The sequence below is a fragment of the Mustela erminea genome, chromosome 4 (assembly GCF_009829155.1).
Source record: "Mustela erminea isolate mMusErm1 chromosome 4, mMusErm1.Pri, whole genome shotgun sequence".
NCBI classification, from domain to species: domain Eukaryota; kingdom Metazoa; phylum Chordata; class Mammalia; order Carnivora; family Mustelidae; genus Mustela; species Mustela erminea.
The window spans coordinates 89790002-89933507 of record NC_045617.1 but is presented as its reverse complement, the minus strand read 5'-3'; the positions used below and the strand labels follow the sequence as shown (position 1 = coordinate 89933507).

The following is a 143506-nucleotide window of genomic DNA, read 5'->3' as shown; positions in this document are numbered from 1 at the left end:
CCATCACTCAACCTCAGGAAAATGCAAATCAAAAGTATAATGAGATATTAGCACATACTGTCAGAATGCCTCCCATCAACAGCACAAGGAACAAGAGGTGCTGGAAGGATGTGGAAAAACAGGAACTCTTGTGCACTATTGGTGGCAAAGCAACCTGCTGCAGCCACTCTGGAGAACAGTATGGAGGGTCCTCAAGATGTTACAAATAGAGCTACCCTAGGATCTGGCAACCACACTATTGGGTATTTACCCAAAGCATATGGAAATAATAACTCAAAAGGATACATAACCCTTATGTTTCTTGCAGCATTATTTACAAGATCACAATATGGAAACAACTCAAGTGTCCATTGATAAAGTGCTAAATGAGCTGAGAGATGTGTACACACAAACACATGCACACAAACATACACACACTGTGGAATATTACTCGGCCATAAAAAGAGTGAAATCTTGCCATTTGCAGTCACATGGATGGATCTAGAGAGGATTATCCTAAGTGAAATCAGACAGTCAGAGAAAGACAACACCATATAATGTCATTCTTACGTAGGATTGAAGAAACAAATACACACACACACACACACACACATATATATGAGAAAAAAGAGACAAACCAAAATACAGATTCTTAACAATAGAGAACAAATTGATGGTTACCAAAGAGGAGGTGGATGGAGGGATGAGTGAAATAGATGAAGGGGACTAAGAGTACACTTTCCTTGGTGAGCAGTGAGTGATATATAGAATTACTGACTCATGCTACTGTACTCCTGAAACTAATATAACACTGAATGCTGACTCAAATGGAATAAAAATAAACAATGAAAAAAGACTTCTTTTCAGTAACCTATTTGAAAAAACTTTAGTACACAATGTTCACATGCCCTTCTTGGGAATATTTCCTCAATAATATTTATTCACGGGGCACCTGGGTGGCTCAGTGGGTTAAAGCCTCTGCCTTCAGCTCAGGTCATGATCCCAGGGTCCTGGGATCGAGCCCCACATTCGGCTTTCTGCTCAGCAGGGAGCCTGCTTCCCTTCCTCTCTCTCTGCCCGCCTCTCTGCCTAATTGTGATCTCTGTCTGTCAAATATAAAATAATAATAATAATAATAATAATAATATTTATTCACTCTATGCCTGGAATTCAAATTTCACTGAATTCTTATATTTTACCTGTTAATCCTAGACCACAGGAGCCATGGTCCCTTTTCATCCAGGATCAGCACCTATGCATTCAAGAGAGTATAGGTAGAGGGCACCTGGGTGGCTCAGTTGGTTGAACGACTGCCTTTGGCTCAGGTCATGATCCTGGCGTCCTGGGATCAAGTCCTGCATTGGGCTCCCTGCTCAGTAGGAAGTCTACTTCTCCCTCTGACCCTCCCCCTTCTCATGTTCGCTCTCTCTCTCATTCTCTTTTTCACTCAAATAAATTTTAAAAAATCTTTTTAAAAAAGTGTATAAGTAGAGGCAGATGTCACATCATAATCCAGAAAGCTATTATTGGTTCTGTTTTAGTATGGGATGGTCACAGAGTGTGGGACAGGTTTCAGAGCTGGTTTGTTCTCTATCCTAGATCACTAATTCAGTGGTCATGACTTGGATTTATTTAGCTACTAGATTTCCTGTGGACAAGCTTGCTTCCAAGCATATCAATGGAAGACACAAAGGTGGGTGGGCTCGGGGAAGGACAGGAAGAGGGTCAAGTACAGACATGGGTACAATCCTTCCCCTGACCCAGGAACTACCATGGATGCGGGTATGGGAGAAGCAACAGGAAACCACCAAGCTCGCCAGCTGAATGCAGGAGGCACAGGTCAAGGGATCTCATGATGTGGTGCATAGAGGCTGCTCTGAGCTACCACTGGGAGGAAGAGGGGGGAAGGAATGAAAAAGAGAAACTGCTGTACCTGGTCCATGCCAGCTCCCCACTACTCCTGGCACACATCAGTCTACACAGCTGATAGTCTGAGCTTAGGATGGGCTGGCTTGGGTCCCCCAACACTCAGTGGGACAGCTGACTGTAGGGCTCAGGGACATGTTGAGGGAGGTGGCAGGGAAGGCCACCCCTCTGAGCCCTGCAGGACTGTTGAAACCCCACTGAGAGTTTCAAAAGACATGCCATGGATGAACTAAGGCATGGAGAAATAGAAAATAGTATTGGTTTTCAAGATCAGAGCTGTCAGCTCAGGAAGTGGGGACCACTTCCCTGAGGAGGACTGAGAGGAGGGCAGGGCAGGCTGAAAAGGAAGACATGGCTCTCCTGATTGGGGACTTGCAGCCTTTTTCCAGGGCAGGGCATCATCGTCACCTCTCAGGGGATTGATGGAAGTGTTCCATCAGGGGACTGACAGAGCTGCCTCTTGAGAAGGCTACCCTGCCATTGGATTGCACAAGGCAAAGGATGAGGGCCAGATGGAGGGAGGGCAGTACCCCAGGGGTCCATGGGGCAAGAGCAGAGGCTCATGACCATGAAGATGATGAAAAGTAGGAGGCAGTAGCATGGGAGGCCCTGGTATGAAAGTGCCACAGGCACATTGCCCACAGCTACAGTGACTGAGCACCTTCTATGCCAGGCATGCTTCACTTCAGTGGGCTCTGGTTTAGTGCTGACCACAACCCTAGGAAGTATACACCACCACAGCCTTCCTTTCCCCATGCTGCTGCTAGGAATCAGTCACCAGACCCCGATCAGTTTTCATGGTAACAGAGCACTGGCTCCCAACACACTGCCCCTCTGGTGTGACCCTCGTGCCTGGCCAGAGACTGCTGTCTACCTGTCTCCACACAATTCAACAGACAGGAGGGTGTCCCTGAATTCCACAGGTTCTGATGAGACTACCCCACCCACCACCAACAACCAGTGGGTCACTTGGGACCTCAGTGACTGTCATGAAACTTACTATGCCCCATTTCTGTCACTTCCTACAGAGAGTTGGGTTCTGATCCCCCAATTTAACATACATCCTGGTTGCTGGCTTGGGGCCATGCCCTGACCCCACATGGCACTTTTCTGTTAGAGAAGGCCACCCTACACCTCCTGCAAAATGTTTCTAAGGAAGTACAAGTCCATCAGGGTTACAGTGTAAACAGTGGTACACAGCTGACATGGTAGTAATCAGTAATCTAACAAGGGTTGACCACCTTCCCCCACCCCCGCCAGTCTCACAAAAACTTTCTCTATCCCCATGGAAGCCATGATCTGCCCTCAGAAAATACCCCAGGAGACTAACCTTTAATCTGAATGCTCCCTTTATGCTCCAGTTCAAATCTTGTCCAACCACACAATAATATGAATGCAGAAATCAGTTACAACAAGAAGAAAATGGGACAGTCAAATATACGTGGAAATTTAACAACATGCTAGTAAACAACCAACGGTCAAAGAAGAAATCAAAAGAAAATGTTAAAGTACCTTGAGACGAATGAAAAAGAAAACCTATGCAAAGTTATGGGATGCAGCAAAAATAGCTCTAAGGGGGAAGTTCACAGAAATTCAGGTCCTCAGTCCACCTGAAAGCTCTCCAATAACCAACCTAATATTACATGGGAAAGAAGTGGGGGAAACAACAACAACAAGCAAATTCCCAAATCAGTAGACATAAGGAAATAACAAAATGGAATGTGGAAATAAATACAATGGAGACTAAAAAGACAAAAGATCAATGAAAATACAAGCTGCCTTTTTTGGAAAGATAAACAAAACTGACAAACTTTTAGCTAGACTCACCAAGAAAGAGAGAGGGCTAAATACAATCAGAAGAGAAAGATAATTGATTCCTGTCTTACATAAATATCCTGGAGTAGAACACAGACAACAACCTCTTTGACCTTGGGCACTGCAACTTCTTGCAAGACATGTCTCTAAAGGCCAGGGAAACAAAAGCAAAAATGAACTATCAGGACTCCATCAAGATAAAAAGCTTCTGTACAACAAAGGAAACTATTAACAAAACTAAAAGGCAAGCATGAGAGGAGGGCACGTTAGACTTCTACCCCTTTTCACTTGATGGAACACTCACGTAACACTTATATTTTACAATCTGTATATGACCATACTTTCTATCATTAGGGTGATAGAGCTAAAACATCAGGAAACCAAGAGACAAAAAGAACTGAATTTAGCTGAAATATAACATTTTTATTTTGATAAAAAATGGAAACTATTGAGGGAATCAAGATGGTGGAGCAGTAACAGACTGAGATGACATCAGGTCGTAGGAGTTCAGTTAGATAGTTATCAAACCATTTCAAACACCTACAAACCCAACAGAAGATTGAAAAGAAGAGCAGCAATTCTAGAAACAGAAAATCAACCACTTTCTGAAAGGTAGGACATGTGGAGAAGTGAATCTGAAGCAGTGGGAAGATAGACCACGGTGGGGAGGGGCTGGCTCCCAGCAAGCAGTAGAGCAATGGAGCACAAAATCTGAACTTTTAAAAGTCTGCTCCACTGAGAGACATCACTCCTGAGGCTAAGCAGGAGTGGAGCCCTCATGGGGACAGTGTGGTCTCAGGTCCCGCAAGGTCACAGAGGGATTGGGGGTGTCTGAGTGTAGCAGAGCTCACAGGTATCAGAGCAGGGAAGCTGGCTACAGAGGCGGAGCTGCGGAGTGAGCTCTCAGCTCAGGGTTACCTTAAGCTGTGATCCGTGGCACAATCAGACCACTGCTCTTTGAGCAGGGACCCCACAAGTGGTAGATCTGGGGAGAATCACCTTCCTTCTCTGGAGGCAAGAATCTACTGTGTTTGGAGACTCCAAATGGGGCCATGTGCCAGAGACAGAAACACTTGGTCACAGGCCAGGTGAGCTTGCAGTGCAGCTGGAGACCAGGGAGACAGAAGTGATTGACCCCTTTTTTCTGAGGGCACACTGAGAAGTGGAGTCCCAAGCTCTCAGCTCCTCCAGCTGGAGATGGGAAGGCCGCCATTTTCATTTCTGTCCTCCAGAACTCTACAGAAAGCATTCAGGGAACAAAAGCTCCAGAGAGCAAAGCTGAGCAGATTTCTTAGCCTGGCCTCTGGCAAGGACAGTGCAATTCCACCTTGGGCAAAGACATTTGAGAATCACAACAGGCCCCTCCTCCAGAAGATCAGCAAGAACATCCAGCCAAGACCAAGCTCACTGATCAAGAACAGTGGAGGAGGCTCCTGGGTGGCTCAGTGGTTTGTGGCCTCCACCTTCAGCTCGGGTCATGGTCTTGGAGTCCTGGGATTGAGCCCCGCATTGGGCTATCTGCTCGGCAGGAGACCTGCTTCCCCCCCACCCCGCCTGCTTTTCTGCCTACTTGTTAGCTGTCAAGCGAATAAATAAAAATCCTAAAACAAACAAACAAACAAAACAAAACAACAACAACAACAAAAAAAAACCAACAGTGGAATTCCAAAGGAGGGGAAAGCAAAGTATGGAATTCATGGCTTTCTCCCCAAGATTTTTTAATCTTGCAAAGTTAATTAATTTTTTTAATTTATTTTTTTCTTATTCTAATTTTTTAATCTTTTCTTTCCTCTTTTAATGTTTTTTAACTAGTTTATCTAACAATACCTTTCTTTTAAAAAATCTTTTTAAACCTTCATTGTTATAGTCATATTTTATCCTTCATTGTATCTAACATTAGTTTTTGTATACATATAGGGTTTCTTCTCTTAAAAAATTTTGTATACATATAGGGCTTCTTCTCTTAAAAAAAAAAAAAAAAAAGATTTCTTCTCCAGGCAGAGCAAATTCTCTCCACTTTCTTTTTCTTTCTTTTCCCAACCAACTTATCTTATCAATTCCTTTTTTATAATTTTCTAAAAATTTTCATTTTACAATCTATTCCATCCCTTCATCATGTTTACCGTTATTTTTTTTGTGTGTATATATATACATATATATATATGTATATATATATATATGTTTTTCTTTCTTTAAAATTTTGGGAGGTAGTTTCTTCTGAGACCAAAATACACCCAAAATCAAGTGGGTGGCTCTGTTCTATTCACCCGTCTAATATATATATATTTTTAAAAATTTTTTAAAAAATTTCTTTTAAACTTCTTTTTACCCCTTTTCTTCTCCCCTTAATTTGGGGTCTCTTCTGATTTGCTTAGTGTACATTTTTCTGGGGTCTTTGCCACCCTTTTAGTATTTTATTCTCTCGTTCGTATATTCTTATCTGGATAAAATGTCAAGGCAGAAAAACTCACCACAAAAAAAAAAAAAAAAAAAAAGAACAAGAGGCAGTACTGAAGGCTAGAGACCTAATCAATACAGACTTTGGTAATGTGTCAGATCTAGAGTTCAGAATGATGATTCTCAAGGTGCTAGCTGGGCTTGAAAAAGGCATGGAAGATATTAGAGAAACCTGTCTGGAGAAATAAAAGCACTTTCTGGAGAAATAAAAGAACTAAAATCTAATCAAGGTGAAATTTTAAAAAACTATTAATGAGGTGCAATAAAAAATGGAGGCTCTTACTATTAGGATAAATGAGGCAGGAAAGAGAATTAGTGATATAGAAGACCAAATGATGGAGAATAAAGAAACTGGGCAAAAGAGAGACAAATAACTACTGGACCATGAGGGGAGAATTCGAGAGATGAGGGATACCATAAGATGAAACAATATTAGAATAATTGGTATTCCAGAAGAAGAAGAAAGAGAGAGGGGGGCAGAAGGTATATTGGAGAGAATTATTGTAGAGGATTTCCCTAATATGGCAAAGGGAACAAGCATCAAAATCCAGGAGGCACAGAGAACTTCCCTCAAAATCAATAAGAATAGGTCCACACCCCATCATCTAATAGCAAAATTTACAAGTCTTAGTGACAAGGAGAAAATCCTGAAAGCAGTGCAGGACAAGAAGTCTGTAACATACAATGGTAAAAATATTAGATTGGCAGCAGACTTATCCACAGAGACTTGGCAGGCCAGAGAGAACTGGCATGATATATTCAGAGCACTAAAAAAGAAAAATATACAGCCAAGAATACTATATCCAGCTATGCTATCATTGAAAATAGAAGGAGAGATAAAAAGTTTCCAAGACAAACAAAAACTAAAAGAATTTGTAAACACCAAACCAGCCCTACAGGAAATATTGAAAGGGGTCCTCTATGCAAAGAGAGAGTCTAAAAGTTGTAGACCAGAAAGGAACAGAGACAATATACAGTGACATTCACCTTACAGGCAATACAATGGCACTAAATTCATATCTCTCAATAGTTACCCTGAAAGTAAATGAGCTAAATGTCCCAATCAAAAGACAGAGGGTATCAGAATGAATAAAAACCCATAATCCATCAACATACTGTCTACAAGAAACTCATTTTAGACCCAAAGACACCTCCAGATTTAAAGTGAGGGGGTGGAAAACAATTTACCATGCTAATGGACATCATAAAAAGCTGGGGGTAACAATCCTTATATCAGATCAATTAGATTTTAAGCCAAAGACTATAATAAGAGATGAGGAAGGACACTATATCATACTCAAAGGGTCTGTCCAACAAGAAAATTTAAGAATTTTAAGTATCTATGCCCCTAACATGGGAGCAGCCAACTATATATACCAATTAATAACAAAATCAAAGAAACACATCTACAATAATAAAATAATAGTAGAGGACTTTAACACCCCCCGCACTGAAATGGACAGTGTCGGAGGCAGGCCCCTGGCCAGGGCAGCCTCCGCCATTAAAAGATGGCGCCTGGCTAGTTGCCAGGTTAGGATTGCCTCGTGAGACTAAGCAGAACGCCCAAAGAGGAAGTAAACAGCATTGGTTGCTAGCGAAGTTGTTCATTTAGGTGCACAGCCTGATTCGCTCCCTGCTGTACCCTGCTCACTGATTGGTCATGTAAGCGTATATAAGTGTGTAGACTTGCGGAAATAAAGAGAGAGGAGAGAGAGAAGATGCATCCAAACCAGGGTTCTTGTCGTCCTTGCGGGGCGAGGGCGATAGACAGATCATCCAAGCAAAAGATCAACAAAGACATAAAGGCCTTAAATGACACACTGGACCAGATGGAACCACAGGTATATTCAGAACATTCCATCCCAAAGCAACAGAATACATATTCTTCTCTTGTGCACATGGAACATTCTCCAGAATAGATCACATCCTGGGTCACAAATCAGGTCTCAACCGGTACCAAAAGATTGGGATCATTCCCTGCATATATTCAGACCACAATGCTCTGAAGCTAGAACTCAATCACAAGAGAAAATTTGGAAAGAACCCAGATACATGGAGGTTAAAGAGCATCCTACTAAAGAATGAATGGGTCAACCAGGAAATTAAAGAAGAATTGAAAAAATTCATGGAAACAAAGGATAATGAAAACACAACTGTTCAAAATCTGTGGGACACAGCAAAGGCAGTCCTGAGAGGGAAATATATAGCAAAACAAGAAAAGTGGGGCTCCTGGGTGGCTCAGTGGGTTAAAGCAGAGGCTTTAACCCATGACCTGGGATCAGGTCATGATCCCAGGGTCCTGGAATCGAGTCCTACATTGGGCTCTCTGCTCAGCAGGGAGCCTGCTTCTCCATCTCTCTCTGCCTGCCTCTGCCTACTTGTGATCTGTCTGTCAAATAAATAAAATCTTAAAAAAAAAAGAAAGAAAGAAACAAGAAAGGTCTCAAATATACAACCTAACCCTACATCTAAAGGAGCTGGAGAAAGAGCAGCATAAAAAGCCTAAACCCAGAAGTAGAAGAGAAATAATAATGATTAGAGCAGAAATCAATGAAGTAGAAACCAAAAGAATAATAGAACAGATCAACAAAACTAGGAGCTGGTTCTTTGAAAGAATTAATAAGATAGATACACCCTGGGCCAGACTTCTCCAAAAGAAAAGAGAAAGGACCCAAATCAATAAAATCATGAATCAGGAAGGAGGCATCACACCAAAACATAGGATGGCCACTCTATGTCAACAAATCAGGCAGTCTCAAAGAAATGGATGCATTCCCAGAAGCATAGAAATAACGCAAACTGAACTGGAAAGAAAAGGAAACCTGAAGAGACCCATATTCAGCAAGGAAATTAAAGAAGTCTTCAAAAATTCCCAGGAAACAGGAGCCCAGCACAAGATGGCTTCCAAGGGGAATTCCACCAAACATTTAAAGATTTAATACCTCTTCTTCTGAAACGATCCCAAAACATAGAACTGTAAGGAAAACTTCCAAACCCTTTTGATGAGGCCAGCATTACCTTGACCCCAAAACCAGACAAAGACTCCACCCAAAAGGAGAATTACACACCATTATCCCTGATGAATATGGATGCAACTATTATCATCAACATACTAGCCAATAGGATCCAACAGTACATTAAAAGGATGATTTACCATGACCAAATCGAATTTATTCCTGGGCTGCAAGTGTGGTTCAACAACCACAAATCAATCAATGGAATCCACTACCTTAATAGAAGAAATAACAAGAACCATAGGATCTTCTCAATAGATGCAGAAAAAGCATTTGACAAATTAAAATATCCTTTCTTGATCAAAACTCTTGACCGTGGAGAGATAGAAGGTGCCTACCTCCACATCATAAAGTCCATCTATGGGAAACCCCCAGCAAATATTATTCCTAATGGGAAAAAACTGAGAGCTTTTTCCTTCAGGTCAGGAACACGACAGGGATGTCCATTCTCCTCACACTTGTTCAACATAGTACTAGAATTCCTAGTTTTGGCAATCAGACAACAAAAAGAACTAAAAGGCGTCTGAACCAACAAAGAAGAAGTCAAACTCTCATTCTTTGCAGACAATAGGATACTTTCTGTGGAAATCCCAAAAGACTCCACCCCAAAATTGCTAGAACCCATCCAGGAATTCCGTAAAGTGGCAGGATATAAAAATCAATGCACAGAAATTGCTTGCATTTGTCTACAGCAACAATGTGACAGGAGAAAGAGAAATTAAGGACTATGTCCCATGTATAATTGCACCCCAAACCATAAGGTACTTAGGAACCCATTTAACCAAAGAGGCAAAGGATCTCAACTCAGAAAACCATACAATAGTCAAGAAAGAAATGGAAGAAGGCACAAAGAAATGAAAAAATGCTCCAATGTCACAGATTGGAAGAAGAAGTATTGCAAAAATATCTATGCTACCTAAAACAATCCACAGATTCAATGCAAACCCTATCAAAATACCATCCACATTTTTCACAGAACTGGAATAAATTATCTCCAAATTTTTATGGAAGCAAAGAAGGCCTCAAATAGCCACAGGGATGTTGAAGAAGAAAACCAAACCCAATTGTAGACTTCAAGCTCTATTACAAAGTTGTAACCATTAAGACAGTATAGTACTGGCACAAAAACATGTCCATAAATCACTGGGACAATATAGAGAACCCAGAAATGAACCCTCAACTCTAGGGCCAACTAATCTTCCTCAAAGCAGGAAAGACTATCCAATGGAAAAAAGAAGGTGTCTTCAATAAATAGTGCTGGAAACACAGGATAGCCACATGCAGAAGGATGAAACTGGACCATTTTCTTATCTCTCTCTCTCTCTCTCTCTCACACACACACACACACACAGACTCCAAATGATGAAAGACCTCGAGGTGAGACAGGAATTCATTCACATCCTTGAGGAGAACAGAGGCAGCAACCTCTCTGACCTCAGCCACAGCAATTTCTTGTTAGACACATCTCTGAAGGCAAGGGAAACAAAAGCAAAAATGAGTTGTTGTAACGTCATCAAGATAGAAAGCTTTTGCACAGCAAAGGAAACAGCAACAAAATCAAAAGACAATAAATAGAATGAGAGAAGATATTTTCAAATGACATATCATATAAAGGGCTAATATACAAATCTAGAAAGAACTTACCAAACTCAGCACCCACACAACAAATAATCCAATCAAGAAATAGGCCAAAGACTGGGACAGACATTTCTCCAAAGAAGACATCCAAATGGCCAACAGATACATAAAAAAGTGCTCAACATCCCTTGACATGAGGGAAATACAAATCAAAACTATAATGAGATACCACTTTACACCAGTCAGAATGGCTAAAATGAACAAGTAAGGAAATGACAGCTGTTGGCAAGGATGTGGAGAAAGGGGAACACTTTCATACGTTGGTGGGAATGCAAGCTGGTAAAGCCACCCTGGAAAACAGTGTGATGGTTCCTCAAGAAGTTGAAAATAGAGCTACCCTACAACCCTGCAAATGCACTACTGGGTATTTACCCCAAAGATACAGATATAGTGATCTGAAGGGGCACCGGCACTTCAATGTCTATAGCAGCAATGCCCACGATAGCCAAAGTATGCAAAGAACCCAGACATCCACCGACAGATGAGTGGATCTATATGGATACATGTACCACTGAATATTATGCGGCCATCAAAAAATGAAACCTTGCCATTTGCAATAACATGGATGGAACTAGTGGGTATTATGCTAAGCAAAGTAAGTCCATCAGAGAAGGACAATTGTCATATGATCTCCCTGATATGTGGAATTTAAGAAACAAGACAGAGGATCATAGGGGAAGAGAGGAAAAAGGGAAGCAAGATGAAACCAGAGAGGGAGTCAAAGACACAATCTCAGGAAACAAACTGAGGGTTTCTGAAGGGGACAGAGGTGGGGGAATGGGGTGGCTGGGTGATGAGCATGGGGGGGCGTATGTGCTGTGGTGAGCACTGTGTGTTATGTAAAATGGAAGGATCACAAACCTGTACCTTGAAACAGATAACATATTGTACGATCGTAATACAAAAGAAGTGAAAGAAAACATTTAGAATACAAATGTAAACTAAGTAAAAGTAAGTAAATAAATAATCTCACTGATAGAAACAAAGAAAGAAAGAAAGACACAGAGAAAGAAAGGAAGGAAGGAAGGAAGCAAGCAAGCAAGCAAAAGTGACTAAGCGACCTAGAGTCACCACACTCCAATTTCAAGCTCGATTACAAAGCTGTTATCATCAAAGCAGTATGGTACTGGCATAAAAACAGACACACAGATCAATGGAACACAATAGAAAGCTTAGAAACTGATAATCACAGCACTTTTGGCAAAATTTATTCATTAGTATATTAATGGTATTAGTAATATAATTAGTAAATAAGGAGTATGTTAAAGGTATATTTAAACTAAGCTCTAATAAAATTATTAACTCTAAATGGGAATTAATATTTATGTCCTGTTCCAACTGTTGCTTCCAATAAATGCATTTCTTTAAACATGTGCTTTCAGATAAATATATATTATAAAATAAGGATGATTTAGAATCCACAGTTTTAAGAGAAATAAAACTCACTTTAATAAACCTACCATGGAAAAGGAAATATAGATATACATCATCACAACTGAGAGCATTACAAAAGAAGACAAACACACAATCTGGTGTCTGATGGAAGAATAGAATACTACTTCAGTAGTTCTGCCCAAATGTTCAACCTGCTGAAAGCTACAGATTCAGCTACTTGTTTACAAAAACACAGATGGCAGAGAAAAGTCCTACCAAAGTGTATGAAGACATCATCAATGAAGTCCACACTGCATATATTCCAACATGAAAAATATTTTCCCAACAAACTGTAAGACCAACAGACGCAAGGAAAGAAAGGAAGGAAGGAGGGAGGGAAGGAGGAAGGAAGGAACCTCAGAAGCTAACCCACACGTGTATGATCTTAACTTATGACACAGCAGAAAATATACAATGGAGAAAGGGCTGTCTCTTCAGTGAATGGTACTGGGAAAACTGGACACTAAATGTAGAACGATGTGACTGGATCGCTTTCTTACACCACACATGCAAATCATGAATGGATGAATGACTTGAACATAAGAACTGAATCCATAAACCTCCAACAAGAAAACACAGACCGTAAGTTTCTTGATACTGGTTTTGGGGAAGAGACTTTTACATCAGACACCAAAAGCAAAAATAAACACGTGAAAGGACATCAAACTGAAATTTCTGCATGACAAAAGAAACCATCAAACCCTTAAAGGCAACTTCCCCAATGAGAAAAAATATCTGCACATCGTATGTGTGAGAAGAGGCTCATATCCAAAATACACAAAACAGTCCTTCAAATCCACAAAAAAAAAACTGAATTAAAACTGGGGAGAAGATGTGAATAGATACTTTCCAAAGATGGCATCCAGGTGGCCCACACGCACAGAAAAAGTTGCACAACATCGCTAATTGTCATCAGGGAAACAGAAGTCAAAACCGCAATCAGCTATCACCTCACAACTGCTGGAACAAAAATCGTCCCAGAGACAGACACCAGGTGTGGTCAAGGGTGTGTGGACAAGGGGACCCTGTGCATTGTTGGTGAGAATGGAAACTGGTGCAGCCACTGTGACACACGTTATGGAGGTTCTGGGAAAAATGAATACAACACATGACCTGGTAATTGCTCTACTGAGTATTTCTTTGGTGAACACAATAACACTCCCACCAAAAGAGAGATGCCCTCCCGTGTTCATGGTGGCATTATTCACAATAACCAGACATGGAAACATCGATGTTGGGAGCATCATGCTATGTCACTCAGACACAGAAAAACAAACACCAGAGGCTCTCATGGACATTTCACATGGGGGAAAAAAAAAAAAAGATACTGAACGCATAGATAATGAGAACAGATTGGTTATTGCCAGATTCAGGGAAGGGGGAGACGGGTGAAGGTGGTCAAAGGTGCCATCTTTGAGTGATAAAATCCGCAGGTCATGGAATGTTCTGTGCAGCATGGAGATGAAAGCTAGCCCTGCAGGATGGGGTACAGGGTCCCCCACTATCTGAAAGTACAATGTTCCTAGAAAACCTTTCTCAGCAGAAATGGTGTAAATAGAAAAAGGAGTGAACATTCATTTCAACAGAAAAATTAGTGAACCTGTTCAGACACCAAAGTTCCCTCTATTTGGCTCTTCTTAGGCCTCAGGACACAACATCCTCACAGATGCCCAAAATAAATGGAAATAAAGCACAGCAGATGCTCACAGACATGATTCAAAGTGCTGGTGGCTGGACACAGAGAGCAGTGCCCAGGAAGGAGCTGTTTGGGGTGCACGCCACCCCTGTAGTGACTCCCCACAAAATAGATGCTGAACGCGATCCCACTTTTTTATTTTTTTCATAGGAGGGAAATCCTCCTCAGGTTTCTTCTAGCTACTGGAGCTGGGTAATAACATAGATCTTTCCAAAACGCCAAGTGTCTTACCATGAACTTGGAGAAAAGTGAGGGAAACTGGTACTTGAAAGTTGCCAAGGGGGTAGATGTTCTCCCAGACACAAACATCAGCAGATCCACTGTGAAAGGCACCTTCCTCAGCAGGCAGAACACGGACTACCTCCCACCCCTAGAAACCTCCTCCTTCACCTTGCTTAGGACAACCAACAAGAGCTTGGAGTTAGCTCAATTCCTTTCTCACACTCCCAATATCAAACTCATCAGCAAATCCTGCGAGCTCCATCTTCGATAGGTACCCTGAATAGCACTAAACCCTCCTTCCAAGGCTGCCTGTCTGGTACACACTAGAGCCCATCTCTTGCCTGAGGTCCTGGAAAAGCTTCATCATTGACCTACCTCCCTTGCCCATCCTCAACACTGTGTCATCTGTTCTTAACACTATAGCCAGGATGGCCCAGTGAAACAGGGTCCCAAGGGGTCATGGCCCTGTAATGGTTTTCTGTCACCATACTGTCACCTCCCTGAGGTCATGCCCTAAGCTGTCTCCTGTGGTCGGGCCTTCTTGTTGCTCCTGGACAAAGCTGGTATGCTCATGCCTGGTATGCTCCTGCCCCAGGGCCTTTACATATGCTTTCCCTTCTATTTAGAAGGCTCTTGATACAGTATCACTCACCTTCTTTCAAACTTGACTCAAGCATCACCTTCCTAGTGAAGACCCACCTGGCCCCTATGTGAATAGCAATCACCGCCACCACCTCCCCCTCAGCACCCCAGCACTGTCTCCTGCTTTCTATTGCCAGAGCAGTTATCACAGTTACCAGGTCATCTCAGCAAGGGAGAAATGGAGGTCTTCTCAGATGGTTTCACCACTGACTCCCTGTAATTTCCTAGTCAAGAGCCCTAAGGGAAAGGGTGACCAGAGCTTTTGCACAGCCAGGATGCCCGGGACAGTGGGTCCCCCTAAGGCACCCTAAAGACCATCAGGAAAATGAGCCATAAGAGGAATCCACTTGCACATGAAACCTGAAACCAGACACCTTGCTCAATTTCAGGTGAGCACGCACACGTCCTCCCCTTGCCTGATGTGCTCACCTGAGAAAGCTGAGCACAGAAGCATCCCAGGGTCCATATCTCCCTCTGGCCAAGGTCCTTGTCCTGGGAAGTAGACATCTCTCATCCCTGCACCAGCCACGTGTGATTGACACCCAGCATCCTCCTGTGCCGGAGCAGAATGGTGCACCTGTCCCTCTTTCCTGGGACGTCATCACAAACCAGGCTTTGCTGCACAGTTTCCAGGAAGGAACCTGCAGCAGCAGCAGCAGGCCACCCAGGCTTGCTCTCAGTCTCACACATCAGCCCCCATGTGGAACTAGAGCTTCAAGGAGACTGGTGTGCTGTGTGGCTTTGGAACCTCATGGCAGAAGTTGAGATTTCAGTTCCAAGTGATAACCAGACTCTTACACACAGCACAGGAAAGTGGAGGGTTTCTCAAGGGTGTGGCTCTGGAAGAAGTGCTTCTCTTGGCTGAATTCACAGACACCAGGCAGAGGACACCTGCAGTGCCTCGTCCAAGGAAGCAAGGGGCACACTGGGCAAGAATCCATAATGCTGCCTGCAGCTGTTTTCCACCAAGCCCCCTGCTGAGACAAGGGCTGGAGAACCCAACAGGAAGCAAGTTTCCTATCACATCTGTAGCAGGAGGGCTGGCTGGGGAGCAGAGCCCTGACCCTGGAGCAAGCTGGCCTGTGCATCAAGAGCGAAGGCCACCACCATGGCCTCACAGTCTCCCAGCTCTCTGATCTGACTGCCCTGCCAGGCTCACATCTGCTGACGGTGAGTCCTAAGACCCAGAGACTGCTTTCTTCCCCAGCTCAATGCTGCTCACAGAGAAGCCAACTCCAGTCTCAGAAACATGTTCATCATTAGCTCAGAAATTCCCTGGGTTTGTCTACACTGGCCCACTCAGGTGTCCCTTCCAGATTATTCCTCCAGTGCCCTAGGGTTTCAAGCCACCTTCAAGCTGCCCTTCAAAAATCAGGAATGGGTCTTATTAGGCAGACCATCTGAGTGACTCTGTGTGCGGGAAACTCAGACCACATCCTCCCTGAACACCAACGCTTCCAAGTCCAAACTTCAAACCCTCACTCACTGGGCACGGAGCACCACGACAGCACGAACACTGCTCCTTCAAATCTCTTGTCTCCCATTCCTTCAAATCAGACACCAAACTCCAGTCACCACTCTATTTTCCCTTCAGAGAAGTAAGGAAAAGGATAGAATAAAACACTGCATGGGCAGAGCACACTTCTATCCAAATAGAATTCCGTGCTCCTTCTCATACGGGCAGCCCAACATCACCCATACTGAGAGGCACCACAAGTTCCGTCCTCATGTATATACTGCACCTGGTGTTTTTCCTTTTGTTATTCAAATCTCAAAGTCAATGTCTAGATTGCTTTCTTAAAAGAACAAGAACAATAATGACATGGTCACGTAAAGGTCTGGGTCTCCATAACCAGACAACACGGCTCTGGTTCAGATAAGGAGGAAGACACAACCTCTTCCCAGGAAGAAAAGCCCACACCCTCAGGGATCCTGACTGCCTCACAGGTGATGAGCTCCTTTACTCCGTGGAGGTGTCTGAGGGTAAAGGATGCAGGCACCCTCCAGGGTTCATTCTGTTTTCTTCATAAATTCCCCAGTTCAAGTCACAAGTGAATCACTGTGTCAGGTTTCAGAACTCAGGATGGGTCACCAATTAAGCAGCTCCCCTCTGAGGGTAGGGTAAATGTTCTCTGGGAGCACAATGACCCACTCCCCGAGCTACTCAACAACCTACACTCCTTTTCCACGTGTCCTCCTCACAAAAGCCACTGCTCCTTGTTAGAGCCCCATGGTGGTGTTTTACTTTTAAAAATATTTTCTTATATTGGAATGTGGTTCATGGAAGAGAAAAACATGAACACCCACAAAGAATTCTTTTACAATTTCAGAAGATTTTTTCCCACTGTTTAATTAAAACAGGAAATAAAAATGCACAGATCACCCTTCCACTGGCATGTACGATTCACAATGGTGACTTAAAGAAGAGCAAGAAATACAAGAGGAACAGATGTATGAAATGACCTGTCATTTCATCATCCAGGTTTTGAAACTCCACACACAGAGAAAGAAGCCCAAACCAACGTCTCGGCCTGGAGGTCTCAAGTGGAGGGACAGGGAGAAACGAAGAACTCGTGTGTGCTGGTTGAGGCCAGTGGCACACAAGAAGGTGCCCTGCCAGCTCTCCACCCGGGCCTCCCCTGTCCTCAGCCAGGAACCTGCTCACAGTCCTGACCTGTCACAACTGTCATACGGGGGACACACAGCCACCCCCGGAGCCAGCCTTGCCCACACCCTCCTGCAGAATGCACTCTGCTCTCCTCCAGGACCCCTGTCAGCTCTCCCCAGACCTGGAACTCCCCTGTCTGCTGCAACTCTCCAGGATTCCCCCCTCTTGTCAAAATGACACTGCCCCAAGGCTTTCATAAAAGTGTCATATTTCTCTCCACTTACCTTCCTACCGGGGCAAACTATCAGTCACGTATCAGTGGAACATAAACGTGCTCTGAGATCTGAGTCTTTCATTGTAAACTTCTGAGGACTCCATGGGCAGTAAATACCATAGCCTATGACGGGGGTTATGAAACTATTCTTTACAGAACCATACAGCCCAGATAACATCATTGTTAGTTGCTCTTCATTAGTTATTACCTTCCAGCAATCTCCTGAGGAAAGACAAACTCTGTGGGATAAGCTGACTCACCCAGTGTCAAACAAGCAGTTCCAGAACTCACCCCAGGGCTCCTGGAGTCCACCAAGGCCCTTGAGGCCACCAGTATCCTCTATCTAGGAGACCCTCGCGCACAGCCCTGACATCACATTACCACCAACCCCACAGACATGGCACAAAATGCTGAAGTGGAGAAACTGTTCTGGGGCTTGTTAGCACCACACCTGTGGGGGTGGGGAACAGGGCATACCTTGCTGAATTCAGGGTGCTGCTCAAGGTCTGTTACCTGCACTGGGCCAGGAGACAGAGGCACCCGACTGAAGTTGGGGACTGTGTGCTGTCTTTACATGCACTCTTCCTGGGGAACACAGGAAACCCTGAATTCCCAGAGATTCTCCTTCTGATTCCACCACCAAAGAAACTACAGAGAAAATACGGCATGCCAAAATATCTAGATGATACATTGAGTCAAACTGGAAAGTCAAGCTTTACTTTTAAATGGTAAAAGCCCACTTTGAATATTTGAATTTTCTCTCTATCTTAATTGGAACTCTTTTGATGAAAACACTAATCAGTTATGAAACATCAGCTTTGACAAATGACAGGACATCATCCAAGTCTCTATCTGGTGGCAAAAAGCTACCTACCTCTAGATGGTGGCCATGCAACCATCCCCCAGGCCCAAGGGAATAAACAGTTAAAAGGATAAAGGATAAAGGATCAAATTATATGTTAAAAACAAACAAAGAGTAAATCTCATCTTCCTTCTCTAATACAAGTGATTTCCTAGGAAACAGAAGTGAGATTACATTTTGCAAGCAGTAAATGAACAGAGAAAATGGTATTCCCTGCGATGTTCTACCTGCAGGGAAACTGAGTAACTCTTGCACCAAAGCCAGAACGTGGACAGCTACTTCAGTTTTACTTCATGGCTCAACTAGAGAAAAGAGAAAAGACCAGAGGTTTGGGGTTAAAAAGAAGTTTTACCTCCAGTCCTGATATATAAGTGACATTGCGCCAATGTCCCTGCTGCTCTCTCGGAACTCACGTCCTGTGACGAGATGCACGACTGACTCAGACGCTGTTATTCAAAACTTTGTGTCTTGTGGAGCCAAATCAGAGAAGTGTTGTCAGCTGAGGATGAGAAGGCACCTCTGACCTAAGGCAGGCACACCTGCTTCTGTTCCTGGGAGAAGAGAAGACACATACTTCTTTTTTTCTTTCTTTCTTTCATTTTATTTTATTTTATTTTATTTTATTTTATTTTATTTTTTTTATTTTTTTTATTTATTTATTTTGGAAACACACACTTGCTTCTTAAGTAGTAATTATCAACATTCTAAAGTAGACCAATGGCTTGGCCTCTTTTGGAAAAGTGAAATCACCCTTCCAAATGAACACCTCAACTCGCCTGTTCTTCATGCAACTTGAGTGGGGTCTGGTATCCTCCAGCTTCCAGGACTCCACTTGGAGGACACTCCTGAAGGATCCTGACAGCCCATTACCACCATCCCCTGGGACATGGGGCACAATGCTAAAATTGGGGGATGGCTCTAGGGCTGTTACCACCACACTTGTGCCTGGGGGGATCGGGAACCTGGAAGATCCTCCAGCGGGATCCTGACAGCCTATTACCACCATCCCCAGGGAACACCAGGCACAATGCTGAAGCTGGGGGATGGATTTGGGGCTTGTTAGTGCCACACCTGTGACTGGCGGCGGAGGGGGGGGCGGGCAAGAACCCAGAGGACCCTCGCGCACAGCCCTGACATCACATTACCACCAACCCCACAGACATGGCACAAAATGCTGAAGTGGAGAAACTGTTCTGGGGCTTGTTAGCACCACACCTGTGGGGGTGGGGAACAGGGCATACCTTGCTGAATTCAGGGTGCTGCTCAAGGTCTGTTACCTGCACTGGGCCAGGAGACAGAGGCACCCGACTGAAGTTGGGGACTGTGTGCTGTCTTTACATGCACTCTTCCTGGGGAACACAGGAAACCCTGAAAAGTCCACAACCCATCCCACAAAAGCTGGGGTGTGTGTGTGCCCTGGAGTTCAGGGGTCTGGGAGATACCGCCAATTGATGGACATCAGAAGAGAACTTCAAGGGAAAAAGAAAACCATCTGAGTCCCCACAATGAACTCTTTTCATGGGCCCTTTGAAGATCCTACCTGCAGGACCCCCATGCCAGCACACAGCCCACACTCACCAAGCCAGAACCCAGCCTAGGATCTTTCCCAGCACCCCTTTGCCTGCCCCACATCCTAAGGCAGCTCTGGGTCCACCACAGAGGACAGAGCTCCACCCCGACGTGCTGATGGGTTGGGGAGGGTGGTGCCCTGAGCCCACTGGATGCAGCATCTGGCCCCTTCCAGGGACCCCTCTGGCTCCAGACCTCCCTCAGAGCCCTTCCCTTTCTGCACAAGCCCTGCCTGCAGACCTGTTCCTGACTCCCAGCAAGGTCAACTGTTCTCAGACCTTCCCAGTCTTGGGCTTTAGGAAATGCAATTCCACTACAACATCCTACTCTGCTTTACCTCTCCACTGATGTTCTTCTGGCCCCACAGAGATCCAGAAGTGTATAATCTTACATCTCAGGCTGACTTCATGGGTGTTCAAAGTGTTCTAGTAGATATTTAGCTCATTTCAGGGGACGGGTTGAAACAAGGTCTCCCACTTCTCTGCCATCTTGCCCTTGAATATGTCATTTAAATATGATTTTTTAAAGTATTTTGTTTATTTATTTGACAGAGATCACAAGTAGAGAGGCAGGCAGAGAGAGAGAGAGGGAGGGAAGCAGGCTCCCTGCTGAGCAGAGAGCCAGATGCAGGGCTCAATCCCGGGACCCTAAGATCATGACCTGAACTGAAGGCAGAGGCTTAATCCACTGAGCCACCCAGGCACCCCTAAATACGATTTTTTTTTTAGAGTGGTTGTCTTTGGGACTTCATGTTGAAACTTATGATGCCTGTCTGATAATCTAGGTCTTTCAGTTATTTTTCATTCCCCCCCCACCGCCAACCTTTTTTGATAATCCTACATGTTCCAGCCAAAAAGCTTCAAAAAAATGTTCTTTTCACAGCATATTTTTCCCTTTTGATTTTTGCCTTCTGCCGGAATGTTCAGGGACAAATGATCCACTTTTCTCTCTGTATTTTATAAAAATGATGTAATTTTCTTTTTATTTTAACTTTGCCTGCTCAACTCTTCTCATCCAGAGTTCATCTTATAGAAACATGTATCACTGCTTTTCCCTTAGGTAATAGAATATTCTTCCTTATGTTGAGGGGTAAGGAAGAGAAATAGAAAGGGACATATGTATGTCAGTGGAATTCGAGGTCCTGATGAGCAATTACTCCCTGTGGGTACAGCTCACAGTAGCCTCCCCAAAGGCAGCACTTAAGTCTGTTGCATTTAACACCAATGAGACTATCAGATTTTTATTATTTTACATGCAGATGTGTGTATGCACACACATTTTGAGAGTACAGTTTTGATCCCCAAGGTTTTCTTTCTCTCTAGAAGACATTCCGGCCCATACAGGGGCCACAACAGGAGGAATACATTTGGGGAATAACTAATTGTGCTGCTCTAGACAAAGTCTTTTTGGGTACAAGAGATATTTGATGAAAGGATGCAGAAACCTCATTGAAACAAAGTACCTATAAATATTTCATACAAATTGTGACTGAAGAGGGCTCTGCCATCTGTTACCAAGACAGGTACACTCCCCATCTTCCCCTTTCACTATTTCTTGTAGCACAGACTTTCAAGTGTCTGTCTCTTTCTTTATGTTGGGACATTCTCTTTTTCCTGCAGGTTGGTGTCCTCTGTTCACACATCTGTCTGCACTGAAACAATGAGCTCAGGGTCACATGACTCATTGGTTCCATTATGTTTCACCCACTGTCTATGGTTGGGATAGCTCTTAATTTAAATTCATGAGCAAGTATTTTGATGGTGTGTTAGCTCGACAGTGGATTGGATCTAGTGTCTGCTATAGGATCCAGTCGATCACAGTAACCCTACAACGGGTAAGAAGAGTACTGTAGACTGTTTCCAGCTTGAAAACAGACCAGGTATATTTAGGGACTAGAAGAAGTCACAATGATGTAACTGGCTAAAGATAGAAGTGATTTTTGAGAAGACCAACTTTTTTTTTTAAAGATTTATTTATTTATTTGACAGACAGAGATCACAAGTAGGCAGAGAGGTAGACAAAGAGAGAGGGGGAAGCAGGCTCCCCACCCAGCAGAGACCCAGATGCGGGGCTCGATCCCAGACCCCAGGACCATGACCTGAGCCAAAGGCAGAGGCTTTAACCCACTGAGCCACGCAGGTGCCCCAAGAAGACCAACATTTTGACAGACCAAATCACCCTTCTTATTTAGAAAAATGTCTCATCCTATATTTAATCCCCTTTGACTGGCTGACATTTTAGAACCTTTCAGTTTTATTTAATTGTCCAGGACCACTCACTTTCTCCCACTTTTATTATTGGCTTTCTTTCTGCATGCTTCCTGGCGCTCACTTGATCTCTCCTATTAGCCCTGGAACCCCTCTGGCTAGAAGATGCATCTTTCAGCTGTGCTGGACACAAGGCATCTTTCAGCCTTACCCCTGACTCTTTCCTCATCTCATGCCTAGAAGCATTATTCCACTGTAACTCAGGGGTCTAGACCCAAACTCCAGGACTAGACTATCTGGTGAGTATTTGGACCCACTCTGAGGTGCCATTTAACGTCTAGCTTACTTATGTGATTCTTCCATTTATTTCTAGAGAAAGCGGATGGGAACTTTTTACTGGCACAGTAGTTACTTTCTTATAACTTCGTTGGTCATGTTTCAAAAGTAGGAGATACGTTATTTTCTGAAACATGAATGAAAACTCAATTAGCACTTAGAGAGGCAGACAGCAAATGAGACTATTGCTGTGAGAAATCTGGGTCAGCAAAGTCATCGTGTTGGAAGGGCATCTGAACAGGGAGGACATCATTTCAGGCTAAAGATATTAGTTAACTGCACTTGTAAATTCCTTGTGTTCAGATTTTTGATATTTTCTCTTGCATCTCCTTGAGGCCTGTATTAGGTTCTTATTTGAGGTGCACAGAAATCACTCACTTCAAAATTACTTTGCAGGCTTCCTGACAAACTCACCATTGGTCTTTCCAACCAAGGAGGGTCTGAAAATAAATCGGAGTCTTTTAATAGGAGCAGCATTACAGCACCAAGGCTCTTCCTCTCCTGCCGGAGATCCAAGCCCAACACAGGATATTGGGTCATGTCCTGACCCCGTGCACTAGATCCAGTAACCAGACTGAATCACTTTATCAGCCGCAGAGTCAAAGCTACGAGCAGAATTGTTTAAGGAAGTTTCAGCATTTCCCCCATCTGGCAGGAAATGATTGAAAGCGGAGCCAGAGGGTGATATTTGGGGACCAATAATGACTAACGAGGGGGTGTCTCCACCTTCCTGGGGTTGTTTTCTACCTGTGCTCCAGGAGCTTGGCTAGAATGTGATGGGTCAAGTGTCATAAGGAGCACAGTCAACCCGCAGTGTCACCCTCAGTGAGCCATCTGGCCTCCATGGCACCCCATTTCCACATAAAGTCACAGTGTTATGTAGGATTGACAGCTCCTAGCGCAGGCTGTGGGTTGCTTGGTGCATTGTGATTGGCTGTGACGTGTATCACAGTAAATTATCACCAATTACATTTAAGGGAGTGACTTTAAAAGCCGCTCCTGACACTGTCCCTCTTACTTTTTTGCACTGAGATATGCTTGCGTGAAAGACTAGAGGGGCACCTGGGTGGCTCAGTGGGTTAAGCCAATGCCTTTGGCTCGGGTCATGATCTCAGGGTCCTGGGATCGAGCCCCACATCGGGCTTTTTGCTCAACGGGGAGCCTGCTTCCCCCTGCCTCTCTGCCTACTTGTGATCTCTCTCTCTCTGTCAAATAAATAAATAAAATCTTTTTTTTTTAATGTTTAAAAGAAAGATTAGAAGGTAAATGGGCTTCCTGGGTAGCAAAGTACCACAGACTCGATGGCTGAAAACATGAAATTATCCTCTCACAGCTCTGGGGCCAGAAGTCATGGGGCGGGGCTCCCTCCTGAGGCTCTGGACTGCCTCTCCTCTGGGGAATCATGAATCCTAAATAGCAGCGGGAACATCCCAGCCGCTCATGGGCCATCGGAGCTCTTGAGGACGATCAGCTCCCAAGAGTGTGTGCTTTTCTGAAGACACAGATGTCTCTGGAAAAATCAGTAAAATACTGCAGGTAGTTGAGGACATGACCTTCTCTGACTTTCGCACTGCCTTTGGGGCCTTTTAGATGGGTCCCACCGAAACATCCCCTGGTCACTGGGGTCTGTCTCCTCTCAACGTTCCAGGCAGGACACTTGTTTGAGATGTAGCGATCATTGTTGCTTTTGGGTGGCATGCTGCTGTGTGGATTCTGTTATATTCATCCAATGAAAGATCCTTGGGTTTGTTTCTATTTGTGGTGATTGTGAATAAAGCTTCTATAAACATTTATGCAAAAAAAAAAGTCAATGCATATTGGTATTTATTTGCAACAAATGCATGGCAAGTCATTTCTAGATGTAAATGAGGACTCTAAAAATGTTTTTACAGTCATGTATTCGGTTCAAGAATAACCATTTCTAACCTGTAGTGACCATGCTTGATATTCCATTAATAGGGCTGTATTTGGGGTCCTGTTGATGAGGGAGCCGAAGGCTGGCTGAGGACAAAGCAAAAGGCTGACACTTTGCAATCTCCCCCTCATCCCCACCACTCCTGGGTGGGACAAATGTGACATTCTTCAGGAATCTCCCAACTATCTTGATGTTAATGGCTTGCTAAGAGGGAAAGACAACCTTGATCAATGCTGCAAGACCTCAGGTATCAGGTACCTTGTAGGCCCTCTTGAGCATACAAATTTCTATGGAAACCTCCCTTTTCCTTACTTCCCCCACCCCCATGGTACATAACATGCCATCCTTCACAACCCACAGCAGCAGCTCTTCCTGCCCACGGTCTTCTCCCAGTGCTTTAATAAACCTCCATTTTGCACCAAAGATGTCTCAAGAATTCTTTCTTGGCCATCAGCTTCAGACCTCACCCCACCGAACCTCACCTATGTTCTAGAACTTCATCATTTGGCACCCGAACGTGGGGCTGTGAGTCTTTACATTTGGACTCTGAGCTTCAGTGCAAAATGGGTGAGTATTTTCTTCTTCCTTTAGTCTCATTTCAGGGGCTTTTCAAGGAGTGTGGTCTTACTGGAACACTTGCATGTAATGCTCAGGCTATAATCCTCTAACCCATGGCTACTCTACGGGGAGGAGTACATCTGCCTTTTGGCTGGAAGTCAGTACCCTGGCTGGAGTGGTCATAAGACCCAGAAACTGGATGCCCTCTCTCTGTTCCTGTTCTTATATAAAGCTGTCTCTCTTGGGTACAGGATGGCCACTTAAGTCACCAGGATGGCTGCCAATCTTAAGACTCCCATGTGAGGTTTCCTCCTGACTGATCTAATGTGATCCCCTCCACATCCCTGGTCTAGCCACTTCTGGCTGCAGGACCTCCACTGGGAGCCGGCTGAAACCAGTACCCAATTGAATTAAAATGCAACCGGGGACCATTTCCTAGGGAAGCTGGCTGTAAGGACCACATGTGTTGGAATGTCGCATAGACCGTGATGGATTTCAGTCTTTACTGTTTCTTGTCAGTGTCTTCTACAAACTACTTAAACTATGAAATTGGGTAATTTCCCTTTGCCAAATTTTTCTAGTATTTCCATGGGTTAAAATGGCAAAACAGTATGCAGTCTTCAGGACAGACGATAGCATGGCACCGCACAGTATTTTGGTCCACTCACCAGGCGCTCATCAGCAGCCTAGGATGTGATGGGGAAGGGGAGGGATGCCAGTACCCCTCCAGGGCCTTTTATGGCAGGAATGCCTTCCCGGGGAAGGCAGGATTGTGATCAATAGCAATGTCTTGAGGGATGCCTCTGGTCGCTTTTGACACACGGCAACCTCTGACATATCATGCGTGGGATGCCACCCAGGAGTCAGGGGGGATTTGGTAATGGACCTTCTTTACTTTTCTGGGAGCATGGCCTCAGTAGGCTTCTTCAGTTCCCAAAGACTCTACCTTGGGGTGCCTTTTAACCCACTGGAAATAATTTGGTTTGCAAAACTTAGGAAAGGAGTTAGCTCCTGTAATGGCATGGCCTCAGTTGGATCTATCAGGTAGATGGTCTCAGCAGAAAACAGGGCAAATAAACTTAGGGTACCTTCATTGCTCATACCCAGGCCTTCATTGCTCCATACCAGGACCCCAACCTAAGGGCCTTTTGCAGAATGTGTTTGCCCAAATGAGTCAGCTAGTAAATTCCCTCTTGACATATTGGATCATAATTATGTAAATAAGCCTCCTAGTAAACCCAGGTTGCTGGAGGATCTGTACAGGCTATCTGTAGCAAAGGGGACTCTGACTTTTATCTCTCTGTTCCTCCTAATAGATGTGGGGGTTTCTCCGTCACTCATTTTCATGTTAATGGCTATAACTGGAGCCAACTGGGATTCGTCTAACTCAAGACGGAGACTGTAAGGATATTCCCAAGCAGCTGCCAAAACTCGCTTTGTTTCAGGGAAATTCCCTGTCTTCTCTGGCCCGACCTGGATTGCTTATCCCCTTCCCCCTTGCTGGTGGGAAAACAGGGCATCTGCTCCTCTGTTGGGGCTGATGAGCTCAAAACCAGGAATCCTTTCTCTGCCTTCTGGCAGCACTTTGTTTTTCTGTCTCCCCCTTCTGTTTCTGCACCAACGTGGGTGCGGCCTGCATGACTGGCCTCTAGACCATGCACCACAGCTCCTTCTCTGTTCACTGTCAAGGAGCAAGAAAAGCACCCCCTGGACCTAACACCCCCCACTCCAGATCCTCCCACCCATGTCTCAGATAAACATTCAAAGTGGAGTGAGCCCAGGTGGAATGTAAATCAGCATTCAAACTAAGTTAAGTTTGTTGGTTTGATTAAGATAGACATGTCTTTGAAGTTGCAGCAGTAAAGGTGAAGCTTTTATTGTATAAAGGTTTACTGAATGTCAAATAACCTCGTGTTACCTCTGTTGCAATTTGTTAGCAAAAAGATGACTAAACTGATGGCTCATTGTCTCAAAGTTTTCATGGGTAATTGTTGAGATAACTTTCAGAGTCTTTGGTAATGTGAAAGTTTATAAAGTTTTGCTTGGATGACAAATGGAATTAAATTTGTTGGACATCTAGGTCTTTCAAACAAGATAAAAATGCTAAGTCATTAATTACTGGATGTAGGTTTGTGCTTTTGATTTCTTACAGCAAAGAAACTAAGAATATTTAAATCTGTTGGTAAACATATTTTGTTAACTGATTCATAAATTTGCCATCTAAAAAATTCTGTTATAACAATTCACAATTGGTTAATGACTGACTAGAGACTAAGGTGTTTCTTAGAGAACAAAATTCTGCTAACTGTAACTAAGACTAATGTAAATAAGGGAAACAACTCAGTATGTGGGAAAGATACATAAGAAAGATAAGGAATGGGAATGCACTTTGTTAAAGATAAAAGGTAATTTGTTCTAAAGAAGTTGGTTGTTTAGAAAGATGGCTTGGGACACAATCTCAATGCAAAGGAAAGTTGTAGAAGTTTTGTGAAGGGAAATCTTTGGAATGGAATTTTAGGTGTGGTCAGGATGGACTAAGACTGAAATGAATGGGTTTTAAAGGTACATTGGTATAAGATTAAAATTGTCTCCATTCAAAAAGACAATTTTCTTAAATCTACTGTTAGGAAGAAAATGTAAACAGTTGTTTACTCTTTACCTGTCTAGAAAAACCATTTTCTGCATTTTGCCTATATCAGGTCTTTAACATCCCTACTTATATTTAGGCATGTGCTTTAAAACTTTATTATAAGATTTTAGCAAATGTTGAGAAGATTGAAATTGTAGGCTTTTCCTTGGTATGCTAAGACCTCTGGTATCTTGTAGGCCCTGGTTAGCATATGAAACCTCCCTTTCCCTTACCTTCCCCCAACTGCAGGGTATATAACCTGCCATTCCTCACAACCCGGGGCAGCAGCTCTCCCCGCCCACAGGTCCTGTCCCTGTGCTTTAATAAACCACCATTTTGCACCAAAGATGTCTTGAGAATTCTTTCTTGGTCGTCGGCTCCAGACCTCACCCCACCAAACCTCACCTATGTTCTAGAACTTCATCACTGTGACCTCTGCAACTACCCAACACCTTATGCTTTGTTGTGATTGTTTTGAAATTCGGCACTGGGACCCACAAATTGTGTAGTCAGACTAATAAGCATAATCAACGGGAAATTTTCATCACTGCTATGCTTTCCCTAGTCTCTCGAATGTTCATATATGACAGTTTTTTTCCTTAACTTCCTCCCTCCCCCAGTATTGAATATTCTGTTAAAAAGGAGCAGACAATCTTGAGATGAAAAGAAGGCCATAGCTGAGAAATTCAAGAGCATGTATTTTCCCCACCTGGCAAATTAGTTCTGGCCATTGGTACTTTCCAGGCTGTGCCTTGGCTACCAGAGAGTCTGGCCTTGCCTGACCAAGAAGGATTTTTGTGATAAGAGGTGACTTTTTGGAACAAAGAATAGCTGTGGTAACCTGTGTTTCTCTTGAAATTTTACCTGCCTCCTCCATTACAATTGTTCATGGTTACAGTGTTGCATGATTTTTCAAGTTATTATTTCACAGCTTGTAAAATCTGGAAAGCCTCTTCTCTGAGCCCAGTTTGACCAGGACTCACTGTCATGGGTAGCGTATTTGTTCTACAGCTGTCATGATAAATTACCACAATCCTGCTGGATTCGAGCAACAGTTTTGTTTTTGTTTTTTGTTTTTGGTTTGGTTTGGTTTGGTTTTTTTCTGACACTTCACACACGCATCCAAAATAAAGATGTCGGTGGGGATAGTTCTTCCTGGAGGCTCAGAAGGAAAACTGTTCCACACTTCCCCCTCCCTCCAGGGGGCCGCTGGCAATCCTTGGCGTCCCCCAGCCTGTCGGTGGATGCCTGCATCTCTGCCTCCATCGTCACGTGGCCACCTTCCCTGAGTGTCTGTGTGTTGGCGTCTGTCTTTGGATTTGTGGCCGACCCAATAATGCACGGGGTTCTCACCTGGAGAGCCTTGACATCATTCCATCTGCAAAGACCCTTTGGGCATATAAGACCGCGTTCATAGGTTGCAGGAGGATCGATCTTTGGGGGGCCACCAATCTGCCCACCACAGCTAGTACGTGCCTTTCTGTGGCTCAAATCCCTTAAGCCTCTATGAGGCAAACAACTGCTTTAAATAATGTTATGTGGTCCTGGGGGCTGTGGCCACTGGATGGGCGCATCCTGCACTCACTGGTGCACAGGGCTTCCAGCCTGTGCCAGACACTGTACATTTCCAGGAATTTTGCAAAACCCATTTATTTCACCCAGCCATTACTAAAAACTAAGTGGTATAAATTCACAGTGAAATGAGTGATAGTAAACCCCAAAGCTGCTTATGCTCAGGACGCATCACTTCCTGATGGTTTCCCCACATTTTATTGTTCCGCGCTCTGAGGTTACGCACATCTGGTGCACCTTCAGGGTGTACAGCTGACCGTCTCTCCACAGAGCCAAGCAGAGCTCCCCTGGGAGCGGGACGTCCGCCGTGGCGGCCGTGTTCACACCAGGTGCTGCCCTTCCAGGACTCCCTCCACTACCCCTGGAGCCGGTCATCCAACATTTCTGAGCACACTCGTGATGCTGGGAGCCCTGAGGGTGAACACGAGGCCAGCACCCTCTGACGACGGATGCTAGGTCTCCTGGACATTAGGTTTCAGGGAGCAATTTCTTAACTGTGCCTAATGAAATGTGATCTGCAAGTTTTTAACTGACGTGAGACTTCGCCTGTTCCTAAATTCACAATCCGAAAGAGATCATTTTTGCAAGTCTACGTTTCCTTACTTTTGTTTTTAAAATGGTATTATTGAACCGTGGATGATGACATAAACATTTTCAAGAGTGCAAAGCTGATGGTTTGTCGCCACTTGCAAACCTCTCATTCGCGTTAGTCCAGGGGTTATCTGCCAAAGAAGCTCTTTGGGGTTGGACAGGCTTTTCACTTGCTGAGGTCTAATGGGATAGTTTAGTTTGAGTTTCTTTTTCTCTTTCCTTGGTTACGCACCACCTCAGGCATTAGCTGGAAGTGAGCTAAATGGCCCCAGAAACCAGCAAGAAGATTCTGAAGGGAGTAAGTTTCTAGAATAGAATTGTTTATCTGGAGGTATTTGCATAGGGAAACCCTCGGGTCTGGTCATCTCCGGTTGAACCGGCCATATGTGGGAAGTTGTTAATACCCTCAGAGGGTGGCTCAGGGAGTACTTAAGACCCAGGAAAAACAAATCAAAAATAAAAGCAAATGTGACTGAGGAGAAATGTACTTCTGAAACATATTAGAAACTCTATCTCCAGGCAGTGCCACATAGAATTCAAATCCAGAATAGAACTATCCCTCAGAATAATATACTGCTTAAAATATAACTAATGAGGAGTTGTACTGGCCACGCAAGCATGCTTAAAGATGACCTTGAGAAAAACATGTACTAGCAGCAGGCCTCTGGTGGAGAGGATGACATACGTCATCGAACAGAGCAGCTGGGGATACCCGCCTTGCCCAGGGCAGAACACCACCTGCTTCATGTTAGCAGAGCAGCTGGGAACACCTGGTCCTGAACCTGTTGAGGGTTGAACACGACCTGCTTCCCTTTTTCATTGTCTCCCCTGCATCAGAGAGAGACTGCTGTTAAGGTCATCCATTACAGTGTGCTCACTCAACAAATTCCATGCTGCTCGAACAGACACGCCTTACTCTTCTTTATCTGTAAGACTTGTGATCAACATATCATTCACGTTCCTTCTTGTTTACCTACAAAACCTATGGCTTAGGTATAACCTTGTTCTTCTCCTTTGTTAGCTGTTATCTTGTATCTAATAACTATAGGACTGAGGAGTTGTTGGGGCCACAGTCCTTCCAGCTCCCGTCCCCTCCTCCCTCTCTCTTAACAGCTGACTTGTTTGTGCCTCATTCTTCTCCCGTGCACTGTGAGGAAGCTGCAAGCACCCGAACAGGGACAAGAAATGAAACAAGAGAAGCCCCAGTGTGAGTTTTGCATGGCCGTGCCTTTTCCTGCTGGTGAGTTGTGGGTACTTAGCACAGGGTATGGGTAATCTAGCGAGCACAAATGACTTTTGTTGAGATGGCTCCCAAAGGCAGGAGGAGCAAAAGTCAGCGAGGGCAAACTTTTGGAGCTTGTTTTTATTATTAATTTTTATTATTTTTATTAACATATAATTAGCCCCAGGGGTACAGGTCTGTGAATCATCAGTCTTAACACACTTCACAGCACTCACCATAGCACATACCCTCCCCAATGTCCATAACCCCACCACCCTCTCCCTACTCCCCCTCCCCCTGGCAACCCTCAGTTTGTTTTGTGAGATTAAGAGTCTCATGGTTTGTCTCCCTCCCAATCCCATCTTGCTTAATTTATTCTTTTCCTACCCACAAACCCCCCCACATTGCATCTCCCCTTCCTCATATCAGGGAGACCATATGATAGTTGTCTTTCTCCAATTGACTTATTTCACTAAGCATAATACCCTTTAGTTCCATCCACACTGTTGCAGATGGCAAGATTTCAGAAACTTCTGGAGCTTTTAAAAGTAATTTAACAATATTGCCCCTGGTTCCTTATATTATGGACTTTGGACCTACAGACTTGGAAGAAAGTAGGTCAGGAGTTAAAACTTTTGCATGCTAAAGGAAAGCCAATTCCAACTACTGCACAGTCTAGTCGGACTCTCACTTGCTCCATTCTGCAGCCTTTACAAACCCCTGATTTGGATAGCAATAATAAGTGTTCAGGAGAAACTAAAAAAGAGGGACCTGAGCATGCCATCCCAGAGAAAAAAGAAATTACTAAAGTCATTGTAAAGGAAAATATAAAGGAGGCATTTCTGAGGGAACAGTTGCTAGTATGCCATGGCAAGAGGCACTGTTGCCACCGGCTCTGCCATCCTATGACAAGGTGCAATTTAGTGAAAATGATGAAAAATCCAGGGACAACTCTTTGCCCCTATTCAGCAGGAAGAAGTTACAGAAGATGAGACTTTCCACCTTCAACAACATTAATAATGATTTAAGTGCCAGGGGCTTAAGTGCCAGGGGCACCTGGGTAGTTCAGTGGGTTAAGCCTCTGCCTTTGGCTCAGGTCATAATCTCAGGGTCCTGGGATCAAGCCCCACATCGGGCTCCTTGCTCAGTGGGGAGTCTGTTTCTCCTACCCCCCCACCCCCACCTACCTCTCTGCCTACTTGTGATCTCTCTGTGTCAAATAAATAAATAAAACATTTTTTAAAAAAGATTTAAGTGTCAAAAATTGTTCAGGGGGAATGATGAGGGAACAAAAGGCAAAGCTAGTTATTATGGTCCTACCTCAAAAATTATCTACTACTGGTCTCTCAGCACAGAGATCAGAATTAATGGCAGTTACTACATTATTTCAAGATGTTTCTTCTACATGTAATTTGTTGTCTGATTCTTTATATACAGTGTCTGTTTTACAGCATATTGAAACTGCTACTGTTTCTACATCTGATGTACTGTGATGGCAGTCATCATGGTAGCTTTAAGTTTTCCTGGATTATGCACGAATAGATAACTTTACTTATTGGGCATATATACCTAATCCTCCCCTGCTCCGTCCAGTAGAGTAGAGAGAAGATATAATACCAATCTATTTGAATGCATCAATATGGGTACCTGTAATATTGGATCCTAGATTGCCATTATTGCCCCAAGAGGAGGGCACAAACATTAATCTTACCTTAGGTATCAAAATAGACCAGTGTGTATTGGCAGTCATTCCAGTTGTCTTATCCCTGATGACCAAAGATGGTTGGTGGCCTCTCCTATTAGTAATAGTCTAGTTAAAGTTCTGTTACATTTACTTTCTACTAAAGGATTCCACGCCAATGAATATCAGGGTAATCAGTATAGCACAGCAGCACCACTTATTCCCAGATGCAAATTGACACAGATATAGTCTGATAAGGGAATTTGTCCCTTGTGGGAGGGTTGTCAAGCTTCTCACCCCAGTGTCATTAGTTCCTATGGAATTGTATGAGACTGGTCCCGCAAAGGGATGGCAGTCACCAGTTGCTTAAAGTTGTTAAACTTGCTTCTCTCGTGGGATCTTGGAATAGCAAGTTTCTGGTCACTGTGCCTTGCCACAAACCTCTACTGGGGAAATGCGCTTCTGATCTGGCATGGGGCAGGGACTTTCCGCACCATCCCCTTTTGTTGATTATCATAAAAGACAAAAGAATTTATAGAAGGTCCCCACTGCTTCAAATCACCTAAGAGTTTGGAATGGCTCTTACATTTATCAGTCCAATCCATTATGCATTCACATTTTCCTTGATGAGAGAAGAATGCATAAGAGTATGTGTTAGAGATCCTTATGTTTTTGTTACAGGAAAAATGATTTTTGATCATAATGAAAGAGAAATACGCTTGTAAGGACCTATTTTATATTTTTATTTTAGCCAGAGGCTTCCATTGAGGTTAAACAATAACTTTGTTGTTTAACCCTAAACTGTCCCTGCTCCCCTTACCCCAGGGGACTTAAAAACAAGTCCCAGAATGGGCTTAGTGGGATAAGCCGCTGCCTTTGGCTCAGGTCATGATCTCAGGGTCCTGGGATCGAGTCCCGCATCGGGCTCTCTGCTCAGCAGGGAGCCTGCTTCCCTCTCTCTCTCTCTGCCTGCCTCTCCAACTACTTGTGATTTCTCTCTGTCAAATAAATAAATAAAATCTTTAAAAAAACAAAAACAAAAAATACACAAGTCCCAGAAAACCAGCTCCAGGTGTGAAGGCCAAGAAAAACAAGGCTGTACCCACCGCAAGTCCAGCCCTGACATAAGTACAGCCATGTTGGCAAAGCAAAAGCTGGCACCTGGCACTGTAAGAGTGGGTTAGCATAAGAATGGCCATCCTGAAGGCCGGGAAGCCATTTTACTGAGCATCCCTAACCAGCCCGTCTGCGAGTAACTTGAGATAAGAGAAAGTAGCTAAAACCTAAGAAGCAACTTAATCATATACCACCAGGGCGGTTAGGGACCAGATGTTAAAGAAAACAAATAGTTAACTTGCAGAGATCACAATCCTGCAAGACAAGAGTCTCCCTTGGTTTGCAAATATCCTGGTGATTTACAAGAAAAAGGCTATCTCTTCAATGGCCCAATTTCCAGATACAAGTGGCTCTGTTACTCAAGGCCTAAGGTCACCCTCCCCACAATAAAACTGAAGGAGGCTGAGGCAGAAGGAAATTTAAATAAAGTTAAATTTCTTCTAAACCTAAATCTCACTTAACCACCAAGATAGCGCCAGGGTGATGCAGGGGTAGCAAAATGTTAAACTGCCAAAGTGGGCCATAAGATATGTATGTAGCTATGAAAAAGTGCCTTGAAAATGCTATATAAACCCTTGGCTTTGAGTGCTCAGGGTCCTTGTTGAAACCTGCTGCACTGGGCGGATACTTGGACCCCAGCTAGCTGGAAATAAACCTCTCTGTGTGACTTGCATTATTGAGAGTGTTCTCTGTCTAATTGAGGGGTGGTCGACTCCGTACCCTAACACATCAGTCGTCATGAAGCCACTGCAGCAATGGAGTTTTGGCACCAAGTAGAGAAACACTGAACAAGGCAACACATTAAGATTAATAAGGCTATAAGAATGAGAAGTCCAAAAAAGAGATCTTTAATCATTGACCGCAGTCCTCCTTTAAACTAGGACCTTAACCAGTCACTGAGAGAGAGAGAAAAGGATCCTGTAGAGCCCCAATCTGGGTATTCATGTCTTTTATTAGTCCTGTGACATTTTTGTGGTAATCTGGGATGTACACACAACATTCTGCTTTGATAATTGCACTGTAAGGGCCTACTTAGCCAGAACGACTTGGTTGAACAGCCATTTTGTTGTTTATGTGGTAAAACTTAAACTGACCCTGCCCCTCCCCCCCACAGGAAGTTACTTAGAAGCAAGTCCAGGAAACCAGTAAAATATGGTTGACCAGTCCCTGGTAACAGAGCCCAAATACAAGGACGGGTCAGGTCAGGTGAAGATAACAGAGCCCAAAATGCAAGGACAAGTCAGGTCAGGTAGAGACAATCTCATTGGCCAGGCTCAACCACATGACCTTTGCTCTATAAAAGCTAGTCTGTGAAGCTGGGGGTCATGGCTCTCTCTGTAAGGGACAGCCCCGACCAGTCAGTTTGATTCTTGATACTGGCATGAAATAAAGCTTTGCTTGACCTTCAGTTTGTATAAGTCTCACTCCTTTGATCACGAACCCCATCAGCACATGTGCCACCCTGTGCTGCTGTGAAGACATCTAAGGCCATTCTGTTTTGTAGGACTGCCTTGCGCATCTGTGTGACTTCAGTATTAAGTAAGGAGATGCTATTTAGTGAATCATTGAGTGCCTTTGCAGTGTATTTATTAAGGGCTTCTCCATGCCAAATGACATCCTCTAGTCCTACAGATGGAGCAAAAATGGGTGTTAAGTGACCATACCATTTAAAAACAGATTGTGTCCATCTTTGCTTTAAATTGGGGAGATTAGCTGGAGTAGTGATGATTTTAGTATCACGCCCATGAATCCAGGCAAATCCTAAGGTGCAGCGACCTACCCACCCTGGAGGAAGCCAGGACCAGAGGTTAGTTCCACATTTCCCGTGGGTTCCGTTTGGAGCTGGCCATCTAATGCCAGGTCACCTTACCCCATCAATACCAAACCAGTCAGTAGCCCAGAGTACTATTATTTGAGAACACATTTCTAGTGATAGCCATCCTAGATGTCGTGTGTTATTTGCCTGAGTATCATACGTAGGATTTCTTTGTTCCCAGCATAAAACTGCCTTTTGACTGAACTGTCCAATAGTGGATGTAAGCCACAAATATGTATTCCAAATTTGATATATGCCATCTTCAGTATAGCAATAAGTAGGGTTTTACAGCTTAGGCCCTGGTTGGTGGGTATTAATTTGTGGGCTTGTAAGGTCAGTTAGGACTTTAATAGTTTGAGAGTATGAAAAATTTTGGTTATGTCCTGTGAACTCCATGTCTCACTGATCATGGGCCAGGAAGAAGTATCTTGATTAGTGATAGATTTATCCTGACACATACTATCTCCATATATGATTTCTGAAATATAATCCTGTAGAGAGTGCCAACCAGTGCCCTGTAAAGGGGAAACCCACCAGGGTAACCCAGACGTACTCAACAGAGGCAAAATTTCACATATCCAATAACCTGTTTGATTTTGTATTTTTTTAATACATTTCTCTTTTTTTAAAGATTTTATTTATTTATTTGACAGACAGAGATCACAAGCAGGCAGAGAGGCAGGCAGAGAGAGGAAGGGAAGCAGGCTCCCTGCTGAGCAGAGAGCCCGATGTGGGGCTCGATCCCAGGACCCTGGGATCATGACCCGAGCCAAAGGCAGGTCATGAGCCACCCAGGCGCCCAGGAGCCCCTGATTTTTATAGTTAAGCATAATGCTGTGCCCACTGTAGAAAGGAATTGTCAGTTAAGATAGGTGAAGGGAAAATAAAGAGAACATACACAACTATCACTTTCGTTTGAAGAGGCATCTGAGGTCTTCTGTGAGTTCACAGGAGTAAGAAGTCATGTTAGTTTGCTCACTGGGTTCCTGTGAAGGAGGTACAGGTTTTATTCTAGATATATGGACCCATGAAGAGTGTCCTTCTAGCTTTACCACAGTGGGAGTACATAGTATGACCCGATATGGACCTTTCCATTTTGGACGTAGGTTTTCTGTTGTATCTGATTTCCAATTTTTTAAATAAACCATGTCTCTGGGATTTAAATGGGTGGGTTTTCAGCTATAGTTAAATCAGGTTTGGGGAGTGTATGATTAGTATATTCATTGAGTAACTTATGAGTTCAACCAGCTTCTAGTGAATAATTGAATAAAGCATTATAATCTTCCTCTAATAACAGATCTACAGAAAGAAATGGTTTTCCATATAATAACTCAAAAGGGCTGAGTCCTAGAGGTTGTTTTTGAGCAATTCACATTTTGAGAAGTCCTATTGGTAAGAGAGTAACCAAATTTTCCTGGGTTTCTAGACTAAGCTTAGTAAGATGATGTTTTAAAATATGATTAGTTTTTTCTACTTTTCTGGAGGATTGTGGATGCCAGGTGGAATATAAGAACTATTTAATTTTTAAGGCTTGGGCTATTTGTTGAATTATTTGAGCAGTAAAAAAAAAAAAAAAGAAAAAGGACTATTGTCACTTTGAAGAGATCGAGGAAGGCCAAATCTAGGGATGATTTCTCGCAACAAAATCTTAGTCACTTCTATGACTCTTTCAGTTTTACATGGAAAGGCCTTGACCCATCTGGTGAAGGTATCAACAAACACTAATAGATACTTATAGCCTTTGCAAGGTGGCGTTTGTGTGGAGTCAAGTTGCCAGTCCTCTCCTGGATAGGACCCACGCCTTTGGACTGGTTTTAAAAGAGGAGGAGGGCGAGATGCACCTTCTGGATTTACTTGGGCACAGACAGTACAGGATCAGCAAACCTGTTTTATTGTTGCAAATTTACTCCATCAAATACATTTTTAATTAAATGTTTTAAAGCTTCTTTGCCCAAATGAGTAGCCTGGTGTAAACACTGTATTATCTTCCATTGACTATTTTTGGGCATAAAAATTTTTCCCTCATGGGGTGCCTGGGTGGCTCAGTGAGTTAAAGTCTCTGCCTTTGGCTCGGGTCATGATCCCAGGATCCTGGGATCGAGCCCTGCATCAGGCTCTCTGTTCAGCGGGGAGCCTGCTTCCCTTCCTCTCTCTCTCTCTGGCTGCCTTTCTGCTTACCTGTGATCTCTGTCTGTCAAATAAATAAATAAATAAATAAATAAATAAATAAATAAATCTTTTCAAAAAAAATTTCCCTCATTGTTAACAAGCCAGTCCTGTGTAGTCCTAGTATATCCTTGGTCCTGAGCAATATGAGTATGGAGTGTGGATCCCATTGGAGTTAAGACTGGTATAAGGCTTAATATCTGTTTACCTTTTGCTGCCTCTTTGGCTGCATGGTCTGCTAAATTGTTTCCTTTAGATTGTAAGGTCATATCTTTTTGATGTCCTTTGAGGTGACTCACCACTACTACCTCCTTGGGCAGGTGTACAGCCTCAAGAAGGGTCATGATTTCAGGCCCATATTTGATTGGGGAGTTATATTGATAGCAATCCTCTTTCCTTCCAGATAGCTCCATGGGCATGTACTACCAGAAAGGCATATTTGGAGTCAGTATAAATGTTAATTCTTAGACCTTTTGCCAATTGAAGAACACAGGCGAGCACCGTTATTTCAGCTTTGGGGGCAGAAGTATTTATTGGAAGGGGTTTTGCCTCAATAGTTTAAATCAGACTAATGGTAGCATATCCAGCCCTTTTTTCTCCCTTATCCATGGAGCTACTGCCATCAGTAAACCAATTATCATTTACATTTTTATTTTTTTATTTTTTTATTTTTTAAAGATTTATTTATTTATTTGACAGACAGAAATCACAAGGAGGCAAAGAGGCAGGCAGAGAGAGAGGAGGAAGCAGGCTCCCTGCTGAGCAGAGAGCCCGATGCGGGGCTCGATCCCAGGACTCCGAGATCATGACCTGAGCCGAAGGCAGAGGCTTTAACCCACTGAGCCACCCAGGCGCCCCTATCATTTACATTTTTAATAGGGGAGTCTTTTAAGTCTGGCCTGCTAGAATAGACAAGATCAATGATTTCTGAACAGTTACGTTCTATAGAAGTACGATGGTCAGGTCCAGGCATGAGTAGTTGGGTTTAAAGTTTGACAAGTTTTTTGTGGGTTTTTTTTTTTAAGATTTTATTTATTTATTTATTTATTTGACAGACAGAGATCATAAGTAGGCAGAGAGGCAGGCAGAGAGAGAGTGGGGGAAAGCAGGCTCCCCGCTGAGCAGAGAGCCCAATGCAGGGCTCGATCCCAGGACCCTCATGACCTGAGCCGAAGGCAGAGGCTTTAACCCACTGAGCCACCCAGGTGCCCCCGAAGTTTGACAAGTTTTAAGTATTACTTCAGGTGTATCTAAAAACATAGCCTGGTACTTAGTGAGGTGGCCTCCCATCATCCATTGGTGACCCTTGGTCTCTAAGACACTCTGGACCTGATGTGAAGTCATTACAATCAGGGACTGTCCCATCACGAGCTTTGAAACTTCTTCTACCAGGAGGGCTGTGGCAGCCACCGCTCAAAGACAAGCAGGCCACCCTTGGGCTACACTGTCAAGTGACTTTGAAAAATAGGCCACCGGTCTTGTTTCATTCCCTAATTTTCGGGTGAGAATCCCCAAGGCTTGGCTTTGCTTTTCTGCTACATATAGAGTGAAAGGTTTTTCCAAATTTGGTAACACCAGAGCTGGAGCTGACAGAAGTTTAGCTTTTAATGTTTGAAAGGCTGTCTGCTGAGCTTTAGTCCAGAGCAAACTTTCCTCATGGGACCTTTAACAGAATCATACAATCGTTTGGCTAAGAGTCCAAACCCAGGAAACCATAGGCGGCAAAAACCTGTCATACCTAGAAAAGTACGGAGTTGTTTTTTTGTAGTTGGAGGCTCAAGATCCAATATAGCCTTTTTTCTATCAGTAGATAGAATACGGTGACCTGGTGCTGGTTTGTATCCTAAATAGTGTAACTTTTGTTGAGATATTTGTGTCTTTTTAGGGGTTACATGATACCCTCTATCTGCCAAAAAATTAAGTGAAGTTATAGAATTTTGATCAGATGTCTCCTTTGTGGGACTACAGATTAAAATGTCACCTACATCTTGAATTATTGTCCCCTTAGATAAGGATATATAACGGGGATCTTTGCTAAGTACAGCTCCAAATAGATGAGGACTGTTTTTAAATCCTTGTGGTAAGACTGTCCAGGTTAATTGAGCAGCCTGTGGGCTTGAAGGTGAGGTCCATTCAAAAGCAAAAAGCAGCTGTGTTTCCTCCCTTAGTGGGATGCAAAAAAAAAAAAAAAAAAAAAAGGCATCTTTTAAGTCAAGTCCTATAAACCAGTTGGCGTCACCAGAGACGTGGGTGAAAATAGTGTACAGATTTGGTACTACAAGATGAATAGGCATTATTGCCTCATTTATAGCTCTTAAATCTTGTACCATCTGATATTCCCCATTTGGCTTTTTTACTGGTAAAATTGGGGTGTTATAAGGAGATCAACAAGGCTTTAATATACCATGTCTTAGAAACTTATTGGTAAGTGGTTATAACCCAGCTTTGGCCTCAGGTTTTAGAGGATATTGTTTTTAATGAGGTATATTGGTTGGGTCTTTAAGGTCACTTTGACGGGTTGGGCTATAAGAGCCTGTCCTGGAATATCACAATCCCAGACCTGTGGGTTTACTTCCTTCCAGATATTGGAAGGGATGACAGGATATGGTTTTAGCTCCCGGACGTTGAAGAGAACAAGCCATCTCCCTCTACAGTAAGAGCAAATCGGCTACCCAGTTTATACATTAAGTCTTGTCCAAGTAATGGGGTGGGACAAGATGGAAGGACTAGAAAAGCATGAGTTACCAACTGACTTTTATAGTTACAGTTTAAAGGCATTGTCTGATGGCATATATTAGTTTCCCCTTCTATGCCAACAATTTTAAGGTTATAAAGACAAGTAGGGCCAGAGTGCTGAATAAGGACAGAGTAAGTGGTTCCTGTATCAATAAGAAAATTGATAAACTTACCTCCCACATCCAGAGTAACCCAGCGCCCAGTCATCTTGATGTCAAAGGGAGCCAGACCAGCCTCAGGGCCCCATCATGCCAGTTCTTCCAGCTTCAACTCTTGGGGGTTGGGGGGAGTGAGCACCTGTCTTCTTCTCTCTCTGGAGATCAGGACAGTCTCTCTTCCAATGTCCCATTTCTTTGCAGACAGGACATGGCCCTGGTGAAGAGTGTTTGCTTGGACATTCTCTGCTCCAGTGTCCAATCTGGCCACATGAATAGCATGGGGACTTACCTAGTTTTCTGTTACCGGCCTTTTCTTTTGCTCCTGGTTAGTCTGGTGCTGTGGGGAATCCACAATAGTGGCGCCAATCATTTGAGCCTGTATCTTACCTGCCATTTAGTTCTCTGGTCCTTTTCTTGCTTTAGGGCCATATCTCTATTATTAAAGACTTCGGTCGCTACCTCTAGTAGGTACTGGATGGGACTTTGAGGACATAAAGCCATTTTAGTTAGTTTTCAGTGGATGTCAGGTGCTGACTGGCTATAAAATACATATTTATTATAGTTACTCCCTTGGGTGTGGCTGGGTCCAAATTTGTGTATTTAAGGATGGACTCTACCAACCGTCCCTGAAATAGAGCTGGATTTTCATCAGTTCCTTGTGTAACTTCCTGAAGTTTATCAAAGTTCACAGGTTTAGAAAATCCTTTTTTAATTCCTTCTATCAAAAGTGATTATATGGTCCGGTTTTTCTCTCCCTGGACTATCCTCCTGAGAGTTCCAGTGTGGCTCGGTGTTAGGGACAGCAGTACCCCCAGCTGGGTAACAATCCCTATCTCTCATTGCCAGCTCATCAGTGAACTCCTGTGCTCCCTCCAAGATTCGTTTCTTTTCCTCAGGGGTCAAAAGCAAGTTAAAATTGTATATATCAAACATAATAGATACTTCTTGAAAGCCTTCAATAAATTGAGAGGGATTTTCAGAATATCATCCTAATTGTTGTTTTATCTGAGCCAGGTCTGCCATGGAGAATAGGACCTGGACCCTAATTGTGCCTACTTCTCCATTAGCAACTTCCCTAGGAGGATGCATCCTGTACTTAGATGGAGCTCCTGGAAGATAGGGAGTCCCGCTTCCTGGTATGTCCAGTGGGGCTGGGGGCAGAGGGGTCTTGGGGTTTATAAGGAGGAGGGATAGCAACAGAGCCAGTGTCCTCTTTCTTTGGACTGCCTGGCAATTCCTCCAACATCCCTGGTTTGTTGAGAGGAATCGGCCTGTTTAGACGGTCACCATCCAATATATCCGGACAGGGAGTGGGGGAAGATCTGTTAACCTGGCTGAGAGTTAGACACATTCTACAAGATGTCCACAGGTCTGGATCCTGATTTAGGGCCATAAAAGCTTGGACGTATGGACCTTCAGTCCATTTGCCCTTTTCCCTGAAGACGAGGTCTAACTGATAGATTGACCTAAAACTTAAAGTCCCACTTATGGGCCATTTTTTCCTCATCTCCTAAGGAGTACTGAGGCCATTCAGTGTTACAGAAGATCATCTTTTTCTTTCTTAAATGTTGCAGTTTGAATTGATTCCAGTGGGTTAAAAGTCATCCCAAGGAAATTCCCTGGGCACAGAAGAAGAGGATCCCATGTTCCCAAAAAAAGTAAAGAAGGACCATTACCAAAATCCCCCCTGACTCCTGGGTGGCGTCCCACGCAGGACATGTCAGAGGTTCCAGGTGTCAAAAGCAACTGGAGGCGTCCCTCAACAAGAATCGCTATTATCACCATTCTACCTTCCCATGAAGGCATTCCTGCTGTAAAAGGCCCTGGAGGGGTGCCAGCATCCCTCCTCTTCCCCATCTCATCCTAGGCTATAGATGGTTGCCTGGTGAGTGGAATAAGATACTGTGCAGTGCTATACTCTGGAAGTTGTGTTACTGCCCTGCCATTTTTAACCCATGGAAAATACATAAAAGTTTTACAAGGGGAAACTGCCCAGTTTTATAGCTTTAAGTAGTTTGTAGAAGACACTGACAAGAAACTGTAAAGACTGAAATCTATCATGGTCTATGCAACTTTCCCACACATGTGGTCCTTACAGCCAACTTCCCTAGGAAACAGTCTCTGGTTACATTTTAATTCAATTGGGTCCTGTTCTCAGCCGGCTCCCAGTGGAGTTCCTGTGGCCAGAAGTGACTAGACCAGGGATGTGGAGGGGATCACATTAGATCAATCAGGAGGAAACCTCACACAGGAGTCAAGATTGGCAGCCGTCCTGGTGACTTAGGTGGCTGTCCCATGCCCAAGAGAGACAGCTTTCTATAAGAACAGGAATAAAGAGAGGGCATCAAATTTCTGGGTCTTATTACCATTCCAGCCAGGGTACTAACTTCCACCAAAAGGCAGGCATTCTCCTTCCCATAGAGTAGCCACAGGCTAGAGGATTACAGCCTGAGCACTCAATATGCAAGTGTTCCAATAAGACCACACACCTTGAAAAGCCCCTGAAATGAGACTAAAGAAAGGAAAGAGAAAGTACTCACCCATTTTGCACTGAAGCTCAGAGTCCAGATGTAAAGATTCACAGGCCCACGTTGGGTGCCAAATGATGAAGTTCTAGAATGTAAGTGAGGTCTGAGGCTGACGGCCAAGAAAGGATTCTTAAGATATCTCTGGTGCAAAAAGGTGATTTATTAAAGCACAGAGACAGGACCCGTGGGCAGGAAGAGATGCTGCCCTGGGGTTATGAGGGGTAGTAGGTTATATACCATGGAGTTGGGGGGAGCTAAGGAAAAGGGAGGTTTCAACAGAACTTTCATATGCTAAAGAGGACCTGTAATATACCTGATACCAGAGGCCTTGCCATTGTCAAGGTCAGTTTTCCCTTTTAGCAAGCTATTAACATTAAGATAGTTGGGAGATTCCTAAAGAATGTCACATATGTCCTACCCAGGAATGGGGGTGGGGGGGAGTTGTAAGGTGTCAGTCTTTTGCTTTGTCCTCAGCCAGCCTTCTGTTCCCTCATCACAGCTACAACTGCTGGAATGGCCTTGCTTCAGACTGTACAAACCACAAGAATGCTAGCAAGGCCTGGAATCAACAAACAATTATAGATCAAAGATTGAATGAAAGAATTGCTGATTTAGAATCAGCCGTGCTAAATATAGATGACCTTCCAAACATAAAGCTTAGGCTCCACCTTTTATGTGATTGGAATGTCTTCCTTCTGTATTACTCCCTATGCCTATAACAAATCAGAAATAGCATGGAGCAAGTTTCACCATCATATTACCAGTCATTATGGCAATAATTTGACTTTGGGTATTAAGCAGCTTCAAGATACTATTCAGGCATTACTCGCTCATCATTATGGTTCCAGTGATGAGGGAGCAGGAGGCTGGCTGAGGACAAAGCAAAAGCTGGCACCTTGCACCCCCTCCCCACCCGCTCCCCTCGGTAATATGTGTAACATTCCTCAGGCACCCCTGACCGCCATAAATGAGAAACAAATAGTTAACTTGCAGAGATCACAATCCTGCAAGACAGGAATCTCCCAACTATCTTTTTTTTTTTTTTTTTTAAAGATTTTACTTGTTTGACAGAGATCACAAGCAGGCAGAGAGGCAGGCACAGAGAGAGGGAAGCAGGCTCCCTGCTGAGCAGAGCGTCCAATGTGGGGCTCAATGTGGGGCTCGATGTGGGGCTCGATGTGGGGCTCGGTCCCAGGACCCTGGGACCATGACCTGAGCCGAAAGCAGAGGCTTTAACCCACTGAGCCACCCAGGTGCCCCATCTCCCAAGGATCTTGATGTTAATAGCTTGCTAAAAGACAGTGTTGGTCTCCAGGCATCTCCTAGGCCCTCTTTAGCATATGAAAACTGCGTTGAAACCTTCCTTCCCCTCACCTTCCCCCAACCACAGGGTACATAACCTGCCATCCCTCCCAACCCAGGGCAACAGCTCTTCTGCCCACCTGTCCTGTCCCCGTGCTTTTATAAACCACCATTCTGCACCAAAGATATCTCAAGAATTCTTTCTCGGTCATCGGCTCCGGACCTCAGCCCACTGAACCTCACCTAGGTTCTAGAACTTCATCACCAGGAGTGAGTTTTGCACAAAGGATTAATGATATTCTGACTGATCTAAACTGTTTTGGTTGGATCAAACAAACTGGTCTTGTAATTATTGGTGGAATGATAATTCTTTGTATTGCTATAATCTTTTTATGCTTAGTCCTCAGATGTACACGAAAATCCTTCTGACAACTAATGGATCGAGAGGTTGCAAAAGCGACTTCTTCTACACAAACAAAAAGGGAGAAATGTAATGTCCCTCAGAATAATGTACTGCTCAAAATATAACTTTAACTAATGAGGAGTTGTACTGGTCATGCAAGCATGCTTAATGATGACCTTGAGAAAAACATGTACTAGCAGCAGGCCTCTGGTGGAGAGGATGATACACGTCCTTAAAGCCAAGCAGCTGAGGGATACCTGGCTCCCTCAGGTATCCCTGAGGCTCAGTGGGTTAAAGCCTCTGCCTTTGGCTCATATCATGATCCCAGGGTCCTGGGACTGAGCCTGGCATTGGTTATCTCTGCTCAGCAGGGAGCCTGCTTTCTCCTCTCTCTCTCTCTCTCTCTCTCTCTCTCTCTGCCTGCTTCTCTGCCTACTTGTGATCTCTGTCAAATAAATAAATAAATAAAATCTTAAAAAAAAAAAAAAAGGCCAAGCAGCTGAGGCCGCCCGGCTCATTCAGCTTCATGGAAGCCGAGCCGCTGGGAATGCCCAGCTTGTTCAGGGCCAAAGGCTGCCCTGCTTCCCTTTTTCATTGTCTCCCCTGCCTCAGAAAAAGCCTTCTATTAAGGTAATTCCTTTAAGTGCACTCACTCAACTACAGATCCATGCAGACACACCTTACTCCTCTTCTTGTTTACCTCTAAGACTTGTGACCAACATACGACTCACATTCCTTCTTGTTTACCTACAAGACCTGTGGCTATTGTATAACCTTCTTTTCTTCTCCTTTGTTGCTCTCTTATATCTAATAAATGTGGGACAGAAAAGTTGTTCTGGGTGACAGTCCTTCCAGCTGTCATCCCCTGCTCCCTCTCTCTTACAGCTGACTTGTTTGTGCCTCATTCTTCTCCCCTGCGCTGTAAGGAAAGCTGCATTTTGTGAGATTCTGTAGTTGAACCTACACAACTTTCCTTCCTTGGTGAGTCAGACACTGCATCAGGTTGAATTAATTTAGGGTTAGGATGAATATTTGGATAACAAAGATGTGTAATGTGTAGAGGTGGCATAAGCTTCTGCATGTGCCTAAGGAAACACGCCTACACACTTTGTGTGCTATGTAAATGAGACTTGTGTTCCCCCTTGGGTGGATTTTAGTATTATGAGATAAAAGTAGTTGTCAATCATTCCATGGTCGTTCTGATGTGTTTTGGAATACAGGTGAGGTTTGGTGGGGTGGAGTCTGGAGCCGATGACCAAGAAGGAATTCTTGGAGATGTTTTTGGTGCAGGATGGTGGTTTATTAAAGCATGGGGACAGGACCCATAGGCAGAAAGAGCTGCTGCCCCGGGAGTTGTGAAGGGTGGCTGGTTATATGCTATGGGGATGGGGGAGGTAAGAAAGAAGCAAGGTCTCAAGCAAGGTTTCATATGTTAAAGAAGACTCCCAGGATGCCAGAGGCCTTGCCACTGTCAAGTTAAGGTGGTTTTTCTTTCTAGCAAGGCATTGGCATGAAGATAGTTGGGAACTTCCTGGAGGAACATTGTACTCTGCCCACTTGGAGTATCTGTCCACAGGCTGCAGATTATAAGGACACTTCATTGTATCTACATTTCCTTCTGGAAGCTAGGTCACTGATAGAAATGCTTTGTTCTTGTAGCTTGCTAAGACATTTGTAAACTGAGGGAGACTTGTGTTATGCAGGATTGTGATCTCTGTAAGTTTAACTATTTGTTTTTGCTTTCCTTAACTCTAGGGCAGCCAGGAGTGCATGAGGAATGTCACATATATCCCATCCTTGGGGGGGGGGGGGGGCTTGTGGGATGTCAGCTTCTGCTTTGTCCTCACTTTGCCTTCTGTTCCCTCATCAATTCCGTGGTCTTTCCATGGTCCATCTGTAGAGGCATGGGTCAGGGGTTAAGTTCAACCTGGTCTGGTCCATCTGGGCTCACTGGAGGTCTTGTCAGGGCAGTCATTGTTGCTCCAAAGGTGGTTTTGCTTTCCATTTTCTGAGTTAAGAGATAAGCCTGAAAGAAGAGGTTAAAGAAAAAGTGGGGAAAAGGCCAGTGACTACAAGCAGGCTGGCATTAAAGATCAGGTCTGGGGACTAGCTGAGGCCAATTTCATTTAAATTTATTTTTGTCAGGTTCATGGGTGGCTCAGTAGGTTAAACATCTGCCTTTGGCTCAAGTCATCATCCCAGGGTCCTGGGATCTAACCCCACCTCAGGCTCCCTGCTTGGCAGATATCCTGCTTCTCACTCTCCCTCTGCAGCTCCCTCTGCTATATCCCTCTGCTAATGATAATATAATACATGAGAATATACTCCTGCTTGTGCTACTCTTTGTCAAATAAATAAAATCTTTTTTAAAAATTTATTTTTGTCAACATTTTGTAAACAAAGGAAATACGGAGATAATACATAATAGTTTCAGTACTTATTTTGATAAAATACATTTCTGCTCTCAAATATAGTTGTTCTATAAGTACATTGGTGGCATTTATTTTTCTTTTGGATCTATTTTTTTTTTAATTACAGCTTTATTAAGGTAGTTGACAAAAAAAAAAACTTGTAACACATTTAAAGTGTACATCATGTGTTTGGATAAATATCTACATTGTGAAGGGAACCTCATTACCTCACATATTAATCTTTTTGTTTTGTTTTGTTTTGTTTTGGTGAAAACATTTAAGTTCTACTCTCAGAAAATTTCAGTGATACAATATAGTGTTATCAACTGTAGTCATCATATTTTATATTAGACCCTCAGAACTTAACTCATTTTATAACTGAAAGTTGATACCTTTTCACCAATCTCTCCCTACCTCCTGCTTCCCCTCCCCCACCCCCATCCCCACCTCTGGCAAATGGTGTTTTTACTCTTTGAGTTTGATTCACCCCCAACACCTCAGTGACACCGTGCAGTCTTTATCTTTCTCTGGTTTTAATAAGAGAAAAACTACTCGAAGACGGCTGACCAAACCAGCAAGGAAATTCCAGTCCCTGTCTCAAAGCCCCTCCGGGTTCTTCTTTCCTACCCCATTTCCCTCACATGCCAAAAGTTCCAAGTATGCAGAAATAGAAGGGTATAAATTACCTCCCTGCTTGTGCTCAGGGCTCAAACCTTTAGAGAACACTCTCCTCTGAGCCCACCGGTGTTAAATAAACCTCTGGTCCTCCAAAGTCTCCAAGTGCCCCTTGGTTCTTCCGTCAGGATCCAGTCCGGGTTCCGTAACAGTTTGTTTCACAGAACATAACACCCTCAAGGTCTATGTTGTTGTAAGTGGCAGGATTTCCTTCTTTCTTATGGCTGAAGAATATCCCATGTGTACATAACACATCATCTTTATTCATCTATTGATGGAACTTAGCTTGTTTCTCTATCTTGGCTTCCGAGAATAATGCTACAGTGAATATGGGAATGCAGATATCTCTTTGATATCCTATTTTCATTTCCTTTGGGTTTATATCCAGAAGTGGGATTGGTGAATTATATGGTGGTTCTATTTTTAATTTTTGGAGGAAACTTGATGCTGTTTTCCATAGTGGCTGCACCAATACACATTCCCACCAACGGTGCACAAGGATTCTATTTTCTCCACATTCTCATCAACACTGATCTCTTGCCTTATTTTTTAGATTTTAGATTTTATTTATTTACTTGTCAGAGAGGGAGGGAGAGAGAGAGAAAGCACAAGCAAGGGGAGTGGCAGAGAGAGGGAGAAGTAGGCTCCCCACTGAGCAAAGAGCCAAATGTGGGACTCGATCCCAGGACACTGGGATGGATCATGACCTGAGGTGAAGGGAGACACTTAACACTGAGCCACCCAGGTGTCCCTCTTGTCTTTTTTGGTAATAGCCGTTGTAATAGGTGTGAAGTAGTATCTCATTGTGATTTGGGGTTTGTTTTTTTTGTTTGTTTTCTTTTTTAAGATTTTATTTATTTATTTGAAAGGGAGAGACAGAATACAAGCAGGGGCAGGAAGAGGGAGAAGCTATTTCCCTGCTGAGCAGGGAGCCCGAGCGGGACTAGATCCCAGGATGCTGGGATCATGACTTGAGCCAAAGGCAGACGCTTAACTACTGAGCCACTCTGACCCCCTCATTGTGATTTTGGTTTGCATTTCCCTGATGATTAGTGATGTTGAGCACCTTTTTCATGTGTCTGTTGGCCTTTTATATGTCTTCTTCAGAAAAAATGTCTATTCCATTTCTCTGCTCATTTTTAAATCAGATTTTTTTTCTTTTCTTTTTTTCTTTTTTTTGCTACTGAGTTGTATGGGTCCTTTTACATTATGGGTATTAATCTCTTATTGAAGCAGAGAGTGAGGTTCCTGTCCCAAGGAGTTGAAGAATGAATCTTGCAGACAAAGTACAATGAGTGAATCAAAAGCATTTTATTAAGGGTATCAAAAAAGCTCTCAGGGGGGCGCCTGGGTTGCTCAGTGGGTTAAAGCCTCCGCCTTCAGCTCAGGTCATGATCTCAGGGTCCTGGGATCGAGCCCCGCATCAGGCTCTCTGCTCAGCAGGGAGCCTGCTTCCTCCTCTCTCTCTGTCTGCCTCTCTGCCTACTTGTGATCTCTGTCTGTCAAATAAATAAATAAAATCTTTAAAAAAAAAAAAAAAAAAAAAAACCTCACAGGGGTGAGAGGAGTCCCAACAGCATTGCCACTGAGGGCTTTTTAGGATTGGTCTTTTACTGAAGGCTAACCAGGAAGTTTAAATCTTTTACACTTCTCTACTGGTAGCACCGTTCAGTAAAGACTAGTGATAACGTCTTTAATGGCTTACTTCTTTGTAAGGTCTGTTTATTTTCTGTTGACTACAGGAGTCATCATAAATAAGACCACCCCCCCATCACCTTGGACACCCAGGGCAGGGTGGTCTGGTGTGTTCCTTTATATCTGATTTCCTTATACCTCCACATTTTGGGGATTTCTGTGGGCCTGATCACATAGCCCCCTATCTATCTCTCCCTACCTCGCCCTGTCTGTCGCTTACTCATTATCAGGTAAATAATTTGTAAGTATTTTCTCCTATATTGTAGTTTGCCCTTTTTAGTTTATTATTTCCCTTGCTCTGTAGAAGATCTTTAGTTTGATGTAGCCTCACTTATTTTAGCTTCTGCTGGCTTTGCATTTGGTGTCAAATCCAAAAATCATTGCCAAGACCAATATCAACCAGCTTACTCCCTGTTTTCTAAGAGGTTTGTGACTTTAGGTCTTATGTTCATATTGAATCCATTTTTAATGGATTTTTGTGTATGGTGAGGGATAGGGATCTAGTTTCATTCTTTTGCATGTGATGGTCCAGTTTTCCCAGCACAGTTTATTGAGTTTATTGAAAAGACTACCCTTTTCCCACTGTATGTTCCTGGCTCCTTTGTTGTAAATTAATTGACCACATATGCATGAGTTTATTTGTGGGGTCTCTATTCTGTTCCATTGATCTAGGTGTCTCTTTTTATGTCAGTGCCACACTGTTTTGATTATTATAGCTTTGAAATATATTTTGTAATCTGTATCTATCTATATACTTTAAAGATTTATCCATTTATTTGAGAGAGAGTAGGGGGAGGGAAGAGAGAGAGGGAGAGAGAAACTCAAGCAGACTCCTCACTAAGTTTGAAGCCCAAAGTGGGGCCTGATTCCATGACCCTGAGATCATGACCTGAACCAAGTGAAACCAAGAGTGGGCCACTCAACCAACTGTGCCACTCAGGCGCCCCTATTTTGTAATCTGTTTTGAAATCAAAAGGTGTGATGCCTCTAGCTTTGCTCTTCTTTCTCAAGATTGCTTTGGTTATTTGGGGTCTTTGGTTCCATACAAATTTTAAGATTGTTTGTTCTATTTCTGTAAAAAATGCCATTGGAATTTTGATAGGGATTGCATTCAATCTGTATATTGTTTTCCAAAGTATGGGCATTTTAACAATATCAGTTCTTCCAGTTGATGAGCACAGAATATTTTCCCATTTGTGTCTTTTTCAATTTCTATCATCAGTGACTTATAATTTATAGTATACAGATCTTTCACCTCTTTGGTTAAATTTATTCCTGGGTAATTCATTCTTTTTCATACAAAAAGTTATCCTAGTGGGGTCAAGTAGTATTTCATGGTTTTGATTTGCATTTCCTTAATAACTAATGAGGTCGAGCATCTTTTTGATGTAGTTTGAAGGTTGGGGTTCGGAGCCAGTGCCCAAGAATTCTTGAACCATCTTTGGTGCAAATAGGTGGTTTTGTTAAAGCAAAGGGACAGGACCTGTGGGCAGAAAGATCTGCTGCCCTGGAATTGTGAGGAGCAACTGATTATAAACTTTAGGGTTAAGGCAGGTCTCCAAAAGGATTTTCAAGGGAATCTTGGGTCACTCAATTGGTTAAGCAACTGTCTTCAGCTCAGGTCGTGATCCCAGGGTCCTGGAATCGAGTCCCAACTCAGACTCCCTGCTCTGTGGGGAGTCTGCTTCTCCCTCTCCATGTTCTCACTCTCTGACAAATAAATAAAATCTTTAAAAAACAAAACAAAACAAACAAACAAACAAAAAACCCCGATTTTCATATGCTTAAAAAGACTCCCAGGACCCGGGAGGCTTAGGTACTGATAAAGCTAAGGTTGTTTTTCCCTCTAGCAAAGTATTAACATTGAGACAGTTGGGAGTTTCTGGAGGAATGTTACACTCCGTTTGCCTCAAGTATTTGTCAGTGGGCTGCAGGCTGTAAGGAAATTTAATTTTTTTCCTTTGCCTTGGTTTCTCACATCATTTTCTTGTGCTTATTGGCCATGTGTAGGTCTTCTATGGAGAAATACTTCTTCAAATCTTTAGGGTAGGTCTATTCCTAATTAACTCTTAGCCCTTTGTGGTTTGTGCTTTATTGGGGTTTCATCTTTTAGAATCCATACTTTGGAAAACCCTGGCTGTAATCTGAGTCTCAGAATCCAGTGCTCAATTTCACTTGGTTTGACAATATCCTAGCAGTGAAAACTGTTTCCCTGGTCTATCTGACTGGTTTTCTGCCTTTGTTCCATTTCTGGTCTGAATATTCCTCACTTTCTTCTCAACCCATGGATGTGTTCAAGAGGATTTTTTTTTTCTGTTTTTTGTTTTTTGTTTTTTTTCCAGCATTTTAGTTGTTTTCAGTGGGAAGGTTCAACCTTGACTCCTACTCCACCATGTTGCCAGAAACAAAAGTTGAGTTTCTAGCAAATTTAAAAAGCTATTTCATGGGATGCCTGGGTGGCTCAGTTGGTTAAGCTGCTGCCTTCAGCTCGGGTCATGATTCCAGCGTCCTGGGATTGAGTCCCACATCAGGCTCCTTGCTCAGCAGGGAGCCTGCTTCTCCCTCTGCCTCTGCCTGTGCTTGCTCGCTCTCTCTCTCTGACAAATAAATAAATAAAATTTAAAAAAAAATAAAAATAAAAATAAAAAGCTATTTCATGGGGCGCTTGGCTAGTCCAGTCTATAGGGCATATGTCTCTCAGTCTGGAGCTGTAAGTTTGAGCCCTTTATTTATTTATTTATTTATTATCTTTATTTAGTTATTTGTTTATTATTTATTCATTATTTAAAAGAAATAAATAAAAATAAAAAATACGTTTCTTTTCAGTTTGTTTGTTTTTTTAAAAGATTTTATTTACTTATTTGAAAGAGAGAGAGAGAACAGAGTGAGTGAAAGGGAGAAGCAGACACCCTGCCCAGCAGAGAGCCTGACGTTGGGGCTTGATCCCAGGACCTTGAGATCATGACCTGAGCAGAAGGCAGACAACTGGCTGAGCCACCTACCTGCCCCTCTTTTCAATTCATTTTTAATAATTAAATTTATCGAGGCATAACTGATAAACAAAAATTCACCAATTACATATATAAAGCAAATGTATAGTTCAATGCGTTTTAATATATGCACTCATCAACATATAGGACATTTCCATCATGCAAAAAAGTTCCCTCAAGCCTCTTTGTAGTCATTTCCTTACTCTACTGACAGTTCAAGACAACTGTTGACCTATTATCATTTTATTTGACTTCTGTCTTTTCTAGCACTTCCTGTAGATGAAATCATATAGTATCGCCTCTTGGGCCTGATTTCTTCCACTCAGCCCACTGTCTTGGAGCTTGATCTACATTCTTTTACATGTGTCAGTGGCTCATTCCTTTTTGTTGCTGAGTAGTAACCCAGTATTTTTACATATATCACATTCAGGTCATTTTTGAGATAAGATTTCTGCATATTACAGGACAGAGAAAAAGGCGTCAATAAACGGGAAGAAGAGAGTTACTAACATGGAAGGTTAATATGTGAGATTTCTGCTATGTGTTTCTTATTAAAGAAAATCTTTCTGTTTCTTTAGTCTGTTAAGTCAAGATTTAAAGGACTGAATTTCGCTTTCAATGCTAACTAATGAAATGCCAGATCCTGGCCGTTAAAAGCAAATCTTGGGGCACCTGGGTGGCTCAGGTGGTTAAGCAACGGCCTTTGGCTCAGGTCATGAGACTGGAGTTCCAGGATGGAGCCACACATCGGGACCCCCTGCTCAGCGGGGAGTCTGCTTATCCCTCTGACCTTCCCCTACTCTCATGCTCGCTCTCTCTCATTCTCTCTCAATAAATAAATCTTTAAAAAAATGAAAATGAAATAAAAGCAACTCTCAGGGCACCTGGGTTTCTCAGTCAGTTAAGTGTCTGCCTTCAGCTCAGGCCACGATCTCAGGGTCCTGGGATTGAGCCCCACGTTGTGCTCCCTGCTCAACAGAGAGCCTGCCTCTCTCCCTCTCTGCAGTTCTCTCGCTTGCCCGCTCACTCTCTTTCAAGTAAATGAATAAAATCTTTAAAAATAATAATAGTAAAAGGAAGTCTCACAGTTTTTTTTTAAAGATTTTATTTATTTATTTGAGACAGAGAGCAAGATCATGGCGCAGAGGGAGAAGCAGGCTCCTGCTGAGCAGGGAGCTCAATGCGGGGCTCGAACCCATGACTTCGGGGTCATGACTTGAGCTGAAAGCAGACACTTAACTGACTGAGCTGCCCAAGGAGCCCTAAGACTGACATTTTTATAAATGTTCTCAATTTAACTTGTGGTCAAATCAGATTCTTTGAACTAGTTTGATAATGCAGAATGCTGTTGCTCCCTCTGCTGCTGCAAGGAAGAGGGGACATCTTCATTTCTTTCACAGATACTTTTGTTAAAATTGTCAGACTTGGAGTGCCTGGGTGGCTCAATCAGTTAAGTGTCTGCCTTCAGCTCAGGTCATGATCCTTGGGTCCTGGGATCGAGCCTCTTGCCCAATGAGGAGCCTGCTTTTCCCTCTCCCTCTGTCTGCCACTCCTCCTGCTTCTGTTCTCACTCTCTTGTCAAATAAATAAAGAAAATCTTTTTCTAAAAAAATGTCAGTCTTGTTTTCCATTTCCATTCATGCCAATTGGAGACTTGGTGACTATAACTATTACCAACTTGCTATGTTCTCTCTTAATTTAAATATCCCCTTAGAAGTGTAATTTGAATAAAGGGGTCATATAAGACTTTTGTCCTGGGAAAATCACTTAAAAAATAAACCTATAGGGGCACCTGGGTGGCTCAGTGGGTTAAAGCCTCTGCCTTTGGCTCAGGTCATGATCCCAGGATCCTGGAATCAAGCCCCGCATCCGGTTCTCAGCTCAGCAGGGAGCCTGCTTCCTCCTCTCTGTCTGCCTCTCTGCCTACTTGTGATCTCTGTCAAATAAATAAATAAAATCTTTTTAAAAATAAATAAATAAATAAACCTATAGTTCATATTAGTTTTCTTACACATTTGTATGTTTGATTTATTACCCTAGTAATATTGTGCTAATTGGTATTTTTAAGTTCCTAAACACTGTGAATATTCTAAGTATAAATACTGTCTCCTCAAATCAGAAAAGGATGATTGGCATAATGTAAAACATAAAAATTCCTAACTCTGCTAGGTTTTTTTATTTTCACAAGAAGATTACATCTGTTCTCTTGTAAATTAGTATCAAAGAATGAGAATAATTGTGAAAGAAGCGCCCTCCAGAGGCAGGAAAGCATTAGTTTATATTAATTTTATACTTAAATACTTAAGTATATACTTAAAAGTTTATACTTAAATAATGTGTGGTTACAAAATTACACAATCACACAGAGAAGTAAACATAGTTCATTTTCTATAAGTGATCAAATCTTCACAACCCCAATACCACTAGCGGGTTGGTGCCTTAAACCTGCCAATCTGTGTCTTTTGGTTTCAACAGACTCTTGGTGGCCAAACAACTCCTTCAGGCAAATTCTGAAGTCTTGAGATTGTCTCCTCCTACTCTTCTTTCTGATAGGTCTTCTGGAGGGTGAAATGAGTGATTACCTCCTGGTAAATGGAGAGAGAGAGTCTTAGATTTGCTCTCACTGGGTGTCTGTTGCCCCTGGTTTCTGAAGTAGTTTTCCTTTCTGCCTTTCTAATCACTTGGTATCTTGTTGCTACTGTCTTTGAAGTCTGCATGCGATGAAGTGTTGGTCTAATTTCTTCATCCAGTTATGACTTAACAGTTCCTCCACTGGTTAACTGTCTCATATGGGCTCCAGTTGGCTCTAAGAATCTCTCTGAGTCTCACCCATGTCCTTGAACCATCTTGGTTCAAGCTGAAATACTATGAAACACTGTGAGATCTCAGGAAATTTTGGAGGCTATTTTATGCCTTCTTTGCCTAGTTAGGGCACATTACCAGGTCTACAATTCTATGCATGGCAAGGGAGGGAGGTGAATAGAGATGCAAGTCACCCACTTCTTTTTTTTTTTTCAAGATTTTATTTATTTATTTGACAGAGAGAAATCACAAGTACACTGAGAGGCAGGCAGAGAGAGAGAGAAGGAAGCAGGCTCCCCACTGAGCAGAGAGCCCGATGCGGGACTCGATCCCAGGACCCTGAGATCATGACCTGAGCCGAAGGCAGCGGCTTAACCCACTGAGCCACCCAGGCGCCCCAAGTCACCCACTTCTTAAATCCCTCAAAGCCGGGTGCTTGGGTGGCTCAGTTGGTTAAGTGACTGTCTTCAGCTCAGGTCATGATCCCAGACTCCAGGGACTGAGTCCTGTATCAGGCTCTCAGTTCAGAGAGGAGTCTGTCTCTCCCTCTGACCCTCTCCCCTCTCATGTTCTGTCTCTCTCTCTCTCTCATAAATATATAAAATCGTAAAAAATAAATAAATAAATCTCTCAAAGTGCAAGTTCTTTGCCTTGCCTCTGACTTCCCTTTTCTTCCCTGACTCAAGGAATTTTTTTTTTAAATAAAGATTTTATTTATTTACTTGTGGGAGAGTGAGAGCAAAAGAGAACTTAGGTGAAGAGGGAGAAGCAGGCTCCCCACTGAGCAGGGAGCTCAAAGATGCCATCAAGAAAGTAAGAAGGCAGAAAAAAGAAAGTAAGAAGGCAAGCCACTGTATGGAAGAAACTACGTGTGACACATATAGCTGACAAAGCACTCAGCAGAATATATGAAGAATTCTTAAAAATTAGTAAGGGCGCACGGGCGAATTGTGGCTTTCCACAATGTCAGCTTTATTCGATCATAAAACAAAGTTAAATCACAACTGTGAAGCAGGTTCAGGCTCCCAAACTTAAGGACATTTCACTACGTGATTTAACTTGGCTTCCCACACAGCACACAAAGCTGGACAGGAGACAAGCCACACAACAAACAAGATAACAGCAGGGCGCGGGAAGGGAAGGGAAGAAACGCGCAGTCAGTCTGTGGGTGTGCAGTTGAGATAAGGCCTCAGTCTGTTTCGCTCAGCCATCGGCCCTTACTGCTTCCGGTGTTCAAGCAGGGAAGGAACTTGGTTCTGTTCGGAGATCCATCCGGCAGAGCCTTCTGTGGCAGTTAACCTTTTTTTTTTTTTTTTAAGATTTTATTCATTTATTTGACAGCGAGATCACAAGCAGACAGAGCAGCAGGCAGAGAGAAGGGGAAGCGGGCTCCCCACTGAGCAGAGAGCCCAATGTGGAGCTCGATCCCAGGACCGTGAGATCATGACCTGAGCCGAAGGCAGAGGTTTAACCCACTGAGCAACCCAGGCGCCCCGGCAGTTAACCTTTTTTAAGTAGTCATAGAGGGGTCATGTCTGAAGGGTCTGACAGTTTGCTGCCAAAATCCTTCCTTTTTTTTAAAGGGATTTAATCGGTGTCAGGTCCCCGCAGACCTCCTCTGGTTCTGCTCATTCTCAGTTCTGGAATATCAGCTGACATTGGTCCCCACAATATCTCCTCGCTGCAGTGCCTTAACTGCTTGTGTCATTGCTTGACCCAGGCTCCTGCCTGACATGAGAGACTCCATTTTGCTCTCTACAATAAGAAAAAAGAGCACCTGGGTGGCTAAGTTGGTTAGGCGGCTGGCTCTTCATTTTGGCTCAAGTCATTATCTCAGCAACCTGGGATCAAGCCCCACATGGGGCTCTGCGCTCAGTTGGAAATCTGTTTGAGGATTTTGTCTCTCTCTCTCTCTCCCCGCCCCGCCCCTCCTCCGGCTTGTGCTCTCTTGCTCTCTCTCTCTCTGTCTCTCTCTTTCCCTAAAATAAATCTTTAAAAATAATGGATAAGAAAAAGACAAGCCAATGGAAAAGTAGGCAGGGGAATTAAGCAGGCAATCACAAGGGGATATTTGAATGGCCAGTAAACACTTGAAAAGATGTACCATCTTATTTGTCTTTAGGGACAAGGAAATTAAACCAACAATGATATAGTACTCATATCAGTTATGTCCACAGGATTCACAGAGGTGATTGACTGAGTGATGACATGGAGAGGCTAATGCCTTTGAAAGAAGATTTGTATTCCTTAGAGTTTCCAGGAGAGAGTGGGTATATATGCCACGTAGGTCACCTGGGGAAGCATCAGGTTTGTTCATCAGGGAAAGCAGGAGTGAGGGAAAAGCATAGGTCACAGCCTTTAGGAGGTCTTTGAAAGAAAGGCAAGGCAAGCAATTTAGGATTGGTTCGTTTGAATGATGTCAGCTACAGGAGTCGTTCTAGTTAATCTGGTACCTATCCCTGGTTGATTTCGGCAGAGGAAATACTGACTTGGTATGAGGGTTAGATAAAGAGGGGGTTGAAGGGATGGACGTGGGATTTGTTGCGAGGTTTGTAATATGACTTTTACATGCTCACAAAAGCTGGATTACACGGGAGATACTAACAATTTGGGCTGTTAATTTGGCCCTGTAATTAATGGATGCCAATACAGAATCTAAGAAAACAGAACAGCACTACATCTACTAGAAAGGCTAACACTGAAAAGAAAAAACTACAATACCACGATCTGGCGAGGAAGGATGGGAAGCAGCTGCAATGCTCACACACTGTTGGTATATGAAGTTCAGCCATAGCACAAACCAGTCAAGGTACTAGAAGTCAAAATGGTGGTTTCATCTTCTTGGGGAGAGTGTTACTGAGGAAGGAGGGGCCCAAAGAAGATATTGTGGTGGTGAAGTCTTTCTCTTGGGCTTCATTACAGAAAACAGATGTAATACATAACCATATACATTTATCATATCATGTCTTGGTTACATAAATACAGTTTAGTACATAGGGATTTTGACCATCTTACCCATCCCACAAGACTTCTTGCTGGATGTGACATAATAAGAAATATATACTTGATCTCTGCCCTCATTCCTAACAAAGATCTCCTAAAACCCATATAATTTCCTGACTAATGGGATGATAGGAGCATCTTACACGGAGTTCTGAAATCCCTTGGAATATCCTGAGTGATTAGAATGCCTTTGGTTCTAATGAGGTCACTCTTGGTGGGATCCTGTCTAGGGGCTGGTCACCAGAAAGGCTAAGCCATGATTTAAAATTTGGAACTTTTAGCCCCAACCTCCATCCTCTGGAGAGATGAGAGGGGATGAGGCTGAGTTCGTAATCAATGCCCATGTGATAAAATCTCCATCGAAATCCCTGAACCCCAAGGTTTAGAGAGCTTCCGGGTTGGTGAACACATCCATGTACCAGAAACCTAGCACAATGTGCTCAGGATCCTTCTGGATCTCATCCTATGGTTTCTTCCCTCTGGTTGGTCATCTGCATCCTTTATAATAAACTAGTAATAGTAAATAAAGTGTTTCTCTGAGCTCCATGAGCTATTCCAGCAAATTACCAAACCTGAGAAGGAGTCATAGACCCCTGATTTGTAGCCAGTTCAGACAGAAGTGCCAATGAATAGATGGCATCAGACACACAGCGTATAAAATGGCAAGTGCCAGGGGCACCTGGGTGGCTCAGTCGGTGAAGCATCTGCCTTCAGATCAGGTCATGATCTTGGGGTCCTGGGATCAGGCCTGTCAGGCTTCCCTGCTCAGCAGGGAGCCTGCTTCTCCCTCCAACCCTCCCCCTACTCATGCATGCCTTCTCTCTCAAAATAAAATAATAAAATAAAATAGAATAAAATAATTAAAAAATAACATAACATAAAAATAAAATAAAATAGCAAGTGCCTTACGTACTTTAGGAAAGAGGTATATACTGAAGGACTGGGAGACTAAAGTACAAAGGGCTCTCACTTCATTGAGGTGTTCGTGATTTTGCACACAGCTGTCCCCTCCAAAATGAAGGACAAATGGCTTTACCTATGCTATCTGCCACTAAATGAAGAAACAAAGAGACCACACTCAGGTGAGTTTAGAGACAGTGTTTATCATATATAGGTATACAATTCTGATCTCCTTACCTGGTCCCCTGAAACGAAGCCACGTTTTGAGTGAGGCTCTGAGGAAGGGAAGCTTCTCCAGGTGGTCGAGTCAGCAGTGCAACATGGTCCTTGTGATCCCCTTGATGTGCATAGTGTCTGTGGCAGAAGTCCTGTGTGTAGCCTGTGGCAGGTTCTGACAGGAGAATGACAGCAGAGGTCTTTGACCATGACCTTTGTCAAGGAAATATTCTCTCTTTGAGAATCCGCTTTCAACTTGCTGCTGGGCCATGGACACAGAATTACCGTGGACCTCAAGCTGCTCATCGCGATCTCTGTCATCCACCTGAACATGAAGCTGGGTGTCATCAAATAGAAATGATCTGTACAAGGTGATGTTTGAGCCGATCCTGGAGACACCAGCAGCTCACAGCACCCATACCACTACTTCTGGGGCATTGCTGCTTCCATCACTGTGACCTGATGGGCTGTGCCCTGACAGCTGTGGTGGAAAGACATCAACATTAGGTTGTAGCCGCCTTTACCTGATACGCAGGCATTAGAAAGAAATGGACTGCTACACTATTATGGCCCCAAATCAAGGGTGGCCCTGGAGGACATTGGGGGTAGGCAGAACTTCAAGAAATAATGCATATATGTCGTTTTCCCAAAAGGAGAGAGGGCCTGAGGTAAAAATCTGCACTGATTCTTGTACAGAGGCTAATGGTTTAGCTAGATGGGGAATTAGAAGTAATATTAAAAGGAAGTTTGGAGAGATGCCTGGGTGGCTCAGTGGGCTAAGCATCTGCCTTCAGCTCAGGTCATGATCCCAGGGTCCTGGGACTGAGTCACACATGGAGCTCCCTGCTCAGCCAGGAGCCTGCTTCTCCCTCTGCTGCTCTCCCTGCTTGTGCACTCTCTCTCTCTCTCCCTCTCTCTGACAAATAAGTAAGATAAAATCTTAATTTAAAAAAGATAAAAAAGATTTAAAAATAAATAAAATCTTTAAAAAGGATTTAAAATCTTTAAGAGGATTAAAAATAAATAAATCTTTTTTTTTAAGATGGCTGCTACCACAGTAAACTATCAGATTAATGAACTTGTAACCACAGAACCAATTTCTATGCTGTGAGCCACAGCAGCAAAGTAGATACCTTGCACTCTGCCTTCTCTGCTCTTAACTCAGTGAGTTCAGTTTTATTTTCTTGGTTTTTTTTTAAAGATTTTATTTATTTATTTGACAGAGATCACAAGTAGGCAGAGGCAGGCAGAGAGGAGGAAACAGGCTCCCCGCTGAGCAGAAAACCTGATAGGGGCTCGATCCCAGGACCCTGAGATCATGACCTGAGCACCCCAGTGAGTTGTTTTAAATTCAAGTCTCATGTAAGTCCAAGATAGACAGAATCCCCTGGGGTGCCTGGGTGGCTCAGTGCGTTAAGCGTCTGCCTTCACCTCAGGTCATGATCCCAAGGTCCTGAGATCAAGCCCTGCGTCTGACTCCCTGCTTGGCGGAAGCCTGCTTCTCCCTCTCCCACTCCCCTGCTTGTTTTCCCTCCCTGTCTCTCTCTCTGTCAAATCAATAAATAAAATCTTAAAAAAAAAAAAACCTTCTACAACTCAACACCCCCAAAACAAATAATCCAATTAAAAATGAGCAGAAGATGGGGTGCCTGGGTGGCTGAGTGGGTTAAAGCCTCTGCCTTTGGGTCAGGTCATGATCCCAGAGTCTTGGGATTGAGGACCACATTGGGCTCTCTCTGCTCAGCGGGAAGCCTGCTTCCTCTTCTCTCTCTGCCTGCCTCTCTGCCTACTTGTGATCTCTGTCAAATAAATAAAAAAATCAAAAAATTTTTTTAAATTAAAAGAAAAAGAAAAAGAAAAAAATGGGCAGAAGATATGAACAGATATTTCTCCAAAGAAGACCTACAGATCTCCAAAAGACACATGAAAAGATGCTCAACATCACTCATCATCACGGGAATGCAAATCAAAACCACAACGAGATATCCCCTCACACCTGTCAGAATGGCCAAAATAAAAAAGACAAGAAACGACGAGTGTTGGCAAGGATGCAGAGAAAAAGGAACGCTCTTGCACTGTTGGTGGGGATGCAAACTGGTGCAGCCACTGTGGAAAACAGTATGGAGTTTTTCAAAAAGTTAAAAATAGAACTACCTTATGGTCCAGCAATCACACTACTGGGTATTTACCCCCAAAATACAAAAACACTAATTCAAGGGGTTACATGCACACATTCATAGCAGCATTATTTACAATAGCCAAATTATGGAAGTGACCCCCTTCCATTTTTAAAGCCAGTAATGGCTGGTCAAGTCTTTTTCATGCTTCATCAGTGACATTGAATCTCCTGCCTCCCTTTCATTTGTGAGGTAAACACTTGGGAGTACATTGGGCCCACCTGGATAATCTAGGACACTCTCCCCATCTCAGGATCAACTGATTCATAATCTTAAAGCCATCTGCAGCCTTAATTCTTCATGCCATGCAACCTAACGCATTCACAAGTTTTAGGAATTTAGGCATGGCCATCTTTGGGGACCATTATTCTGCCTACCACATCATCGACTCTGTGCTCGGCTAGTAAGAAAGGTTTGACCGAACTGGCACAATAAGAGAGGGCCAGATCACCACTTGGCCATTTTGGACTCCTCAGTGGGTCAACAGGGAAAAATAAAAGTTCCACCATTGACTAGAATCATTAGTCCTAATTTTCAAGGTGAAATAAGTTCATGACTACATGATGGGGTCAAGAAGCATATGGATGGGACCCAGAGGGCCTCCAGGGGTACATCCTTACACAGCCATGCTCAGGACTAGAAGTTAATGAAGGACTCCTTCAGCCTCTTATATAAGCAGGACCATCTGAAGTCTTGCCTAAAGGCATAGAGAACACGGACCAATTAGAGAGGGCAGAGGTCATAAATACCCACAGCCTTACACCATTTGTTGTAGAAATGAGAACTGTAGTTTCTACCCCTATTTCCTTCCTCAATTTCTCCTAAATATGTTCTCATCTATCTAAACTGATTTCTCTCTTTCCTGAATTCTTTTCCCACTTTTTAAAGTAGTTTACTTGTTTTCATCATATCTGTGCCCAGCATGGGGCTCGAACCCATGACCCCAAGATTTAAGAATCACATGCTCTTCAGACTGAGCTAGCCAAGTGCCGCTCTTTTCCCACTTTTTGAAAAACATGAATGCCATAATTGATTGATAACTTTACAGGTTAGTCTACAGAGACAGCAGGATGAACCTGGGCAAAAATAGGAGGGAAGCGGTCATCAGCAGACACTAGAGTTGGCACAGGTTGCAGCAACTGTTGAAACCTGAGGTGGTCTTTTTGGGAGGAGGAAGTGAATGATTTCATTTGTTTAAAGAATATCTAGGGGTACCTGGGTGGTTCAGTCAGTTAAGCATCCGACTTCAGCTCAGGACATGATCTTGCGGTCCTGGGATTGAGCCCTGTGTAGGGCTTCCTGCTCAGTGGGGAGTTGGCTTGGTCCTCTGTCCCTCCCCCAGCTTGTGCTCGGGTGCACGCACGTGCTCTCTCGCTCTCGCTCTCAAATAAATCTTTTTTTTTTTTTAAAGATTAAAAATAAATAAAACGGGGGCGCCTGGGTGGCTCAGTGGGTTAAAGCCTCTGCCTTCAACTCAGGTCATGATCCCAGGGTCCTAGGATCAAGCCCCGCATCGGGCTCTCTGCTCAGCGGGAGCCTGCTTCCCTTCCTTTCTCTCTGCCTGCCTCTCTGCCTACTTGTGATCTCTATCTGTCAAATAAATAAATAAAATCTTTAAAATAAATAAATAAATAAAATAATAAAGTAAAAATTTTTTTAATTTGTCAGAGAGAGAGAAAGAGAGTGCACACACCCACGAGTATAAGCAGTGGGAGCAGCAGGCAGAGTTTTATTTTATTTTCAACTTAAGTTAGGCAGAGTTGAGATGTCTTTTTTTTTTTAAGATTTTATTTTATTTATTTGACAGAGAGAGAAATCACAAGTAGGCGAAGAGGCAGGCAGAGAGGCTCCCCACTGAGCAGAGAGCCCAAAGTGGGGCTTGATCCCAGGACCCTGAGATCATGACCTGAGCCAAAGGCAAATACTTAACCCACTGAGCCATCCAGGTACCCCGAGAGTTGAGATGTCTTACTTATACCTAAAAACCCTGATTGACACAGCTTCCCAGCCTGCCTTATCCCTCCTCTCTCTTCACACCTATCAGTTTCCTCTTCTTGAAAGAAAGGAATGGTAAGATCACATTATTTTGTCATGCAGAAGCCTCCAAAGTCTTCCCCACTACTGACAAGGAAAATTCTAGACTCCTTACTCTGCAATGCAAGGCTGTCACCAGGCTGATGCCAAGTGGGCTTTCCAAATTCGTCTTCGCCTGCTCCTTTCTAAAAATCCAGCATTGGTGGGGGGATGGGTAGGGATTGTCTCTTGGGTGGCCAGAGAATCACCAAGAACATTGCAATGTAACCTTTTCTCAAGACAAAGGAGTATAGCCTTTGACCAGCCCAGACTTCAAAGAGTTCTCCCTACACAGAACTCTTGTTCGTGACATTTGGACTCGAGGATGCACCACCTCTTGACATATGTATTTTTTATTGTATCTCAAGAGGACTACAAATACCCGCATGGTGACATCTTCTGGAGGCAAAGCAACCCCTGATGCAATAAGGACTGCTCCGAGCCAGTGAGACGCTGCACGACTGACTCCAAGACAGTGACTGACCTGCCCTTTCCCGCCCACATGCTGGTACCCACTGACCTTTGTCCCACATTTTCCTGGAAATATTTTTGGCACTCTGAAGATAGTCTCTGAGATGCTAGTCCATGGTCTTCCTGGTGGTGGCCTCACTGAAATATGTTCTTTTCTTGTTTCATCACCACTTGTCTCTCTGTATTTGGATTTTGTCACAGTGAGTGGTGGAAACTGGTCAGTTTGAGACCCCCAGAGCCGGGTGCTCTTGCACCCCTGCGCCCCAGCTACAATGAATACATAAAATCTCTCTCTCTCTTTTTTAAAGATTTTATTTATCTGAGAGAGAGAGCAATTGGTCATGAGCAGGGGGGAGGGGTAGAAGGAGAAGCAGACTCTAAGGGGAGCAGTGAGCCCCATTTAGGACTCAATCCCAGGGTCCTGGGATCACCACTTGAGTCAAATGTAGACCCTTAACTGACTGAGCTCACCCAGGCATCCAAATAAGTAAAATCTTTAAAGATTTTAAAAATCTAGGATTTAATCTGCAACCTTCTCCTTTCCCTTTCTGGAGGTCGATGGGTGGGGCTGAAAGTTTCCGACTTTCTAATCACTTGGTCAACCCTATTTTAAGGGTATCTGAGTTCTCACCCTAAGTCACCTTGTTATCATAAACTCAAGTGTACTTATTAGGGGATCCTTAAGAATAAACAAAGACATTCCTATCAGGAAATTCCAAGGTTTTTAGGGACTTGGTGCTAGAAACTGGGGGAAAAGGCCAAATACATTTCATACTACACACAATAACCTAATAACCTTCTGTATTAGTCAGGATTCTCCAGAGAAGCAGAACCAACAGGATGTGGATATATATAGAGATTTATTTTAAGGAATTGGCTCATGCAGTTGTGATGGCTTGGCAAGTCCAAAGTCTGCTGGGTAAGCCAGCAGGGAAGACCCAGGGAAGAGATGCACTTCAAGTCTGAAGGCTGTCTCCTGGCAGAATTTCTTCTTGCTTGGGACTATCACTTCTGTTCTACTAAATCCTTTGACTGATTGCATGTGGCCCAACTACATTATGGAATTAATCTGTTTTACTCAAAATTCACAAATTTAAAATGTAAATCTCATCTGAAAAAAAAAAAAAAACACTTGTACAAAGGCCTCCAGAATATTGTTTGTCTAAATATCTGGGCACAATGGCTGAGCCAGGTTGACACATCAAATTAACCATCACACCATCTAATTGATTCCATTTTTATTTTAAACTAGCTCAAGTTGGTGCTGTTACTTGCAAAAAGAAAAAAAATTTAAATATCCCTGAATTGTTTAAAACTATAATGATAATAGCTGCCAGGAACACTGTTAGGTTTTGGTTCACAATGATGAGTAAAACATGGTCCCTATCTTTGAGAAGTTCATAGGGTTTTGTGGTTTTGTTTGATTCCTCAGAACTTAGCTCACAACAACTAATAATCTAAAGGAGACTTATGTCTGCTTCGGAAATTCAATCTAGCCATGGGTCTGATGAACCAGTGGCAAGGGCCTGATAAACTAGTCTAGGGACCATCCTTGGGAAAGAAATCATTCTAAGGGAAGAGAATGACTGACAGATAAACTTTGACTAATGACAAAATGTCTGTGACAATTAATTTTATGTGTCAAATTGACTGGGTCATGAAGTACCCAGGTATTCATATAAAAATTATTATGGCCATGTCTATAAGGGTGTTTTTGGATGAGATAACATTTGAATCAGTAGACTGAGTAAAACAGATTGCACTCCCTAATGTGAGTGGGCCTTATCTAATCAGTCAAAGGCCTGAATAGGACAAAAAGGCTGTCCCTCCTGCAAGTTAGAGGGAACAACTGTATGACTCTTTGAGCTGTGACATCAGTTTTTTCCTACCTTCAGACTCAACTGACTCAAACTGGCTTTTGGACTAGAACTATATACCATACCCTGTCCTAGATCTCTAGCTTGCTGACTACAGATCTTGGGACTTCTGCACCGCCACAACTATGTGAGCCAATTCCTTATAATCTGTCTCTTCTCTCTCTCTCTCTCTCTCTCATTCTCTCTGTAGTCTCAGAGAAGCCACTCCCTTTGGCTCTCCATCAGAGTGCTGGACTTTCCACATAGCACCTCAGGCTCCTCAAAGCAAAAGCTTTCCCAAAGGGAGGAAGTGGAAACTTCCAGTCCTTTTAAAGACCAAGAACGGAACTGGCCCAGTGTCATTTCCACCCTACTCTATCGGTAAATGTGAGTCATAGACTAACCTGCATTCAGAGTTGGAAGGGACTATGCAAGGGTATAATTACTGAGAATTATAGATCATTGGGGGCCATCTTCACAAAGCTGCCATGGATAGTTTAGCTGGGTATCAGGTCTAAGTTGAAAATATTTTTGCTGCATTGTACCCTCTGGGAAGCCAATCCCACTCTGATCCTTAACCCTCTGTACATGGCCTCTCTTTGTCTCTGAAAGATTGTAGGATATTCTTTTTGTTTTCAGTGTTCTGAAACTTCTGGGTCTTTTTCATTCATTGGGATGAATGGGAACTCAGAGGGCCTTCCAATTTGAAGACTTATCCTTCAGTTCCAGGAATTTTTATGTATCATTTTATTTCTTTGATAATTTCTCCCCCCACCCACCCCTGCCATCTATCTCTCATGTCTCTGGAATTCCTATTGGTCAGATGTAAGATTTCCTGAACTGATCATCTAATCATTTAAAGTTTTCTTTTTCCCCAATGTCCGTCTCTTTGGCATTTGTTCACTCTCTAAGAGACTTCCTTAAGTTCTACTCTTCAATTAAAATTTTTATTTTTCCCATTATGTTTTTCTTTAATGGTTTATTTTATTTCTTTTTCAGAGAGAGAAAGAGAGTGCACATGAGTGGGGAGAAGAGTAGAGGAAGAGAATCTTCAAAGTCTCTGCTGAGCATAGCACAGTGTGAGGCTCAATCTCATTCACAACCTTGAGATTATGACCTGAGCAAAACCAAGATTCAGAAGCTCAACCAACTGAGCCACCCAGGCACCCCATTGCCCATTATAGTTCTAATTTCCAAACAACCCTTCTGATTTCATTTTTATAGCCTATTTCTCATGTTTCATGGTCAAAATACCATCTCATGTCTTTTTGAAGATATTTTTACTTTCATTTTTTATTTTTTAAAGATTTTATTTACTTATTTGAGAGAGAGATAAACAGAGCACAAGCAGGGGAAGCAGCAGAGGAAGAGGGAGAAGCAGACTCCCCACTGAGCGGGGAGCCTGATGAGGGGCTCAATCCCAGGACCCTGGGGTCATGACCTGAGCTGAAGGTAGATGTTTCATGGACTGAGCCACCCAGGTACCCTGAGAATATTATTACTATTGGTTTTAATGTTATTTTGGCTTTCTTTGTTTCTCTGAGTTTCTTTTTCCTTTATTTTTCTTTTTAAGTATTTATTTATTTATTTATTTAAGTAATCTCAACACCCAATGTGAGGCTCAAACTCATGAACCCCAAGATCAAGAGTTGCACACTCTTCTGACTGAACAAGCTAGGTGACCACCCACCCCCAACCATTTTTAAAATGTCTGATATTCAGGTTACAGGAAGTTCTCAGCTGGTGATCCTGGGATGTTACTTGTATTTAAGAAAGAGGCACTAGGAAGCTGAGTAGCTCTAGGTGCATGGTTTGGGCTTGTGGGCAAGTGGGCATCATTGCAGAGTTCCCCAAATGTTGGTGTCTATAGACCTTTTCTCTGGAGGGTGATTCTGTTTCTTCAAGGGAGAGTCCTTTCAGTCTCCTGGCTAGGAATATAGGGTTGCCTGCCTGTATTCTAGAAGCAGGTTAAAAAAAGGATTGGACAGTCTTGCCAGACTGTTGTCCTGTTTTTTAGTATGATATCTCATCACCATGCTCTGCTGTGGAGACTGCTCTAGAAATAACCTTCCATCTGTTGGGGAAGGAATGGGGCAGTCATCTGGTTACATGGGCTAGAGGAAGAGGTCAAGGGGTCCAACTACTCCTTATACCAACTTAAAACCCAATTCTACTCTTTCAACACCACTTCCAGCCCCACTGTCAGAGGTACCTGGGGTCTCTGAGCTCATCAGAGTTCTGTGTATGAATCATCTGGTCTCTTTTTGGCTACCTCCCTGAATGCCTGTTTCTGCTTTGCTGAGTCAGTTAAGCATCACCATTTGCTTTCTGTTTTCCTGAATTTTGTCAGCATCTCTTGTCTGTTCTCATCATTCCTCTTACTTCCTTTGTCCTTGAATATTTGCCTTTTTTTTTTTTGATCATCTTTTTTTCTTTTTTTTTTTTTAAAGATTTTATTTATTTATTTATTTGACAGACAGAGATCACAAGTAGGCAGAGAGGCAGGCAGAGAAAGAGGGGTGAATCAGGCTCCCGGCTGAGCAGAGAGCCCAATGTGGGGCTTGATCCCAGGATCCTGAGAACATGACCTGAGCTAAAGGCATAGGCTTAACCCACTGAGCCACCCAGGCGCCCCATCTTTTTTCTTTTTAAATTGAAGTAAAATTGACATAACTAAAAAATTAACCATTTTATTTAATTTTTATTTATTTTTTTAAGATTTTATTCATTTAGATAGAAACAGAGCATGAGTGGGGTGGAGGGGCAGAGGGAGAGGTAGAAGCATACTCCCCATTGAGCGGGGAGCCCAACACAGGGCTTGATCCCCAGATACCAAGATCATGACCTGAGCTGAAGGCAGACGCTTAGCCAACTGAGTCACCCAGATGCCCCCCAAATTAACCAATTTTTTAAAGATTTTATTTATTTATTTGACAAAGAGTGACAGTGAGAGAGGGAACACAAGCAGAGGGTATAAGAAAGGTAGAAGCAGGCTTCCTGCTCAGCAGGATGCGGGAGTCAATCCCAGGCCTCTGGGATCATGCCCCAAGCCAAAGGCAGATGTTGAATGACTAAGCCACCCAGGCACCCCACAACCAATTTTTTAAGATTTTATTTATTTATTTGACAGAGAGAGAGATCACAAGTAGGCAGAGAAGCAGGCAGAGAGAGAGGGGGAAGCAGGCTCCCTGCTGAACAAACAGCCCGACGCAGGGCTTCATCCCAGGACCCTGAGATCATGACCTGAGCTGAAGGCAGAGGCTTAACCCACTGAGCCACACAGGCACCTCAAGAATGTCTTTGTATGTCATTTTTATTGTGGGGAAAAAACAGAATATTTAGCCTTTTAACCATTTTTAAAAAGATTTTATTTATTCATTTGACAGAGAGAGACACAGCAAGAGAGGAAACACAAGTAACAGTGGGAGAGGGAGAAGCAGCCTTCTTGCCAAGTAGAAGCCCAATGTGGGGTTTGATCCCAGGACCCCAAGATTGTAACCTGAGCCGAAGGCAGATGCTTAACCCACTGAGCCACCAAGGCACCCAGCCATTTTTTTTTTTTTAGTTTTTTTTTTTTTAGTTTTTTATTTTATTTTATTTATTTATTTGACAGACAGAGATCACAAGTAGGCAGAGAGGCAGGCAGAGAGAGAGGGGAGAAAGCAGGCTCCCTGCTGAGCAGAGAGCCCGATATGGGGCTCAATCCCAGGACCCTGGGATCATGACCTGAGCCGAAGGCAGAGGCTTTAACCCACTGAGCCACCCAGGTGCCCCGGCACCCAGTCTTTTAACCATTTTTAAGTGTAGGGTTCAGAGGTATTAAATATACTCACATTGTTGTGCAACTATCACCACCATCCATTTCCAGAACTTTTTCTGTACCTGTCTTTTTGATGAACATATGTACTTATTTTTGATGGGCATATATCTCAGAAAGGCTGGGTCATAGTATATGTTCAACTTCAGTGAATACTGCCAAATAGTTTTCCAAAGTGGTTGTACCAATTTATATGCCCTCTAGCCCTATATGAGGGTTCTCATGGGTCTGTGCCCTTGTTTACACTTGGTATTATTAATCTTTTAATTATTCTTTTTCCCCCTTTCTCCTTCAGAAAGAATGTGTGTGTGTGTGTGTGTGTGTGTGTGTGTGTGTGGGTGCAGAGGTGAGGAGAGTGGGGGGTGGGGGTAGGGTAGAGAGCAGAGGCAGAGGGAGAGGGAGAGAGAACACCATGTAGGCTCCATGCCCAATGCAGAGCCCAACTTCGGGCTCCATCTCACAACCTGAGATCATGACCCAAGCCAAAGTCAAGTCAGAAACTCAACCCAGGCACCCTTGCCTTTTAATTATTCTAGTAAATGTTTAGTGTAGTGTATCTTTTTCCATTTCTGTGATAACAAAGGTGGTTTAGCACCTTTTTGCTTTTTTTTTTTTTTAAAGAGGGAGAAGGGGAGGAGCAGAGGGAGAATCTTAAGCGGGCTCCTTGCCCAGTACAGAGCCAGACATGGCCTTAATCTCATAACCCTGAGATCATGACCCAAACCCAAATCAAGAGTTAAGCACTTAACTGACTAAGCCACCCAGGCATCCCATAACTTTTCACATATTTAATAATCATTGGATAGCTGCTTTTGTTAAATGACTGTTCAAGTCCTTTGCCCATTTTTAATTGGATTGCCTATATTTTTCTTATTGATGTACAAGTTATATATTCTAGTGCAAGCACTTTGTTGGTTAAATGTTTTGCAAATATCATCCCTTGTTCCATGACTTGTGTTTTCACCTCCTTAATGGTGTCTTTTGATAGATCAGTTTCTAATCTTGAATATAATATGTACTCCTTTATTTTAGAGAGTTGGGGAGGGGCAGAGGGGGAGAGAGAGAGAGAGAGAGAGAATCCTGAGTGGGGAGCCCAACATGGGTCTCAATCCCAGGATCCTGAGATCATGACCTGAGCCAAAATCAAGAGTGAGGCACTTAACCAACTGGGCCATCCAGGTGCCCCCAAAATTTCTAACTAATACAGTCTTATTTACCAGTTCTTTCATTTGCAGTTAGTGTTTTTGTGTCCTATTTAAGAAATTTCCTATTGAAAGTATGAAGACTGTCTCTTATGTTAGCTTCCAGAAACTTAATTGTTTTATCTTTCACAGTCTAAAATTTATATGCAGATAGATTATCAATCTGGAATTAATTTTCGTGTATGGTACTAGGTAAAGTAAAGGTCAAGATTCATTTTTTTTCTCTGTAGTTATATGCCCAGTAAACCCCACACCATTCATTGAAAATATCTTCTGTTCCCCTGTGCACTGCAGTGCCACTTTTGTCTTAAATCAAGCATAGAATTGTTCCTGGACTCTGAATTGTACTCATTGGTCTGTTTATCTCCTTGTGCCAATATCACACAGTTTTACTTTATAGTTTTCTAATAAATCTTTCTCTTTCTTTCTTTTTTTCTCTCTCTCTTTCTCTCTTTTAGTAATTCTCCACATTCAATGTGGGGCTCAAACTCACAACCCCACATGCTCTACTGACTGAGCCATTATGGTGCCCCCATAGATTTCCAATAAGACTTAATATCTGGTAGCATTCTTCTCGCAGAGTGCTTTTGCTATTCTTAGACTTTTGCATTTCCATACAAATTTTAGAACTAAGTTGTTGATTTCTATCAAAAAACACATTAGGATTACATTGACTCTATAGATCAATTTCGGGGAAAATTAACGTTTTTACAATATTGAGTCTTTCAGTCCATGAGTATGGTATATCCCTCCAGTTACTTAGATCTTCGTTAATTAGTTTTGTTAATGTTTTATAGTTTTCTATTTAGAGATTTTATACTTCATTTATTAGATTTATTCTGAAGTATTTAGCATTTTTTTGATATTGTTGTAAATGGGCCTGTTTTTCCAATTTTATTTTCTTTTCATAGGTATATAGAAATATGACTGATTTTTGTATAGTCACCTTGCTTTCAATGACTTTGATAAATCCAACTAGTATTAGAATAATTTATTTGTATATTCTTTTTTTTAATTATTTTTTTGTCCATGAGATTTTGCTCACCATTTTATTCACTCAGTCTAGCACAGTGACTACAGATTGGTATTTCCCAATCCTTGTTTTTTTTTTTTTTAAGATTTTATTTTATTTATTTGACAGAGATCACAAGTAGGCAGAGAGGCAGACAGAGAGAGAGAGAGAAAGAGGAGGAGGAAGCAGGCTGCTCACTGAGCAGAGAGCCCGATATGGGGCTTGATCCCAGGACCCTGAATCATGACCTGAGCCGAAGGCAGAGGCTTTATCCCACTGAGGCACCCAGGCACCCCTGTTTGGTTTGTTTGGGTTTTTTAAAGATTTTATTTATTTATTTATTTGAGAGGGAGACAGCATGAGTTGGGGGAAGGGGCAGAGAGAGAGGGAGTGGGAGAAGCAGACTCTCTGCTGAGTGGGGAGACAAACAGGGGCTTGATCCCAGGACCCTGAGATCATGACCTGAGCCGAAGGCAGACGCTCAACCGACTGAGCCACCAAGGCACCCCCCCAATCCTTATGTATTTGAATTGCACCTTCATGATTTTTCCTTTAAGGATACTACTAATACTACAGTTTCCTTAACATTATTAAAAGTCAACTTTAGGGGCACCTGACTGGCTCAGCTGGAAGAGCATGCTCTCTCTCTTGCTATATTTGTCTGTCTCTGTCTCTCAAGTAAATAAATAAAAATAAAAATCTTTTTAGAAATGACTTGCTATATATATATATATGTGTGTAAATATATATACACATATATCCCCAACATGGGTCTCGAGCTCACAATCCCAAGACTGAGAGTTGCATGGTTTACAGATTGAGCTGGCCAGGTACCCCGTTAGTGTAATTTTTTAAATTATTTTGTAAGCAGGGGTGCCTGGATGGCTCAACTGGTTAAATGTCTGCCTTCAGCTCAGGTCATGATCTCAGAGTCCTGGGATCGAGTCCCAGATTGGGCTCCTTGCTCAGCAGAGAGCCTGCTTCTCCCTCTGCCTGCTGCTCCCACTTCTTGTGTGCTCCCTTCTCTCTACCTCTCTTTCTCTGGCAAATAAAGTCTTTGAAAAATTATTTTATAAGCAGTCTTTTTTTTTCTCATATAAGCAGTCTTTTCTATTGGTTACACAGACCAACCCTGCCACCATATAGGAAGGGACTATACAAGGGTGTGAATATCAAGAGACAAATCATAGGGGACATTTTGGGGGCTGGCTGCCATATCTTAGGAACATAAATTGCTTGCTAGCACACAAATAATGCCACCTGGATTTCAAATTTCATAGGCTTCCCTTATGTTATAAAAATTTAACCCTTTTATATTTTAAAAATTTTCATACTGTACATAAACATGCTTAAAACATAAATGTACATTTTACTAAGTTATGAAAAAGCTGTTATCTGTGGACAGTCACCCAAGTAAAGATATGGAACAATGTGAACACCCCAGAAACCCCTCCCCATTCTCCTGAATCACACCACTCCCCCACCACACTTAGGATGATCATCATGCTTATTTTTATGGTTTTCAGGTTGCTTTTCTTTATAATGTACCACCTAAGAATGTACTCCTAGTCACTACAGTTGGGTTTTGCCAGTTTTAAAATGTTTTATAAATGCAATCATGCAGTATGTAGTAGTTTTGTAACTATTTTCTTTGGCTCAGTGTTATGTTCTTTAGATTTATTTATGTTATTGAATTAAGCAGTTTGTTAATTTTCAACTCTGTACAGTATGCCATACTATAAACATTTTACTGTTTATTTTACTGTTGAAGACTATGTGGACTGTTTGTCTATTACAAATAAAGTTTCTGTGAGCATTTTTTAAGATTTATTTATTTATTTATTTGAGAGAGAGTGAGAGAATGTGCAAGCAGTGTGCAGGGGCAGAGGGAGAGGGAAAGAGAAAATCCCAAGCAGATTCCCCACTGAGCATGGAACCCAATCCCACAACTCTGAGATCATGACCTGAGCCGAAATCTAGAGTCAGACACTCAACTGACTGAGCCCCCCCAGGTGCCCCTTATGTGAGCATTCTTTTTTTTTTTTTTAAGATTTTATTTATTTATTTGAAAGACAGAGATCACAAGTAGGTAGAGAGGCAGGCAGGAGAGAGAGTCAGGGAGGGGAGGGGAGGGGAAGCAGGCTCCCACTGAGCAGAGAGCCCGATGTGGGGCTCGATCCCAGGACCCTGGGACCATGACCTGAGCTGAAGGCAGAGGCTTATCCCACTGAGCCACCCAGGTGCCCCATTATGTGACCATTCTTGTATACATCTCCCAGTACAGACCTGCATATGCATTTCTTAGGATATATGCTTAGGGAAAAGATTGTATAGTCATTTTCAACTTTAGTAGACAATGCCAAACTGTTTTCCAAAGTGGCTGTGCCAACTTACACTTCCATCTGCAGCATATGTGAATGTCACTTGTTCCACATGCTCCCCAACATCTGGAATTTAGCTCTGTTAGTAAGTGTAAAGTGGTATTTTATTATGATTTACTTTGCATTCTTATGACTATTTGTGAGCTTTTTCATGTTCACTCGCCATTTGGATTTCCACTTTTGATCAGTTACTCAAGTATTTTGTCCATACTTTGATCAAAGTATCTGTCTTTTCCTTATATTACAATTGTTGTTTATATAGTGTGGCTATGAGTCCTTTTTATGTGCAGCATATCTTTTCTGACTCCATTCTCCTAATGGCATCTTTTGAGAAGCAGGAATTCTTAATGGCAATGAAGTCAAATATATCAATCTTTTCCTTGTCAGTTGTGTTAGCCTGGTTCCCTAGAAACCAGAGCCTCACTGTATTATTAGGGTCCAGGGAGCAGGTGTGAGGGACAAGGAGAGTGACGCAGGAAAGAAAGGAGAACCAACAGGAGGATGGTTTCACCAACTCGGCCACTAAATCAAAGTGATTGCTGGATCTGGGGACTGTGTCCTCAATAAACAAATTGCTTCTCAAGACCATCCTGGGAGAAGTGAGGTAATGGGAGAAGTGGAAGAAAATTACTCATTGTCTTTCACTGATCAAAATTCCACCCCACCAGGCATTATCTCCCTCACACTTACAGGTGGCATGTATGAGGGTATGCCTTAAAAATCAGACAAGTGAAACCCTTTACTGTCATTTTAGAAGAGTTTAGGGACCTAACAGTGACAATGCATGGATTGAATCCACCATGTTTAACACAAAATCGTATTTTCTAATTAGCTATTGCTAATATATAGAAAATAGTGATACTAAGGTCCTGCCGTTCCATTCACTGAGCAATGACAGCCTAGGCTCAGTTCTCAACTAAGGACTGTCAACATTTGTCCTTGCACCCACTTTGCACACAGCTTCCGATAAAGTTATAAAACCAAGCAGAAAATGGACAATAGTTGCGTTCAGCTTGCATGTCAGGGTGGGACTGTCCTTGGCTTCAAGCTGAAAACCCGTCCCAGGTCCTCCACCTCCCAGGAGGCACTTATATCTCCATATATGGGAGTGAAATCTCTGACTGCTACCCTTATTTCTAGACTTACCTCAATGCCTAGGGGGTCTGTGGGAAAGATATATATTCATAGGGGCTCATAGGGCAGATTTATCTTGTTTTAAAGCCTAGGTCTCTTTTCTTTTTCAAGTTTTGAAAAATTATTTATTTATTTGAGAGAGAGTGGGGGAGAGGGGCAGAGGGAGAGAGAGAGTCTTTTTTTTTTTTTTTTTTTTTGACAGAGAGAAAAAGAATCTTAAGCAGACTCCACACTGAACACAGAACCTCATGGGGGACTCGATCTCATAATCGTGAACCCTGACCTGAATGGAAACCAAGTTGGACACTTAAGTTGGACACTTAACTGAATGAACCAACCAGGTGCCCCTTCCCTTTTCAAATTTTTTCTGTCATTGCTATTTGTCTGCTACTGTGTGTGTGTGTGTGTGTGTGTGTGTGTGTGTGTGTGTGTAAACCCATCTCATCATTTTCATCAGAAGTAAAGTTAGAGGAGCACCTGGGTGGCTCACTTGGTTAAGCATCCAAATCTTGGTCTGGCTCAATTCTTGATCTCAGGGTCATGAGTTCAAATCCCACATTGGGCTCCACACTGGGCTTAGAGCCTAGTTGAGAAAAAAAAAGTGTCTAGTAAGAGTTTCTTGAATTGATGACAGACAACAATTGTGACGGGATGTTAATTAGATTCTTCCTGTTGTCTTTGGAGTTTCAGCAAAGGCCTCAAAAGCAGAAAGAAACACAACAGATGCCAGGTACTGCTCACCCCCACCTCAAAGGGAGATGGGAAGAGATTGTTACCAAGTGTGCCAGCTTTACTAATGTTCTATAGTTTGTATAAGAGAATGAGAATTGCGTTGGAGAGTTGTGTATGTTTTGAATTTTCTCTTCTGTAGGGAGTAGGGTTGTTCCCTTTACCTAAAGCCAGGTGAGTTAGAAGCCTCCACTGGCACCTCTCAGAATGTTTGTCTTATATTTCCTGGAATGGGGTTGGCAGTCCATAGGGACTGATATCCTAACTCCAACCTGATGAAGTGTGAAAGCAGGATGCAGGCTGACTGGCTTTCCTGGGATGGCAAGTAAGGTGTGTGGCATGAAGAATGAGCTGTACTGCCCTTGTCAGCAGGGCAAGGATGCAAAAGTTGTCCTGTGGGCCAAGTGCACCTAGAAGGAAATCAACCTAGAATCATCTTAAAAGGATCCTGTCAGGATGGCTAAAGTCAACCACATGAGAAACAACAGGTGTTAGTAAGGATGTGGAGAAAGGAGAACCCTGTTGAACTGTTAGTGGGAATGCAAACTGATGTAGCCACTGTGGAAAAGAGTATAGAGTTTCCTCAGAAAGTTAAAAATAGAGCTACCCTATGACCCAGCAATTGCACTACTAGGTATTTACTCAAAGAATACAAAAACGCTAATTCAAAGGGATACATGCACCCCAATGTTTATAGCAACATTAGCAACAGTAGCCAAATTATGGAAACAGCCCAAATGTCCATCGACTGATGAATGGGTAAAGAAGATGTGGTGTGAATATAAATATATACAATGGAATATTACTCAGCCATAAAAAAGAAGGAAATCTTGCCATTTGCAACAACATGGATGGAGTTAGAGAGTATTATGCCAAGCAAAATCAGTCAGAGAAGGACAACCATATGATCTTACTCATATGTGGAATTTAAGAAACAAAACAACCGGGCACCTGGGTGGCTCAGTCAGTTAAGCATCTGCCTTTGGCTCATGTAGTGATCCCAGGGTACTAGGATTGAGCCCCACCTTGGGCTCCTGCTCAGCAGGGAGTCTGCTTCTCCCTTTCCCTCTGCCCCTCCCTTCCACTTGTGCTCTCTCTTGCTCTCTCTCTCAGATAAATAAGAGAAATCTTAAACACACACACACACACAAGCAAAGCGGGAAAGAAGAGAGAGAGAGGCAAACCAAGAAACAGACTCTTAACTATAGACAACAAACTGATGGTTACCAGAGGGAAGGTGGGTGGGGGGAATGAGGGAAGTAGGTGGTGAGGATTAAGGAGGGCATGTATTGTGATGAGCACCAGGTGTTGTATGTAAATACTGAAGCACTAAATTGTACACCTGAAACTAATATCACACTGTATGTTAACTAAGTGGAATAAAAACTTAAAATTGATTAATCGATCAATCAAGCCTTCCCCATGATGTATGCCTGGAGAGGAAAGGGACTCCAGCAGAATGAGTTTTATGTGGGATGACTCTACAAGACCAGGGGCTAGAGGTAGAAAAGTAATAGGCAGTCAGCTAGAGAAGAGACATTATCTAGGTCCCAGCAGAAGAGTCATAAAAAAGCCCACAAATGTGACATAGGAGCAAAAGAGTCAACATTTGTGTATCCTTCATGCCCACAGGGAATCAACTTTTGAAGATGAGAGTATCCCGCATCACCCAGGAAAGACTGCCCTTTCCCTTAATCCCTTCTTTTCCTGCACCAAATGCTGGGGGAGGGCAGTTCAGAAATAGCAGCTGGCCAGTGAGAGAGGACAAATATACACTGAGGAGTAAAGGCTGGGATGTGGAGAAGCCTGGCACACCTCCCTTCAGCACAGTAAGTTTCACATCCGTAGCAGGCAAGAGCTGGGGAAGGAGAGAACCTTTAGCTTGAATGAAGTTTAGAGTTGTACTTGTTACCATGGACAAGGTATTTTCACTACTGCGGTAAGACTACTTCTTGTGACTGAAAAATACTTAACAAGTGAAGGGATCTGCAAGAGGTTTCGTGCAGGGCATGGAAAGAACTATGCAGAAGGCAGATGTGAAGGGGAAGCAGGAAAGTTTTCCGATTTTATCAGATGGAGGCCAAATCCCTTGATAAAAATCATTATTCCGTATTACAGAAGGATTGAAGATGAAAGGTTTTTTTGTTAAGAGTTTATTTACTTATTCGACAGAGAGAGGACAGAGAGAGAGCACAGGCAAGGGGAGCAGCAGGCAGAGGAAAAGAGAGAAGCAGACTTCCCACTGAGTAGGAAGCCCAACCCTGGGATCACGACCAGAGCCGAAGGCAGACATTGAACCAACTGAGCCACGCAGGTGCCCCGAGCATGCAGCTCTTGATCTCGGGGTTGTGAATTTGAGCCCCACATTGGATATAGAGATTACTAAAAAATAAATAAATTTTTAAAAAATTTTTAAATGTATGGACCCCAGGTATCTGTAAATACCTATTAACATTTTCTTCAGCATGGGTAACCAAAATTCACATATAAGCTAATAAAGATAGGGTATACCCCTCTGGCAGATTTTTTATTTTCTAAAATTTTATTTTGTAAGTAATCTCTACACCCAACATGGGACATTGTTAGGGTACGGAGTCGACCACCCCTCAATTAGACAGAGAACACTCTCGATAATGCAAGTCACACAGCAAGGTTTATTTGACAAGCTTAAGCTTGGGCCCAAGTATACCTGACACAGCAGAGTAGGGACTTGGACCCTGAGGTGACATGCTTAAGCTTGGGCCCAAGTATACCTGATGCAGCAGAGTAAGGACTTGGACCCCGACACTAGTTAAGGCAGGGGTTTTTATGGGTCATTACAAGAGGCTGGGCAGAGGGAGGAGGAGAAGTTCAGACTTTTCTGCAGTAAGCTGATTGGCTGTTCCCGGGGTGTTGCAGGGTGGGGTACTTTCTTGGAACTAAAGCAGGGTGGGGGTCCCTGGAACTAAAGTAAAGTAGGGGAAAGTTCAGCCCTTTGTCACAGGGGCCTGAGATGGCTGCCGAAGCTAAGATGGCTATACTTATGTTAAGGCTAAACCTCAGGTGGGATGGCCTTAATTTTTCTCAGCCTCCACAACATGAACTCATGAAGTGTGATCAAGAGTAGCATGAGCCAGCCAGGTGCCCCCATATTTTAAATTATTTTTTCCTCAAAATAATTTAATGGGTTTTTTATTTTATATAAGTTCTATAAATAACCCAAAAGTCAGAAAATACAAATAAGAAAAAAACAAAACCACCAAAAAACATCTTCATAATAGTCACATTTGGGGGGTTTTACTATGGTAGGAAATTATCCGTCAAAATCTCAATGTTTTACACAACGAAGCTTTATTTCATGCTCAAGGTATATGTTCTACTCAGGGTAGTGTGTAGTAACTGCTCTACTCAGTCACTCAGGGACTCAAATTGACAAGCTGTACCATCTGGAACATGTGGCTTCCTTAGTTGTCCCAGCAAGGGAGGAGAGAACATGGAAGTCTTTTAACTGTTCTTTCCTGATTGGGCCTGGAAGTGCTTCCATTCACAGTCTGTAGTGGGTAGAAATAGTCACATTGCCCCCTTTCTGATAGAGGGAATGGAGTTGCCTTCTTTGTGCCCCAAATGAGAGGAAACACAGATGTCAATGTTCCCGGCTAAGGTCTGTCAGATTCCCAGATCTCCTGATCTCACTAAGCCAGAGATGACTAAAATCATCTCATCCAGACTATTTTATTATTTCAGATTTATTTATTTATTTGAGAGAGAGAGAGCAAGCAAGCAGCGGGAGGGGCAGAGGGAGAGGGAGAAGGAGTCTCAGGCAGATTCTGCTCTGAGCAGAGAGCCCCAGGCTGGACTGGATTTCACCGTCCTGACCTAAAACCCAAAAGTCAGATGCTCAACCAACTGCACTACGCAGGCACTCCTAGGCTATTTTATATGGCAGCTCAGCTTACATACACTGTCACCCTTTAGTTGTTACTGTAAGGTTTTACAGGTGACATATACACCACACCAGGCAAGATAGGCACAAGGCAAGGTTTATTAAAGGCGCCCTTGGGCGTCTTCTCCATGACTCAGGAGAAGAGAGTTGGGGAAGTGGTGCCCAGGAAGGGGTCAAGTGGGTCTGTTATTTGGGTTAAGACAAGGCATAGGTTCACAGCCATATAAAGTAAGGTATTCGGGGCGTCGGTTCACAACTATATATGGTAAGGTATTTGATGGTTGGAGGGTAGGGGGAGTCCTGACGTTGCTGTTCCTTTCATAGGTATCGGTTTACTTACGGTGATGTGTCCTCAGCATATGTCCTTCTGGCGGGAGAGTCATAAGGGAAGAGGTTGGCCATTTTATTGTTCCTCCTGCATTCCCAGAGCCGCGGACCCAACAGTTACCTAACCAGGTTCATTTTGCCCCATCTACAGCAAGCCAATCACTGAGACTTGCAGGTAGATGGCAGAGAAAGGAATTTATTTGCAAGGCAGCCACGCATGGAGACGGGAGAACCAGTCTCAAAGCTCCCTTCCTCTGCGAAGGAGTCTTGAGCATTTATGGGATTTTAGGGAGAACATGGGTGAATGGGATTGGAAGTTAGAAAGGATGATGAAAGGTCAAGGAATTGTTGATCTACACAGGCGCAGTGCATCGTCATGCCTGTTCAGAGATGGTGTATTGACATGATCAGAGGGTGGAGATTTCAGTCTCTTCCATGTCAAAAGGTCACCTGTGGACATTTGCGCGGGCCCAATAAGAAGTTTTTGACAACTGAAGCAATTATCATGTGACTTATACCTCAGGGAGCTTTCCTCATAGAAGCAGTCCTCCATCCTTACGATGTGTTCCATGGGCTACCTGTTGTTTGGAAGCAGGCGGTTAGAAAGTTCATTGTTTGAAAAAATGGGTCATAGGTGATGGTTTGACCAGGAGTCTTCCCCATTTCACTCTGACAGGCCTTTTACGTTACTTAGCTGGTGTGCCGAGTGGAGGTCTCTGTTGCATAGGACACATTATGAAATATGTTCTAAACTATACGGGGGCGCCTGGGTGGCTCAGTGGATTAAGCCGCTGCCTTCGGCTCAGGTCATGATCTCAGTGTCCTGGGATCGAGCCCCGCATCGGGCTCTTTGCTCAGCGGGAGCCTGCTTCTCTCTCTCTCTCTGCCTGACTCTCCGCCTACTTGTGATTTCTCTCTCTATCAAATAAATAAATTAAAAAAATCTTAAAAAAAAAATAAATAAATAAAAAAATAAATAAACTATACGGAAACCTTACATACAACTCATACATTCTGGTTAAGAGCCATCACTTTTTCGGTGATGTCCATCATTGATACTGGTATTTTATTTTTTCACAAAGAAATCCCATTAACAAAATCTTTTTTTTTTTAAGATTTTATTTATTTATTTGACAGAGATCACAAGTAGGCAGAGAAGCAGGCAAACACAGAGAGGGAGAAGCAGGCTCCCCACTGAGTAGAGAGCCTGATGCAGGGCTCAATCCCAGGACCCTGAGATCATGACCTGAGCAGAAGGCAGAGGCTTAACCCAGTGAACCACCCGGGCACCCCAACGAAATCTCTTTACTGTTAAATTACACAACTAAAAGAAAACAACAGAAGTGGACTGAGATGTGAATGATGAGCATTTGCCAGGATTCTTTCATTCCCTCACTGTTGCAGTATACACTATACTGGTAATGCCAATTCATGTTTGAACAAAGTTGACTATCCATCCATGAAAAGTGATTTTAGATTTTAACTTAATAAAATGATTATGTAAGGATTCAATCATACATAAAATTCCAGATAAACTAACCTGGGAAAACAAAATCATTTAAGTGTTAAAATATACATGGAATATATTGATAATCTTGACATGATGAAGACCTTAAGACGTGAAACCCAAAAGTCAAGGATCAAAAATGCAAATGCTGGGGGTCCCTGGATGGGTCAGTTAGTTGTGTGCCTTTGGATCAGGTCATGATCTTCCCCTCCTAGGATCCAGTCCTGCCTCTGTCTTCTTGCTCAGCAGGGAGTTAGCGTCTCTGTCTGCCTGCTGCTCCCCCACTTGTGCTTTTTTTCTCTCTCTCTCTGGCAGATAAATAGGTAAAATATATTTTTTTAAATGTACTTTGTGGTTACTGAGCTATGTTATAAGCAAATGTCATTATACAAACACGTAATATTGGATATATTTTAGATTTAATATGGAAACATAAATTATGGGGCGCCTGGGTGGCTCAGTTGATTAGCAAATGCCTTCAGCTCAGGTCATGAGCCCAGAGTTCCAGGATCAAGTCCTGCACAGGGCTCCCAGCTCCACTGGGAGGCTGCTGCTCCCTCTGACCTCCCCTCTCACACTCTCCCTTTCTCTCTCTCTCTCAAATAAATAGAAATTTTACAAAGAAAAGAAACATAAATTAGAAAATGGAAATTTTGTGGTTAAAAAAAAATTTGTTCTGCCTTTGCTTTGGAATTAGAAACTTGATTTTCTTACCAATTTCAAATTTTGTGTTTCTAGTGGAGAGATGAAAATCATCAAGCCACTGTTTTGTTTGGAAGAGTTTGATTAGGGTCAACTTTTTTTTCATGTTTTTGACCACTGTTTTTCTTTTGTGTGTTGACTTTTTCTTGACTTTTGCAGGCTAAAACTGGGGACTACTACAGCCAGGCGTCCCGGGAAATTCTGGTCATAGACTGGAGGTTCCGAATCGCTCACAAAGGGTCATGCTACAGACCCTTTGGCAGTGAGTGACTTTCCCCACCACCAGAAGTATTCCGGTTGAGAGAGCCAACAATTTACTCTGATGTCTTCTCTGGGTTTGACTCTTCGCCCCTCAACCCATCCCCATTCTGCATTATCCTGTCCTCAATTTCAGTCGCCAGAATTCAGGAGAAATGGAAAGTAAAATGATGGCTGAGGCTCCTGTGGGGGCCGGGGCGTTGGTGGTCATTCTTGCTGTACCTGCGCCATACCTAATGTTTTGGGGGTTATTTGTATCCCATAACTTATAACCACTTATTGTCCCCACGTAAATTAGCAGGTTTAGGGAACAGGGCGAAGATGCTCCCGCGATGTCCCCAGGCTTCGAGCACCCCCGGAAACTCCTGTTTAGCTCCCGCTAATCCCGTCTCTTCCGCCAGGCCCTACCCGCGCGGAGGCCCTACCCGCGCGGAGGCCCTACCCGCGCGGAGGCCCTACCCGCGCGGAGGCCCTACCCGCGCGGAGGCCCTACCCGCGCGGAGGCCCTACCCGCGCGGAGGCCCTACCCGCGCGGAGGCCCTCCAGGTCACGTGGCCACCGGGGGAGGGGAAGTGGGCGGCCTTCCCGCCGCCATCTTGCCGGCTTGGGGCGGAGCGTGCCGGGCGCAGGTCGCGCGCTCCGCTTCCCCTCCCCTCGGCCTGCCTCGCTCAGGCTTCTGCGCTCCTCCCCACTTCTGGCTTCTGTGGCCGTTCCCTGAGTGGAGGAGCGGGGAGCCCCGGAGGGCGGGGGGGTGTGTCGGACGCGTGCTCGCGCGTCCAACCGCCAGCCGCGGCCGCGCGCTCGTCCGGGCCCCAGGGGCGGCGCGGGGCCGAGGGGAGGGGGCGGCTCCGGCTGCGGGGGCGGCGCGTGGCGGCCGTGGCGGCCGAGGCTGCAGCTGCCGCGGCGCACTGGGGCCCCGCGTCCAGGGGGCCCCTGGGTCGGAGCTGCTACCGTGGCCGCTGCTGCCGGAGCCATGTACCGCAGCGGCGCCCGCTCCTCCGTCTCTTCGCACCGGCCTAAAGAGAGCGGCGGGGGCGGCCCGCGCACTGGCCGCAGCTCCGGCTCCTCCTCAGGCCCGGCTCGCCGCACGTCGCCGCCGCCCTCCGGCTCCTCCTCGTCGCGGAACGCTGCTCGGCGGCCCCGCTCGCCTTCAGGGCACCGCGGCCGCCGGGCCTCTCCGTCCCCGCCGCGGGGTCGCCGCGGCTCTCCGTCCCCGCCCCGCGGCCGCCGGGCCTCGCCTTCCCCGCCGCGGGGTCGTCGCGTTTCCCCCTCCCCGCCGCGGGCCCGTCGTGGCTCCCCATCGCCGCCGCGGGGCCGACGACTCTTCCCGCCGGGCTCGGCCGGTTTCCGAGGCAGCAGCCGGGGGGAGTCCCGCGCCGACTTCGCCCGGGACGGCCGCGGAGACCATCCAGGCGACAGCGGCAGCCGGGTAATCCCACCCCTCGACCGAGACTCCCTCTTTACCCTAGCCCCCTCACCCGGGCTTCCCGCCTCCAGAAACGCCCGCAGCACAGGCGCCCCGAGGCCTCCAGGCCAGAGTCCCAGGATCGAGGGCCCTCCATCCCCCCACGGGCTCCCTCAGCGACACCCGAACCTGGAGATTCTCTGTCAGCCCCGGGACCCCTTTTTGCACAATAACGGGCTCGGGACCCAAACGGGCGCCTGGTCGGGAGGCAGTGCACCGTTTCTGGAATAGGCTGTTTCTCTCACTCTAGGTGAGATGCGGAAAAGTTTGCCAGGGCGAGGGGAATGCCCTCCAAACCGTGTGCCTGGTACTTGTGCAGTTTTCTCAGAGTTCAGTGGTTTGGTATCCCCTTAGACCTGAGCTGCTCCAGAGGTCTTGGAAAAAAAGCTGGAATGTCTTTGTGGCCAGTTAGGGTTGCCTAAACCCCATCAGCATAGACCCCTCGAGTGTAAACTCTTAGCAAACTGGAGGTGCTTCTCCGAAATGAACTGTGCGTCCACAGTTATTGTAATAAATGCCACCACTTACTGAGTTATGTGGCAGGATTATGCCTAGCCCTTCACTTTACACATTCTCTTTGAACAGTCACAGCCTTGTGAGCCGAGGCAGTGAAAATCGCGTTATTGACTAGCTGAGGTATTCAGAGAGGTTTGAGCAACTTAATGTCACATGGCTAAGAAGTGGTGTAGCTGTGATTCAATCCATATCTACCTGGTTCCTGGCACCCGTGATTTTCACGGTTTTGTTCTCCTGCTCAAGGAACAGAACATGAGATTAAGAAGTTTAGAGGGGCCTGTCCAGCTTAAGTTGGTAGCCTGTGTGACTTTTGATCTCAGGGTTGTGAGTTCAAGCTCCAGGTTGGGTGGAGAGATTACTTAAAACATGAAATCTTTCTTTCTGTGTTTCTCTCCCTCTTTCTGTGTTTCTTTCTTCCTGCCTGCCTTTCTTAGAAGTAGGCTCCATGCCTAGTGTGGGTCTTGAACTCATGACCATGAGATCAAGAATCGCATGCTCCATCAACTGAGCCATCCAGGTGCTCCCCCAAAATAAAATCTTTTAAAAAAAAAATTAGATGTAATATTAACCTATAACCACCTCTGGTCTGGGGCTGGTGTTTTGGAATTTTTTATTTTCAGTTCGCCAATCTTTTTTTAAAAACCCAATGACAGAGTTTCTGTTTTCTTGGGTGGGGTGGCTTTCTAAAAATATTGGAGAGTACTCTAAGTACTCTGCTCATAGGTGAATTGACTTGTCACTATGCTGAGATTTTCATAGCTGAGCAGGTATAGTCTGAGGAATCAAGCATTTCTACAGAGGAAGCAAAGAAAGTTGACTACTACTTTCCATAACCTCTTTTTTCTCCAGTGCTCTGGGCTTTTCTGTCTCAGTAAAAGACCTCATCCGTTGCTCAGCCAGAAACAGTGATTGTCTCCCTTTTCCAAGTGCAGGCTGTCAGTCACTTCATCTAATTTGTCAGCTCTCACTCCAGGATACATTCCCCAAACTGTCCTCCTACCATCTCTCTATTCTAAGTCCTATTACTTCCCATCTGTTAGTATCCTTTATATTCTTGTTACCACCCAGTTTATTCTGCACCCATCAATCAAAATCATTTTTTAAATCGTCATTATATACATTTGAGAAGTATTAATTAAGCATCTAGCATTTATTAGGCACTGTTCGGGGCACTGGGGTTACAACATGAACAGTCAAAAACCCCTGCCCTCATAGAGCTTATATTCTACCAGAGGGAGTCAGATAATAAATAAGATGGAGAAGTCAATTATTTTGGCATGTTAAATAGAACTAAGTACTAAGAACAAACAAGAACAGAGAAAGGAGTCAATACTTTTTAATAGGGTAGCCAGGGAAGGTCTGGGAAGGTGACTAACAAAGACCTGAAGGAGATGAGAGGATGAGCAATGCAAGCATCTAGAGGAAGAATGTAGTCAGATCATATCACTCTTGTGCTGGAAATCTTTCTGTGGCTTCTTACTGCACTAAGAATAAAATTCAAATTTCCTAACTGGCTTCTGCCTGTCTTCTGTCACTTTGCTGCAGTCACACTAGCTGCCTTTCTGTTACCCAGAACATACTAAGCGTATTACAGAGCTTTTTCTTTTTGCCTGAAACATCCTTCCATCTGTTTGCAAGGCTGACATCTCATCATTCAAGTGTAAAGTTAAATAGTATCACCTCAGGAAAGCCACCTTTAACCATTCTCTCTGAAGTAGCTCCTTTTCCCTAATCTCTTTCATGTTATCATGTTTTAATAATTTTATAGCACTTTCCGCTATCAGAAGTACTTAAAAAAAAAAAAAGTTTTTTGCTTGCTTGCTTCACTGTAATGAAGAGTGAGTGTATGTAGAGATTCTGAGAAGAGACTTAATTTACTCTTCTCGTCCCATGCCCAGTACTAGTAAATGAAAGAATGAAAGGGCCCTGGTGGGGAGGGTTGGAAGTGTGGCCTTTCATCTACGAAAATGATTTGTTGGGGCACCTGGGTGGCTCAGTTTTTAAGCATCTGCCTTAAGCTCGGGTCATGATTTCAAGGTCCTGGGATCAAGTCCCACATAGAACTCCCTGCTCAGCAGGAAGCTTCTTATCCCTTTCCCCATTCCTCCTGCTTGTGTTCCCTCTCTTGCTGTGTCTCTATGTCAAATTTTAAAAATCTTTAAAAAAAAAAAAAAAAAAAGATATTTTTAAATGTGCTTTCTTCTGGGGATAGGATCTTACCATAGCCATTTCTCTCCGTGTTGGGCTACTTTATAACTAAGGAGGAGTACATTTTTGGGTATAGGGATGTCTTGATCCTATGGACTATTACATTATCTTTTACTTTTGTAGAGGCGCTCTCCTGGTCTGCGTTCTGACTCTTCTTTGGAACAGAGCTTAAGGATCACTGTTGGCAATGACCATTTCTGTGTTGGCATACCAGAACGGCGGCGGCTTAGTGATCGACTGGGGTCACCAGTGGATAATCTGGAAGACGTGGACAGGTAGGCTTCATGTGAGGAAGGTAGAAAAGTTGCTCTTTTCTGCATGATGTATTTGAAAGAGTGGTGCCAGCACTGAAGTTATGTCCTATATCCAGTACAAAGTACTGCATTGGAAAAGGCTTTCTGAGTGGGGATAGTATATTGATGTAGACTCTGTTGCTGAAAGAGTTATGTAGAAGACTTCAGAATGTCATCCTAGTCCATCTGGAAAGCTGAAGGGACATAAGCAGAGTTCCCCAGATTAAAAACAGTTGAGATGATAAGGATTCTAAAATACTGGAACTAGAATCCTTTCTACAAAGGAAAGTTCTGGACAAAATAGGAAATCTTTTAGTGGTGGTGTTTTTCAGCTTGATCAGGTTGAAATATAGGTTCAGAAAGGGCTTAGATAAATTTATGTCTAATGTATGTATCTAAATATGTGAGCATTAATGGAAAGTTAAAGGTCTTTAAAAATGTTTAATTTCAGTTACTACTTTACAATTGTTGGAATGCTGAGGAAGGACAAACACACTCCACAGAGTGTAATAGGTCCCAGGTATTAGGAACTTAACTGTATATGGGAAGTAATCGCATTAGGTATGTCTCACCGCAGGAAAGTAAATAAATAAGAATGGGAGTACAGGGAAAGCTCTCTTTCTGAGAGCTGAGAGCCATGTCTCTTACAGTCTCTGCCCAGTATACTGGGAGTTTTCACAATGATGAGCAGTAGCAACAAATCAATGTGATAGTCTTTCAAACTGAGACTGTTCATGCAGTGGTACAATGAGCATAGGCAGACAGGTGGGGGACAACTGGTATTTCTTCAAAGCTGTAGTGGCAATTTGATGTGGCAAAGCAAGGCAGGACAGTTCTAGGTCATACAACATAGGCTTCTGAAGATAGGGCTTCAAGGTATGTAACTGTGTCCCTTCATTGAGGCAAAAGCCCTTGCCCTTCTGACTGCTTCTATTTTGGGAGATGATTGAGTAGGTGGTGCATGGTGTGACTCTCTTCCTTCCTTGTTAAGGTTTTGAGGTAACTTTAGCATTTCCTCTTGTCAGTTCTAGGTTGTCACCTCCCCTTTCCATAAGCTTCGTTATGCACGTGTGCTTCAGAGAACTAGTTGTCTTTTTTTAAGTTGTAAAAATTAAAATTTTCCTTTTAGGGAGTTTGGGACCCTAGTTTTCTTTCCAGAATCATGTGTTTCAGAGAGACAAGTCTATTTTAGAGAAAATGAGATGAAGGTTCTAAAAGGAGCTACCAGTGGGGCACGTGGCTGGGGCAGTTGGTAGAGCATACATCTCTTGATCTCACGGTTATGAGTTTGAGCCCCATGTTGGATGTAAAGATTATTTAAGGAAGAAGAATAGAAGGAGGTACCAGTCCATTATTTTGATGTTTGTTCTGTGTACTTTTGCTCAATATGGTTTGTGTGGATAATTACGGTCTACTAAAATCGGGTCATAGGACCATTGGCATTCTCAGGATGTCTCCTGACAGTGTGTCTAGTCTTCAGCCTGACCATTTCTAGGTCCAGGCCATTTTTGTACTTTGTATGTAGGTGTTTTACATTTTTTCCTGGGCACACCTGGCTGGCTCAGTCAGGCATTCGACTCTTGTTCTTGAGGTTGTAAGTTCAAGCCCAATGTGGAATATAGAGATTACCCAAAAATAAAATCTTTAAAGTTTTGGTTTTTTTTTTTTTTTTAAGATTTTATTTATTTATTTGTCAGAGAAAGAACAAGAGAGCAAGCACAAGCAGGGAGAGCAGCAGGCAGAGGCAGAGGCAATCTCCCTACTGAGCAAGGATCCCAATGTGGGACTCCATCCAAGGACCCTGGGATCATGACCTGAGCCAAAGGCAGATGCTTAACCGACTGAGCCACCCAGGCATCCAAAAATAAAATCTTTAAAAATAAACAAACATTTTCCTGGGACTCTGGTATTCTTTCTCTTCCCTTATTGAATATATTAAACTTTATATCCAGTTTGGATTACAGCCAAATTGCCAGAGTTGTCTGCGTTCTCACCTTGGCATCTCTGTTTGTATTAATGTAACTTACTCTGGAAAGGGAACATGAACAGGTTGTATGAAAACAGTCAGCTTTTGAAGATTTGTGGATGTGAGGTCAGTTTCCCATGTTGTCAAAGTACTCTGCACACACATGGTGTGTTCCATTCATGGAATTCTTAACCCTTCTTGCCCTAACATAGGTTGAAGGAGCAGGATTTTTTCCCTCCAGTTTGCCATAGGGAAAAGACAGAAACACACAGCTTTCTTCCAGCATTTTGGGGAATCAGCAGAGGAAAAGAATGGGGTGTTTGGGCTCTGGAGGATCTTTTTCCTGTTTTTATCGTATATATATTTTTAATAGCTTTATTGAGCCATAATTTACATACCATAAAATATACCCATGTAAAGTTGTACAGTTCAGTGACTTTTAGTATATTCTTAGAGTTGTGAATTCACTACTGTGATCAGTTTTAGAATAGTTTTATTACCTCTACTCTTAGCTATTTATTAGTTAACCCTACCACCTGCCCTAGCTTATCACTAATCTACTTTCTGCCTCTATAGATTTGCCAGTTCTGGACATTTCATATGTGACTTGCCTCTTCCACTTAGCATAATATTTTTCTTTTTTTTTTTTTTAAGATTTTATTTATTTATTTGACAGAGAGTGAGATCACAAGTAGGCAGAAAGACAGGCAGAGAGAGAGGAGAAAGCAGGCTCCCTGCTGAGCAGAGATCCTGATGCAGGGCTCAATCCCAGAACCCTGGGATCATGATCTGAGCCGAAGACAAAGGCTTTAACCCACTGAACCACCCAGGTGCCCCAGCATAATATTTTTCAAGACTCACTCATGTAGTAGCATATAATAGTACTTCTTTCCTTTTTACTGCCTGTAATACTTCATTGTGTGTGTTTTGTTTATCCATTTATCAGTGATGAATGGATAGATAAATTTGGGTTGTTACCATGATTTGGCTATTGTGAATAATGCAGCTATGAACAATTGGTGTATAAACTTTTATGTGGATATATGTTATATTTCTTTTGACTGATACAGTGCAATTCATAAGTAGAAAAGTACAGAGAGGGAGCTCCCCTCTACTTGCTAGATGAGATGCTGCCCAATTCATGAATAGCTTAATAATGCTAATTAAATCTTAAAAAAAAAAAAAGTAGAATAGGACAGTGAGCCCTCATGTACTCATCACCTACATCCAACAGTCAATTTTTTAAATAGATAGACCTTATTTTAGAAAAGAGTTGGATTTAACTAAAGCTTTCAGAGAGAGTGGGTCCCTGGACTATTCTGAGCTACAGGGTATGGTTACCTTTTTAGGGCTTACTTTTACTGCAGCTAATGCTTTCTCTTATCCTTTGGGAGACCTGGGAAAGGAGGACATGGACTTCTAATAAGCAACTTAATTTCTGCCATGTATTTACATGATGGCTCATTCTTTAAACTGTTAATGTGCATTTTTTCATTGTGGGTTTTTTGTTTTGTTTTGTTTTGGGTTTTTGTTTTTGTTTTTGTTTTTGTTTGCCTCCTTTTGCTGGAGATTACAAGTCTGGACTGAGACTCTGGGAGGAGTCATCTCATTATTTCTGACTTCTTGATATATAGGGGTGGATTAGATCTTGAGCTGGTATGTCATTTGGTGTAATATGTAATAGTTTTAGTGTGGAGCTGAACATGGAAGTATGGATGAATTTGCCATTACCTGTGGAGCCTGTATCTTTCCCCCCTAAACTAATACAGTCAGAGTTTTCTATGGTAGATGGTAGCAGTGGAGCAACTCATGGACATTCTTCCCTGGAAATAGGTATGTTCATGGCCAACAAATCTATAGAGCAAAATGTTTTACTCTGGTTTGATTTCAGAGTTCGTCCTTTGTTCAATCCCATTTTTTTCCCTATTTTATGCTATATTGAAAGCTCAAAATTCTCCTGATTCTTGGGGAGCAGGTGAGTTATAGGAACATGGATTCCCATGTGTGGCATTCTTTTAGTGGACGTGATAAAGTTTATCTTCAGTAGTCTTTCATAAGGTTATTTATAGCTATTACCCAGGTCTAAAACAAAGACAGGACTGGTGAATAAAAAAAGGCCATTCTTTGATGTTCTGCTAACTCAGTCCCAGAGAAGGCAACTAAAAAATCAAACAAAATGAAAGAAAAGCTAATTCTTAGAAACTTTCAAAAAATAAAGGTAGGTACTGGAAACTGTAGAAAACACCAGTATGAATGGAATGTGAGTGACCTGTAAATTTTTCATTCAGATTATTTAAAAGTTGTATGCTCAAAGTGCTGGAGGATCTTTATTTCCACCTGTGATTAAATCAGAGATTGTTTGGGGGGGCAGTAGAAGCTCTTTGACTACAGTACCCAAAAAGATTAGGACAATTGTGTGTAGTACAGAGCTCTGAACAGACAGGTATTCCAGCCTATATTTTTATCTTCATGCCACAAAGGTCCAAGACTGTATTATTTTTATGAAATAAAAATATATAGTGAGCCAAACGATCACATACTTTTTCCAGACCCAGGACTAGCAGGGTGCCTGTGAATATCCAAGCAAAGTAGAAAAGAGGGAATTAAACAGGCTGTGAAGGAATTTTATGGCTTTTAATATGTGAACTAGCGAAACAAAGCATTGGAGAACCTTCTAAAACTTGTGAGAAAATAAAGCCAGTTAGGTAGCTCAGTAGTTTAAAAAATTTTCCCTACAGTGAAACACTTCTTTTCCAAATGATATATAGAATTTTATGTCATAAACAGATAAAATTAGAGCTAGTACAGTTTCAGTGAGGTGGAAGACCCAGAGCCATGCAGGCTTTGCTTTTTTTCTTTCTTTCTTTTTTTCTTTTTTTTAAGATTTTATTTATTTATTAGAGTGAGCACAAGCAAGGGGAGGGGAAGAGGGCAAGGGTGAGAAGCAGACCCCCCTCTGAGCATGGGGCCCAATGTAGGGCTCTATCCCAGAACCCTGAGCTGAAGTCACACACTTAACTGACTGAGCCACCCAGGTGCTGCCACAGTGTGCTTTCTTAACATGTCTTTCTTTTAGGCACCTCCTGAGCAGTCTTTAGAATCTCTGTAGAACATAGCTTGAAAATCATTGATCTGGCCTGGTGTTCCTCAGATTTTAAAGTGCATACCTATTACCTGAAGATCCTATTAAAATGCAGATTCTGGTTCAGTAGGCCTGGATGGAGCTTGAGAGTTCACATTTCTAAAAAGTTCCTGGGTAATACAGATGCTGCTCATTCACACCACACTTTTGGTAATAAAGAGCTAGAATTTAAGCTAGTGTGGAGTTGTGTAATCCCGGGCTTTTTGTAATCTGGTAGTGGTATTTTCAGATCTCCCAAACCCTAGTGTGATAGTCTGCATCTCCAAAGTCTACTCAAAGAGATTAGCCTACGAGCTCTGTCCAGACAGACTAGTACTATCTCCCCTTGGTTAGAGGCTAAAGCTGCTTGTGTCCTGGAGAAAGGTAGAAGAAATGTTCATGGGTTTGTTCTTGGACTTCATGATTATTGTGTTTTGTCTTGAGTATTCTGTAGCCCCTTGCTTGAATGTCAGGCTCTTAATCTTGCCTGTTCTCGCTGTTTCCAAGTCCATTGTATTCAGTGACGCTTGTCTCTTTCCTCAGGGATGACCTGACTGATGATTCTGTCTTCACTCGAAGTTCCCAGTGCTCTCGAGGTCTTGAACGATATATTTCTCGGGAGGAGGGACCTCTTAGTCCATTCTTAGGACAACTTGATGAGGACTACCGGACAAGAGAAACTTTCCTGCATCGTTCTGATTATAGTCCCCATATCGGTTGTCATGATGAGCTGTTGCGGGGAACAGAAAGGAATAGAGATAAACTCAAAGGCTCCTACTCCATAAGACCCGAGGAAAGGAGTCGGGAGGCCAAACGGCCCCGTTATGATGACACAGAGAAGATACACAGCATGGGAGGTGATCACTCAGGTTTTACATCAGGGACCCGCAACTATCGACAGCGTAGACGAAGCCCAAGCCCTAGGTTTCTAGATCCTGAGTTTCGAGAGCTGGACCTTGCCAGGCGAAAACGAGAGGAAGAGGAGGAACGAAGTAGGAGCTTGAGTCAGGAGCTGGTTGGAGTTGATGGTGGTGACAATAGCTGTCCCATTCCTGGACTATCTGGTGTCCTGACAGCATCGGAGCCAGGATATTCTTTACATCGGCCTGAGGAAGTATCTGTGATGCCCAAGAAGTCAATTCTGAAGAAACGGATTGAGGTGGACATGGAGCCTTCCATTCAGGTCTCTGCTGCATTTCTAGGGTCTCTTGCTAGTTCCTCTAATATCTTAAAACTTGGTTACTTTCTCAGGGGTGTATGTTTCTAATGATATCTTTGTAATATATCCTGGAACAACCTTGTTAGGCTTATGAGCTGTATCGTCCAGGATTCTCCAAACGAAACTGTAGGCCTAACAGTGCATCAGTAGAGGGCTTCTATTGTCATATATTATTAGGCTTTCTAAATAAACATTTTGGGGTATTTATTGTAAGTTTTTTCTCTAAATTGGATAGCCATGTAGGAATCTTGGAATGTGGATATCTTCGAAATTAAGTTTAAAGGCCAAAGATAGAGGAGATGACCTGAATTTTCCTCGTTTCTCTTTAGAGAGAAGACAAAATTTGTGAGTGGTAGGACACTAGACCAGAAATCAGGAGATTCTGATTCTGGTCCCACTGCTGCCAACTTGCTGTGCGATTTTTAGGCAAGTCACCTCACCATTCTGGGCCTTGTTATTTTTTTTCATCTGTGAAATGATGATCAGGCATGAGCACTAGTTTTTAGCTATTCTCTTGGGAGTTAGAGGTTTCTGAAGAAGTACCTAAGGGGGCATAAGGAAGGAAGGGAAGGCTGATCAGTTAGGGTTTCACAGTTTCCCGATCCCACTTGAACCAAAGCAGCTCCATTTTTATATGCCTTTTTTTCCTCTTTGAGGAAATATGAATATGAATCATATTCTTTGATAAGGGTTACAACAAATGGGCAAAAGTGAGAATTCATGCTAGTCTACCTTACTTCTTATTTCCCCTTGCTTCAGCAGAAGCATCTGGAGAGATGGAAACCCGAATCTTGAACCTGCCTAAGCATACTGTACCTCTTTTTCATTCATATTTATCATTCCCCTATTAATTCAAGAAGAACAAAGTATTTAAGTATGTATTTCAATTATTAGTTTTCTGAGATTCTGCACCGAGGCTAAATCACTTACGCTTGTCTTTGCAGCTTGAGAGTTTTTCCAGCAGTACCAGCTCCAGCCAGGATCACCCTGTCTACTCTGGTCACCCATCTCTTCCACTAAGTGGTGCTATTGCTGCTTATGCCTCCGAGATTGAAAACAAGGGGGCTATGGTAGAGACTACCCTAAAGGAACCTCAGGGCAACCTTTACCAATGGGGTCCTCTCCCTGGGATACCCAAAGACAACAGTCCTCTCAGAGAAAAGTTTGGAAGTTTTCTGTGCCACAAGGAGAAATTGAATATGAAGGCTGAGGGGCCTGAGCGACACACAGATTTCTTGCTGCCCCATGAGAGGGCTAGCCAGGATGGCAGTGGTTTTTCCCGCATTTTAAGCATGTTGGCAGACTCTACCAGTACACAGGAAAAAAGGCGCCGTAGTTTCCCTGATATCGAGGATGAGGAGAAATTTCTCTATGGGGATGAAGAAGAGGATTTAAAGGCCGAATCTCCACCAAAGCCCCTTGGGGGCTCTGAGAGTGAAGTCTTGAGACAGAAGGCAAGCTCCCTGCCCTCTTCAGCTCCAGCTGTAAAACTAGAATCAATAGAAGAGACCAATCCAGAATATGCCAAGATTCATGACTTGCTTAAGACCATAGGGCTGGATATTGGGGTAGCAGAGATTAGTAAACTGGCTGCCCGCACCCAGGAACGACTTCATGGCAAAAAACCATCACGTTCCTCAGCCGATCGCCGTTCATCAGTTGACCAGCACTTTTCAGCAGACCACTGTCCCTCAGTTGACCACCGTTTCTCAGCTGATCGGCACTCCTCAGATCCTCACAGACTGGAGAGCAGAGAGGCACACCATAGCAATACCCACTCCCCAGAAGTGTCCCATCCACATCCAGTGTCCCCTGTAGATCCTTACCTGCTCACAAAAAATAGCCCCCCGTTTCTAAAGTCTGACCATTCAGTGGGTCATATTGCAGGGCCAGAGGTAGTTGGCAGTGGTTTTCAGTCATCTGTGGCCGTCAGATGCATGTTACCATCAGCCCCGTCTGCCCCAGTTAGACTTCCACATCCTGCTTCATTATCTCAGTTTCATATGCCAAGGGCATCTCAGTTTGCTGCAGCTCGGATACCTCCAAACTACCAGGGACCTGCCATTCCCCCTGCTTCCTTCGATGCCTATAGACATTACATGGCATATGCAGCCTCTAGGTGGCCCATGTACCCTGCTTCTCAGCCATCCAACCATTCTCTACCTGAACCACACAGGGTAATACCTGTTACCAAACAAGCTACTCGTAGCCGTCCCAATCTCCGTGTGATCCCTACTGTGACTCCTGATGAGCCCAAACAGGAGGAGTCAGTGCTAAGCTCAATTCCTACTGCTCAAGTGCCTGTCCAGGTGTCCATCCCATCACTCATAAGATACAATCCGGAGAAGATCTCTGATGAGAAGAACCGTGCGTCCCAGAAACAGAAGGTGAATATTAGCTTTGGCAACCTGTACCTGGGCCTTCCTATTTTAATGTAAATTGGTATTTGTCTTTTAGAAGGAGTAAGGTCCTTGAAGTTTTTGGAAGCTGCTGTCCTCACTCTAAGTAATGCATATACAACCTCCCCCCCCCACCACCACTTTTCTTATTAGGACTAAACTGAATTCTGGCCCTAGGTCCCACTGTAATTTCTTGACTTCCTTTTTTTTTCTTTTGTAAGTGTCTCTATCAAAATTACTGGCCTTAGAACCCTATGGGTAGGACTTGAGAGCCTTGAAGTTTTCAATATGACCTCGTCAGGGAGCGAGGAACCAAAATTGGATTGGGTGAAGCAGAATCAGTAAACCTGTTTTCACCTTAGTGAGTTTTGGATCTTTTCCCTATAGTGATTATGCAGGTTAAAAGCTAATACCTGGTTGTTGCTTGGTAATTAAACCCAAGAAGTAAGTTTTGCTTGTTCTGATTTGTTTTAGAGTCCAGGAATAACACCACTTTTTTAATGACACCTTTTTAAAAAAAATAGTCTTTATACTACAAAGTTCATTGTGTTCTCAGGTATAGGAAGGGAGCAGTGGCTGGGGTAATGATGTAACAATTCTAGGTGTTTGAAAACAGTAGGTAAAAATTACATAGGGATGAGGAATACAGAATAGCAGAAATTCAAATGGAAAAATTAATGCATTCCCTTAGTAACTAATAACTCACTTTGTTTAGGAACATAAAAATGTAATATGTATAAATTTGTTTTGCTAGTAAAGTAATGAAAACCTGAGGAGGAAAAAAAAGAAAGGGAAAAAAATGAAGGGCCAGTCATTTTTTTTCTGGTTTAAAGGAAATGTAACTAATTCTTGGGAAGACAGAAATTAATTCTTGATACTCTAAACTCCAGAAAGAGGAGGATAGGTTCAATACAGACAAAACCTGAGACTGCACAGACACTTTCTAGACTGAATGCTTTCCTTTTACTACTCCTTCAAGAACCTAGCACTAAGTCAGGGCTGATAATACATGGGTTTTCCACACTAATCCATTATAGACAATCTGTATTTGTTTTTTCCATCAGATAGTAGTAATACAGTTGAAACATTGTGGGCATTTGGCTATATGTACCTGGATTTGATTTGACTTGATTTGATTTATATACCTAGATTTTACATTTTTCTCTAAAAATTACTTATTTGAGAGAAAGAGAGACCACAAGCAGGGAGGAGGGGCAGAGGCAGAGGGAGAAGCAAACTCCCCGCTGAGCAGGAAGCCCGATGTGGGACTCAATTCCAGGACCCTAGGATCATGACCTTAGCAGAAGGCAGACACTTGGACAACTGAGCCACTCAGGTGCCCTGGATTTTATGTTTTCTTACTGTATGACCTTGGGTATGTTACTTAATCTTTCACAACCTCAGTTTTCTTACTGTAAAACAGATAATGTCATGAGGATTAAAGAAGATATATGTAATGCACCTAACACAGTGTATCCCCTGTAACACTTATTAGCTCCCTTCTTGATGGTTCCCTTTGAGCTCAGAACCCCTGTCGAATAGTTGCTGTCAGTAGCTTTAGGTTACTACCAATAGTATAGCATTTCCTGGAGCACCTAGATGGCTCAGCCAGTTGAGCATCTGACTCTTGGTTTGGGGCCAGGTCATGATCTCAGGTGATGGGATTGAGCCCCTTGCTGGGATCTATGCTGTGGAGCCCGCTTGAGATTCTCTGTCTCCACCTCTCCATCTGACCCACCCCCACCACAGGAAAAAATATATATAGTGCTTTGTGCATAAAAATAACCCTTTCTGGGCAATGTAGCTCTGAAGAGGATAATTTTATTCTGGAATTTGGGTCAGAATGAAATATCACCTTTGATATAAAGTCAGAACTTTTGTGTGCAGACATTTGGATCCTTGGATTCTGATACCATCTAGCATAAAGGCTGATGGAAGAGAGCAATAGAAAAGGGAGGATGTTGGAGGCTGAAGGATTTTGTATTTTGCAGGTTATTGAAGAGAGGGAAAAGCTAAAGAGTGACCGGGAAGCTCGCCAGAAGAAGATGTACTACCTCAGGACTGAATTGGAGCGGCTTCATAAACAACAAGGTATCAGACACTCCTATGCGTGACTGCCTTTTTAGAGTAACTTGAGTAGGAAACCCAGTTGAGCTGTGAGGACTCTCAGGTTCAGTGACCTGAAGCCTTAATTTTTAAAAAATTTTGACTTAATTGGACTTACAGAGAAGTTGCAATAAAATGTTACAATAATAGTGTAAAGAATTCTCAGGTAGTCTCTATGATTATCAGCATATTTACCATAGTTACCATGCCAATATGCCATATTTTACCATACCAAAAGCTCCATCCCTTTTTTCCTTTCAGTCTTTGTGTGTGGGGTGTGTGTGGGTGTGTGTGGGTGTGTATGTGTGTGTGTGTGATTTTTCCTGAATTCTTAAGAATAAGTTTTACATACGATACTCCTTTACTCCTAAATACTTCATGGTGAAGATGAAGTGAACATACTCCTAACAACAAAGAATTCACTTGCATAACCATAGTACACTTTCCTAAATTAGGAAATTAACCTAATGTAGTACTAGTCTATTGATCTTACTTCTATTTCACTGGTTCCCCTAATAATGCCCTAAAGTAAAAGAAAATGCAAGATTATGCACAGCATTCAGTTGTCATGTTCTTTTACTCTCCTTTTTCTGTAACAGTTCCTCAATCTTTGTTTCATGACATTGACATTTTAGAAGAAAAGTCACATATTTGTAGAATGTCCTTTAATTTTGGTTTGCGTGATGTTTCCTTATGATTAAATTTAGGTTATGCGTTTTTGACAGGAACATCACAGAAGTGATGCTGTGTTCGTATCAGGTGTTGATTTCAGTCCCATTACTGGTGAGGTCAACTTTGATCATTTGGTTAAGGTGGTGTCTTCAAAGGTGTCTTCAGTGGAAAATTATTATTTTATCCTCTATAATTAGTAAGTAACTTATGGGAGAGATATTTATAGGAATAAATATTCAGTTACTCCTCAAATTTCCTCTTAATAGTTTTAGCATTCTTTGGTGATTCTTGCCTAAATCAGTTATTGTGATGGTTGTTAAATAGTGATTTTCTAATTTCATCATTTCCTTCTACTTTCATGGGTTGGTTTTCTCTCTGATGAAGAGCTTCCTGCCCATCCCTCTTCTCCCATTCATTGATCCATTTATGTTGGTGTGAATGCATGGACTCTTCATTCAACAAGTTATAATAATTTACTGTTGTTCATTTTCATTCCCAAATTGCCCCAGCTTTGGCCAATGGGAGCCCCTTTGAGTTGACTTCTGTGTCCTTTGATATGTCTGCATCATTTCTGAGTACTTGCTTTGGCACAAAAAGGTGTTCCATGATGCCTCTTTGACTCCCATCTCCTCATTTGTTCTTTTAGAAATTCACATACACACTGAGGAAAGAACATAACAAGGCTTCTAAATACTACAGCTTGATAGCACTGCAGAACAGAGGGAGAAGATACAGTTTCTTCTATGTAGATTTAGACTGTTTTGGGATGAGAAATTTAGTTAGTGATCTGGTGAGGATTATTTCATGAGGACCTGCAGTTTGGAATAGGAGATAACATGAGGTAAACCTGAGGCAAAACCCAACACTCAATGCAAGTACTGGTGAAGGGTCCTTAAATCACCTAAAGTCAAAGATGTGACTGAATGGTTTTTAGCCTCTGAATAATACTTTGGTTTTCTGAAGAAGACTGCCACTGGATTCATAGTTTGGGTTTTGGGGGGTTTTATTAAGAGTGATTTATTTATTTTAGAGGAAGTGAGAGCATGCCAGGAAGGGGCAAGGGAAGTGGGAGAGAGGTATTGAAGCAGACCGCAGACTGAGCAGGAAGCCTGATGCAAGGCTTGATCCCAGGACCCTGAGATCATGACCCAACTGAAACCAAGAGCCAGAGACTTAACCAGCTAACTCACCCAGGTATCCCTGGATTCATAGTTAACAACCTAAGGACAAATGCATACAAACTTTGATATACCATTTTGGGGATTCATGGAGTTCTTGAAGCCTGCCTGTAGATCCTTAGCTAATAATTCCTACATAAGAAATAATGTAGTCACTTATCCTTTACCTCCATAGAAACTTGACCTAGGGGTGCCTGACTAGCTCACTTGGTTAAATGTCTGCCTTTGGCTTAAGTCATGATCCTGGGGTTCTGGGGTGGAGCCCCAAGTCAGGCTCCCTCCTCAGAGGAGAGTCTGCTTCTCTCTCTCCCTCTGCCCTTCCCACTGCTCATGCTCACTCTCTCTCATAAATAAAATTTAAAAAGAAAAAATGGGAGAAAAAAAACTTCACCTAAACTAGCCCATGTGGAAGGAGAGTCTCTCTTGCTTTTAGGAAGGAATATTTTAACGGCAAAGATTTTGTCACCATAAACTCTTGGGAGGTTACTACTTACAACAGAAAAATGACTTGTCTTAATTTACTTTCCTTGTGTTTGTTTCTTCTGACATTTGACTACTCAGGGGAAATGCTACGCAAGAAACGAAGGGAAAAGGATGGCCACAAAGACCCGCTCCTGGTGGAGGTGAGTCGGCTTCAAGATAACATTATGAAGGACATTGCAGAACTTCGACAAGAGGCAGAAGAGGCTGAAAAGAAGCAGTCTGAACTGGACAAAGTGGCTCAGATCTTGGGAATTAACATTTTGGATAAATCCCAAAAGTCTTCAAATGACTGTAAAGAGACTACAGAGAAGCCTGGAAAAGCGGAAAAATCTAGGAGCCCAGAAAAAGTGTCCTCATCCTCAAATTCCTCTTCCACCAGCAAGGTAACAACTCAGCTTTTCCGTTTCTATTACATCTTTTATTTCCATGGACTCCTAAAGAAGCCTTCTAACTAAGCATTTCCTTAGATTCCTTTTCCAACCTGTTCTTAACTCATGTTAGAGTTATTTTTGTAAAGCACAGATCAGATCATAGGACTCTACTTCAGAATTTTAGTAGTTCCCATTGTCCCCAGAGTAGAATCACAAATCCTTAGCATTCAAGCCCTCCCATATTTTTGTTCTAGCCTTTACTCCTTAACCCACACCAGCATGGTTTTCTTATCTTCTTGTAGCTTCTGTATACCATTTTGTGCATTCACAGTTAGCAACAGGGACACCGCCATGCTGCATGGCCAGTGAATACGTTTAAGTTCTCAAATCAGTATTTGATACAGGAAACCACTGTTTCCTAAAAGTGCTTTCTTCTCTTGGCTTCTCTCACATTTCTTTCCCTCCTAGTATGCTGGCTGCTGCTACTTAGTCTCCTTTACCGCCTGTTGTCTTATACCTAATCTTTAAAAATTTTAGTTCTGCAGGACTTAGTCTTAAACCAGTTCTCCAGAATTATGCTCTCTCCCTAGGTCATTTCATCCAGGTCTATGCTAAAATACCATACTGACTACTTCCAGTTTTATATTCTAGCTCAAATGAGTCTGGCGAGGTCCAAATTTGAGTGTCCAACATTTTATTCACCGTTTTCATTTCACTGTTTCATAGACACTTTAAAATCATCATAGCCTGGGGCCTCTGGGTGGCTCAGTGGGTTGAGCATCTGCCTTTGGCTCAGGTTATGATCTCAGGATCCTGGAATCGAGCCCTGCATCGATCTCCCTGCTCAGAGGGGAGCCTGCTTCTCCCTCTCCTACTCCACATTTGTGTTCCCTCTCTACCTGTCTCTCCCTCTCTCAACTAAATAAGTACAGCCTTTTTAAAAAAATAAAATCAACATATCCTAATCTAAATTAATGATGTGCGCATCCTCCCTCTTTCCTGCCGTCAGTGTTCTCCATCTCAGTGGCCCCACTGTCCCAACAGTTTTCATGCCAAAAACCTGAAAAGCTTTATCAGTGCTTCCCTCTCCCTAACTGCTCCATACTGAATCAATGACGGATTCTTTCAGTTCTCCCTCTGACATAAATCTTGGTTTCATCCGCCTCACCATCTTTATTGCCCTCTAAGTTCAAGCCACCTACGATTCCTGCTTGTATGACTACACTCTTAATCCTTTCTCCACATATAGCCAGTGATTGCAGTACTCCCTTACCTGCCTCTTCAGCCTCATTTCATGCTTCTTTTCCCCCTTGCTCATTATAATTTCATTATTGGCCTTTTCTTCTATCTTCCTTTTTTTTTTTTTTTAAGTAATCTCTAGGGGCACCTGGGTGGCTCAGTCGTTAAGCGTCTGCCTTCAGCTCAGGTCATGATCCCAGGGTCCTGGGGTCATGCCCCACATCAGGAGCTCTGCACAGCAGGGAGCCTGCTCCCCCGACCCCCGCCGCACCCCGCCCTGCCTGCCTGCCTCTCTGCCTACTTGTGATCTCTCTCTGTCAAATAAATAAATAAAATCTTTAAAAAAAAAAAGAGTTGCATGCTCTACCATCGTAGCTGGCCAGGCACCCCTCATTACTGGCCTTTTTTGTTTTTTTAAGTTTTTATTTATTTGTTATGGCATGCAAGCACAAGCAGGGGGAGTGGCAGCAGAGGGAGAAGCTGGGGGACAGGACATGATACCAGGACCCTGAGATCATGACCAGAGCTGAAGGGAGGCCCTCAACCAACTAAGCCACCCAGGCATCCCGATTACTGGCTTTTTCATTCCTCAGATACATCACCCTCTCTAATGTCTATAGATCTTCTTTCTTTCTGGTTACTGTGCAGATCTGTCTTCTCTCCTAACTTATGTTCATCCTTCAGAGGGTAGCTTAGATTACTACCCTGCCTCTCTTCCTTGATTTCCCAGCCTGTTATATTTGCCTGATAGACACTCTCGTAATAATGTGTCATTTACCTTCTTAGCATTTCTGACGGTTGTAATTCTGTAATTACATGGGTTCCCTCAGTTGGATTTTAAGGTTCAAATGGTTAAGGAAAATATCCGTCTCATTCTCCAATATTGTCCTCAAATCATAACTCAGTGCCTGGCTCATAGTAAATGAGTAGTGTTTAAGAAATATTGCACTACCTCTTATTCTCCTGTCACCTCAGAATGCTTGCACTTTTCCAAATGTGCAATTTGCTATTATGCCTCTCTGATTTTTCATTAATAATCCTCTTATCATTATCTTTCTTCCAGCCTTACTCACCCCTAAGGCCCAATTTGAATACCATCCTACTCCATGAAAAATTCCTGAATTCTACCCCAATTAATCGGCCCTTCTTTAATATATTAAAGAATATATTCATATATAGTCAGCCCTCCCGTAATATATTATGGTTTCTTTATAAGATTTATTTCATTCTGTCTTATTTAAAACTTGATTATGGGGGTGGCCTGGGTGGCTCAGTCAGTTAAGTGTCTGCCTTCAGCTCAGGCAGGTCATGATCCCAGGGTCCTTGGATCGAGCCCCTACATTGGGCTTCATGCTCAGAGGGATGTCTGTTTCTCCCTCTCCCTCTGCTGCTACCCCTGCTTGTGTGTGCTTTCTCTCTCTCTTTTGCGCTTTCTGTCAAATAAAATCTTTAAAAAAAACTTGATTAAGATTATGTCTCTTCTCATGCCCATCTCTTCTACTAAGTAAGAACTCCCTGATAATAAAAGGATAGAACTCATTTATCTTTGTGTTTCCAGTGGCATCCACTTTGTTTATTACATAGTAGATGCTCACTTAATGTTGGGGAGATAGAGAAGAGGATATTCTGTATTCCCTATCAACAAAGCTCAAATTTTTCCATTTTTCCTGAGAGAGTTCTCTTTTTCAATCTGGTAGGACTATACTCTTTTTTATACCAGGGCACTGAGTTCAGGGCCTTTGATGGAAAAGAGCTTGAAAGTTCTGGCCCTTTATAGTTGACTTATACATTGTTTGGGGTCCATTTGTGCACCAGCCCCATAATGACCAATCACCTTGATTTGAATGAGGCTTCACATTCTCTGAGGCCAACATGGATATGTTACAATTCAGTATTCATTTTAATAGTAAGGAATGTTGTGTCTTCAGCCTCTTTCCTACCTGGTTGGTATATCTTCTTTCTTTGCCTCTCTTTAAAATGCATCAGTAGTTTAAGGTTTTCTTTCTTTTTCTATTCATTTCATACAAATAAACACACATATACACAATTCTACAACTCATCTATCTGTAGACTACTGTCATTAATATCTTGGTATATATTATTCCAACTACTCATGTTTTGTTTATTAAACAGAAGATTGTATATTAAACAAATATTTATTGATCTCTAAAAAAGTGCCAGGCACTATTTTAGATGGTGGGGAAGTATAGAAGTATAGAAGTGGGGAAGTATAGTTAGAACAGACGTTCTAACTCTTGTGAAATGTGGGAGAAAATAAATAATAAACAAGTATAGGTTAGGTAATGACAAGTGTCTAAAAAAAGAAAATGGGGTAAGGGATATAGAGTAGTTACAGAAAGTTATTTGGATAAGGTGACACTTGATATTCTATGCCTATTTACATATCTTTATTGATTTTTCAAATGTATTTAGTTATTTGCTTTTTTCAGTATATCATGAACATTTTACCATGTTAATAGATTTCTGTGACATCATTTTTAATGACCTTGTTTTTTGTCACACAAATACCAACATTTATTTAACCAGTCAGATCATCTCCTCTTTGACATAATAATTTACTTCAGATAAATGTCAAGGAGTGGAATTGCTAGGTCAGGGCATAAAGAATTTTGAGGTGTGTAGTATGTATTCCTAGATTATATTGCAGAAATGTGGTGCCAGTTAATACTTGCCCACAGTGTATACATGTGCCCATCCCTTTTCTGCTGGGTGTGATTTCTTTCGTGACTTTTAAACAAGACCCTAGGAAGGAAAGATATCTTTGAAGTTAAATTATATCTCTTTCTCCAGCCTGTCTTCCTCTTCCCACTAGCCCATGTGCCCAGTTCTCTGATCTTTTCTCTTCACTCATACTTACCTTCCTCTGTTCCAAATTATTTTTCTGTTCCTCCCTCCTCAATAGTACCAAAATTCTCACTTCCCAGCTTGCTGACACATGAATTCATATTAAAGTATTTTTGTTAATAACTTAATATGAGGAGTTGATACAGGGTTTTTTTGAGTTGATATATATTTTTTTTTTATAAAGATTTTATTTATTTATTTGACAGAGAGAAATCACAAGTAGATGGAGAGGCAGGCAGAGAGAGAGAGAGGGAAGCAGGCTCTCTGCTGAGCAGGGAGCCCGATGTGGGACTCGATCCCAGGACTCTGAGATCATGACCTGAGCCGAAGGCAGCGGCTTAACCCACTGAGCCACCCAGGCGCCCGAGTTGATATATTTTAAAAGAGGATTCTTGTTAACTCAAAGGTGTTAAATTCTAATGATGGTTGGTATTTTAGGCAGCTGCAAATATTTTACCCAGATTCTTTAAAGTCATCCCACATAGATACCTGTCTGTTTTATCTATGCACAACACCAGCCTTTCTCTCCAGTTTTGTATACCAGGATGTGTCTATGATAAGTGGGTTCACTATTACATGTTTTCTGTAATTGCTTAACCTGTCAGTTACCTCTTCCACATTGTCTTGTCTTTGCTTCTTGGGTGTTGTTATGATTTCTAAATTTAACTAATATATTTAATTGCATAGGGAACACATTCAACATCTACCAAAGGGTGTATAGTAAAAAAACTCCTGTCCATCCTTGTTCTCAGCTTCCCCCTCCAGAGGCTGCCATTATACTCATAATCTTGAGCATTTCTCTGTTTTAAGATATATAAGTAAATATATTGCCATTATGATGTATTCTCCATGATAAGGTAGCACTATGGAGTCTAGTTCTGTTTGAGCCTTGTAGACAGATTTCTTTTCTTCATGAGCTTTTCCCCAGTTTATATAGCTTTAGGCACTAGAAATATGGTCATGTGGCCCTGTATCAATTAATGTGGTAAGCTACCTGCTTTTTCTAAGAAAAGACAGATCTAGAATTCCTTCTGAGTGCAGGTGTTTTCCCTCTAGGAATCAAAGGTAAACAGTGAGAATTCCCATACTAAGAGCCCCAAGCCTGCCGAGAGCCCCCAGCCAGCTGCTAAGCAGTCTGATCAGCCTATTGCTGCCTATGAGTATTATGATGCTGGCAATCACTGGTGCAAAGACTGCAACACCATCTGTGGAACCATGTTTGACTTCTTCACTCATATGCACAATAAGAAGCACACACAGGTAGGTATCTTGCCCGCTATTATTTCCATTCTTGCCCTCCTTCCCTTCAAACTTCTGCACCCCCATCTGCATTACAAAGCTGGAAAATGAAACATTCTCATATGGGCAGGAGCCCCAATCTGAAGAGCCAAGAGATACCATCAAAGGAGACATCATCCCCAGGGCTCAGTCCAGGGGACCTGCCTATAACTAAACAACATGACAAGTGTAAGTGAGGCTTCTGCCTCTTTTGATTCCTTGAGCACCTGATTATTTGTTTCATTTTATCCATTGCTAGTACTTGCTCTAACATGTGTTTACCTTTTCCACAGGTGATTTCCGTTTAAACAGTTGGCAGAGAGGGTGGGGGTGGGTAGCTGGGGGTTTCTGGTCCCCCTGGTGTGGGGGAGAAAAAGAGAAAAGTGGGTCATTGAATTTTAGTGCTGTTGTGTGAGCGCCTCTGCCTCTTGCAAATAGACACTGGATCCCTACAACAGACCTTGGGCTTCAAAGACCCAGAGTGAGGCCAAGCAAGATGCTGTAAAGCGTACTGACAAGATAACTGTTCCTGCAAAAGGTATGTTCCCCCCTGCCTCCTCTGTGGTTTTCTTACATTTAGCCAAATAAGAGATGTCCCTGAATTAAGGTACTAGGAAGCAGCATAGGGTGAGAAATAACCATTTCGTTAACAAAGATGTAAGGATTCCTTCTATGTGCAAAATAGTGTGCCCGAGCCTGAGGAAATAAAGAGATCTATACAACAAAAATGATCTCTACCCATATGGCCAAAATTCTAACAAATGTTAAACATATACATACCTACTTTAAAATATAACTGAGAGGTTCCTGGCTGGCCCAGCTGGCAGAGCATGCAACTCTTGATTTTGGGGTCATGAGTTCAAGCTCCATACTGGGCGTGGAGCCTACGTTTAAAAAAAAAAAAAATTTTTTTTAATGCACATATAACTTTTTTTTCACTGACTTATGTACCAAAATCTTACTTATTTGAAATTCAGGTAAAAGCACAGTAAAAAGGTATAGTAGTTTAACTGATTTTTTAACTGAGAGCTATAAAATATTTTTGAATAGTTGTTATTGGGGGTAGGTTGAAAAGTAGAAAATTTCTTTGTCTTTATACTTCTCAGATTCTTACCTTCATAAGTAGTGCTAATCTACAGAAGGTAGATTCCTGAGTAATTCATACCAGCATGAGAGATCCTCATACAAATGGTACTGAGCTGTTTGAGAGTATAGTTTTTAAATTTCCTACAATGCTTAGTGGTAGCTGGAGTTTGAGGGGCATCAACAACAGAAATGAGTTTGAAACAGAAAACCCTGAATTAACTAATTAGTGTTTCCAAGAGGGAGAAGGGCCAAAGGTCCTGAGTTCAAGCTTTAAATTGGAAAGACTGTGCCATTTGGATTCATCTAAATGGTACTTCTGACTTGAAAATGGGTAAGGTCCTATATACCATTAACTTTTTTATTACAAAGGGGAAGTGGGATTTCCTTTAATGACATCCTGGGTGAAAATGACTTATTTTATTGACTTCTACTTCTTCCAGGTTCTGAGTTTCTGATTCCCATCACTGGATATTACTGCCAGCTCTGTGAGGAATTTTTGGGGGATCCAATTTCTGGAGAGCAACATGTGAAGGGTCACCAGCACAATGAGAAATATAAGGTTGGTCTTTGTAGTAGTTGTGGAGTTTCCCACTTTCTACAGTAATCCTTTTGACTTTGTCAGACTTCAGAGTCAGGAAGTCATTAATACTTTAAATTCCATGTAATTACTAGGAACTTTTCTTCAATCCTATTAAGAGATGCTGACTTGGTAGAGCCATCTGTATCCTTGAAGATGACTCTTCCTCAGGAGTTTCTACCAGTTGAATTCCAACAGTAACAGAGCCAATATTTCCTTCTAACTATATTTTGACCAGTTGTTGAGCTTCTATCTTTTCTCTTCCCAGAAATATGTGGTTGAAAACCCATTGTATGAGGAGCGGCGGAATCTGGACCGCCAAGCTGGCTTAGCTGTGGTCCTGGAGACAGAACGGCGACGACAGAGTGAACTAAAGCGTAAACTTAGTGAGAAAACAAAGGAAGAGAAGAAAGAAAAAAAGGCAAAGGTCATGAAAGAAGTAAAAGAGGATGACAAAGTCTCTGAGGAACTAGAGGACCAACTCTCTGAGGGTGGGAACTCCCCTGAAAAGGCTGAAAGTAAAAGGAAAGCTAGCATCAAACTCCAGTTAAAGGAAGAGGTAAAGAAAGAATCACCAACATCTTCCTCTTTTGGGAAATTCAGCTGGAAGAAGGCAGAGAAAGAGGAGGAAAAAGGTTCAGTGGCCACAAGTATTCACAAGGAAGAGGTTATGGAAAACAGTAAGGACAAAGAGGATGGCAAAGCCGAGGCTGGGAAGGCAAAGCCCATCAAAATCAAGCTCTCTGGGAAAACGGTTGTCGCACACACTAGCCCGTGGATGCCTGTTGTTACAACTTCAACCCAGACTAAGATCCGACCCAACCTGCCCATCCCATCTACAGTACTCCGCAAGTCAGGTTCAGCCACAGTGAGCAAGCCAGCGCCTCTTAACACCTTTCTATCCATCAAGTCTTCTGGAACTACTGCTAAGCCTCTGCCAGTGGTTAAAGAGTCTTCAGCTGATCTCCTCTTGCCTCCTGACATCATCTCCAAAGCATTTGGAGGGGAAGAGGTGATTCTGAAAGGGTCTCCAGAGGAAAAAATGGTACTGGCTGAAAAGAATGAGTCATCCCATATACCTGAACAAATGCTGCCACCTCCTCCACCACCCCCTCCACCACCACCTCCGCCACCCCCAGTTATACCTCATCTAGCTTCCCCGTCTCCTACTCAAACAAATGCCATCTTGGCACCGGTCAAATCAAACCCACCTGTATCTCACACTCTCAGCCCCAGCTTCCTGGGTCCTAACATTTTGAATCCTGTGTTGCCAATAGCCATCATGGCCTCAGCACAGCCAGCTGCCATCCCTTCTGATGAGACGGCTCCTGGGGTGAGTGAGAGTGACAGGGACCAGACCTTTTTCTCTGTGTTAGTGCGTCCTCCACCTCCCCTCTCAAGTGTATTCAGTGAACAAGCCAAAAAATTGGAAAAGCGAAATTCATGCTTAGCCACAGCCAATGCTAAGGACCTGTATGATATATTCTACAGTAGTGGTGGAAAGGGGACACCTGAGACTAAGCTGAGTGGTGGTCTATTGGCCAATGGGGAAAACAGCCATCTTTCTAAAGTGGAAAGTTCAGATACCTCTTCCACTTCTACTTTGAACAACAGTACATCCCAAGAGGAGTTGCCTCCAGATAGAAGTTTGATCTCTGCTCCTTTAGTCAGCAACCCTGAAAAGCCCATTCCAAAACCTCTGGTGTCTCTAGGGAAATGGTCAGTGGTAGAACGCACAGACTCAAAGAGCAGAGGCAGTAGCTATGGCTTCCTACAACCTCTGACGAGGTTGTGCCAAAGCAGGCCTTATGAAACTGTTACCCCAAAGACAGACACTTTGGCCATGTGGACTTGTAGCTCCTTCCAGAGTGATGCTAATAGGGATATATCTCCAGGCGGAAAAATCGAACTTGACCTGGGAGAGCCAGGGCCACCAGGTGTAGAGCCACGCCCTCAATTGTCAGATACACACTGTCAGATCCTGGAATCTCAGAAGTTGGTAGAAACCCACCTTATGGAATCTGGTAACCAGGATGAGGAAAGCCAAGAGCTCCACAAATCTAAAGGTTGTGGGGAAAGTGAGGGAGAGGGAAATACTGGACTACAAGAAAAGAGACCAAAACTTTCTGAGGTGATGGTAGAAGAGGGAACAGGTATCTGTGTTGGGCCCAATAGCATAGAGGATTCTAATTTGAACCGTGGGAACAGATGTGCATGGGTGGGTGAAATAGAACAGCCCAAGTTACAGATGACTGACAAAAAGCCTGAACAGTCCAAGAAATTGATGACAAGAAGTGAAACTCAAGGTAAAGTAGTGATCGACTTGAGTGCACAGGCCCTTTCTTCCACAAAGGCAAAAATAGACTCATTTCCATCAGAAGCTAGATCTTTACTCCAGAACCCACAAGATGTACATGTGAAAATTTCTGCCCCAGAATTGCTTCTCCAGTCCCCAGCCAGATCAGATATGTGTTTAACAGATAGTGCACAGGAGCAAGGAGTTTCAACTGATAGTGAAGAGTGGCAAGAAAATTCAGCTGCAGAATCAGCTTCCAGAACTAGTTACAGAAGCCTCAAACTCAAGAGAGAAAGATCAAAAGACATTCAAGGTAAAAGGATTTATGAAATGGCTATTTGGGATGAAAATAAGAAGTCAGAGACCTGGGAGAGCCCAGAGAAACCAGAAACAGAAGCCCTGGAGCTACGAGATGTCCATCCAGAATTGACTGTGACAAGAGGAAGCAAGGCCTTAGAAGACTTTGAAGTTACAGACTTAAAAGTAGAAGAGCTTGCTGCCCTGGGGAACCTGGGGAATATAAGTGTTGATTTCTGCAATCCTCAGGTAGACCAAGCACATAGATCCCCAACTGCCCTGTCTCAGAAACTACGTGAAGAAAATTCTGTGTCACCTATAGGATGTAATCCCTCTACTCTCAGTGACTTGGAACCAGTCCCATCCTTCTCTGAGTTTCCATTAGATTCTCCCAAAACCCTGGTGCTTAGCTTTGGAGCAGAGGGTGAACAAAACTCATCTAATCCCAGAAGTGGAAGGATCACTCCTAACATTTTAAAAACTGGACTTCCTATAGAAAATGTTGACCTTGGCTTAGGGAGCCTAGAGGGAACACACCAAGCACTTGACCTGTTAGCAGGAGGAATGATGCCTGAGGAAGTAGAAGAAACTTCTCAATTAAAGAAACAAGATTCTCTCAGATTGGAATCAGAACCAATTAATCCTGCAGGCCTTGGGCCGTCTCCTTGCCTTCCAGACCTTGTTGAATTTGTTACACGGACACCCGGAGTTCAAAAAGAGAAGTTATGTTCTCCTCTGTCTGAGCCAGGTGACACTCCTGAGTGTAGTTCCCTGGAGATGGGTCCACTACAGCTAGAAATACCGAAAGTGTCCATAACACAGCTAACAATTCCTCAAGCGGATGAGGACAGTGACCATCCCTTGAATTTGGTAAAATCTCTGGCTTCAGGGTCCCCTACAAGGGAGCAAGTAGTTGGAGGCAATATGGTCCCTCAGGAATTACCCGCACAAGAAGCTCCAGTTGCTGCCACCCAGGACCAAACAGCATCCACTGTTCATGACTAAGAATACACATCGAGAGCTTTTTGCGGATGAATCAAATTGGCTTCTAGATATCAGGTGCCCAGATGATCCAGGACTAGTTGGCTGTCTCATCTGGAATCTACACCAAGAGATGCAGTCAGCATCTTACAGTAAATGTTCATGGAAGCCAAAAAATTTACCTCTTTTCTGTTGTTTTTTTTTCCTTAAGATACCAGATGAATCAATCATAACTTCTATACATATCTGTAAAAAAGTATTTTCTGTTATTATTATTATTATTATTATTATTATTATTATTTTGCCAATTTACTTTCTCCTACTTTGTCATTAAAATCAAATGTCTGTCTGGCTCACCACACAGTGTGCTTTGATTGTATTTTGGCTTTGACTCTGCCATTTCTGGAATATGGGGGAGGAGGGAGACAGAGCTGACTTCTGCAATTGCTATGTTGTATTCCTACCCAATTTCCTGGGCAGCTGATGGATCACTGGGAGAAACACCAGAAAGCCTGCTGAAGTGGAAAACTACTAATGAAGGAAGGATTGTTCATCTCTTAGGCTTCCATTTGGATGGGCCTGCCTTAACATTGTTTGAAATGCAGCGTGAGTAGCTCTTTTGTTTACTGTTTACTTCCTTGTGCCATGTCAACCCCATACTTCCTTTATTCTGTTGCCTTTGCTTGAGATGGTCCTGCTAACCCACAAACCTGTTTGGAAATGGCCTCAATAAACGTGGAAGAAAATCTAGCAGGTTCACTTTTGGAAGACGACAAATCGGTAAGGCTGATTCATGGCTGAATCTGCCAGGTGCAGATATGCTTTTTGGGTCACCTTTATTTTTGAAATGGCCTTTTGTTCATTATACTGTGATCCAGTAACACTTTGTGTTAAATTGTTTAGCAGCCATTTCTGTTCTGAAGAGGTAGAAGAGCTGAAACTTGTTTTGGGATTGGACTCATTCTCTGTTCCTCAATTCATATGTATTCCTTCCTCTACCTCTCCCTTTCCCAAGTTATTTCCACCATAGTGTGATGTTTTGGGTTGTACATTTTGTTTAAAAGATTAAAGAATTTCTGAGTTGGCTTGGACAAGTTTAATTTTATTTTTAATGTGTTAATTACTTGGAATAAATGCATTAACCTCATGTTTCTTGATTTTTGTTTTGAACCACACACATTTGAACTCCACAGGAAAACTAGAAAAGTGAACTCCTGCTATTCTGTTGTCTATCTCCTCCCTCCCAGTTTCTTTTTCCCCACCTGTTGGGGCTGTTTTCTTCATGTGAGATTGGGAAATTATGTAATCTATGCCTCAGTGCTGCCTTGGATGGGTAGTGAGTAGGCAACATTGGTCTGGTTTTGGCATCTCCCTATTGTGAAGCTTTTCATATACCCTTATGTTAGCTCTCCCCTATGCTACTTTGGAAGCTGAACTCCCCCAAGAACATTCGTGTTCTTGCTGAGGGCATTCTTAGGGACCAGAGAGGTTAGTCCTCAGATTTCCTAATCTCTGTCCCAGTTTCCTTTTGACATCCTTGTTGTCAGAAATTTATAACCTGGCTCAACAGAGACGTCCAGAGTCTTCTACCCACTCAAAAATAATGCAAAGTTGATCTTTTCCCCTCAGAATGCTTTTTTCCCTGTTAACTTGTATACAGAGGTGCAGAATCCTATGTTGACTCTGGGGAGGCTGTTTAGTTTTTCTTGACTAATGTCTATTTAGAAGATGTCCTGGCCTCTGCTGTTCATCATGTTGTGGAAAGAGCACATATTCGAGAGAGTCCAGTCCGTGATTGTCCCTCAGCCATTTGCCTTGCTGTGATTTTGGACAAGTTACTTCACCTCACTGTTCCACAGGGGTTTTTTTTTCCTTCTTTAAAGTGAGGATCATTGTCTTCCATCTCAGCCCCAAATATGTCCAGGGTCATGCCATCCTGAGTAGCCCTCCTAGGCCTGCTATTTAGGTACTTTCCTAGCCCAGAAACCATAGAGTGACTCAGAAGGTACCCTTTAGACAAAGGTAAACCCAGATGAGCTTCAGAAATATATTCGTTTTTCTGGAGACCTACTCCCTCCCTATTCTACCAGCCTATCTATAGGAATTCAGAGAACGTATAAGTTAAAATGCCAGTTGTTACTGATTTTCTGGCCTCTTCACTTAGTAAATTCATCTCCCTTTGTGGAGAAATGGGTGGGATTAGACTGGGGAGGGGTAAATCAAAACCTTATTCTTTAGATTAGGAGGGGGACTCATGGGAAGGATAAAGTAGGGAAGAGAAGAGAGGCAAAATCTATGACGTACACTAATTCAAGTAACTGGGACTGGAGTACTTTGAGCTGTTACTGTTGTATTCTTTTGATAACTTCAGTCTTTTTATAGAATAATGAATGCCTCCTTGTAAGAAGCAATGTCAGTCTTCATATCTGCCTTGAACTAGCAAAGGGAGAGCCTTTAGTCTAGGCCAGAAGTGTGATTCCTCTTTGATCGTTGGGGTCTAGTTTTGTAGCCCATCCAGAGAAGCCCTGTGAAAGGAAAGACAGAACTCTAACCCAGTTGCCAGAACCTAAAGGTAGGACCTACTTCTTTTTATTCAGTACTATGACAGCACTGAATAAATGTTCACCTTTGGAGACAAAGGCACATGCAAGGAGGGGGCCCTAATCGTTCCATGTCGTTTATGGTATCATCTATAACTACTTTAAAATTCTGCAGACACCAGAAAGTTTTTATTAGACTCCCTCAACTGTGAGAATACATCATCAGCAGTTAGGTTTAAATTTGGGCAAACACCTAATTTTACTTAAGTTGTGAATATAATCCCCCAGATATCCCCTTGGCTTTGTGAATGGAGACCTCTTGCTTCATGAGCCATCTTTCTCCTATTTACAGCTAGCTTCAGGGCATATAAGACTTAAACCTTTCAGGTAAGTATTCCCATTGTACCTAATAAAGTTCCATCTCTAAAAAAAATGTAAAAGTCAAAAAGTTAGCTAAATGCTTTGGTATCAAAGCATGCCAGGCCATATGTTCATTTATCAGGCTGCCAGGTTCAGGGACTAAAGAAGAATGGTAAGGTGTTGGACAGGGAGGGTTGGACATAGAGATACAGGCACCCAACAGGAACATTAAGTGTATTTTTTAAAAAAAGAAGAAGGTGGAGACAGGTTCAGAGAGGAGATAGCCTACAAAGAAAGTGAGATGGGTTTTTAAAATTGTATTCCTAGGGTGCCTGGCTGGCTCAGTTGGTAGAGCATATGACTCTTGATATCGGGATCATGAGTTCAAGCCCCATGTTGGGCCTAGAGCTTATTTAATATATTTTCCTAAACCTTGGGTCTCACATTAACAAAACAAACCTACCAACCCTGGGGCAAGCAATTTATTGCTTAGATAATTAAATAGTTAATTAATAAAAATAAACTATTAACAGTTTCGTGAGAACATGAACAAATGAAAAGAGTTTGTGATTGTGAACACATTTCTTTATAGAGTTGAATTTTATGATAATTTTTATTATTTATAATACATAATTTTTAACCAAAAAAATTATGTATACACTCACAGTGTTCATTGATATAAGCCAAACAGTGAACTGATAATGAAAATCTATCATTAAAAAAAAAAACACTGCCATGATGATTTGCCCATAACCCTTATATACTTTCAAAGGGCTGTGTATGTTTTCACTGTAGCAATGTGGTTTTAATTTTACATTTATGTGTTTATAAACTCTCCTAAGCAGGAAGTCTGCCTTTGCTTACTTTTTTTCCATTGTATTCCCAGTACACAGTTGCCTGACACACACATAGTACTCAATAAAAATTTGTTAAAAGAATCAATGTGGTAATAGTAGCTATTTTTTATTAACTGATTGTAAATATTGAGCAGTTTATAAGTGGGTGAAAGCTACAAACTGTTTTTGTATTTGTTGGGTACTTAGCACTCCAGAAACCAGCTACCCTGCTTCTGTCCTGGATCTTTGTATACAAAGCACTGTCTGTGGCAATGAATGCATATTGAGGCTGTCAGTGGCCTTCATTTCAGCAGCATTCTGGCATAACGGTGTCAGGCTAGGAGGGGGACACATTGCCCCTGAAGCTCCTGAAAGAAAAACTGAGGTTGGGAATGGGGGTAAACTGACTGTAGTGTTAGCAATCAAAGGCTTTGGGTACTTTGATATTCAGATGGCTAACTTTCTCCTTCCAGCCATATTTCATAGGCATGTTGAAATCAGTCAGTCAAATCCCCGATCTCTGATTTGGCCCAACATCCTCTTGTCACCTCATCAGAACCAGAACCCAAAATCAAGCTACCAGTTTCATTTCTGGGAGGAAACAACAACAGCAAAAAAGTTGGACATAGAGATACAGGCACCCAACAGGGACATTAAGTGTCCCTTCTATTGGTAGAAGGAGAAGGAACGCTTTCTTTTTTTATTCTTTATTTTTTGTTTCAACATCCTGACCATAAAATGCATTTTATATAAAATACAAATATTTCATGCACATATAAAATAGGTACACACATGTAAAATATGTAATTTTATGTCAGTAAGAGCTATTTGATGCTGTGGAATTATAAACCAGGGTTAATTTTTTTCCTTTTGTGTACTTTTATGTATTAAAAAACAGTGTTTTGTTTTGTTTTTAAAGTATGTGTCTCCTACTCAGTTCATCCCTGTCGCCGTTCCTCTCAGTAGTTTTCTATCATTACAAATAGTTTCCTGCTACTTTTCCCACAAGACTCCCTAAATTCCTCTATTCCCTTCAAGGCTGGGCAACATTCATTCAGTCTCCATTCTTGAAGAATATTAGTCCTTTCTTTTTTCCTCTTCCTCTTCCCTTTCTCTTGCTCCTACTTCTGTTTGGCTGGTTATGCATTTCCAAGTGTACAAGCATTTGGACATGAAATTCTATAAATCAAACTGCCTGTCTTTACAGAGTTTACCTGTAATGCAGGTACACAAAAATATATCACAAAGTCTTTGTTGCATGCAAGAGAATAGAAGATAATTTGTATCTAGATGTATAGATTAATCACTTTACAGGCTTTTGTTCATTCCACTTGTGGAGGATCAGCAGAAGAAGTATTTTGTAGAAAGCAATGGAAATGAGCATGTTTAAGGGAAGTGAGTAAGCAGGGTGAAAGTAGAGGCAGTTACATGATAGAGAGTACAGAGAAAGATTGCAAAGAGGTAAAAAAGCATATTGAGGTATTTCTTTCATATCCTCTCTGATGTTCTGTCCCTGCTAAACTACCCAGCTCTCCTATAGCCTACCTATATGAGGTTGACTATGAAGACATTTACTCACTCTTGCCCACCTCTCTTCCTTTCTTTTCAGGAGCAGTTGCCAAAGTCCAGAATTCTAGAAAGAAGAACTCCAAAAGACATCTTTGCCTCAGAGAGGCAGGGATAGAAGTCACAGAGACCAAAGAAATGATGAGCACCCTTGGGGTCAGTAGGCAGTCACCTCTAGGGTCTGACTTCCAGAAGGTAGGTATGACTGCTGGGACAGGCATGGGTTGTGGAGAAGGCCCTCAGCTGCCAGGAAATGGTGAGTTGGGTGAGCAAATATGTTGTGTATGTATGTCTGTATCATTATCAAAGAGGAATAAGATGAGGCATAGAGATACATATTTTAAACTTGCCACTCATCTCAGTTTATCTCCTAACTTCCATCTCTCATTTTGTGCCCTGATACTTACGTTAAAGCTGTGACTTTCAGATCTTCTCATCCCTCCTGGAGCCTGGGTCCCAGGGTGCCTAGCAAGTAGAACATCTACTATTTCAGCTTTATTACTGGTCCATTTAAGAATCAAGGTAGAAATTGGGTATATCCTTAGAGGAGTGGGGTATGTATAGACAAAAGAGGTGGGAGGATGGGGAGAAAATCACAAAGGTGGTATTTGAAAAATCCTGGGATTTTAGACTTCAGGACAGCTGTCAACTAGTTTCCATTCAGTCTCACTATCTCTCCTATACACACTGAAAATTCTGGCACACAGAAGCAGGCAAGCATCATTTCAGACTACCAAGGAAACCCCTTCCTCTCCATCTAAAATGCCAGTAGGTAATTCATTTTCTCTTTTTTGCACTTCGGGTCTGTGGAGGATGAGAACCAAAAGCAAATAAAATTTAGCTAACCTCAAAGTCCTTTAAATTCTGAGACTCATTTAAATCTGAGCTGCCTCTGATCCAGATTTACCCTTAAAACTGTTAGTCTACTTTTGTTCCGGCATTTTTAGAATCCTAGAGGTCTAGTTTACTACCCAAATAAATCTATAGTTTGTGTAGTTTGGGGAATCCCCAAAATCTATAGTTTGGGGAATACTCATAACACTAGAAGTATAAAGAACTGTGTAATGTCCAACCAGAGCCATCGAAAGTGTAAGAAGTAAGGAGTAAGGGGTACAAAATATCTCAGGGTCTCTGGCTATTGAGGCTGAAATCAGTTAAGGACTACTCATTCCTAAGGCATCCACCCTGTGGATGAAGCAATGGAAACGCTCTGGTGCCAGGGCTGCCAACACTTTGTCACCACCACTTTTAACTTTCTTTCCCTTGCTCCAGCCCAAGATCTGTTTCGCATCAGCTACCACATTCCTCTGTTCAGGGACAATCAGGGCTCTTGGTCACAGTTTTTATTCCTAACTGCAATTGATCTACCTCCATTCTCCAATGGTATCTGAGGTCCACCTCTAAGAGGTGCTGATCTGAAGGATGGGCAGGGGAAGGGAACACTTCCAGAGTAATATTTTCCCTTTGAACTTCTTTTCTTTAATATGCTAGGGTTCACATACATTGTGAAAATATTTAAGATCTTTTTTATTGAAATGTATTTCATATAACATTAAATCTCTTGTAACATAAAATTCACCATTTTACAGTGTCAAATCCAGGGTGTCTGGGTGGCTCAGTCAATTAAGCATCTGCCTTCAGCTCAGGTCATGATCCCAGCTTTCTGGGATAGAGTCCCACATGGGGCTTCCTGCTCAGTGGGGAGCATGCTTCTCCTCCCTCTGCCCCTCCTCTGCTCCTGCTCTCTTTCTCTCACTCACTCTCTCAAATAAATAAAATCTTTTTTAAAAAAAAAGTATAAAATCCAGTGGTTTTTAGTATCTTCAAGATTATGCAACTATGGGGTGCCTGGGTGGCTCAGTCAGTTAAGCATCCACCTTCAGCTCGGGTCATGATCCCAGGGTCTTGGGATGGAGCCCTACATCAGGCTTCCTACTCTGTGGGAGCCTGCTTCTCCATCTCCCTGCCACTCCCCCTGCTTGTACATTCACTAACACACACACACACACACACACACTCTCTCATTCTGTCAAATAAAATTTTTTTAAAAAGTCATGCAGCTATCACCACTATCCAATTCCAGAACGTATCTACCACCCCTCCTAAAGAAACATACCCATGAACAGACACTCCCATTCTTCCCTGCCCCAAAGCTGTTGGCAGTCACCTCTGCTTTCCATCTCCGTGGATTTACCTGTTCTGGGCAATTCGTGTAAAGGGAGTCATACAGTGTGTGCTCTTTTGTGTCTGGCTTCTTTCATTTAACATGTTTTCAAGGTTCATTCATCATGTTGTACCATGTGTCAGTACTTCACTATATTTTATAGTTGAATAATATTCTGCATGAATATACCACATTTTGTGTCTCTACTAGTTGATGGGATTTTGAGTTATTTCCACTTTGGGGCTATTATGAATAATGCTGCTATGAAAGTGAACATTTGTATACAAGTGTTTGTGTGGACATGTTTTTCAGTTCTCTCGGGTATATCCTGGGTCATGGTAACTCTAAATTTTTTTTTAAGTTTTATGTTAAAGTACAAGATGCCCATAAAAAACAAAAGTAAATGGGGCTGCCTGGGTGGCTCAGGGGGTTAACCCTCTGCCTTCGGCTCAGGTCATGATCTCAGAGTCCTGGGATCGAGTCCCACATCGGGCTCTCTGCTAGGCAGGGAGCCTGCTTCCTCCTCTCTCTCTCTCTCTCTCTCTCTCTCTGTTTGCCTCTCTGCCTACTTGTGATCTCTCTCTGTCAAATAAATAAAATCTTAAAATAAAAAAAAGTACACACATCACAATTGTTAAGCCCCAAAATTTTGAGATAATGACCACAACTGGGTAACCAACACCCAAATCAAAAAATAAAATATGATCAACATCCCAGAAGCCCTCTCATGTCCTCTTCCAGTCACTACTTTTCTGAAATGTAACCACTTTTCTGACTGATGTCTCAGGTCTTGTGTTTGTTTATTTGTTTCATGGAGGTGAAATTCACATAACTAAATAACCACTTTAAAATAAACAAGTGGTTGGGGCGCCTGGGTGGCTCAGTGGATTAAGCCGCTGCCTTCGGCTCAGGTCATGATCTCAGGGTCCTGGGATCGAGTCCCGCATCGGGCTCTCTGCTCGGCGGGGAGCCTGCTTCTCTCTCTCTCTCTCTCTCTGCCTGCCTCTCTCTCCATCTACTTGTGATCTCTCTCTGTCAAATAAATAAATAAAATCTTAAAAAAAAATAAAATAAAATAAAATAAAATAAAATAAACAAGTGGCATTTAGTCCATTCACAGTGTTGTATAACCATCACCTCTGTCTAGTTCCAAAACTGTTTCATCACCCCAAAATAAAACCTTGTGTCTATTAAGCAGTTAGTTCTCATTCCTACGTCCCTGCAGCCCCTGGCAATTGCCAATCTGCTTTCTGTCACTGTGATGTATGTATGCTGGTTATTTCACAAAAATGGAGTCATAGGATATGTGACCTACTCTGTCTGGCTTCTTTCATTTAGCATAATGTTTTTGAGGTTAGCATGTATCAGTAGTTCATTATCTTTTATGGCTGAATAATATTGCTTTGTATGTGTATACCATAATTTGTTTATCCATTCATTCACTGATGGACATTTGGGTTATTTCCACCTTTTAGCTATTGTGAGTAATACTGCTGTGAACATTCCTGAATAAATATATGTTTGAGTACTTGTTTTCCCATGGATAAGTACGTGTTTGAGTACCTGTTTTCACTTCTTTTCAGAATATAACTAGAAGTGGAATTGCTGAGTCATTTGATTATTTTGTTTAACTTTTTGAGAAACTGCCAAACTTTACCACAGCACCTGAATCATTTTACATCCCTTTCAGGAATGTACAGTGGTTCTAATTTCTCCATATTAATAATACTTGTTAATTTCTTTTTTATATATATTATAGTCATCCTAGTGTTTCATTGTGGTTTAATTTACCTTTCCTTGATAACTAATGATATTGAGCATCTTTTCATGTGTTTTTTGGCCTTTTATATACCTTCCTTAGAGAAATGCCTACTCAAGTCCTTTGCCCATTTTTTAAATTGGGTTGTTTGTCTCTTTGTTCTAGAATTGTAAGGATTCTGTATATATTCTGGATACTAGACCTTTATCAGATATATGATTTGCAGATATTTTCTCCCATGCTATATGTTGTCTTTTCACATTCTTCATAATACCTGTTAATGCACAAAAGATTTTAATTTTGATCAAATCTAGTTTATCCATTTTCTCTTTTATTACTTGTGGTTCCAGCATAATATTTAAGAATTCATTGCCAAGTCCAAGACCACAAAGATTTACCCCTATGTTTTCTTCTAAGAATTTTTTAGTTTTAGCACTTATGTTTAGGTTGTTGATCTGTTTTGAGTTAATTTTTGTATATAGTGTGAGGTAGGGTCCAACTGCATTCTTTCGTATGTGGAAGTACTGTTGTTCCAGCAGATTGTTAAAAAGATTATTTTTTCTACTTTGAATGGTCTAGGCATTCTTTTTTTTTTTTTTTACAGCTATCAATTTATTTATTTTCAGAAAAACAGTATTCATTATTTTTTCACCACACCCAGTGCTCCATGCAATCTGTGCCCTCTATAATACCCACCACCTGGTCTAGGCATTCTTGTTGGAAATTGATTGGTTGTAGATGTATAGATTTATTTCTGGAGTCTCAATTCTATTCCATTGGTTTATATGTCATCTTGATGCCAGTACTCTCTTTTGTTCACTGTAGTTCTGTAGCAAGTTTTGAAATTGAGAAGTATAAGACTTCCAACTTTGTTCTTCTTTAAGATTATTTTGCTGTTCGCAGGGGCGCCTGGGTGGCTCAGTGCGTTAAAGCCTCTGCCTTCAGCTCAGGTCATGATCCCAGGGTCCTGGGATAGAGCCCCACATCGGCCTCTCTGTTCAGCAGGGAGCCTGCTTCCCCCCCCACCCCTCTCTGCCTGCCTCTCTGCCTACTTGCGATCCCTGTCTGTCAAATAAATAAATAAAATCTTTAAAATAAATTATTTTGCTGCTTGGCCCACCTTTCAATTTCATATGAATTTGAAGATTGGCTTTTCATTTCTGCAAAAAGGGTCATTGGAAATTTGATAGGGATTGTTTTAGATCTATAGATCACTTTGGATAGCATTACCATTTTGACAATATTAGATCTTCCAATCCATGAACATAGATGGGATACCTTTTTGTTTATTAGGTCTTCTTTAATATCTTTCAGCAGTATTCTATAGTTTTTGTGTATGTCTTTCATGTCCTGGCTAAATTTATTCTTACGTATTTATTCTTTTGTATACTATTGTAAATGGAGTTGTTTCTTAATTTCCTTTTGGACTATTTATTGCAGGTGTACAGAAACACAATGTCCTTTAATGTGTTGATCTTATACCCTGAAACTTTGCTGAACTTGTTCATTTCTTCTAGTTTTGTGTGTGTATGTGGATTCTTTAATATAATGTAATATAATATATAATGTATGTATAGTGTATATTATAAGATCATGTCATTTGAGAATAGAGATAGTTTTACTTCCTCCTTCCCAATTTGGATACCTTTTATTTCTTTTTCTTCCCTAATTACTTTAGCTAGAACTTCCAGTACAATGTTTAAAAGCAGCAGTAAAAGTGACATCCTTGTCTGGTTCCTACTTAATCATACAGCTGTTCATAGTATTATCTTATAATGCTTTTTTATTTCGTAAGGTCAGTAGTAATACCCTACTTTCATTTCTGATTTTAGTTACTTGCATCTTCTCTTTTTTTTTCTAAGTAAATTTAGCTAAAGCTTTTTTTTTTTTTAATTCAGATAAAGTTTTGCCAATTTTGTCTCTTCAAAGTATCAACTCTTGGTTGCTTTGATTCTGTTGTTCTTTTTCCCTGCTTCATTCATCCCTGCTGTAATCTTTATGATTTCTTTCCTCCTACTATTTTTTAGTTTAGTTAGCTCTTTTTTTTTCTAGTTCCTCAAGCTATAAAGTTAGGTTATTGATTTGAAATCTTCTTTTTTAAAATGTTCCTAGCTGTAATTTCCCTCTTAGCACTGTTTTCACTGCATCCAATGTGTTTTGATATGTTGTGTTTTCATTTTCATCCATCTCGAAGTATTTTATCATTTTCTTGTGAGTTCTTCTTTGACCCTTTGGTTACTTAAGAGCGTGTTGTTTAATTTCCACATTTTGTGAATTTTCAAGTTTTCCTTCTCTTGTTGATTTTTAACTTTACTGTGGTTGGAGAAGATACTTTGTATGATTTAAATCTTTTTAAATGTATTGAGTTTTGTGGACTAACATATGACCTATTCTGGAGAATTTTCATTTAGTTCTTATGTGATATTATAATAATAAATGTATATAAATATAATAATAAATAATGTATATATCTTTATGGATATTCTTTATTTGTTCATTTCTTCATTCTCCTAATTTCCTTTAGGTTTTTTTGTCTATTATTTTCTTTAGCTCTTTGAGCACATTTAAGACATTTGATTTAAAATATTTGCCAAGGAGTTGCCTGGGTGACTCAGTGGGTTAAAGCCTCTGCCTTCAGCTCGGATCATGATCCTAGGGTCCTGGGATCAAGCCCCACATGGGGCTTTCTGCTCAGCAGGGAGCCTGCTTCCCTTCCTCACTCTCTCTCTCTGCCTACTTGTGATCTCTGTCTGTCAAATAAATAAATAAAATACTTAAAATAATAAAAATAAAATAAAGTATTTGCCAAATGGGGTGCCTGGCTGGCTTAGTGGTTAGAACATGCAATTCTTGATCTTGGGGTTGTGAGTTTGAACCCCATGTTGGGTGTAGAGATTACTTAAAATAAAAAATCTTTTAAAAAAATAAAATATTTGCCTGGTAAGTCCAGTGCTTGGGTTTCCTTGGTGATGATTTCTGTAAACTTCTCTGTTTTTTCTGTGAATGAACCATACTTTCTTTATTCTTTATATATCTTGTGATTTTTTTTTGTTTAAAAATGAACATTTTGAATATTAAACTGTGTCAGTCTGGGAATCAGATACCCTGATTATTGAAGACTATTGTCATCCATTTGTGCATTGATTTTCCTAAACTATTTTTGTTAAGACTGCATTTCTTGTTGTGCGTGATCACTGAAAGTCTGTTCCATTATTTCAGCAGTCAGTCAGTGACCTGACAGAGGTTTCCTTAAGGGGCTGGACTAAAAACACCTCAAGTACCTCTCCAGGCTTTTGTAGCTTGGCTCTGAGCTGGGGCACTTCTTCAATGCTAAGCCAATTTGCCTGAAACTCTGCCTTAGCCTTCACCTCCTGATTGCATGGAACCCAAAGATCAGCTAAAGGTGCAAGCCTAGGATATTCTCAGGTCTTTTCTGAACATGCATCTGTCCCTGGGCATGCACTTTGTTTGATGGAGTTCCCCAATCACACAGTAGCCCTTCAGAGTCCTTATTTCCCCATGTAGCTTCCTCCTCAGTCTTCTACTTCCCAGGCTTTTAGATTCATCTGCTGCTTTTTCAGTTCTCTGTCTCTTGCTCTAAGCAGTCACCAGTAGCACAGGTCTTTAAGTACTTTGAACAGATGCTATTTGGAAAGCTCTCCAGGCTAGGGAGGCAAAAAAAAAAGTCAGACTCAGCATGCATCCCTCAGGGCACCAGACAGGGCACAATTGACAGCCACAGTCTTTTGCAAATAGGGTGCATCTCTCCTCCCCTGGCACTAGCAAGCCACACCAGGAATGTGGACTACTGTCCCACAGGCACCACCAAACTGGGGAATGGGGGATGGTAGACAGGTAAACAAAAATGCCATAACATTTAACAGCTAATTTTTTTATTAAGCACACCACTGGTTGGACTCCACTCTAAGTTGTATTAGATTCCAGAGTTCTGAAAAAGTTCCTTCTATCCGTTTTTGCCAGCTTAATGATAGCTTTAGTGGAGGACTGATTCTTGTAACTCTGTCTGCCATTTCTGTGAAATCACAATATATTTAACTTTTTGAGGAACTGTCAAACTGTTTTCCACAGAAGTTGCATCACTTTATCCTCCCACCAGAAATATGAGGGTTTCGTTTGTTCCACATCTTTTGCAACGCTTGTTATTTTCTCTTTTTCTTTTTTGATTATAGCCATCCTAGTGGATGTAAAATAGTATAGTATGTCCTTCTGGTTTTGATTTATATTTCTTTAATTACTAATGATGTCAAGCATGTTTTTCATGTGCTTATTGGCCATTTGAAAACTATCCAAATTCTTTGCCTGTTGTTTAATTGGATAACTTGTCTATCCAATTTTTTACATATCATTTTCTAGTCTTTTTTCTTACATGGTTATCCTAAAAATCATGCATTAAGAAAATATGTATTTGAAGCAGTTTACAGTGTCAGAACTTTATACACCATGATGTAATTCTTAAATACAAGAAGAAGCACAAGAACTGTATAAAGATGCACGCTGTATTAATTAGGACTCTTGGTTATAATGGAAATCAACTCAAACAAGCTTAAGAAAAAATGGATAGGGGATAATTTATTGCTTGATACCGGGAAACTGGGGCAGAGTTAGATCCTGGAGGTCAGAGATGTCATTAGGACCCTCCCTTCCTATTTCTCTCAGCTTTGCTTGGCCTCATTTTCTCTTCACTCAGGGGCAAAATAGCCCCTGAAGTCTTGAACCTGCTATGGTCCTTACAAGGTTTCTGTCTAGGAAATGAGAGAGTATCTTTCCTGATAACACCAAAAAGTCTTATGGAAAAGTCTCAGGGAAAAGGATGAGTGCGACTTGAGCCACACTTCTATTCCTCAGCAATTCCTGTGGCCAGGTGGATAAAGTACTCAGACCAGGCCCTGGTCAGAAGCTCATCAGGGAAGAACAAGATCGACCCTACTGAACAATCTGTAATGGGGGAAGATGAGGTTCTTCAAAGGAAATGCTTCTAAGTAAAAAACAAAATGTCCCCTATAGAGCTGCAAAGATTCAGTGCCGCCTTCGTTTTTATAGCCTTTCTCTTCATGGCTTTTTATCACAAGATGGATGCATAAATTCTTGTCTCCACAAGATACTGGTAATTGACACTGTTTTTGGTGGTCGTGGTGGGGTGGTAGTAAGAGATTATGAGTAAAGATATTATAGCTCTGCCTCTTCCAAAAGCTCCAGAGAAGAGAAAAAGCCCAGTCATTTTGGAGTTGGGAAAAGCCTGGAACTTGACTCCTGGTTCTGTGATTTTGAGTTTCAGAAACTCCTCTATAAAAAAGGTAAGCTTTTGCATTTTTCTGAATTCATAAAATTAAACTGTTTTAGTTTTCCTTAACATAGTCTCATGACCTGGAAGGACTATTCTTTTGTATTATAAAAAATGGGATGAGGAAGTTGCTGACAGTTCACATCATGGAGTATTGTCACCATTTGTCAGATCTATAAGCAAGCTGACCACCAAGTTTCACTCCTCCTGTTTTCTTCTCAGTTTCCAGCAGCATATGGATACATTTTTCATGCTGCAAATTATCTGGATATAGTCATTTTCATATATTTTTAGATAAAATACACATTTCCAAGTGATATTTGAGAAACCAAGCCCATCTTTGTATGGAAAACCACTATTTAAAGCTGTTGTTGATTTCTTCATGAGTGTGAGTTGACGGCAACCACGGTGAGGGATCAGACTGTCATTTCCTGCAGTCTTGATTCTGAATTAGTCCAGCTGATGCCACTCAGTCACAAAATATAGCCCAGTCAATAACCCCAAGCAGCTAACTAACCACAAGTAGCTATACACAGAATGCTCTCAGCAGGTTCATGTAACGGCAGCAAGCAGATCCTGGAAAACTGGGGGAAAAGTCAAACAGACTTGCTAGTGTGGATTTAAGAAAACATTTCAGTCTGTTTTTGTCTTGTGTGTATGTTTCTATTTTTATTTTCAGTAACATAAGCGGTAGAAAGTAAAGCTTTCTAGTTAGAGGAGATACTCAGAAGATGGAATGAGAAAGCACACAGGTTATGGGTAGTAAAGGTTAAGTGACACAGTGATCAAGAGGTAAGACTAATTTTTCATTAACATACCAGAACTTAGTGAAACCTTTCAAGAGCCATTAAGGAACAAAGTTTTTGATAATGCCTTAAAAGTTTAAGCATATGCCCATATACTTGAACAAGTCTACAAAGTTAAAAATAAGTGGACTTTATAGTTGTAATCAAAACTCAGTGCTAACCTGACATATTATAGCAGTCATATTTGTAAGGTGCTTTACAGTTTACATAACACCTTCCCACATTCTCTCACTTGCCATATATTTAATGATAGACATAATTGTGCCACATGCTAATTAAGTTTAATTAGTAAGTGCTTGTGAATGACTGCAATTAGTGGAACTGGTTTGCTGCCAAAGCAGATTTTCAGTACTCTTTTTATTATCTAGTATTTATAATCAGGATCACTTTAAGTCATATTCTGTAAGTAAGTCATGCCTCATACATGCTGATCCTCATGGGTATGAAGAAACGAACTCCTGTGTTCTTACTCCCAGGCACCTAAGTTTCCCTTACTCCAGGGCTTTTGTTGTAATGATACTCTCAACTCCTACCAGCCCCCTCCTAACTCCACATCTCCTCACTAGCCCTCATCTACTCACATTTGAGGGAGACGTGTATAACATTTAACATTCTTTCACCAAGTATTTCTTGAGCACTATGTATCAGAGATTAAGCAAGGCATTGGAAGCATACACAGTGTTTGGCAAAGCATTCCTGGTCCCTGCCCTCATGGAGCTCACAGACTAATGGGGTAGATAAAGCCCAGGTTCCTGGGTAGGAGCAGGTAGGGCAGGAAGTTGGCAGACCTCTTTTATTCCCCCACTAAGCTACAAATGTAGCCTTTATCATGAGTTTCCATTTGTCTTTTTTCCCTTGTTCCGTTGAGCTGTCAAGTAGGGAAAAAACAGTTGTCATTGATTGTACCCCCTTGGCCCTCCAGCACAGGATGCTATGGGAGAGAATGTCTGGGCCCAATAGCCTGATATTGAGTGGGTGACGGGGACCTGAAGTTAGGCAGGAATTAGTGAGGTGAAGATATTCAGGAAGCAAGTTCCCAGAAGGCAGATAGCATTTGCAAAGGTCCTGAGGCAGAAAAGGATTTGGCAGGTTTAAGAAGCTCATTTAGTGGTTGGAGGGAAGAAACAGGGGGAATGGCTAGAACTGGAAAGGTGAGGTACTTAGAGCCAAGTTAAAAACTTTACCTTGGGGGCACTGAGAAGCCATGGAAAAGCTTTAATGACATTCCCATCTCTTGCAACCCATTCATTATTTGCCTGGAGAGGTCCTCTTACCTTTGGGCACAGAGGTGCTGTGTAGACAAGGATAGTATCCTTTCAGATTCAAACACATGGGCAGCTTAGCAGAAACCATGCTTAGGAACAGGGAGTGGAAAGAGTATGAACTTGAGAATCCTGAGTCTGTATGATTTGAACAAATCTCTTAACCTCTCCAAGCCAGTTTGCTTTTATGTACAATTGATGATGTAGCATTTTTCATTTATTTATTTATTATTTGAGAGAGAGCAAGCAAGTGAGAGAGAGCACACAAGCAGGGGCAGAGAGAGAGGGAAAAGCAGACTCCCCTGCTGAGCCGAGATCATGACCTGAGCCAAAGCAGACATTTAACCAACTGAGCTACCCAGGCGCCCCAATAATGTAGCATTTAAACCCCTACCTGGGTGTTGATCATAAATAACAAGTACAGGGCCTGTGACTGGTGCTCCATGGGTGTTAGCTGTCACCGTTTTGTTTTTAAGATTTTATTTATTATCTGACAGAGATCACAAGTAGGTAGAGAGGCAGGCAGAGGGGGAAAGGAAACTCTGCTGAGCAGAGAGCCAGATGCGGGGCTCGATTCCAGGACCCTGAGACCATGACCTGAGCAGAAGGCAGAGGCTCAACCCACTGAGCTACCCAGGCGCCCCTAGCTGTCACTGTTTTAACAGTGCTCTCTTGCTAACATAAATTTGAAACTCTTTTTTGGTAATAGAATCACAGAATCATATACTGCCAAACTGTGAGGAAAACTCAAAGATCTGTCTGTGTATGATTCTTGCATCCCTTTGGCAACACTAGTGATCGGTTGGTTTGTTCTCCAGTGTTATTATTATTCTTTCCTTGGACAGAATCCCAATCTGCTTCTTTGTGTCCTCTCTCCAGGGGTCTCAGTAGTGCCCTAATGCCTCATCCATGTGACAGCTCTCAGGTGTTTGGGGCCATTATCTTCACCACCACTCATCTTGTTGGAAAGCTTGTTTCTTCAGCTTCATAACAATAAAAGGGTCACTCCATTGAAAACTACCAATAGTCTGAAAACAAATGTACCTAACAATAGAGCCTAAAAACATGAAGTAAAAAGTGTTAGGGATGGATTTCAATAATAATAAAAATAGGGGCACCCAGCTGGCTCAGTCAATGGAGCAAGTGACTCTTGATCTCAGGGTTGTGAGTTTGAGCCCCATGTTGGGCATACAAATAACCTAAAAATAAAAGTCTTTATTTTTTTTTAAGATTTTATTTATTTAACAGAGATCATAAGTAGGCAGAAAGGCAGGCAGAGAGAGAGGGGGAAGCAGGCTCCATGCTGAGCAGAAAGCCCAATGCGGGACTCGATCCCAGGACCCTAGGATCATAACCTGAGCCGAAGGCAGAGGCTTTAACCCACTGAGACACCCAGGTGCTCCAAAAATAAAAGTCTTTAAAAAATAACTATCATACTGAGCACCCCCACTGTACTTGGTGCTATAGGTACACAGATAAGAATCAGTCATGTTGGTTGAAGAAAGCCTGACAAGTAAATAAGTGTAACACAACTATACAGATACTGTGACAGGTCTGTGCAGGAAAAATTAGGGGGTATTTGAGGGGCACCAAGGGATCAATCACCTTTATGAAAGAGGGATCTGCCTCTCAGAGGACACAAACTCCACTCTGACAGCTGATTGGGTGCTACATACACTCTACTGAATTTAACCATTTGTGGTATTCATTAAACTATCATGTTAGAGGCTTTACTCACACAAAGTGTTCAGAACAGCCACCATCAGTAACTGCAAGTGCATTCCTACAAGAAGTGTTCATTTTCCCTGTTAGCAATCTTTACAAAGCCTCTTTTAGATACAGAATAATAGAAGCCAGTCAAGGAAGAGTGGAATACTGTGATTTGCTGTACTTGCACCTGGATGGCCAGTATTTGGAAAGGAGGAGCCTCAACTAGCCTTTCCTAAGCACTGAAAGAGAAGCGACAAGGCATACTGTGTTTGTCACAGCCATGCAATGCAGGAAGGCCCCAGAAGACAGGAGCAGTAAAGCACTTGCCCCACTGACTCAGGGCAAGTTGTGTGAAGGCAACATGGTGCTCACACTCTGACACCTGTTTCTTTATGTGGGATCCCGTGCTGGATGCTCTGGTAAAGATGACCTCTCTATGGGGCTGAGTATGTGTCCAAGGTGACCCAACACAGAAAGAGCTGCAGAGCCTCAGCGAAAGATTATTTGATATGCCCCATAAATTCTAAGAATAGTTCTGTGGGCCAATGAAGCTAACCTTTCTAAAGGACAAATACAGTGTCTATGAATGACTACAATGAAGTTCTCCCAACCTCCTGAAGTAAGAGCTTCTCTGTGACAGCCGTAGAGAGCAAAAAACAGTGAACCTCAAGCTGCCTTCTGGAAGAAGAAATGAACGAGAGAGGCAGAAACACAAAAGTAAAATATTGGTGGAGACTGAGACTGATGCTTTTCAAGTTTGTTAAAGAAGCCCATCAAGAAACAGGTATAAAACTAAGGATCTTGAAATAGTTCCCCAAACGAGAAACAGATAATGAGAAAATATAGACAAGTTCGTTTCATAGTATGTAGGCTTCTACCTTTAGAGGTCAACGAGGAGGATAAAACAAGTGTTATAAGAAGGAAGTATGGATGGAGACAACTGATGAAACAGGAATGTTGAGTGGAAATTCATAGACACCATTCCTATCCCATTGCCCAGGGAGGGAACCAAAGTCCAGAGAGGCTCTCAAACTCCTGAGACACAGGCAGGACCCCTGTCACCCAGCAGGACACAGCACTGCAGCTGAAGGCTAAGCTCAGCACCCACACCCCCTTGAGCTGTTTCTGGGCTGATATGACAAAACAAAGGAATTTACCCCAGAAAATTCTTCATTTCACCACCTAATACTTCATCAAGGGATTGTTTTCTCTGCTGGGGCACTGGCACACAGTAATTAGCTCTCTTCCCTGCCCCTCATTTCCTGAGCTGCCTTTTTAAAAAAATAAATTATCTTTGGCCATTATTATTATTATTATTATTGAGGAATTATTCACATATAAAATTCACCCTTCTAAGATACACAATTCATTAATTTTTAGTATATTCATGAGGTTGTCCATCATCACTCATTCCAGACCATTCTCATCTCCTCACAAAGAGATCTATCTAATACCCCCTCAGCAGATATGCCCAGTTTCCCCTCCTCCACACCCCTAGGAATGACTAATCCACTTTTCTGTCTTTATGGATTTCCCTTTTCTGGACATTTCATATAAATGGAATCCTACAGTATATGGTGTTGTATGTCTGGCTTCTTTCATTTAGCATATTTTTATGGCTCATTCAGGTTGTAGTGTGCATCAGTACTCCATTCCTTTTTATGGCTGAGTCCTGTTCTAGCACAGATAAGCCACGTTGCTCATCTGTTTATTAGCTGATGGACTTCCAGCTGTTGTGAATAGCAGTACTTTGAACATTCATGTGCAAGTTTTCATGTGTACATATGCTTTCATTTCTCTTGGGTATATACCCAGGATTGCAATTGCTGGATCATACCATAACTCTTTTTAACCTTTTGAGGAATTACCAGGATGTTTTTCAAAGGGCTGCACTATTTTACATTCTCATCAACAGCATATGAGGAATCCAATTTTGACACATCCTAATACTTGTTATTACTCATCTTTTTTTATTATAGCCATTCTAATACTTCTAAAATGGTATCTCATTGTGATCCTGATTTTCCTTTTCCCTAAATGACTAATGATGTTGAGCACCTTTTCATGTGCTTGTTGGCCATGTGTATATCTTCTTTAGAAAAATGTCTATTCAGGGGCGCCTGGGTGGCTCAGTGGGTTAAGCCTCTGCCTTTGGCTTGGGTCATGATCTCAGGGTCCTGGAATCGAGCCCCGCATCGGGCTCTCTGCTCAGCAGGAAGCCTGCTTCCCTCTCTGTCTGCCTGCCTCTCTCCGTGCTTGTGATCTTTGTCTGTCAAATAAATAAAATCTTTAAAAAAAGAAAAAAGAAAAATGTCTTCAAATTCTTTGCCTGTTTTTAAATTGGGTTGTCTTTGTTGACGTGTAAGAGTCCTTTATTCTTATTACTAGATCCTTATCAGATACTATGTTTGCAAATATTTTCTTCCTTTCTCTGTGGGTTTTCTTGAAGTGTCTATTGAAGTACTCTTGGGCTATTTGTAACAAATATTAAAACCTTGAAACTAAATTAGGAATATGTAATTATGTCTGAGTTATATATTTAAATTTAATACGCTTTGTAATTTCACAAGAAAACCATTGTATCCAGACCACACTTTGAGGCTACCGAAGAGTCTTTTGAGTTTATTATGGGATCCATCTTAAAGATAGCTATCGCTTTTAGAGCAGCTATGTGCCAAGCACTGGGCCCTTTACACGTACTAGCTTCATTCCCACAACAATCCTATGAGGTAAAGATTAATCATCATACTCATTGTACAAATAAAATGGATGCAGAGGAAATTTGCCTGAAGCCAGAGAGTAAGTGGCAGAGATGCGCTCCAGATTCCGACGCTCTTAACCTCCTGAGACGGTCAAGGCGGAGTTAAACCATTTCAAAGAAGGCTGACCCTTAGCTTTGAGGAAATTACAGTGTTTTCATGAAGTCCGCCCTCTGGACAGTTTTCCCGTTTGTTCGAAGACTGAAACTAGTGCCCCCCACCCCGCCGCCCCGGCGTCTTCACTGCTCTCTTCCTTTCCCGTCTGGCTACAAGTCCCACTGTCACCACCACGGGTCGGAGGCTTTAGCTTTTGGAAGTCCTAACTGCGAAATCGCCGGCGTCTCCCAGGTGGAATTGGTCTAAATTTCTGACAGTCAATAGGCGGCGAGGAGCTACCGTTTCAGCCCAATGAGGCTCCCAGCGGAGCCATGGGCGGGGCCGGCGGAGGGGGCGGGGCCGGCGGAGGGGGCGGGACCGAAGCCCCCCACCGTGGTGCCTACTGTGTGAGGCGCAGGCTGCGCTGAGCGGAGCCATGAGCTGGACCTGCCCGCGTTGCCAGCAACCCGTTTTCTTCGGTGAGGCCCGGGCTGAGGAGGGGGAGATGGGGCGAGTGTGAGCCGGGGCGTTGGAGGAGCTTACGACAGTGGGGCCTCAGACCCTCTTTCCACCTCTGGGGCGCAGGGCACTCGGGCGGGTTCGAGCTGAACTTCCCGAGACACTCCCCACAGTGTCTAGGAAGCAGGCGGGCGGGGCTAAGGAGGGATAAGGGGGCCCCCAGCTGCGTGGCCTATGTCCCCACATCCCGGTTCCACCTTGTCCCCCACAGCGGAGAAGGTGAGCTCCCTGGGCAAGAACTGGCACCGCTTCTGCCTGAAATGTGAGCGCTGCCACAGCGTCCTGTCCCCAGGAGGGCATGCAGAGGTGAGGCCTGGCCAGGGCGCACAGCCCTGTATCTGTCACTGTCCCCTAAGCACCAGCCCCCAGTTTCGACTCAGGAGGCTCACTAAAGGCAACCTCAGCAAATACCAAGACCACCTACTCGGAGGGCTCCACACCAGCCAGGATTTGGGATACCTGAGTTGTGCTGGTGGACCCCATTCCTTTTGGTGGGGAGGGGAAGGAAGCCACGGTTTTCTGACCTGCTATTGCTCATTCTCCTGACCACGGTGGCAATTCTGACATGCTCACCCTACACCTCTCCCGGCCCCACAAGCCCAGGCTAATGGACAGACACCCCTGGCAGTCTGTCCTTAGAGAAGGCCTGTGGGACACAGGAGACCCACCCACCCACCCTACCCCAGGCCTTTAGTCCTGAGCAGCCCTCTTTCCTCTGCTTGTGCCTAGCACAACGGGAGGCCATATTGCCACAAGCCATGCTATGGGGCTCTCTTCGGACCCAGGGGTAAGTACCAGCCTAGAAGAGGCCAGGGGACAGCAGGACCCTCTTTGTGGCCGGGAACTGGAGGTTCAAGCCTGACAGCCACTATTTTCTCTACAGGGGTGAACATTGGTGGTGTGGGCTCCTACCTCTACAACCCTCCCACTCCTACCCCAGCCAGCACCACTCCCCTCAGCCCCAGCAGTTTCAGCCCCCCCAGGCCCAGGACTGGCCTCCCCCAGGGCAAGAAAAGTAAGTGAAGTTGGGCCCCAGCTACTCCTCATCCCCAGGCTGGAACAGGTCTCCCACCTAGTCCTCTGCTTCACATTCCTATAACTTCGTTTGTGGCAAAGTCTTCTCTTACTCGTGGCTCTTTTTGGGGGGTTCTCTGATGTGAGCTGCTGAGTTAAGAGGTAAATTGAGTAGATGGCATTATCACCTGAATTTTACAGGTGAGGAAACCAAGGTTTGGAGAGAACAAGTGGCATTGTGCAGTCACACAGCGAGTCAGGCAAAGCTGGCCTAGAATTCAGGCCTCTCCCAAGCCAAGGCCATGGAAAGAATGACCTAGGAGTGAGAGGTCATTGAGACAGGGTCAGCCCCTCTTATTCTTCCACTTTTCTCCTCTCCCTGTACCTTCCTCCCATCCCCTAGAGTGGGCAATGACGCCATGCTCCCCAACACCTGACACCCATGCCCTGGCCTTCTCCTGTATCAGCTCAGGTTTCCTGAGGATAGAGTTGCTGACCAGGGTTGAGCTAGTGGGCACCTGAACCCCTGGGAGGAGAAGGAAGCAGGGGGTCCCTTCTGCAGAAAGGTTGGGGACAGAAGGTGGGGGTCATAGGAGACTCAGCTCTGCCCAAGAAAGCAGATCCATGGCAAGCTGGGTGGAGTGCTCCGGGATGAGCATGGCTTTTGGAAGAAGCCATGTGCAGGCCGGTGCTGATGGGCCCTGCTTAGGCCTGGCCCCCACCTCAGCCCTAGCCAGGGCCTCTTCCCCTTAAAGGCCCTCCCCACATGAAGACATTCACTGGGGAGACTTCACTGTGCCCTGGCTGCGAGGAACCTGTCTATTTTGGTAAGTAACAATGGAAAGCTTGGGGAGGAGGGAAGAGGATGGGCATCAAAGTGTAGGGAGGTGGTGCAAAGCAGGTAGGTCTCATTGCCCTGCCCTAGAATTACCAGTTCTCTCCACCACCAGCTGAGAAGGTGATGTCTTTGGGTAGAAACTGGCACCGACCCTGTCTGAGGTGCCAGCGCTGCCGGAAGACCCTGACTGCTGGGAGTCATGCTGAGGTGAACGGGGCAGGGATGGGTACTTATGTCGGGAGGAGGTAGGCTGGAGATGGGAAGAGAGCCAAGCTGAGATGGCTCTCTTTTCTCTCTATGTCCCAGCATGACGGCGTCCCCTACTGCCACATCCCCTGCTACGGCTACCTGTTTGGCCCCAAAGGTGGGCAGCCCCACCCCAGACAGCGGGCCTAAAGTATGGCATGTGGGGATGTGTGGACAACTTCCCCTGTAGTCAAACACACCCAGGCCCCTCCCAATCCTCTTCATCCCTCGGCCCAACAACCCCCACCCCCAAGGCCCTTGGTGACAGGGCTCTCTCCCTCAGGTGTGAACATTGGTGATGTGGGCTGCTACATCTATGACCCCGTGGAGATAAAATCCAAATGAGACGCTCACAGGAGAGGTCACTCTAACTCAGGCCACATACCATCCCCTCCATGGTTGAGTGGGAGCTACAGAATTCTTCAGTCCCACGGTGGGGAATATGGTCTTCCAGTGGCCTGGGCCTAGGCTCCATGGTAGACCAGGGAGCCTAGACCTTGCTGATGCCTCACTTCTTGTTCCCTTCTGGCCAGGAGGACACAGACCACCACATTTTAAAGGGTGTCCTCCCGGCCTTCCCAGTCCCTTTCCCTAGCAAATTCTGTAATTTCAAGGTACTTAAGAAACGTGTTTATTCTGGCTTCTCCAATAAAACGTTGGCTCCCATGCCTTCAACTCTTCTTTGGGCATGAGGTCTAAACAATGGGGTGGAAGATGGGAGGTGTGGGGTGGGGGATGCATCACCCTGCAAAGTGCCTGGGAGGTATAGGGCCAATCATGGGAACAAAGAGCTCTGTTCTCTTGGTTACCCTCGACCCGGGAAGCTCCCAGTACCACACAGTGGACAGCATGCCCACAAGCCTATTGGTGCCAGAAGTCATCATAGGGCAGTCCCTTCTTCAGCACCATCTCTAGAGGAAGCACGTTATTCGGCATCTCATTTGAGCCTGACAAAAGATAGATCCTGTGGTGAGGTCTACTAAAAGCCTTCATTATCCATTCAAGAGATGAACAGACTGAAGCCTTGAGAGGGAATGCCACATGCCGAAGGTCACACAGCAAATCAGTGGCAAAGTTGGGATCAGATCGCAGGGGCAGACTGGCTTCCCATCCAGGGCTCGTCCGTGCTGCCCCAAACCCTTGGGGCACCTTCGTTTCTAGAACTCCCCCCAGCCATGACAAGGGTACCAGAATTATTCAGCCACCGACTGCATTCTAGGAAGTCACCCAGCTGCTGGAGGCTGGGTGAGCACAGAGAGGGGGCCCTGTTGGCCACCCCAGCCCTGGGGATGGAGCTTGATGGCCCCAGCCCCAGCCACAGGGCCTGCCCTTCTGGTCTTCCAGCCCCTGCTGCAGAACTTCTGTGGAGAGCCTGCCCCGATACCACTCAGTCCTGGACCTGCTTCATGGGCATCTCTTCCTCCTGAAGGCTGGATGGGGCACTGTGGAGGAAGGAGTCATGAGCAGTGGTGGGGTTTAGGCCCTGGGCCTCCCACCCGAGCCTGCCCCATCAGGGCTGGCCTCCACCTCCCCCCATCTGCTAGTATAAAAACATGGGTACTCCCTCAGGTGACTCCCACACATGCTTGCACACATCCCTGATGGACAGGCATACCTGAGTGTGCACACATCCACCTCTTCTGGACAATCTTGGATATCCATGTACACACACATATGGACTCGTGTACTTTTACATACCTCAAGTCATATGCCCATGCACACTTGCATAGAAGCACCAGATACACAACATGCAGACACGTCCTCTCTGCATCCTACCTAAGGCGTCAGGTACTTGAGCACTCATTCCCACATGCATGTGCTCACACAGTCATTCTGTGCACACCTCCTCTCCACGTCCTGGATGGTCTCTGGCAGCTGTGCTTGCCTCGTCTCTGGTAGCAGGAGGGCAGTGCAGGCAGCCAGCAGGGCGATCCCCCCATAAGCGAGCTTGGGCAGTGGCAGCCATACTCCATCCAGCAAAGCTGCCAGTGGGGCCAGAGAGCCCCCCAGCCGGCCCACCAGTGAAGTCAGCCCCATCCCTGTCTGTCTGTTTGGAGAGAGGATGGGGGAACGGGTGGGTGTTCACATCTACTTAGGGTCATGCCTCAGAGGGCTCCCATCCTGGGCTGGCATGTCCTGAGTCCCCTTCTCCCTAGATGGCTAAGAAGGCTGAGACTTCTTCCAGGTGGTCTTCCCATCTGTCCCCAGGCCAGGGACCCCAAGCCAGTATTCACCAGAGGATGGGACCCCCATTCTGACAGAATCAATCAGGTACTGCTGAAGGAAAATAAAAGTCATCAGAAAGGGGGTAGGGAAAGTGTAGTGTGGAAGGAAGAAGGTCCCAGCTCCCAGAGACCCTGCCATGTTGGTAGAGGAGGAACAAGGCTTTCTAAATTTACCCAGTCCCTACCTGCCAATAGCTAGTTGAAAGGATACCAGGGAGTGCCTGGATGGCTAAATTGGTTGGGCATGGCCACTCTGGATTTTGGTTCAGGTCATGATCTGGGGGTCGAGGGATGAAGCCCCGCCTCAGCTCGGTGGGAGTCTGCTTGAGATTCTCTCCCTTTCCCTCTCCCTGTTTGCCCCTCTCCCCACTTCATGTTCTCTCTCTCTCTTCTCTCTCTCAAATGAATACAGTCTTTAAAAAGGTAAAAAAAAAAAAAAGGGGGGGGTGGGCAGGTCTTAAGTCTGGAGACAACCCCTAGGCAGCACTGCCTGGGGCTATAGTGAATGGGAAGGGAAGGGCAGATAGTGCTTTTTGTGACTTTTCTTTTAAAGAGGCCTAGAGAAGTGTGACCTCGCTCAGGGTCACTTAGTAACAATAAAATGCTCTGCCTTCTACCAGATTTAAGCAAGCACAGACAGCTCTGATTAGCTCTTGTATTCTGCGTTCGGTTTAAGGAAGGGGTAGGAGGAACTGGGCTGCAGTGTGTGTGGTGTTGGTAAAAAGATGTGACTACAAGCCCTCTGGGTGTCAGTGTGAGTGTGTGTGTTGGGGAGGGAGGGGTCGCTGGTAAAAAGATGTGACTACAAGCCCTCCCCCAGGTGGGTTGCCTGGAACCCAGGCTCCCCTCACCTGAGCACAGTAGGGTACAACTCCGACGTGAACAGGTAGGCAGTGGTGAAGGCACCTTCAGAAAAACCTTTCCCTATCACAGCCAGGGCGATGCTCCATGCGCCCATCTCTGGAGGAAAAGGGGTTCGGGTAGTGAGCGGGCCTTGCGGGAGACCCAGAGTTCCCGCGATGGGAGGTTCCCCGAGTGCTGGACTTTGAGCAGACGCTTCCGGGAAAGGGGGGGCCTTCTTGGGCAGGAGGCGGGGCCTCCGGGCAGTGGGTGGGGCTCACCAGAGGGCACCAGCAGACTGATACCCAAAGCAAGGGCCGTGCCCAGGAGCATTCCTGCTTGCGTGAGGCGGCGTCCCACGTGGCGCACCAACAGGTAGACCAGCAGCTTGGAGGGCACCTCAACAGCCCCGAACAGCAGCTGCGTTTGGTACACGTTCAGCCCCAGCCCCGACAGGTCCAGGCTCAGGCCATAATAAGAGAAATTCACTCCAAACCTGAAAGGGGTCAGGATGCCACTCAGGGTGCCACCCTCCTTTTCACGCCCGACTCCTTGTCTTCTCTTTTTAGGAAACCTTGGCTTTTTAGAAGGACCATCTCCCCCACCTCCAGAGCCTACTGCCCACCACCTTCCCTGTCCCCATAACCCCCTGGGAGTGTGCAACATGTGCCAATGGCCAAAGCGTCTTTACCTAATCTTCACAGCAAGCCTTGAGGTAGGAACTAACAGTGTCCTGTTTTGCAGAAGGGGCTCTGAGGCCCGGTGTTGTGACCTGTCCAAGGTCTCAGAGCAAGGAAGTGGCAGAGCCTGCATCTGAGCCCCGCTTCTGATGACTGCTCCATCTTGTGACTTTCCAGAACCCCATGCCCGCAGGGGCTGGTGGTCCTGCTCCGCACAGTCACAGTTCACTTGTCCATCTTCCTCTCACACTCAGCACCATCCCGGAGTCTGCTGCCCCTCTGTCCACCTATGCCCACCCTGCCAGGCCCAGGCCAGGCTCCCTCCTTACCACATCACCATGCAGCACAGTGAGATGTATCGGAGCCGTGGGGTCCGGAACAGGTCTAAGTAGGAGGGTCTTTGAACCACTCGCTCCCGAGTGGCCACTTTGTTCAGGGCCTGGTGGGAGAGAAGGAGAGTTTGTGACATCAGAGTTGGCTTAGGCACATGGCTTAGCTAGGCACATTGATCTTCCTGGGTCTCTACTCTTCCTTCTTCAGCAGCGGGGGTGGGGATGCACTTGCAAGCTGAGTAGGGTGGGCCCTGAGTCAAGGATGTGGCCCACCGGAGCCAGGCAGGACATTTTGAAGAGTTTGGAACTCTTCACTGGAGGCCAGAAACTTTTCCTGCACACACACACTGGGCCCCAGGAAGGGGGCGCTCGACATAGGCCTCACACACACACACATGCACGTCCCTCTCATGCACGCACGTGCACTCACACACACACATTCTCCCTCACCTCCCGGCTCAGGCCGTCTTCACCCACGAGCTGCCCATTGAGCCTGGCACAGCGGAGCAAGTACCTGTGGGCCTCCTCCACACGGCCCTGGGTCAGAAGCCAGCGTGCAGACTCGGGCACCCACCTGGGGGACAGACAGCAGGAGGCCCTTCAGGCAAAGTCAGCACCCACAGCCACATCTCCCTCCTGCACATACCACAGCCTGTCAACCTCCAGACTCTTGCCCATGCAGTCTCTCAACATGGCCCAAACCCTCCTCACCTGACGGACTTTAATTCATCCTTTAAGGCCCAACTTAAAAGCCACCTTCTCCCACACTTCCTTGCCCAGGCCTGGATCCGCCACAGCCTAGGATTCCCTTCTCTCCAGCTGGATTGGTTTCATTCCTGAGACCACAACCCCCAGCATCAGCCGCCCACTTCTCCCACAGGTGATAGGGTGAAGGAGAGAGAGACACACAGAAATCCCCGAGGGGCATCAAAAGCCAGTTCATTTTGGGGAGGCAATGAAATGGCCACCCTGCCTGGCTTCCTACCCTCCTACTTGGACTCCCTATCCCTGTGCTGGCCCTATCTCTCTGGCCCTGTCTCTCTTGTCACTCCTCCAACCATCTCTATCTGTCCCTCTGAATCTGCCTTTCAGGTCTGGCCTCTGACACTTTCTCTCACTGGTTCTGTTTCTGTCTCTCCACCATCTCTCTATATGTTGCGCTGTGTTTCTCTGCTTCTCATGTCCAGTGCCATCTTCTTTGTACTGGTCGGTTTCTCTTTCTCTCTTTTTCCATTTCTCGGTCACTGACTTTCTCTTCATCTCTCAGTCATTCTGTATTCGAAGCTCAGCCTCTGATTAGTTCTATCTCGGGGGGCGCCTGGGTGGCTCAGTTGGTTAAGCAACTGCCTTAGGCTCAGGTCATGATCCCAGAGTCTCCTGGGATCGAGTCCCGCATCAGGCTCCCAGCTCCATGGGGATTCTGCTTCTCCCCCTGACCTCCCCTCTCATGCTCGCTCACTCTGTATCTCTCTCTCTCAAATAAATAAATAAAATCTTTAAAAAATAATAATAGTGATTCTATATCTCCCACTCCCAAGCTGCCCACAGTCCTCACCAGAGGCTGAGGATGCCTGGGGCACAAGGCAGAGTGACAGCCAGCAGAAGCCATCGCCAGTCCCGTATCAGGTACCCGACCAGCGCCAAAAGCATCACGCCCACTGTCCAGAAGGTGCCGCTTAGGACACCTGCCACGGTGCGGTGTCCCACGTCCAGCCATTCCATTTCTGGGCCCAGGGCAGGGGCCAGAGACAGGAAGAAAATTAGCAAGGACCAAATGGGTTTAGTCTCACCCTTGACAACTGCCTCCCTCCAATCTCCTAGGCCCTGCCCTTCCTTTGCCTGCCTTACCCAGTGGCATCACAATGATGGTGAAGCCAGCCAGAGCTGTGCCAGTGAGGGTGCGGGTGATGACGAACATGATGTAGCTCACCGAGGCTGCAGACGCCAGGCCTAGCACCAGGGAACTCACATAGGCCACCAGCAGCAGACGGCGTCTCCCGAACCTGCACAGGGGTCACGCGGCGTCAGCTCCCCCTGAAGAGGGGAGGTCTCACGACAGAGGGTAGAACAGGCCCATAACCCCAGCTAGTGGGAGAGGGTTCCCCACCCGCTCCCCTGCCCACCCCCCACTCCACCCCACCTGTCAGACAGGTATCCGAAGGCCACAGCCCCCACGAGCACACCAGCAAAAAAGAAAGTGGAAGTGGCTTTGTTCAGGCCTTTCTGCTCGCACACGAGGTCCCACTGCAGGGACAAACAGGGAAGGGCCTCCCATGGGTACAGGCCCTCTCCAGCTAGCACCGACCCTTCCTCTCTAGACTCTGGGGCCTTCCAAGGTCAACAGTCCCATCCTGGCGCCTCCATGTCAGATAAGAAACCCTCAACTATTCACCCAACTTGAGGGGTAAGAGACTTTGCACCCCCCAATCCTGCAGCGTCAGTTTCTTCCCATGGAGGGCCTTCTCTTTGACAACAGGTCTGCTCCTCTCCAGACAGAATGCCCCCGTCTGCGTTCACCTCTAGATGGATTATATAAATCCCAGACCTGGGACCAAAAAGTAGAAGAGAAAGAAGGAGGCCTGTATTGTTTCTTCACCTCCTACTGTAGAAACGCCTTTCCCAACTCTCTCTCCCAGCTCCCTGGAGCCGTCTTAGCCCTTCCCTGCCTTAATCACCTCCCAGCTGACACTAGCAGCTCCCCATAAGGGCTACTTACTACAGGCCAGGAACGAAGCTCACTGCTTTAAATTCATAGATCCCATCTACAGATAGGTAAACTGAGACTCTAAAAAGTAAGGTAATGCGTCTCCTGCCCACACAGTAATCACCCAAGGCAGTGGCAGGCCCATCCCACTCTCGTGTCCCCCAGTCTCACACACGGGTACCTCGGTTGCAATGGTGGAGGAGAACTCGGAGCGATCGTAGTCCCAGCCCTGAGGGCAGGGTGCTGTGGAGGGCTCACCCTCCAGCTGCCCAGGGCTCTGATCCTCTCCCCAAAACGTGGTGTTGGGGAGGGCCTGGGAGTGGGTGAAGTAGAGGCAGGAGCTGAGGGTGCCGTCAGGCTCCCGGGGCAGGTGGGCCTCCAGCCACGCGTCCTGGTGGCTGAAGTTGGCGGGGGAACCAGGCAGCGCACAGCGGTGGGCAGGTACGGCCGCCAGGAAGACAGGCAGGAGGAAGTGCATGGGCAGCAGCACTCGGGGAAGGGCCAGCAGGGCCACATTGCACAGCTGGAAGGGCCCAAAGCCGCCCACCTGCTCTAGCAGCTCCTCGAATCTCATGGCGCCCACCCACCAGTGGTTATCAGTGCCACCTTCCTCTGTAGTGCTCAGGACAGCCTGGCCCACCCACCACTTGGACCCTTGGACTCTAGAGGCGGGACCAGTTCGTCTGAAGAGCAGAGAGCCTACAGTTGGAATCCAGCCCAGGGGCTGGGCCAGCACTGGGCCCTCCCTGGTCACCAGGTCTTCAGGGATCCTGGCCGGTTCGGCCCAGAGCCTGGGGGAGGGGCTGCCATCCACTGGGAGGTCATTGACTCTGTGGCTCTGGGACTTACAGATCGGTGCTCAGGGACCAAGTGGGCTAGCCTCGGGTTGCCATGATGGGGTAGCTGGGATGTGTAGGAAGTGAGCCCCTGCCCCTTGTTCGACAGAGCTCCAAGAGTCCCTAAGAGGAGGAGTCCTCCAGGGCATGGTGACAACTCTCCT

At 43.5% G+C, this 143506-nt stretch overlaps 3 protein-coding genes across 14 annotated transcripts; 2 read left to right on the top strand and 1 right to left on the bottom strand.

Annotated features, from left to right (window-relative positions):
• Positions 1 to 84209: 84209 nt before the first annotated feature.
• Positions 84210 to 117578, top strand: ZNF318 (zinc finger protein 318). 5 transcript variants are annotated; one of them, XM_032340059.1, is made up of 10 exons: positions 84210 to 84761; positions 87645 to 87796; positions 93445 to 94084; positions 95065 to 96507; positions 98511 to 98610; positions 101037 to 101341; positions 106490 to 106693; positions 107150 to 107249; positions 108238 to 108356; positions 108643 to 113095. In XM_032340059.1, exons 1-10 carry the CDS (start codon positions 84306 to 84308, stop codon positions 111970 to 111972), a joined length of 6849 nt encoding a protein of 2282 aa, XP_032195950.1. In that variant the 5' UTR covers positions 84210 to 84305; the 3' UTR covers positions 111973 to 113095. The 5 variants fall into 5 exon arrangements, 4 of the variants coding, with proteins under 4 accessions (XP_032195950.1, XP_032195951.1, XP_032195952.1 ...); XR_004285036.1 differs by lacking the exons at positions 107150 to 107249; positions 108238 to 108356; positions 108643 to 113095 and adding an exon at positions 107005 to 107143 and having other exon boundaries at positions 106490 to 106900; XM_032340060.1 differs by lacking the exons at positions 107150 to 107249; positions 108238 to 108356; positions 108643 to 113095 and adding an exon at positions 117294 to 117578.
• A 15731-nt stretch (positions 117579 to 133309) lies between these two features.
• CRIP3 (cysteine rich protein 3) lies at positions 133310 to 136391 on the top strand. 6 transcript variants are annotated; one of them, XM_032340053.1, is made up of 8 exons: positions 133321 to 133587; positions 133839 to 133933; positions 134357 to 134414; positions 134511 to 134642; positions 135397 to 135468; positions 135592 to 135686; positions 135786 to 135843; positions 136009 to 136391. In XM_032340053.1, exons 1-8 carry the CDS (start codon positions 133545 to 133547, stop codon positions 136068 to 136070), a joined length of 615 nt encoding a protein of 204 aa, XP_032195944.1. In that variant the 5' UTR covers positions 133321 to 133544; the 3' UTR covers positions 136071 to 136391. The 6 variants fall into 6 exon arrangements, with proteins under 6 accessions (XP_032195945.1, XP_032195944.1, XP_032195946.1 ...); XM_032340054.1 differs by lacking the exon at positions 135786 to 135843 and having other exon boundaries at positions 133310 to 133587; XM_032340055.1 differs by lacking the exons at positions 133321 to 133587; positions 134357 to 134414 and having other exon boundaries at positions 133845 to 133933.
• On the bottom strand, positions 136341 to 143164 carry SLC22A7 (solute carrier family 22 member 7). Of its 3 annotated transcripts, XM_032340049.1 has the most exons (10): positions 142688 to 143164; positions 141943 to 142046; positions 141651 to 141805; positions 141358 to 141526; positions 140253 to 140376; positions 139800 to 139909; positions 139072 to 139286; positions 138802 to 138910; positions 137569 to 137772; positions 136341 to 137167 (listed from the first exon to the last, which is right to left on the bottom strand). In XM_032340049.1, exons 1-10 carry the CDS (start codon positions 143078 to 143080, stop codon positions 137113 to 137115), a joined length of 1638 nt encoding a protein of 545 aa, XP_032195940.1. In that variant the 5' UTR covers positions 143081 to 143164; the 3' UTR covers positions 136341 to 137112. The 3 variants fall into 3 exon arrangements, with proteins under 3 accessions (XP_032195940.1, XP_032195941.1, XP_032195942.1); XM_032340050.1 differs by lacking the exon at positions 141943 to 142046 and having other exon boundaries at positions 140317 to 140376; XM_032340051.1 differs by lacking the exons at positions 141358 to 141526; positions 141943 to 142046.
• Between the last annotated feature and the right edge of the window lie 342 nt (positions 143165 to 143506).

What these genes read in the sequence shown, in the direction of transcription:
- CRIP3 (XM_032340053.1), top strand. Translation starts at nt 133,545, where the DNA reads ATGAGCTGGACCTGCCCGCGTTGCCAGCAACCCGTTTTCTTCG. An exon ending in GGCTCTCTTCGGACCCAGGG is followed by an intron (nt 134,415 to 134,510) that starts GTAAGTACCAGC and finishes TTTTCTCTACAG; the next exon opens with GGGTGAACATTGGTGGTGTG. An exon ending in CGAGGAACCTGTCTATTTTG is followed by an intron (nt 135,469 to 135,591) that starts GTAAGTAACAAT and finishes CTCCACCACCAG; the next exon opens with CTGAGAAGGTGATGTCTTTG.
- ZNF318 (XM_032340059.1), top strand. Translation starts at nt 84,306, where the DNA reads ATGTACCGCAGCGGCGCCCGCTCCTCCGTCTCTTCGCACCGGCCTAAA. An exon ending in CAGGCGACAGCGGCAGCCGG is followed by an intron (nt 84,762 to 87,644) that starts GTAATCCCACCC and finishes TTACTTTTGTAG; the next exon opens with AGGCGCTCTCCTGGTCTGCG. An exon ending in GCGGCTTCATAAACAACAAG is followed by an intron (nt 98,611 to 101,036) that starts GTATCAGACACT and finishes TTGACTACTCAG; the next exon opens with GGGAAATGCTACGCAAGAAA.
- SLC22A7 (XM_032340049.1), bottom strand. Translation starts at nt 143,080, where the DNA reads ATGAGATTCGAGGAGCTGCTAGAGCAGGTGGGCGGCTTTGGGCCCTTC. An exon ending in CCTCCACCATTGCAACCGAG is followed by an intron (nt 142,047 to 142,687) that starts GTACCCGTGTGT and finishes TTGTCCCTGCAG; the next exon opens with TGGGACCTCGTGTGCGAGCA. An exon ending in ATCCAGGACGTGGAGAGGAG is followed by an intron (nt 137,168 to 137,568) that starts GTGTGCACAGAA and finishes CTTCCTCCACAG; the next exon opens with TGCCCCATCCAGCCTTCAGG.